At 49.3% G+C, this 130,946-nt stretch overlaps 3 protein-coding genes, 1 non-coding gene and 1 pseudogene across 7 annotated transcripts; 1 reads left to right on the top strand and 4 right to left on the bottom strand.

The window, feature by feature from the left end:
- Positions 1 to 10,286: 10,286 nt before the first annotated feature.
- On the bottom strand, positions 10,287 to 34,443 carry Plaur (plasminogen activator, urokinase receptor). 2 transcript variants are annotated; one of them, XM_045134039.1, is made up of 7 exons: positions 34,316 to 34,443; positions 30,832 to 30,942; positions 29,886 to 30,026; positions 20,061 to 20,216; positions 14,943 to 15,074; positions 11,693 to 11,839; positions 10,287 to 10,752 (listed from the first exon to the last, which is right to left on the bottom strand). In XM_045134039.1, the coding sequence occupies exons 1-7, from the start codon at positions 34,377 to 34,379 to the stop codon at positions 10,499 to 10,501; spliced, it is 1,005 nt and encodes a 334-aa protein (XP_044989974.1). In that variant the 5' UTR covers positions 34,380 to 34,443; the 3' UTR covers positions 10,287 to 10,498. The 2 variants fall into 2 exon arrangements, with proteins under 2 accessions (XP_044989974.1, XP_044989975.1); XM_045134040.1 differs by having other exon boundaries at positions 29,886 to 30,023.
- LOC123454889 lies at positions 30,244 to 30,346 on the bottom strand. The gene has a single exon (XR_006633545.1). It is a non-coding gene; the product is annotated as a U6 spliceosomal RNA (small nuclear RNA).
- Positions 34,444 to 37,850: 3,407 nt separating the features above from the next.
- Positions 37,851 to 39,175, bottom strand: LOC123454791 (annotated as a pseudogene).
- A 25,536-nt stretch (positions 39,176 to 64,711) lies between these two features.
- Irgc (immunity related GTPase cinema) lies at positions 64,712 to 66,106 on the top strand. The gene has a single exon (XM_004670299.2). It carries the CDS (start codon positions 64,712 to 64,714, stop codon positions 66,104 to 66,106), a length of 1,395 nt encoding a protein of 464 aa, XP_004670356.1.
- A 19,060-nt stretch (positions 66,107 to 85,166) lies between these two features.
- Positions 85,167 to 106,282, bottom strand: Smg9 (SMG9 nonsense mediated mRNA decay factor). 3 transcript variants are annotated; one of them, XM_045134494.1, is made up of 13 exons: positions 105,993 to 106,282; positions 102,218 to 102,373; positions 100,966 to 101,040; positions 100,394 to 100,756; positions 99,011 to 99,123; positions 93,843 to 93,954; positions 90,734 to 90,829; positions 90,428 to 90,513; positions 87,846 to 87,952; positions 87,355 to 87,462; positions 87,127 to 87,267; positions 86,832 to 86,976; positions 85,167 to 85,990 (listed from the first exon to the last, which is right to left on the bottom strand). In XM_045134494.1, the coding sequence occupies exons 2-13, from the start codon at positions 102,365 to 102,367 to the stop codon at positions 85,912 to 85,914; spliced, it is 1,575 nt and encodes a 524-aa protein (XP_044990429.1). In that variant the 5' UTR covers positions 102,368 to 102,373; positions 105,993 to 106,282; the 3' UTR covers positions 85,167 to 85,911. The 3 variants fall into 3 exon arrangements, with proteins under 3 accessions (XP_044990429.1, XP_044990431.1, XP_044990430.1); XM_045134496.1 differs by having other exon boundaries at positions 87,127 to 87,255; XM_045134495.1 differs by lacking the exon at positions 105,993 to 106,282 and adding an exon at positions 105,782 to 105,876.
- Positions 106,283 to 130,946: the final 24,664 nt, after the last annotated feature.

The raw sequence follows: 130,946 nt of genomic DNA, 5'->3' as shown, positions 1-130,946 counted from the left end.
CACAGCAGGTCCTCCCAGAGCACTGCAGGTCCTCCCAGCGCGCAGCAGGTCCTCCCAGGGCACAGCAGGTCCTCCCAGAGCATTGCAGGGTCCTCCCAGGGCACAGCAGGTCCTCCCAGAGCATTGCAGGGTCCTCCCAGGGCGCAGCAGGGTCCTCCCAGGGCACAGCAGGTCCTCCCAGAGCATTGCAGGGTCCTCCCAGGGCACAGCAGGTCCTCCCAGAGCACTGCAGGTCCTCCCAGGGCGCAGCAGGTCCTCCCAGAGCGCAGCAGGTCCTCCCAGGGCGCATCAGATCCTCCCAGGGCGCAGCAGGGTCCTCCCAGAGCACAGCAGGTCCTCCGAGAGCATTGCAGGGTCCTCCCAGGGCGCAGCAGGTCCTCCCAGAGCACAGCAGGTCCTCCCAGGGCGCAGCAGGTCCTCCCAGAGCACAGCAGGTCCTCCCAGGGCGCAGCAGGTCCTCCCAGGGCGCAGCAGGTCTTCCCAGGGCGCAGCAGGTCTTCCCAGGGCACAGCAGGTCCTCCCAGATCACAGCAGGTCCTCCCAGAGCACAGCAGGTCCTCCCAGGGCGCAGCAGGGTTGGGGCTCCACCTCTGTCCCTGGGAGGGGTCCCCTGAAAGCCAGTCAACCCAAAGGGAGAGGCCCCTGTGGACACCTTCCAGGCCCAGCTCTCTAGGGTCTCTGTGTGGCCTGGGACCGTGGCTCCATAGGTGTTCCCATCACTTGGGAGCGGATATACCGCCAGTCTCCTTCCACCGAGACCTGGGGTAGCGTGATGACCTCTAGGACCTTTTTTTCCCCCCTGGGTTGGGTCTCCCTCTAGCCCAGGTGACCTGGAATTCACTATGTAGTCTCAGGCTGGCCTCGAACTCACGGTGAGCCTCCCACCTCGGCCTCCCAAATTGCTGGGATTAAAGGCGTGCGCCACCACACCCGGCTCTCTAGGACTAGAAAGAGTGAGAAACCGCGTGATGTCGAGACCTCAGACTATTACAGGCTCTCAGGACCCCAGATCCCAGCATGGTCTCTCTCTCTCTGTCCTCAGCTCCGAAGGGTTCAGAAACCTGTTTCCCCAGGGACACGGCTGTGAGAGGATTCTTTTCCAGTCCATTTCTCAGTTTCTGTAGACAGCAGAAGGGGGCGGCCAGGTAGAACCATTCCTAATCTTTCTTCGAGGACTCATGTTCTGTGACCTGGGTTCTATGGGAGGGGAGTTTAGAGCTGCATTTGGGATACTGGCTCAGGGGTATTTAGTCTCTTTTGTATTGTCCATAATACAGTAGCATAGGCTGGATGAGTTATAAAGAAAGGAGGGCCTCAGTCAGGCATGGTTGCATACGACTTTAATCCCAGCACGTGGGAGGCAGAGGTAGGAGGTTCTCTGTGAGTTCGAGGCAACCCTGAGACTACATAGTGAATTCCAAGTCAGCTTGGACTAGAAAGTGAGACCTTCCCTCGAAAAACCACACACACACACACACACACACAAAAGATGGTTTTATATATTTTAATTAATTTATTTATTTGAGACAGCGAGAGAAAAAGACACACACATAGAATGGGTGGGTCAGGGCCACCAGCCACTGCAAAGGAACTCCAGATGCATGTGCCACTTTGCACATCGGGCTTTCCATGGGTACTGAGGAATTGAACCCAGGCTGTCAGGCTTTGCAAGCAAGTGCCTTTAACTGCTGAGCCATCTCTGCAGCCCAGGGATTTTTTTTTTTTTTTCTGTTTGTTTGATTTTGAGGCAAGCCCAACAGATGGCCTTTTTTTCTTTTTTTTATTTGAGAGAGAGGGAGAATTGGCACCCCAGGGCCTCCAGTCAATGCAGTTGAACTCCAGACATGTGTGTCCCCTTGTGCACATGGGTGACTTAGAGTGTTGATGTCACTGTGCGTCTGGCTTACATGGGACCTGAAGAGTTGAACACGAAGCCGGCTGTGGTGGCTCACACTTTTAATCCCGACAGTCGGGAGGCAGAGGTAGGAGGATCGCCATGAGTCCAAGGCCGTCCTTAGACTACATAGTGAATTCCAGGTCAGCCTGGGTAGAGTGAGACCCTACCTCAAAAAAACCAAAATAAATAAATAAATAAATAAAGAGTTGGCTAGGCGTGGTTGTGCATGCCTTTAATCCCAGCTCTCGGGGAGGCAGAGGTAGGTGGATCACAGTGAGTTGGAGGCCACCCTGAGACTACGTAGTGAATTCCAGGTCAGCCTCGGCTAGAGTGAGACCCTACCTCGAAAAGCTATTTTAAAAAAAAAGAGAGTTGGACATGAATCCTTAGGCTTCGCAGGCAAGCACCTTAACCACTATACGATCTCTCCAGCCCAGGATTTTTTTTTTTTGTTTTTCAAGCATGAGGGGCCACACTGCTGATGGACTTCCTGCTGGCCGGGAGCTCAGAAGACAGACTGCACACGTGTCTCTTCTGGTCTCTTTGCTCTGCTCATAACAGCTTCCGGTGTTCTGTCCCAGGGATTCCAGTCCTAACCAGCCCCACAGCCCCCACCTCTAAACACCATAGTCGGATTAAATTCCCATCCTCTTAAAGGCTCACAAGGGGATAGATTTTCAACATTAACCACGGACTTAAATTTACAGAAGCATGGGCACGTGCTCAAACCAAGCCCAAACTCACAGCCAGGAACCTTTTCCCATCAGAACAGATAGGCCTTCCTCAACCTGGGCCTCTCTACCTGATGTTTCCCGTTCCAGCGCTGGGGCGCCCTGGAGGACACTGGTCTGTCGTCTCTGGGTCTCATCGTGTCTTCTGTCTGAGGTCAGCTGGAAGGTGATGATCCTGCCCATTCAGGGTACTCTGTTCCTTAAAGCTTTGGTGCAAGTGACACAGCTAATGTACCCCAAGTGGCATGAGAGAAATGATTCATGTGGATAGAATCCCCCCCCCCCCCCGTGGCCACCTTTGGATGACCTGTCCTGCTCAGAAGATGGATGGTTCCCCTCATCCTGAAAGCCCTAAGAATAGAGTAATGTGTAAGGAGGGACAAGGAAGAGAAAAGGACAGATGAACAAGCCAGAGAAGAAGGTAACAGCCAGGTGTGGTGGCGCACGTCTTTAATCCCAGCCCTCAGGAGGCAGAGGTAGGAGGATCGATCTTTGTGAGTTCAAGGCCAGCCTGAAACTACAGAGTGAGTTCCCAGTCAGCCTGGGCTGGAGAGAGATCCTAACTTGAAAAGGTTTTCCCTACAAATCCCTAGCCAACGTGTTCAATATGTATTTCTCTCTGTCTCAGTCTCCTCTCTTCTCCTCTTCCTTCCCCTCTTCTCCCCTTCCCTCCTCTCTTTCTCCAGAGTCTCTCTAGGTAGCCCAGGCTGGCCTTGAACTTACTGTATTGACCAGCTAATCTGGAATTCCAGTCACTCCTGCTTCCATCTCCCAGGAGCCGGGATTTCAGTGTATGTCATTGTCTCGTGGTCCCAGAATGAGGCAGTTCACCTATTCCTGAACCGGTATCTGTGGCCAAGGTGGTGGGGTTGTGCTAATTAAATGAGACACAGACCACAGGCTCGACCCCACGTTAGAGGTGAGACCAGCGTTTTCAAACAGGTCAATACTGGGGAGATGGCTGTGGGGTCCTCCCTTAGGGAGAGGACGTGGTCTGTTGCACATGACGAGTTACTCGCTCTTGAGGTTTTGACAGTTCGAGACAGTGAAGGCCTTTGTTAGTTGTTTTCTCCAGTAGTACACCACCTCCTTTGTTCTTTCTAAGAAAACACTGATTTTCGTTCAAGCATTCACTGTCTTCAGTAACCAGGTAACATGAAGAAGCCCCTGGAGTGGAGTCCAGAGTATACCTTTACCAAGTGCTGGCTTCCTTCTCGGTTCTGGAGGTTACTTTAGTCACGCTTGTGTGAAACTAGTTAGGCAAATGACATGCACAAGGGTTAGGGTTGGAGAGATGGTCAGTGGCTAAGGCACTTACCTGCAGAGCCTAACAGCCTGGGTTCAATTCCCAAGGTACCCAAGTAAAGCTAGATACATAAAGTGGCTCATGCATATGGAGTTCATTTCCCAAGGTCAGAGGCCCTGGCGTGCTCATTTTCTCTCTCTCTCTCCTTGCAACTAAATAAATAAAATATTTCATATATATATATGTGTGTGTATGTATGTATGTATGTATGTATTGGTTTTTTGAGGCAGGGTCTCACTCTAGCTCAGGCTGACCTGGAATTCACTATGTAGTCTCAGGTCTCAGGGTGGTCTCAAACTCACAGCGATCCTCCTACCTCTGCATCCCAAGAGCTGGGATTAAAGGCATGCACCACCACCCCCAGCTTAATTAAAATACACACACACACACACACACACACACACACACACATGGTTTTTCAAGGTAGGATTCTCAGGCTGACCTGTAATTCACTATGTAGTCTCAGGCTGGCCTTGAACTCTTAATCCTTCTACCACTACCTTCCAAGTGACAGAGAGAAAAAGGCAAATACAGAAAGAGAGAGTGGGTGCACCAGGGCCTTCAGCCACTGCAGATACATGTTCCCCCTTGTGCATCTGGCTTTTGTGGGTCCTGGGGAAATGAATCAGGGTTCTTTGGCTTTGCAGGCAAATGCTTTAACCACTAAGCAATCTCTCCAGCCCAATATTTTAATTTATGTATTTGCAAGCAGAGACAGATAGAAGAGAGAGAGAAAATGGGTGTGCCAGGACCTCCAGAGCTGTTGCAAACAAACTACAGATGCATGTGCCACTTTGTGCATCTGGCTTTACGTGGGTACTAGGGAATCGAACCAGGGTCACTAGGCTTTGTAGGCCATCTCTCCAGCCCCTCTGCTTGCTATTTAAAATATGTCAAGTGAGGGCTGGAGAGATGGCTTAGCAGTTAAAAACTTTGCCTGTGAAGCCTAAGGACCCATGTTGGACTCTCCAGATCCCACGTAAGCCAGACACACAAAGGTGAAGCAAGGGCAAGGTTGCACATGCCCACTAGGTGGCGCAAACGTCTGGAGTTCGGTTTCAGTGGCTGAGGCCCTGTCACGTCAGTTCTCTCTCTCTCTCTCTCTCTCTCTCTCATCTTTCTCTCTCTAAAATAAAAATTAAAAATAAACATGTCAAGTGATAGAAAGTTGTGTTTCGCCGGGCATGGTGGTGCACGCCTTTAATCCCAGCACTCAGAAGGCAGAGGTAGGAGGATTGCTATGAGTTCGAGGCCGCCCTGAGACTGCGTAGTGAATTCCAGGTCATCCTGGGCTAGAGTGAAACCCTACTTTGAAAAGCCAATGAATGAATGAATGAATGAATGAATAAATAAATAAATAAAAAGAAAGTTGTGTTTCTTCTATGATTACATAGTGCCTGAGCTACAGCAAGATCCTACCTTGAAAAACCAAAAAAAAAAAAAAAAACAAAAAAAACCCAGAATGTTGTTTCTTTTTCAGTTGCTCCTCCATCCTTGTGGCTGGATCCCTCCTGCTGGGCTTGTTTTCCCGGCTCTTGGACAGTGGGCAGCACACCCTGAGAGCTTCAGGATGAGGGGTGTTTGTGTTTGACCACCCCCAACAACCATATGTGGTGAATTTGTTGTGACCTTCCTTTGGCTCTTGCAGAGGGGACTGCGGACACAGTCCCAACTCAGGCTGGATCCAGTAACGATCTCCAGCCAGTCTTTGAGAACCCAGACTCAGGTCCCTCTTGGTACCTAACATGCCAGTTAGTGTATTTTGCCTACTGTGCGGGAATCAGCGGTAGATGATCTAGAGAGAAAGAGAGCAAATGAAAGCTTGGGAGGGAAATATGAGAGGGGGAGGGGAGAGGGAGAAGAGGAGAGAGAAAAAGAAAATAGAGAGGTGAAGGAAAAAAGAGAGGAAAGAGCCGGGCGTGGTGGCGCACGCCTTTAATCCCAGCACTCGGGAGACAGAGGTAGGAGGATCGCTGTGAGTTCGAGGCCACCCTGAGACTACATAGTGAATTCCAGGTCAACCTGGGCTAGAGTGAGACCCCCACCTTGAGAAAAAAAAAGAAAAAGATTGGAGAGACAGTTTAGCAGTCGAGCGCTTGCCTATGGAGCCACTGGACCCTGGTTCGAGGCTTGATTGCCCAGGACCCACATAAACCAGCTGCTCAAGGTGGTGCATGCAATCTGGACTTTGTTTGCAGTGGCTGGGGGCCCTGGTGTGACTATTCTTTCTCTCTACCTGCCTTTTTTTTTTTTTTTTCTTTCTCTCAAATAAATAAAAAGAAAAAAAAAAGAGAGGAAAGATATGGAGAGTGGTAAAAGGAGAGGGGACGGGGCTCAGTGGTTAAAAGCATTTGTTTGCAAAACCTGCCAGCCTGGGCTCAATTCTCCAGTGCCACATGTACACAGTGCATCTAGAGTTTGCAGGGGCTGGAGGCCATGGCATGTCGAGACGCTCTCTCAAATAAGTAATTATACACATAAATACGTATATATGTCTATGTGCGTGTACTTTTTTTGGGGGGAGGGAGTTTCAAGGTAGCTTTACATATATATATATATATATATATATATATACACACACACACACACACACACACACACACACATACATACACACACATATATATATGTACATATATATAGACATATATATATGTGTCTATATATTTTTTTATCAGGAGGCGGCAGTAGGAGGATCGCCATGAGTTCAAGGCTACCCTGAGACTACAGAGTGAATTGCAGGTCAGCCTGGGCTAGAGTGAGACCCTACCTCGGAAAAAAAAAAAAAAAAGAGAGAGGGCTTGAGAGATGGCTTAGCGGTTAAGCGCTTGCCTGTGAAGCCTAAGGACCCCGGTTCGAGGCTCGGTTCCCCAGGTCCCACGTTAGCCAGATGCACAAGGGGGCGCACGCGTCTGGAGTTCGTTTGCAGAGGCTGGAAGCCCTGGCGCGCCCATTCTCTCTCTTTCCTTCTATCTGTCTTTCTCTCTGTGTCTGTCGCTCTCAAATAAATAAATAAATAATTAAAAAGAGAGAGAGAGAGAGAGAGAGAGAGAGAGAGAGGAGAGAGAAGAAAGAAGGGAGTGAGAAAAGGAGAGGCAGAGTGAGGGGGAAGAGGGAGAGAAGGAGAATGAGAAAAGCAAAGAGGGAAAAGGAAGGGGGAAGGTATTAATTCTGCAAGAAGGAGGCACCCTGGGCTAGACAGATGGCTTAGCAGTTAAGACATTTGCCTGCAAAGCTAAAGGACCTAGGTTCGATTCCCCAGGACCCACATAAGCTAGATAGATGCACAAGGTGGAACATGTGTCTGGAGTTTGTTTGCAATGGCTAAAGGCCCTGGCGCTCCCATATCTATCTGAATCTCTCTCTCAAATGAAAGAAATAGAAAGGAGGGAGACACTTTGATTCCACCAGGCCTTCCCGTTCAGTTTCCTGTCCCCGGTGAGGCACCTGAGACTTGGGTCTTTCTCAGATTCTAAACTCCCCAGTTAAGCTGGGTGTGGTGGCGCACGCCTTTAAACCCAGCACTTGGGAGGCAGAGGTAGTTCGAGGCCACCCTGAGACTACATAGTGAATTCCAGGTCAGCCTGGGCTAGAGGGAGACTCTACCTCGAAAACAAAAACAAAAAGAAACCTAAATTAATTAATTAATTAATCTGTTGGAGGACATCTCGGAAAAGGTGAAATTATCCTCAACTGTAAATGTTGGTTTAGCTGCCTCCCTGCTGCAGGGCACCATGGGAAATACAGTCTTGGTTTTGTTTTGTTTTGTTTTTTCTCTTGGAAGGCACCAACAAAGATTCAGTGGAGGGGAGATTAGGGGGAAAAGCCCTGGTGTGACAAATCTCTCTCTCTCTCTCTTCCTCTCTATCTGCTTATTTCTCTCTCTCTCTCTCTCTCAAATAAATAAATAAAAATTTAAAAGTTCAGACTCTGGGCTGGAGAGATTGTTCTGTTGGTTAAAGGAATTTGCTTGCAAAGACTGTTGGCCCACCCAGGTTCAAGTCCTGAGTACTTATTTTTAGTTCTGACACACCTTTCAAGTTTTCCTAATGATTTTATTCTTTATATCTCTGTCTGTCTTTTTTGTTTATCAAGGTATGGTCTCGCACTAGCCCAGGCTGACCTGGAATTCACCATGCAGTCTCTGGGTGGCCTTGAACTCACAGCGATCCTCCTACCTCTGCCTCCTGGGTGCTGGGATTTAAGGTGTGTGACACCATCCCTGGTTTCCAGGTCATTTTTAAAAATATATTTTATGGGCTGGAGAGATGGCTTAGCGGTTAAGCACTTGCATATGAAGCCTAAGGACCTTGGTTCAAGGCTCGATTCGCCAGGACCCACGTTAGCCAGATGCACAAGGGGGCGCACACGTCTGGAGTTCGTTTGCAGTGGCTGGAGGCCCTGGCGCGCCCATTCTCTCTCTCTCTCTGTCTGTCACTCTCAAATATTTATTTTTAAGAGTGACAGAAACAGGCAGAGAGGGGGGTGGAGAGAGAGGAAGGGAGGGAGGGAGAAAATGGGCATGCCAGGGCCTCTAGCCTCTGCAAAGGAATTCCAGGCACAAGTGCCACCTGTGCATCTAGCTTACTTGGGTTCTGGGGAAACAAACCTGGGTCCTTGGACTTTGCAGGCAAACACCTTAACCACTAAGCCATCTCTCCAACCCAGCATTTTCAATTTTTTTTTCTTTTCTTTTTTTCTTTTATGAGGTAGGATTTCCCTCTGGTCCAGGCTGACCTGGAATTCACTGTGTAGTCTCAGGGTGGCCTTGAACTCATGGCGATCCTCCTACTTCAGCCTCCCGAGTGCTGGGAGTAAAAGTGTGTGCCACTACGTCCAGCTTGGGCCCAAGCATCTGAGGTTCCAAGCCTACTTCTTGCCTCCAAATACAGTCTTTTTTTGTGTGTATATGTCACAGGGTCTCACTATGTAGCCCAGATTGACCTCAAACTCAAGTTCTTCCTGCCTCAGCCTCCCAAATTTACCTCCACCACAAAAAAGAACCAGATGGAGTTTTGTAATTCCCTACCTGAGCCGAGGCCAGCCTGGGCTACAGCGTGAATTCCAGGTCATCCTGAGCGAGAGTGAGACCCTGCCTCAAAAACAAACAGGGCTGGAGAGATGGTGGCTTAGCCGAAGGACCCAGGTTTCATTACCCAGGACCCATGAAAGCCATATGCATATGGTGGCACATGCGTCTGGGGTTCTTTTTCAGTAGTTAGAGGTCCTGGCATGCCCATTCTCTCTATGCAAAGCTCTATCTGCACTCCCCCTCCAGCAGCCTCTGTCAAATAAATAAATAAATAAAATATTTAAAAAATAAAACAAACAAACAAACAATGCTTGGGCCCTACTGTTTGAGTCGATAAATACTGCGCACTTGGGCTGGAGGGATGGCTTAGCAGATAATGCACTTGCCTGCAAAGCCAAAGGACCCAGGCTCGACTCTCTAGGACCCACGTAAGCCAGATGCACAAAGGGGCGCATGCATCCGGAATTCGTTTGCAGTGGCTAGAGGCCCTGATGTGCCCATTTTTTTTTCTCTCTCTCTCTTTTTCTCTCTGCCTCTTTCTCTCAAATAAATACTTAAATAAAATATATTTTAAAAATAAAATAAATCAAACAATGCCTGGACCCTACAGTTTGACTTCTAAATTCCTGAAGTTTCCAGGAAATCCCCTGAGTTCATCTTCCCAAAGAAGTGTCATAAGAGGCCTTATTCACTTGTACAAAAAAAAAGTTTATTTATATAAAATAAATAATGTGAATGAATATCATGTGATAACAGCAGGAACAATATTAATTTAATCAAGAGCTCTTCCACTGACTGCCAGCCTTCTTCCTGCTCTTCACAGAGAAAAATGAGATCCAAAGATGACAGCACCCTCCACGCAAGTCTAGAAGGACGGAGCCAATGGAAACGGTCATGAAGCACCCTGGGCTGGGCGTGGTGGCGCACGCCTTGAACCCCAGCATTCAGGAGGCAGACGTAGGAGGATCTCTGTGAGTTCAAGGCCACCTTGAGACTGCATAGTTAATTCCAGGTCGACCTGGACCAGGGTGAGACCCTACCTCGAAAAACAAAAAAAAACAGGGCTGGAGAGATGGCTTAGCGGTTAAGCGCTTGCCTGTGAAGCCTAAGGACCCCGGTTCGAGGCTCGGTTCCCCAGGTCCCACGTTAGCCAGATGCACAAGGGGGCGCACGTGGCTGGAGTTCGTTTGCAGTGGCTGGAAGCCCTGGCGCGCCCATTCTCTCTCTCTCTCTCTGCCTCTTTCTGTCTCTGTCACTTTCAAATAAATAAATAAAAATAAACCAAAAAAATTTTTAAAAAATTAAAAAAAAAACCAGAAAAACAAAACAACAACAACAAAAGAAGTCCGGCAGGGGTCCACACACCTTCGATCTCAGTACTCAGGGGGCAGAGGTAGGAGGATCGGTGTGAGGTCGAGGCCAGCCTCAGACTACAGAGTGAGTTCCAGGTTAGCCTGGGCTACAGTGAGACCCTACCTGGAAAGCAAAACAAACATGTCCCTGGAACCAGCCAGGGTGGTGGGCTGGAGGCGTCAAGTCCAGAGGAGAGTCCCTCCCCACAGTCTGATGGTCGTGAGCAGACACATGGAGAGGCTGAAGTGGACAGGCCTCAGCCGGGGGGCAGCGCCCCGACGGTGCTGGACATCTCGGAGTGGACTGTTGCAACCACTGCCAGTACAGCAGGTCACATTGAGGTGGGTCAGGTCGAAGGTGTCCACCATGTGGGAGCCTTCACACCACGAGGATGTGGCACAGCCTCGCACGGTGTACCTCCGCTTGTCCAGCCCTGGGGAAGAAGGAGACAGAGTGAGCCTTGCTGGTCTCAGGCAGGTGACATACCACCTTACAGAAGGATGCCACCTCCACAGCCACCTTCTCAAAGTGCTCCAGGGACTCCTCTCCGCCCCCCGACCTCCTGCCAGTGGTCCTGCTGACCCAGAAATTCTACCATTTCCAAGGGCAAATATATCCATTTCTGTTTCACAAGACCTAATTCGTGTTTTGTTTTGTTTTGTTTTGTTTTGTTTTGTTTTGTTTTGTTTTGTTTTCCCGCATGGTAGGGTTTCACGGTAGCCCAGGCTGACCTAGAATTCACTATGTAGTCTCAGGGTGGCCTCCAACTCATGGAGATCCTCCTCCCTCTGCCTCCCGTGTGCTTGGATTAAAGGCGTGCGCCACCACGCAGGGCTTTCATGTCAAATTTTTTTTTTTTTTTTTTTTTTTTGGTTTTTCAAGGTAGGGTCTCACTCTGGCTCAGGCTGACCTGGAATCCACTATGTAGTCTCAGGGTGGCCTCCAACTCATGGAGATCCTCCTCCCTCTGCCTCCCAAGCGCTGGGATTAGAGAATGCCACTACACCTGGGTCTAGACCTAATTCTTTTTTTTTTTTTTAATTAAATTTATTTATTTGCAAGGAGAGAGAGAGAGAGAAGGGAGGCAGAGAGAGAGAGAATGGGCACGCCAGGGCCTCCAGCCACTGCAAATGAACTCCAGACACATGGGTCCCCTTGTGCATCTGGCTTACATGGGACCTGGGGAATCGAACCTCGGTCCTTTGGCGTTGCAGCAAGCACCTTAACCACTAACCACTTCTCTTAACCGCTTTTCTCCAGCCCCAAGACCTAATTCTTTGCTACAATTTGCCCCTCCTTCAGGAAGTCCCACCTACGTCAGGTGTCAACCCCGTCACCCCAGTAGGTCCCCTTCCAGCTCCTCGGGGCCTCACCATCAGAGCCTGTGGCCTCCAGACACTGATTCATGGGGCCTCGACAGTCGATGAGGGAGGTGTGTTCGGAGGAGCAGCCGTGGGTGCTGTTCCCCTCACAGCTGTAACACTGGACACCATTCATTGGCAGGTGTTGAAGAACCAGGACTGAGAAAATGACAAAAGACAAGATTGACCAAGGAAATTAACACTTGGGTACCTCTCTTTTTAATTTAATTTAATTTTTATTTGAGAGAGAGGGAGAAAGAGGCAGAGAGAGAGAGAGAGAGAGAGAGAGAGAGGGAGGGAGGGAGGGAGGGAGAGAGAATGGGTGCACCAGGGCCTTTAGCCACTGAAAATGAACTTCAAACACATGTGCCACCCTGTGCATCTGGCTTATGTGCGTACTGGGGAATCAAACCCCGGGTCCTTTGGCTTTGCAGGCAAATACTTTTACAGCTAAGCCATCTCTCCAGCCCTTGGGTACCTCTTACCCATGCTTTTCCAGTTCAGTTCTCTGCTCTCAGCCTAGGACTTGATCCTGCCACCCAGTGGTCAAGGGTGTGAATGACACTTTCTGTTTTGGTGGTGGGAGACTCCCACCTGGATAAACACTGTGCTTGGGCCCCGACTAAGCAACTGAGAGACGGAACAGTCCCAGCCTCTCAGAGTTTCCATGTAGAGTGACTGTGTCCAGTATGGAAGCTAATGGATTCCTGTAGTTATTGAGATTTAAATTAATTAGTAGTAAATAGGTATTAGAACCCAGCTTGGTGGCACACGCCTTTCATCCCAGCACTCGGGAGGCAGGGGTAGGAGGATCGCTGTGAGTTCGAGGTCACCCTGAGAGTACACAGTGAATTTCAGGTCAGCCTGGGCTAGAGTGAAACCCTATCTGGAAAAAACAAACAAAAAGGTTTTGGGACTGGAGAGATGGCTGACTGTTTAAGGGGCTGGCGTGGGAAGCCTAAGGACCTAGGTTGGACTCCGTGAACCCACGCAAGCCAGATGCACATGGTGGCCCATTCTCTCTTTTCTCTCTCAAATAAATAAAATAGTGAGCTGGAGAAATGGCTTAGCAGTTAAGGTGCATGGCTGCAAAGCCTAAGGATCTACGTTCTATTCTCCAGGTCCCATGTAAGCCAGATGCACGTGGAGGTGCCTACATCTGGAGTTCGTCTGCAGTAGCTGGAGGCCCTGGTGTGCCCATTCTCTCTGTCTCCCTCTACTCTCTGTCTCCAATAAATAAATGAAAATAAATTTTAAAAAGAATTTCCTTTAAAAATAAATAAAATATTAAAAACATGAAAAACTACAGTTTTAACACTTGGTCCTGGGCTAGAGAGATAGCTTAGCAATTGAGACGCTTGCCTACAAAGTCAAAGGACCCAGGTTCAATTCCCCAGTACCCACGTAAGCCAGATGCACAGGGTGGTGCACGTGTCTGGTTTTGTTTGCAGTGGCTGGAGGTCCTGGTGTGCCCATGTTCTCACTATATCTCTCTCCCACGTAAATAAAAATAAAATACTTTTTAAAACTTTGCCCTTATTTCAAGGGTTCCGTCACCACATACATGTAGCAGCCCATACCACATGGCCCACTGCCAATATGAAACATTTCTGTCACTGTGGGAAACTCTGTTGGACACAGGGATGGACATTATATGGGAGAGGAGTGACAAAGAAGGGTGCCCTGAGAGTGACTTGTCGAAACTGAGATGGAGGCTGAGGCAAGAGGTTCAGAAGGCTCAGATGCTGGGCATGGTAGCACATGCCTTTAATCCCAGCCCTAGGGAGACAAAGATAGGAGGATCACCATGAGTTTGAGGACACCTGAGACTACATAGTGAATTCCAGATTAGCCTGAGCTAGAGCGAGACCCTACGTCAAAAAAAAAAAAAGAAAAAAAAAAAGGCTCAGCTACAGAATGAAACCTTGTTTCAAATAACTGGCCACAGAGTAGCGCTTGTCTAGAGGGCTGCGGGCGTGGCTCAGAGGTAGAGCACTTGTCTAGATCCACAGTGAGGGGCTGGGGGCGTGGCTCAGAGGTAGAGCACTTGTCTAGATCCACAGTGAGGGGCTGGGGGCGTGGCTCAGAGGTAGAGCACTTGTCTAGATCCACAGTGAGGGGCTGGGGGCGTGGCTCAGAGGTAGAGCACTTGTCTAGATCCACAGTGAGGGGCTGGGGGCGTGGCTCAGAGGTAGAGCACTTGTCTAGATCCACAGTGAGGGGCTGGGGGCGTGGCTCAGAGGTAGAGCACTTGTCTAGATCCACAGTGAGGGGCTGGGGGCGTGGCTCAGAGGTAGAGCACTTGTCTAGAGTCCACAGTGAGGGGCTGGGGGCGTGGCTCAGAGGTAGAGCACTTGTCTAGAGTCCACAGTGAGGGGCTGGGGGCGTGGCTCAGAGGTAGAGCACTTGTCTAGATCCACAGTGAGGGGCTGGGGGCGTGGCTCAGAGGTAGAGCACTTGTCTAGATCCACAGTGAGGGGCTGGGGGCGTGGCTCAGAGGTAGAGCACTTGTCTAGATCCACAGTGAGGGGCTGGGGGCGTGGCTCAGAGGTAGAGCACTTGTCTAGATCCACAGTGAGGGGCTGGGGGTGTGGCTCAGAGGTAGAGCACTTGTCTAGAATCCACAGTGAGGGGCTGGGGGCGTGGCTCAGAGGTAGAGCACTTGTCTAGGATCCACAGTGAGGGGCTGGGGACGTGGCTCAGAGGTAGAGCACTTGTCTAGATCCACAGTGAGGGGCTGGGGGCGTGGCTCAGAGGTAGAGCACTTGTCTAGATCCACAGTGAGGGGCTGGGGGCGTGGCTCAGAGGTAGAGCACTGTCCCAGCATGTCGGACTCTTTGAGTTCCTTTCCTCACACTTAAGTGGGCAGCCTAAGGAGCCCTTGGCTGGAGGGTGCTTTGGGGAGAGGCACATATATGACAGTCAAGGGTTAGAAGTTAATTGTAAGAGGAGTAATCTCAGGCTGTCCTTGAGCTTGCATTTATACTCCTATCTATGCCTCCCGAGTGCTGGGATGGAAGGCGTGCGCCACCATGCTCTGCTTGCAGAGAAGCTCTCTGAATGAAGAAGGACGGAATTTCTCACGAAATCTTTTTTTTGGGGGGGAGGTGGGGGTTGAGATAGGGTCTCATGTACCCAAGGCTGGCCTTCAACTCCCTGTGTAACTGAGGATGTATTGAAATTGGGGTCGTCCACTGTCTCCTCTGTGTCCCAAATACTGGGCATGCAGGTGTGTGCCTCACGCAGGGCTCCACCAGCGTACCTGGGCCTTGGTTGCACTGGGAGCTGTTGCAACAACGAAGAAAGTGGAAGGTGTGGTTGTTGTGGAAGCCAGTCTGGCCTGGACATCCCGGAAGACTGCCACAGCCCCGGATGTAGTTTTCATCCATTCTTCCTGTGAGGTAAAGGAGTGAGAGGTTAGGCCGTGGAAATAGAAATTAGGAGCAAGGGAAACTTCTTTAAAAAAAAAAAAAAACGGGTGTGGTGGCCCACACCTTTGATCCCAGCACTCGGGAGGCAGAGGTAGGAGGGTCGCCGTGAGTTCGAGGCCACCCTGAGACTATATAGTGAATTCCAGGTCAGCCTGGGATAGAGTGAGACCCTAACTCGAAAAACCAAAAAAAAAAAAAGATGGTTGTGGTGGCACACGCCTTTAATCCCAGCACTCGGGAGGCAGAGGTAGGAGGACTGTTGTGAGTTCAAGGCCACCTTGAGACTACACAGTAAACTCCAGGTCACCTGGGCTAGAATGAGACCCTACCTCGAAAAACCCAACAATAGGGCTGGAGAAATGGCTTAGTGGTTAAGCGCTTGCCTGTGAAGACTAAGAACCCCGGTTCGAGGCTCGGTTCCCCAGGTCCCACGTTAGCCAGATGCACAAGGGGGCGCACGCGTCTGGAGTTCGTTTGCAGAGGCTGGAAGCCCTGGCGCGCCCATTCTCTCTCTCTCCCTCTATCTGTCTTTCTCTCTGTGTCTGTCGCTCTCAAATAAATAAATAAAAATTTAAAAAAAAAAAAAGAAAAACCCAACAATAAAAATGATTTTAAGCCAGGTGTGGTGGCGCACGCCTTCAATCCCAGCGTTTGGGAGGCAGAGGTAGGAGGATCACTGTGAGTTTTTGAGGCTACTCTGAGACTGTATAGTGAATTCCAGGTCTTTCCAGGTCTGTCTGAGGTAGAGGAAGACCTTACCTTGAAATAAAAAAAAAAACCACCAAAAAAGATTATTTGAGAGAAAGGAGAGTGAGCATGGGCATGACAGACACTCTGTTTACAAAGTCCCAGCACATGCACCACTTTGTGCACCTGGCTTTACATGGGTGTTGGGGACTCGAACCCAGGCCAGCAGTCTTTGCAAGCAAGCACCATTCATGGCTGAGCCATCTCTCCAGCCTCAGGGCACCCTTCTTTGGCAGGTTAACTGTGGAGGTGTGATTCAGGTGTCCCCCAGCATAAACTTAGGTGTTCTGAATGCTAGGTTCCCAGCTGATGGAAATTTGGGAATTAACACCTCCAGGAGGCAGTGTATTGTTGGGAACGGGCTTATGGGCTTTATAGCCAGTCTTCCCTTGCCAGTGTTTAGCACACTGTCCTGTTCCTATTGTCTACCTGATGTTGGCCATGAGGTGATGTCCACCCTCTGCTCATGCCATCACTGTTCCCTGCCATCATGGAGCTTCCCCTCGAGCCTGTAAGCCAAAATAAATCCTTTTATCCTGAAAGCTGCTCTTGGTCTGGTGATTTCTGCCAGCAATGTGAACCTGACTGTAACAGTAGCTATTTAAGGACACAGGCCCCAAAATAACATAAATGTCATCCTACCCCCACCAAATGACAACTGGTTCGATTCCCCAGCGCCCATGGAAAACCAGCTGCGCAAAGTGGCATGTGTTTCTGTAGCTCGTTTGCCGCAGCGGGAGGCCTTGGTGCACCCTCACCCTCTCCTTCCATCTCTCTGCTTGCAAATAATTTTCTTTTTTCTTTTGAGATAGGGTCTCACTCTGGCCCAGGCTGACCTGGAATTCACTATGTAGTCTCAGGGTGGCCTTGAACTCACGGTGATCCTTCTACCTCTGCCTCCTGAATGCTTGGATTAAAGGTACGTGCTTAATATTTTTCTTTTTAATGTGAGAGAGAGACATACACACAGAGAGTAAATTGGTGTGCCAGGACCTCCAGCTATTGCAATTGAACTCCAGATGTGTGCACCACCTTGTACACATGTGTGACTTTCTGCGCGTGTGTCACCTTGTGCATCTGGTTTACATGGGATCTGGAGGGTTGAACATGGGTCCTTCGGCTTCACAGGCAAGCGCTCTTAACTACTAAGCCATCTCTCCAGCCTGTATATAAACCTTTTTTTTGTTTTTGTTTTTTTGGGTTTTTCAAGGTAGGGTCTTACTCCAGCCCAGGCTGACCTGGAATTCGCTACGTAGTCTCAGGGTGGCCTTGTACTCACGGCGATTCTCCTACCTCTGCCTCCTGAGTGCTGGGATTAAAGGCGTGCGCCACCACGCCCGGCTTCTTCTTCTTCTTCTTTTTTTTTTTTTTAATAGCAACTGGAAGCAGACCTCTGTTCTCTGTATTTCCTGATTCTTTCTCCTTCTTGGAACTTTTGGGGGATCCCCTTCTCTTTAGGACTCCTTCTGAGTGCACACTTTTCTCCCCAGTCCACCAACCAATCAAGGTCTCTATGTGCATTGAATCCTTTTAAAATACTAAAATACTAAATGCTTAATTAATTTATTTGCTTGTTTTCCAGGCAGAGTATCACTGTAGCCAAAGCAAGCACAGAACTCACTCTGTAGACCCAGGCTGGCCTGGAACTCACAACATGGATATCCTACCTAAAGGCTTGTCCCACCACACCAGGCACCGTGTGTGTGTGTGTGTGTGTGTGTGTGTATGTATGTGTGTGTATATATATATATATATATATATATATACACACACATATATATATATAATATACATACATATATATACATATATATATACACATACACACACATGCGTGAATATATATATATATATATATATATATATATGTATGTATATATGTATACACATACACATATATATAAACTTATCCAATAAAGTTCATCGCAATTCAATGCCTAATTTACTCCATTCCAGAAAGCTGGGCCAGCCATTTTTCCCTGTCATTCTCTGTCATTGGGAGCTGCCCTTCTGCTTGCAGTAAAACGTTTTGGGGCTAGACAGATGGCTCAGCAGGGGAGGCATTTGCTTGAGAAGTGTAAGGACCCTGGTTCAAGTCCCCAGAACCCATGTAAGCCAGATACAGTTGGTAGCACATATATCTGGAGTTCATTTGCAGTGGCTAGAGACCCTGAGGTGCCCATTCTCTCTGTCTCTCTCCTCTCTCTCTCTCTGTTTGCAAATAAATACAATTTAAATTAAAAAAATGGGGGTGAAAAGGTCTAAGTGAGGTCAGGGAAAGAGATTGAGTAAAGGAAAGGTGGAGGGAAGGCTAATCAAAATCTAAGAGGATATAAATAAATCATATAGAAAAATACTTTTTTGGACAATGGAACACTCAGGAGCTATAGATTGCTAGTAGAAATTTTCAGTGCCAGGGATGGGATACCTTCCAGTGAGTTGTTGGCTAGGGAGGTCCCTGATGCCCCCAAAACATTACAGGCCATTGCTGAAGCCCTTGGTTTCCCACCAGGAATAGATGGTAAGACCCTATTGCTGAAGACTCCACATACTTGGGCTGCAAGTCCACTGAGAAATCCTGCTGGAACTGAGCTGATAACCTCCTCCATGTAGACCAGCTGACAGAAAGCTGGAAGAAGCCATTCTGCATGCAGTTCAATGGGAGAGAGAAATCACCAGTGAAGATACTCAACAATGGACACAGCAAGCCTTATATTTGGCCAGCCAGGCCAAATGAGCCAACGGGTGCAATAGTGGCACGTCTGTCGTGGTGGAAACCACTGCCCTCTAATTGGGACTGGAGGCCCGCTCCATGGGAAGGAATACATCCCTGATACTGAAAACCTATAACAGGGGTATTCATGAGCCCTAGGGGTGTAACGTCTGCTGCTGTCTGGCTAAATGTATTTACTATGCTCATCAAACTACCCAGTAAGCACTTCTCTTAATGTTCATACCTATATATTAATGCTACTCTCACTTTTGGTAGAGAACCTTCTCCTTTCAGATGGCAGTGACCTTGGGACGACTCAGAAGACATCATGGTGCAGTGCCTGACACTACCTACACAAGACCATCATAATAGGAGGAAAAGATGATGACATAAAAATAAAAAAGAAAGTGATTGAGAAGGGGAGAGGATATGGTGGAGAGTGGAGTTTCAAAGGGGAAAGTGGGGGGAGGGAGGGAATTACTATGGGATATTGTTTACAATCATGGAAGTTGCTAATAAAAAAATTTAAAAAATATTAAAAATAAACTTTACTAGTTGCCCTTCTTTTATTTTTCCCTGAGGTAGGGTCTCACTCCAGCCCAGGCTGACCTGGAATTCACTCTGTATTGAGGGTGGCCTTGAACTCTCGGCAATCCTCCTACATGTGCCTCCCGAGCTCTGGGATGAAAGGCGTGTGCCATTGTTTTTAGAGACACTGAAACTGTCCTCATGTTTCGGGACTTCTTTTTTAAAAATATTTTATTTTTGTTTATTTATTTGAGAGAGAAAGAGATTGGGGGAGAAGGAGAGAAAAATAGAGAGGGAATGGGTGCAGCCTCCCAATACTGCAAACGGACTCCAGACACATGCATCCCCTTGTGCAACTGGCTTACGTGGGTCTGGGGGAATCGAACCTGCGTCCTTTGGCTTTGCAGGCAAATGCCTTAACTGCTAAGCCATCTCTCCAGCCCTCAGGACTTCTTCATTTTTTCTTAAACTTTTTTGGGAGGGCATTACCATGGGATTTTTTTTTTTTTTTTTGTAATCATGGAAGTTGTTAATAAAAAAAAAAATTAGAGAAAAAAACTAAAAAATAAAATAAATTTTCCTCCCTAAAAAAATTGTTTATTTTTATTTACTTCAGAGAGAGGGGGGAAAAAAGCAAAAAAGTGGCAGATAGAGAGAATGGATGCATGATGGCCTCAAGCCACTGCAAAGGAACTCCGGAGATGTATATGCCACCTTGTGTATGGCTTATGTAGGTCCTAGGGAATCGAACCTGGGACTTTAGGCTTTGCAGGCGAATGCCTTAAGTGCTAAGCCATTCCTCCAGCCCCTGATCTGCGACCTCTAATCACTGGACTTTTTTTTCCCTGTGTGTGAGGGAATTTAATCTCTCACTTAACTTAGCATTACTTGGAGGTGTCTGTGAAGTGGACCCTTGGAGAGGAGCGAGGTTGAGGCGCGACACTCGAGTATCAGAACTTACCTGCCACACTCTGGTGGGTCACCACGTCCAGGCACTGCTCCCCGGGATAGCGGCATTGCAGGTTCTGCTCCCGACCCCGCTCACAGCTCAGGTCAGAAGAGGTGCAAGACACGCACTCCCGGTACCGGCCCCTGGCAAAGGTGAGCTGTTGGCTACCTGGGGAGGAAGGAAAGAGGAGGGGTCCTGGAGGTTCCGCTCTTGTGTGACAGCCCCCACCAGCTTCCTTGCTGGTCACCCTGTTTACATTCTTTTTGAAAATTGTTTATTTATTTATTTAGGTGTTATTATTATTTTTGGTTTTTTGACGTAGAGTGTCACCCTAGTCCAGGCTGACCTGGAATTCACTATGTAGTCTCAGGGTGGCTTTGAACTCATGGCGATCCTCCTACCTCTGCCTCCCAAGTGCTGGGATTAAAAAGTCGTGTGCCACCACCCCCAGATCCAGTTTCCATTCTTGCTGCCACCATTGCCCGCCCCAGAGTATCCCCACATGGCCCTAAGGAGGCTTTTTTATTCCATTTACTTATTTGTGTGAGTGCATGTGTGTGTGTGTGTGTGTGTGTGTGAGAGAGAGAGAGAGAGAGAGAGAGAGAGAGAGAGGGAGGGAGCAAGCACTAGGGCGTCTAACCACTGCAAATGAACTTGAGATGTATGTGCCACCTTGTGCTGGTTTACATGGGTCCTGGAAAATTGAACCTGGATCCTTAGGCTTCACAGGTGAGCGCCTTAACTACTGAGCTCTCTCTCCAGCTCCTAAAGGAGGTTTCCAACACACTTCTGACCTGACATCTCCTCGCTCAAAATCATTTCACAACTCCCTAGAGTCCCTGGAATAAAATCTGAGGTCCATTATGTGGAATTCAAGCACTGGATCCTGCCCCGTCTCTCTGCACAAACTCCTCCCAGACTCTACTCCACACTCACTTGACACAGTCCCTGAATACCCATGCTGACTGGCGCTCGGGCCATCACTTATGCTGTCGCTTTTGTCTAGAACACCAGTCTCTTGATCGTGACTTTCCCTAACTCCCACTCATTCTGCATCCGTCATCTCCAATATGGACTCTTCAGAGAAGCACTTCCTGAACCCACCACACAGGATCCTGGGGAGTTCTGGCTCCTCCTGAGCTCTAACAGCCCCCAAAACTCACAACATCCCAACCCTGCCCAAACTGATTTATCCCTGTCTGATGACAAAACGGAATCTCCAGGAGGGTGGAGTCAGGGACGTCTTGGTTATTATGGCTTTCCTCAATCACACCCCAGCCCCTCACTGTGGACTCTAGACAAGTGCTCTACCTCTGAGCCACGCCCCCAGCCCCTCACTGTGGATCCTGGACAAGTGCTCTACCTCTGAGCCACGCCCCCAGCCCCTCACTGTGGATTCTAGACAAGTGCTCTACCTCTGATCCACGCCCCCAGTCCCTCACTGTGGATCTAGACAAGTGCTCTACCTCTGAGCCACGCCCCCAGCCCCTCACTGTGGATCCTGGACAAGTGCTCTACCTCTGAGCCACGCCCCCAGCCCCTCACTGTGGATCTAGACAAGTGCTCTACCTCTGAGCCACGGCCCCAGCCCCTCACTGTGGATCTAGACAAGTGCTCTACCTCTGAGCCACGCCCCCAGCCCCTCACTGTGGATCCTAGACAAGTGCTCTACCTCTGAGCCACGCCCCCAGCCCCTCACTGTGGATCTAGACAAGTGCTCTACCTCTGAGCCACGCCCCCAGACCCTCACTGTGGATCCTAGACAAGTGCTCTACCTCTGAGCCACGCCCCAGCCCCTCACTGTGGACTCCTCTAGACAAGTGCTCTGCCTCTGAGCCACGCCCCCAGCCCCTCACTGTGGACTCTAGACAAGTGCTTTACTTCTGAGCTACATCTTTATACATATAAACACACACACACACACTCACACACACACTTATGGGAAATGCATATTTGAGAGAAAGAGGCAGAAAGAGTCTGGGTGTACCTGAACCTCTGGCCACTGCAAACTAACTCCAGATGCATGTGCCACTTTGGGCATGTGGCTATATATGGGTACTGGAAATTGAATCCAGGTCGTTGGATTTTGCAAGCAAGCGCCTTTAACTGCTGACTCGTCTCTCCAGCCCCAGGCCTTGGTTTTTTGAGGCCGACTGACCTCACACTTGTGGTCTGTCTACCTCTATCCTCTGAGTGCTGGGATGACAGACGTGCGTCAACACACCCAGCTTGCACTTTAAAATTCTGCACCTTCAAGATATATTGTGAAATATTACACATTCATTTTGGTTTTAATTTCTAGGGCAAGGTGCCCCATAGCAACAGACAACCCACACACCACCTGATCATCTGAGACATCGAAGCCTCATTGATTCATGGTAACTTCAACTTTTTTTGTTGTTTTTGTTTTTCGAGGTAGGGTGTCACTCTAGCAAAGGCTGACCTGGAATTCACTATGTAGTCTCAGGGTGGCCTCGAACTCACTGTGATCCTCCTACCTCTGCCTCCTAGGTGCTGGGATTAAAGGGGGGAACCACCACCACGCCCGGCTTAACTTTGTGGTTTTTTGTACAAAGCGTCCAGCTCAGGTCAACTGGATCCATTACTTTTCACTGGAAATACTGGTCCATTTCTCCACGCAGGTGTTGGCTCACATCATCTTCCAGCCTGGCACAGCCTCCCCTTCTTAATCCAAGAGATCAGAGCTGTGTCTGGGCCAAGAGTTAAAGAAGGGGTGTCTGCCTGAGCCAGGGCTGTCCACTGGCAGGCTCATGGTAATTAGGTGAGTCATTTCCATTCAGAGCCAAGTCAGCGTCCTCAAAGAAAAATACCTAAAAGGCTGAGAATCCATCTCTTCTCATGAATTTCCATGAAAATCCAAAGTGGAATTTCCTCCAGGCATGGGGACATGTGCCTGTAATCCCAGAACTTGGGAAACTGAGGCAAATTTGAGACTCAGCCTGGATGGACTACGGAGTGAAATTATCTCAAAATCATGGGCTGGAGAAATGGTTTAGCGGTTAAGCCTAAGGACCTAGGTTCAATTCCCCAATACCCAGGGAAGCCAGATGCACAAGGTTGCACATGCATCTGGAGTTGTTTGCAGTGGCTAGAGGTCCAGATGCTCTCTCTCTGTGCCTCTCTCTCTCTCTCTCAAATGAATGAATAAATAAATCATTCATCATACCAGCCAAAGTGTTTCACACATATAATTCATTCACAGGGATCCTCCTACCTCAGCCTCTCAAGTGCACTAAAGATATGTGCCACCACCTGGTTTAAAATTCTAGCACTTAGGAGGCTGAGGGAGGGAAATGATGGCATTTGAGGCCACCTTGAGCTACAGAGTCACTTTCAGATCAGTTTGGGTTTGAGAGAAACCCTGCCTCAAACAGCAACAAAAATCATCAAAAAAAAAAAAGAAAAAAAGAAAGAAAGAAAAAGAAAAAACGGTGGGGGGTGTGTGTTACTGGGCGTGGTGGTGCACACCTTTAATCCCAGCACTCAGAAGGCAGAGCTAGAAGGATTGCTGTGAGTTCAAGGCCACCCTGAGACTACATAGTGAATTCCAGGTCAACCTGGGCTAGAATGAAACCTTACCTCCAAATAAATAAATAAACAAACAAACAAACAAACAAACAACAACAAATCATCAAAACAGAAATTTCAGGCCAGACAGGCCAAATGACTGAACGAGTGCAATAGTGGCCTGTCTGCTCTGGGGGAAACCAACTGCTCTCTAATTGGACTGAAGACCCGCTGTATGGGAAGGAATACGTGCCTGGTACTGAAAACCTCATCAAAAGCCTATGGCAGGAGAGGTCATGAGCCTCAGGGGTATAAAGCCTGCTTTTGTCTGGATAAATGCATATATTACTTTTACCAAATTGCCCTGAAAGCGCTACACTTAATGTTCAAACTCATATATTAATACTACTCTCAATTTTGGTAAGAGAAGCTTCTTTTATCAGGTGGCGATATCCATTGAGATGATCAAAAGGCAACATGGTGCTGAGAAGAAGGGACAGAGGAGTGTCCAGCACTGAAACATCTCACCCTCCAAGGTCCATTGTGGAAGAGGTGGTGAAAGAATGTTAAGAGCCAAAGGAAGGGGGCTGCTCCTTACATTCAACTGTCTGGACAGAATTTGGCCTCGACATTCAAGACCTTGCAGTGCCTAGCAATACCCACACAAGACCCTCATAATAGGAGAAAAAGATGATGACATCCAATTAAAAGAGGGCCTAATGGAGAGAGGGAGGGGATATGACCGAGAGCAGAGTTGTGAAGGAGAAAGTGGGGAAGGGGAGGGGAGGGAAATCCCATGGTCAACCTGGGCTAGAATGAGACCCTACCTTGAAACCCCATCCCCCAAAAAAAGTCAGGGCTGGAGAGATTGCTCAGTGGGTAAGGCACTTGCCTGCAAAGCCTAACAACGTGAGTTCAATTCCCCAGTACCCATGTAAAGCCAGATGCACAAGACGGTGCATACAGCTGGAGTTCATTTGCATAGGCTAGAGACCCTGATGAACCCGTTCATACTCTCTTTCTCCCTCTCTCTGCTTTAATCCCAGCACTTCGGAGGCAGAAGTAGGAGGATTGCCATGAGTTTAAGGCCGCTTTGGAACTACATAGTGAATTCCAGGTCAGGCTGGGCTGCAGAAAGACTCTACCTTGAACCTTCCTACCATACTGTGTGTGTGGGGGGGAAACAGCCAGGTGTGGTGGCGCACGCCTTTAATCCCAGCACTCAGGAGGCAGAGGTAGGAGGATCACCATGAGTTCAAGGCCACCCTGAGACTACATAGTGAATTCCAGGTCAGCCTGAGCTAGAGGGAGACCCTACCTCAAAACCTCCCCACTGCCCCCGGCAAAAAAAAAACAAAAAAAAAACAGTCAGGGTCCTACTTTGTGAGCTCAGGCTAGCCTGGAATTTAATATCCTGCCTCCTGTAGCTTGGGTGATGGGTTTATGGCCATGCTTGTCTCTTGGCTCTTGTGATTCATTGTCATCCTCACTCCTCAGGTCTCGGGGGCCCTGGTGAGGCCTCTCCAAGTTGGCTCCTGTCCCCTCAGCCCCACGTGCCCTCAGGAAGCTTGGCTCACTTCTGTGATGCACCAGGACCTATTTTCTGCTGCATTTCTTGGCGTCTCACATGCACTTGCCAGTGACTGGAGGGAACTTTGTTTGCAGATCTGGGGTCTCCCCTTTCTGTGGTCTCATCTATTTCAGGCGGGTGCCTCGCAGACTCTCTGGCAGGCCCCCCCCCCACTTTACCCAGCCTCCTCAGTCTAGCAACGCGCTCCCCTCGTCTCCATTTCCCGTTCACATCGGCGAATTGGAAAGCGCAGCCAGAGGATGAGCCAGGCAGCCTGCGAAACTCAACGACTGCGCTTCCCTTCTTTCAAAGACTGTAGCGCCTCAAGTTCCTTCCTCCATCTGACACTCTCCAAGGACTTGAAGTAAAAAAAAAAAAAAAAAAAAAAAGCGTCATCTGTCCAGTGTTCATAGCTGTCATTGGCAGAAGCATTATGATGACAGGAAGGACTGCATCATGGCCAGAACTGAGGTCTGTGCCCGACATGTCACCTATCACTTGAAGCCCACTCACCTGCCTGGCAGAACTCTTCCGTCTAGACACTTGTGGCCCTCTGCGAGGCCGACACCCCTGTCTGGCTGCCTTCGTCATCAACACAACCTATTCCACCTCCATGTTTTCCCTTCATCTACTCTTGCTTCCCTCCAATCTGCTTGCCATCTGGAGGGCAGAACTATGCGTTAAAAATATACAGGAGGAAGCTGGGCGTGGTGGCGCATGCCTTTAATCCCAGCACTCGGGAGGCAGAGGTGGGAGGATCACCGTGACTTTGAGGCCACCCTGAGTCTACATAGTGAATTCCAGGTCAGCCTGAGCTAGAGACCGTACCTTAGAAAAAAAAAAAACAAAAAACCAACTATACAGGAGGGCTGGGGAAGATGGCTTAGTGGTTAAGGCATTTGCCTACAAAGCCAAAGGACCCCAGTTTGATTCCCCAGGGCCCACGTAAGCCAGATGGACAAGGAGGCACATGCATCTGGAGTTCGTTTGCAGTGGCTGGAGGCCCTAGGGTGTCCAATCTCTCTCTTTCTCTCCCCCTTTCTCTCTCTCAAATAAATAAATAAAATAAATATATCTTAAAAATATAAAGGAGTTGGGCTGGAGAGATGGCTCATCAGTTAAGGCACTTGCCTGCAAAGCCTAAGGACCCAGGTTCAATACCCCAGGACCCCACGTAAAGCCAGATGCACAAAATGGCATGTACATCTAGAGTTCATTTGCAGTGGCTAGAAGCCCTGGTGCACCCATTCTCTCTTTGTCTTTTTCTTTTCTTTTCTTTTTTTTTTTTTTGTAGGTAGGATCTCGCTTTAGCTCAGTCTGACCTGGAATTCACTATGTAGTCTCAGGGTGGCCTCGAACTCATGGGATTAAAGGCGTGCACTACCACGCCCAGCACTCTCTCTGTCTTTATCTGCCTCTCTCTCTCTCTCAACTAAACAAAGAAGTAAAAGTCTTAGGGGCTGAAGAGACAGCTTAGCAGTTAAGGCATTTGCCTGCAAAGCCAAAGGATCCTGGTTCAACTCTCCAGGACCCACATAAGCCAGATGCACAAGGAGTTCATTTTCAGTGGCTGGAGGCCCTGGCGCACCCATTCTCTCCCTTTCTTTCTTTCTTTCTTTCTTTTTTTCTTTCTTTCTTTCTTTCTTTCTTTCTTTCTTTCTTTCTTTCTTTCTTTCTTTCTTTTTCTCTCTCTGTCTCAAATAAATAAAAGATTTTAAAAAGTAGAGAGTGATGAAGTAAGATATCTGACATCAACCTCCATGCTCAACATGCACATGCACACATAGGCACCTGTGTACATATGCCTATGAACACACATATACACACCTATGTATACTACACACACACACACACACACACACGAGGGACTGGGGCTGTGGCTCAGTCGATACAGTGCTTGCCTTGCACGCATGGAGCTCTAGCTCTGATCCTGCAGCTTGGAGAAACCTGACGTGCTGGCACATGCCTGTGATCCTAAAATTTGGAAGATGGAAATAAGAGGATCAGAAATTCAGGCTGGGCGTGGTGGCGCACACCTTTAATCCCAGGACTCGGGAGGCAGAGGTAGGAGGATCGCTGTGAGTTCGAGACCACCCTGAGACTCCATAGTGAATTCTAGGTTAGCTTGGACTAGAGTGAGACTCTACCTTGAAAACCACCCCCCCACAAACAAACAAACAAATAAATAAATAAAAATAGGGCTGGAGAGATGGCTTATCGGTTAAGACACTTGCCTGAAAAGCCAAAGGGCCCGGTTTGATTCCCATGTAAGCCAGATGCTCAAGGTGTCGCATGAGGTTGCAGTGGCTGAAGGCCCTGGCACACCCATTCTCTCTCTCTCTATCTGCCTCTATCTCTCTCTAACTCTCTCTCTAAAATAAATAAAGTAAATTAAGAAAAGAAAGAAAAAAAGAAAGCCGGCCAGCAGGGTATGGGGGCTGGGAGGATTGCTCTGAGTTCAAGGCCACCCTAAGACTACATAGTGAATTCCAGGTCAGTCTGGGCTACAGTGAGACCCTACCTCCAGGTGGAAAAAGAAAGAGAGAGAGAGAGAGAGAGAGAGAGAGAGAGAGAGAGAGAGAGAGAGAGGAAGAGAGGGAAAAGAAAACAAAAATCTCCCACCATCTGACTCAGGCCTACGGTCAGAGGATCTTTTGTGGCCAGAATGGAGAACTGGGAAAACCCATGTGGGAAGGCCTTGCTGCTTCCTGAGTATACTGTGGCTGCAAGGCCTTACTCAATTTCCTTCCAGACAGGGGCCAGAAAGAGGAAACTCTGCTGACTATGCAGCATGAGCCAGCTCCTTCTGTCCTTGCCTTTCCTGTGAGGATTTGGGAGAACGTGATTCTTTCTAAATCTTTCTTCTGCTGACCTGAGCCGAAAGCAGCCAGACTTAAAGGACTTATGGTAGTTTCTTTCTATTTTTTTTTTTTTTAACATTTCTAACTCCCAAGTCAAAAATCATCTTTTATTATTTGTTTTGTTTTTCGAAGTAGGGTCTCAGTCTAGCCCAGGCTGACCTGGAATTCGCTATGGAGTCTCAGGGTGGCCTCGAACTCACAGCGATCCTCTTACCTCTGCCTCCCGAGTGCTGGAATTAAAGGCATGCGCCATGTCTGGCTTATTTTTTATTTTATTTTTTAGAGACAGCCAGAGAGAGAGGAACAGAGGTGGAGGGAGACAGAATTGGTGCACTAGGACCTCAGCCATTGCAATCAAACGCCAGATGCCCGCGCCACCTAGTGGGCGCATGTGACCTTGCGCTTGCCTCACCTTTGCATCCGGCTTACATGGGATCTGGAGAGTCAAACATAGTTCCTTAGGGTTGGCAGGCAAGCACATTAAGCACTAAGCCATCTTTCCAGCCCGGATGTGCTTATAATTGGGAGTGTTAGCTCAATCCTATAATCCCAGAACTCAGGAATCTGAGGCAAGAGGACCTCAGGTTTGGGTTACACAGTAATAATATATCTCAACACAACCAAATAACTGGGAGTGAGAATCATTTGAGGGGAGGATGGAGTTAGTTTGGGGATGAGGTAGAGCTGGGCTTTTAGCCAATGACTGGGCAAAATGAAGTCAGGGTTGGGTTGGACAGTGGTGAGGGTTGAAGTGCTGTGATAAAGAAATGGAGTTGGAAGCTAGGCGTGGTGGCACACGCCTTTATAATCCCAGCACTCGGGAGGCAGAGGTAGGAGGATCACCATGAGTTTGAGGCCACCCTGAGACTATATAGTGAATTCCAGGTCAGCCTGAACTACAGTGAGACCCTACCTCAAAAAAAAACAAGGGCTGGAGGAATGGCTTAGTGATTAAGGTGCTTGCATTCAATGCCTAAGGACCCAGGTTCGATTCCCCAGGACCTACATAAGCCAGATGCACAAGGTGGCACATGCATCTGGAGTTCATTTGCAGTGGCTGGAGGCCCTGGCACACCAATTCTCTCTCTCCATCTGCTTCTTCTTCTTTGTCTCTCAAATAAATAAATATGTATAAAAAAAAAGAAAGAAAAGAAACAGAAACAGAAATGGAGTTGGCCAGAAGGTACCATGGTACTGAGAAGAAGTGACATAGGAGTGCTCAGCACTGCAGTATCTCTATCACACCTTCCAAGGCTCAGGGTCCATTGAGGAAGAGGGGGCGGAAAGAATGTAAGAGCCAAAGGAAGGGTAGGACTCCTTACAACGTGCTCCTCCAGACACAAAATGGCCTGGATATCTATGACCTCACAGTGCCTGACACTACCTACACAAGACCATCATAAGAGGAGGAAAAGATGATGACATCAAAATAAAAGAGAGACTGATTGAGAGGAGGAGGGGATATGATGGACAGTGGAGTTTCAAAGGGGAAAGTGGGGAGAGGGAAGGAATTACCATGAGATATTGTTTACAATAATGGAAGTTGTCATTAAAAAAAAAAAAGAAAGAAAGAAAGAAAAGAAGTGGAGCTGGGGCTGAAAAGCTGGCTTAATGGTTAAGGCACATGCCTGTGAAGCCTAAAAACCCAGGTTTGATTTTCCAGGTCCCACGTAAGCCAGATGCACATGGTGGCGCATGCGTCTGGAGTTCATTTGCAATGGCTAGAGGCCCTGGCATATCCGTTTTATCTCACCTCCTATCTGTCTCTAGTAAGTAAAAATAAATCTTTAAAGAAAAGAAAAGAAATGGAGTTGATGATGGCATTGGCAAGGAAGTGAGGTGACTGCACTTAGGAGGGACGAGGGCCACTGTCCTCACCAGTTCTGGGTCGGTTGCACAAGTTTTCCCCACACACAGTCTCCATCAGGCTGATGATCTTGGCGCCGCTTCGGTAGCTCATGGTCCGGTTGGTCTTCTCCGAGTGGGCACAGCCTCTCGTCACCACCTTCAGTTCTTCTTCTACGAGGAATGTGGCTTTAGTGTCTTGGAGGCCAGCCAGCCTGGGACAACACTGAGTCGCTCATCCCCAGGGCCCATCCCTGTAGGCCTTTCTTTCTGTTTGAGATAACTCTATGTTTTGTTTTTTCCTAGTTATCTTCTTTCTATTCCCCCATACGGCGAACCTTCTCTCTCTCTCTCTCTCCCTCTCCCTCTCTCTCTGTTTTTCTTTTTTCTTTTTAATATGGAACGCTTCACGAATGTGTCATCCTTGCGCAGGGGTCATGCTGATCTTCTCTGTATCGTTCCAATTTTAGTATATGTGCTGCCGAAGCCAGCACTTATTTTGGGTTTTCGAGGTAGGGTCTCGCTCTAGCTCAGGCTGGCCTGGAATTCACTACGTAGTCTCAGGGTGGCCTCGAACTCACGGCGATCCTCCTACCTCTGCCTCCAAGTGCCGGGATTCAAGGCACGTGCAGGGCACAAGCTTTTAGCAGTAACTTTAAAAGTAAATGCTTCAAGCTTACCAAAAAAAAATAAAAGAGAAATGTATAATAAATACTGTGAGCCAGATGTGGTGGCGCACACCTTCAATCCCTACCTTGAAAGAATGAAAAACCATAAATAAATAAATACTATGTATCCATCACCTAACTTTATGAAAGACTAGAATTTCACCAGATTTGTTTCAAATAATTTCCCCTTGAGCTACATACAGCCCAAGCCACTATTGTCAGAGTGTAAATATTTATATGTTGCCTAATTTCTGCTGAGAGCTTTCCTGTCGCCCTTAGGTAGCAGAGGTGGGGTGCAGGGTGGACCTCACCTTCCCATTCGCGCAGGATGGTGGTTCTGCAGAGGTTCTGGCCCAGAGCACACTCCTCCACCTGACACTTCTGGTTCCTGTCACACTTCAGACAGCGCAGGCTCAGGGCGGCTACAGGCGTGAGGAGAGAGAGAGGACAGGCAGTCCATGCTCAGTGCCAAGAGCTTACTCCATGGGGACCTAAAAAAAGCCTGGGCCATCTCCCTGATGTCCTGGCCCCTCCACGACTCGTCCCTGGTTGTCTAGACTCTCCCTGACTCCTCCTCCAGATCCACCCCAAGATTCTCTCTCCCCCTCCCCACCTTCAGCTCCTCTCGACTCGACGGTAGCTCCATCCCTGACCCCCAGGTCTCCCCAGTGACACCTTTTTACCCCCTCCCCCCCCCCAAAATCAGAGCTATTACTCATGCATGGCCTCCTGCAGCGCGGGCTAACACTCATCCCCGGCTCTCTCACCAGCTCCCCCCCTGCCCAGCTCTGACTCAATTCCGTGTCAATTTCCTAGTTTCTCAAACCCATTCACCCAGTTTCCGGAGGAAGCACGCTGCTGGGGAAGTAGTGAAAGCGAAAAATCCTGGAGGGACAAGCCCTGGATCAACTGTCCCTGGCTCCAAGATGCTCTGCCTAAACCTCTTTTATTTATTTATTTAACTTTATTTTATTTTTTTTTTTAAATTTTTATTTATTTATTTATTTGAGAGCAACAGACACAGAGAGAAAGACAGGTAGAGGGAGAGAGAGAGAATGGGCGCGCCAGGGCTTCCGGCCTCTGCAAACGAACTCCAGACGCATGCGCCCCCTTGTGCATCTGGCTAACGTGGGACCTGGGGAACCGAGCCTCGAACTGGGGTCCTTAGGCTTCACAGGCAAGTGCTTAACCACTACGCCATCTCTCCAGCCCATTTAACTTTATTTTTGAGGTAGGGTCTCACTCTGGCTCAGGCTGACCTGGAAGTCACTATGGAGTCTCAGGGTGTCCTCAAGCTCACGGCCATCCTCCTACCTCTGCCTCCTGTGTGCTGGGATTAAAGGCGTGCGTCACCATGCCAGGCTATACCTCTTTAGTTTTTTAAACTATTTTACTTATTATTTATTTGTAAACAGGGAGAGAAAGTATGGGGGTGCCAGGGCCTCTTGCTACTGCAAAGGAACTCCAGACGAATGTACCACTTTGTGCATCTGGCTTTCATGTGGGTACTGAGGATTTGAACCCCGGGACTTTTTCAGGTTGTGCAAGCGAGTGTCTTTAACCACTGAGCCATCACACCAACCCAGCTTAACCCTCTTTAGACCTTTTGCGAAATGGAGTGTTGTCCTCTCTTTTCTCTCAAAGAGGGATCTGACAGAGGAGCGATCTTTGTGGGACGGGGGCTACAGGGTCAGAGCGCTCAGGCCAGTTGCTGGACCTTTCTGGTCCTCCGGATGCTCCAGTTTCACAATGCATGCAAGAATCTTGGATCTTGGGCTGGAGAGATGGTTTAGTGGTTAAGCGCTTGCCTGTGAAGTCTAAGGACCCCGGTTCAAGGCTTGATTCTCCAGGACCCACGTTAGCCAGATGCACAAGGGGGCGCATGCGTCTGGAGTTCGTTTGCAGTGGCTGGAAGCCCTAGCGCGCCCATTCTCCTTCTTTCTCTCTCTCTCTCTCTCTCTCTCTCTCCTCCTCCTCTCTGTCACTCTCAAATAAATAAATAAAAATAAACAAAAAAAAAAAAAAAAAAAGAAGAAGAATCTTGGATCAGCATCGGGGACTAGCAGGAAGCTTACTAAATGACCTCTCTTGTTCCAGGACACCTACCATGAGCCAGGCATTGTGCCACATGGAACTGCTCGAAATAATTTTTTTTTTTTTTTTTTAGTGGGGAAAGGCTGGGTGAGGCAGTTTAGGGGTACCAAGGCCCCAAAGTAAATAGCTTTCTCCTTGCTAAATGCTGGAATTGTCCTTGGGTTTGTAGGGGGAAATCTGTCATTACACTTTAGGATTTTTAAAATTTTTTTCCCCCCTTTGGTTTTCTGAAGTAGGGTCTCACTGTAGCCCAGGCTGACCTGGAACCCACTATGTATTCCCAGGCTGGCCTTGAACTCACAGCGATCCTCCTACCTCTGCCTCCCGAGTGCTGGGATTAAAGGCCTGCGCCACCACACGCGGCTTTGTCGTGACATTTTAGGACAGGTCAGAAATGGCTGGCCTTTCCTTATATTTGCCCCCCCCCCTGGGGAGTCAGTTCATCCATGAGAAGGCCCTGCCTAGAGAATTAAGATTTTTGGACCAAATCAGGCATGGTGATGCAGGCCCAGCACTTGGGAGGCAGAGGTAGGAGGATCACCATGAGTTCAAGGCCACCCTGAGACTACATAGTGAAGTCCAGGTCAGCCTGGGCTAGAGTAAGACTCTACCTCAAAAAAAAAAAAAAAAAAAAAGATAATAATAATAATAATAAGAAGAAGAAGACGATGTTGGGTTATCTGAAAAGCCTGGATGGGTTTGACCATGAGGTCGCTATGCTGGATAACTACCGTGAGAGTGTCGCTGTGCTCCTGCCCCAGCTAACCTAGTGGGTTGGTTATGACAGCGAGGACCAGGAAGACCCTGATTCGGAGGCCGAGGTGGGTGGTGAGGACAAAGAAGGTGAAGACCCTGTGGAGGAGGAAGATGGTGAGGAGGAAGGGTCTGATGAAGAAGACGATGAAGGTGAAGTCGGTGATTGGAGAAGAAGAATTTGGACATGATGGAGGATTTGATGAAGATGAGGATGAAGAAGAGAAAAAGGATTGGAGGCCGGGCGTGGTGGCACATGCCTTTAATCCCAGCACTGGGGAGGCAGAGGTAGGAGGATCGCCGTGAGCTCGAGGCCACCCTGAGACTCCATAGTGAATTCCTGGTCAGCCTGGGCTAGAGGGAGACCTTACCTCGAAAAAATAAAACAAACAAACAAGCAAATAACCTATCTTGAGCCAGCCATGGGGGCGCACTCCTTTAATCCCAGCGCTGTGAGTTCCAGGCCAGTCTGAGACTACGTAGTAAATTCCAGGTCAGCCTGGGCTAGAGTGAGACCCCCACCTCAACAAAACAAAACAAACAAACAACAAAAGACACCCCAACCTGAGTCTTGAGGTGGGCCTCTCAAACCTCTCTTGCCCCCTTGGGCAAGAACTCTGCATCCCTTCCTTTCTTCCCACCCTCCCTCCCTCCTTCCTTCCCTTTAAGCTCCCTTTCTCTCTCCCTCCCAAAGCTGTAAGGAATCACGAAGTGTTTGTGAATCTTTCCTCTGTGTGTGGGTTTCATTTCTCAACTTCCTAAGGATCTGCAGACAGCCCCAAATTCTCAGAGCATAGGCTACTGGTATGTTGGCAAGAAACCCAGTTCCTGTATCGTGGAGGTCTCTGTCTTCCTCTTCCAGCTCTCCAGAGTCTGACCATAGCCCCCCCCCACCCCGCCCACCAGGCCCTGCTCCCAGCACAGGGGTTCAGAGACCCAAGCCCTTACCTGGGACGCAGGTTTGAATCAGGAGCAACAGGGAGCACAGCGAGAGCGGAAGCCGGTGGCCCATGCTCCTCTCCTGCCAGCTGTTCCTTTCCTCTGATCTAACCCAGGAAAAGAGACAGCTTTGTAGCCCCAGGGCTCCTCCCAAGTATTTTTTTTGAGTCATCCCTTGGCTGTGTGGGTGCCTCCCCCCCCAACCTCCGCCTCTGAGGCCTCCCACAAAACTTCCTTTCTTGCTTGGGTGCGGTCAGGCAGCTCTGTCTGAGTCAAGGGTTAAAGCCACAGCTGGGGCATCATATTCCCCAGGTTCAAATCCCAGGTTTTCTTCTTCCTGCATGGTACCTCAGGCAGTCATTCTGCTCAGCTCTAACCTGAAGATAAAACTTGTCCCCGGACTACAGAGATGACCTATCAATATATATGTATAACATATATTGTTAATTATTATATATATTTATATGGGGTGGGGAAGAGGGTGTTGGCTTGTTGGTGAGGGAAAATGGTGTTTTGGTTAAGAGGGAGAATGTCTGAGATATTTGGATGGGAAATGACATGATGTAGTGGCCCATTCCTGTAATCCTAGCACTTGGGAGGAGGAGGCAGATAGAGGATGGTGAGTCCAAGGTCATTTTCAGCTACATATGAAGTTCAAGACCAGCTATGGTGTATGGGATCCTGTCTCAAAAACCAAACAAAAACAAAACAACAAAAAGCATTTCTGGAGCCAAGTGTGGTGGCTCACGCCTTTAATCCCAGCACTTGGGAGGCAGAGGTAGGAGGATTGCAAGGAGTTTGAGGCCACCCTGAGACTCCATAGTGAATTCCAGGTCAGCCTGGGCTAAAGTGAAACCCTACCTCAAAGAAAGAAAGAAAGACAGAGAATCTGGTCGTGGTGGCACATGCCTTTAATCTCTGCACTCTGGAGGCAGAGGTAGGTGGATCACCATGAGTTCAAGGCCACCCTGAGACTACAGGTCAGCCTGAGCTAGAGTGAGACCCTACCTTGAAAAACTAAACCAGGGCTGAAGAGATCGCTTAGCAGTTAAGACACTCACCTGTGGAGCCTAAGGACCCAGGTTTGACCCCCAGTACCCATGTAAGCCAGATGCACAAGGTGGCGCAGGCATCTGGAGTCCATTTGCAGTGGCTGGAGGCTCTGGTGTGCCCATTCTATCTCTCTGCCTCTTTCTCTCTCTCTCTCTCTGTCTGTTGCTCTCAAATAAAAAAATAAACAATTTAAAAAAAATAAGAAAAAGGAAGTGTAAGGTTTGGAAGTGACCAAGACCACACAAACCACTCTGAGATGAAAGCTTTATTTATTTGAGACACACAGAGAGAGAGAGAGAGAGGCAGATTCAGAGAGAGAGAGGGCATGCAACGTCCTTTAGCCACTGCAAATGAACTCCAGACGCATGTGCCCCCTTGTGCATCTGACTTACATGGGTCCTGGGTAATTGAACCTGGGTCCTTTGGCTTTGCAGGCAAGAGCCTGAACCGCTAAGCCATCTCTCCAGTCCAAAAGGTGAAAGCTTTTATTCGGGAAAAGCACAAGCTGCCAGGGCTGACTCACGAGAGAGGAGCAGAGAGGAGCACAGCCAACCTGAGTTTTCAGGTCGTGGGCTTTGTAGGGCTTTTTCAGTCGGGGGAAGGTGAGGAAGGAAAAAGAACTCATTTGCTAAGCGGAACAGAGAAGTTCCTTTAGGGAAGGTCAGTGCATTAACCATTTACACATGAGTGTAGTAAAATAGCTGGGGCATGACGTCACAACAGTGACCAGGTGACTCACAAGATAAAGAGGCAGGAAACCATGACCTGGGGCATTGTTAGGAAGGGGGGCCATAATGACTGAGTGGTGTCTTGAAGAATGTGGACAGTCCACTTCCCCACGCCTCTGTCACCATTCCGCTGACCGTGGTGACTCCATCTTGGGAGCCTGTCCTGACCTAACAGAAAGAAAGAGAGAGAGAGAGGGAGAGAGGAAGGAAGGAAGGAAGGACAAAGGCAGGAAGGGAAAGAATTGTGGCACATCCCTTTATTCCCAGCACTTGGGGCGCTGAGGTAGAAGGACCCCTGTGAACTCAAGGCCAGTCTGGGGCTACAGTGAGTTCTAGGTCAGCCTGGGCTGGAGTGGTGAGACTCTGCCTCAAAAAAAAGAAAGAAAAATTATTTTTGGATCTGGGAAGATGGCTCAGCAGTTACAGAGTACTTCGTTGCAAAGCCTGCTTGCGCGGGTGGGTTTAATTCCCCAGCCAAACACGTAAAGCCAGGCAGGCATTCATTTGCAGGGGCAGAAAACCCTAGAGCACCCATACACACATGCAAATATATTCAATAATTTGTGTTTTAATTAATTAGTTAATTAACTTTTTTTTTTTTTTTTGGTTTTCCCAGGTAGGGTCTCACTCTAGCTCAGGCTGACCTGGAATTCACTTTGGAGTCTCAGGGCGGCCTCAAACTCGCGGCGATCCTCCTACCTCTGCCTCCCGAGTGCCGGGATTAAAGGCGTGCGCCACCTTGTCCAGCTATTTATTTTAGCTTATTTTATTTATTTATTTATTTATTTATTTTATTTGTTTTTTTTGAGGTAGGGTCTCACTCTAGCCCAGGCTGACCTGGAATTCACTATGTAGTTTCAGGGTAATCTTTCTTTTAAAAGATTTTACTTTATTTATTAATAGAGACAGAGAGAGGGAGGGAGAGAGAGAGAGAGAGAGAGAGAGAGAATGGGCTTGCCAGGGCCTTTCATCTGCTGTGAATGAACTCCAGTCGCAGTTGCTTGTGCCCCCTCGTGTGCATGTGTGCAACATTGCACACTTGTGTCACTGTTGCGTCTGGCTATACGTGGGATCTGGAGGATTCAAACAGGAGTTCTTTGGCTTTGCAGCAAGCACCTTAACCGATGAGCCATTTCACCAGCCTTCCTTCATTATTTTCTTTTGTTTATTTATTTGAGAGTGACAGACAGAGAGAGAAAGGGGAGAGAGAGAGAGAGAGAGAAAAAGAGAGAGAGAGAGAGAGGGAGAGAATGGGCGCGCCAGGGCTACCAGCCACTGCAAACAAACTCCAGACGCATGCGTCCCCTTGTGCATCTGGCTAACATGGGTCCTGGGGAATCGAGCCTCGAACTGGGGTCCTTAGGCTTCACAGGCAAGTGCTTAACCGTTAAGCCATCTCTCCAGCCCCTTCATTATTTTCTATAGGACAAAAAAATAAAAACTTGGGGGCTGGAGAGATGGCTTTGTTTGCAGTAGCTGCAGGCCCTAGCGTGCCCATTCTCTCTCTCTCTATCAAATATATAAATAAAATATTTAAAAATATGGGCTTGGGAGATGGCTTAGCGGTTAATGCATTTGCATCAAAGCCAAAGGACCCCGGTTTGATTTCCCAGGACCCACTTAAGCCAGATGCACAAGGTGGCGCATGCATCTGGAGTTAGTTTGCAGTGGCTGGAGGCCCTGGCATGCCCATTCTCTCTCTCTCTCTGTATCTGCCTCTTTCTCTCTCTCAAATAAATAAATAAATAAATAAAAATAAAAACTTAAAAATGTAACAGCATGAAAACTACACAAAGCACTAGACCTATGGAGGGAAACGATGGACTAAGAAGGACGGTTGGACTCTCACTTCTAGGCACCGTCTGCTGGTCACTCCCCGAGCTCTGAGGTGCACTGATGGGCGGGGACAAGGACACTTCTCCATGTACCTCCTGTCACTTCATCTCTCTGCTTTAACTACCCAGAGGCGGGCTAGTTTTTGTGCTTGCCGGGGTCACATAATCTGCCGTTGGTCTACCTGCCTCAGATGGCCCAGGGAAAAGCCTAAAGTCTTGTGTGTTCTCTGCCTGCTTAGATGTCTCAGGCCGAATCCTTCCATCAACCCCGAAAGGAAAAAGTCCAGGGAAAAGCCTGAAGAAGAGCCGACCGGCTGGCTTCTATTTTCTGCGTGTAGGGAGCTGAAGCGCTCACCACCCACTCGGGGAGAAGGGGTTGGGGTTCTGCGCCTCACTGCAGCACGTGCCTTTTCCACGGGCTTCTCTGCAGACAGGGGTGGTTCCGCCACACTGCGCTCCGGAGACGCTGGGGAAATGCTTCCAACCCGAGAGGTCAAATTGCAGTTAGAATTCCTTTATTTATCTATCTATCTATTTATCTGTTTATTTATTTATTTATTTATTTATTTATTTATTTATTTATTTATTTATTTATTTATTTTTATTTGAGAGTGACAGACAGAGAGAGAAAGACAGATAAGAGGCAGAGAGAGAGAGAATGGGCGCGCCAGGGCTTCCAGCCTCTGCAAACGAACTCCAGATGCGTGCGCCCCCTTGTGCATCTGGCTAACGTGGGACCTGGGGAACCGAGCCTCGAACCGGGGTCCTTAGGCTTCACAGGCAAGCGCTTAACCGCTAAGCCATCTCTCCAGCCCAGAATTCCTTTTTTTAAAAGTAATTTCTTCATTTGAGAGTGACACAGAGAGAGAAAGAGGTACAGAAAGCAGAAAGAGAGAGAGAAAGAGAGAGAGAGAATGGGCACACCAGGTCCTCCAGCCACTGCAAATGAACTCCAGACACATGTCACACCTTGTGCATCTGGCTAACGCGGGTCCTGGGGAATTGAGGCTTGAACTGGGATCCTTAGGCTTCACAGGCAAGCGCCTAACTGCTAAGCCATCTCTCCACCACTGCCCCCCCCCCCACTTTTTAAAACTCAGTATGTAGTCTCAGGGTGGCCTCGAGCTCACAGTGATCCTCCTACCTCAGTCGCCTGAGCGCTGGGATTAAAGGCATGTGTCACCACTCCCGGCTTAGAATTATTTTCTTGTCCAGCATCTAGACCCTTTTCCTGTTGTCTATTGGTTTGTATTCCATAAAAATAATTGATTTCATGGGCTGGAGAGATGGCTTAGTGGTTAAGGCACTTGCCTGCAAAGCCAAAGGACCGAGGTTCGATTTTCCCAGGACCTATACAAAGCCAGATGCACAAAGGTGGCGCATGTGTGTGGAATTCCTTTTGCATTGGCTAGAGGTCCTAGTGCGCCCATTCTCTTTTTTTTGTTGTTGTTGTTCATTTTTATTTATTTATTTGAGAGTGACAGAGACAGAAAGGGGGGGGGGGAGAGAGAGAATGGGCGCGCCAGGGCTTCCAGCCTCTGCAAACGAACTCCAGACACGTGCACCCCCTTGTGCATCTGGCTAATGTGGGTCCTGGAGAATCGAGCCTCGAACGGGAGTCCTTAGGCTTCACAGGTGAGCGCTTAACCATTAAGCCATCTCTTCAGCCCAGTGCGTCCATTCTCTATCTCACTCTCTCTGCTGCTCTCTCTGAAATAAATAAATAGGGGTAGAGAGATGATTTAGCAGTTAAGGCACATGCCTGAGAAACCTAAGGACCCAGGTTCGATTCTCCAGGTCCCAGGTAAGCCAGATGCACATGGTGGCGCATGCATCTGGAGTTTGTTTGCAGTGGCTAGAGACCCTGGTGTGCCCATTCTCTCTTGCTCTCTGCCTCTCTCTGTCTCTAATAAATAAATAAGAATAAAGCCTTAAACAATAATTAAATACTTGATTTCATAGCAGGCACTAGCAACACTAAACATTTGCATATAGCTGGCTGCAGCTAGAACAGCAATGTTTCCTGTGTTAATTGACAGAGTGGCTGTGTAGGCATATTCTAAAATAGGTATAAAGGCCTAGAAGAATGGCTTAGCTGTTAAGGCATTTGCCTGCAAAGCCAAAGGACCCAGGTTCGATTCCCCAGGACCCACATTAGCCAGATGCAGTAAGATCCCCCTGCGTCCGGGGTTTGTCTGTAGTAGCTGAAGGCCTTGGAGCGCCCATTTTCTCTCTCTCTCTGCCCCTATTTCTCTGTCAAATAAATAAATAAATAAATAAATAAATAAATAAATAAATAAATAAATAAAAATAAAATATTTGAAATAGGTATAAAGCCAGTCTCGGTAACATGATGCAGATCCAACACATTTGTGTTCTCATCCTCTGCTTGGCCAGGAAACCACTGCAAGCTGCCAGTGCCTCGTGTGCCCTGAAGATTTGTCCTGGACACGGACAGCCAGTGGTACCCTCTTGCAGCGTGTTCAGTTCTCCAGGCATTTCCTGGCTGTGGGAGGGGGGCGATGGGTAACTCTTCACACTCAGCTTTTCCTTTCTCTTCTGCAGATACGCTTCGAGGTCGCAAATGAGTCCGCCACGTCTTTTCCATAACAGAGCTGAACAGTAACTGTCTCAGGGCCATGGAGACGGCTCAGTGGATAGACGCTTGCCACTGAACTCGAATTCAGATCCAGCCTTCTGTAATCCTCTTTTTATTTTTATTCATTTACTTATTTGAGAGACAGAGAGAGAGAGAAAGAGAGAGGGAAAGAAGGAGAGAATGGGCAAGCCAGGGCCTCCAGCCACTGCAAATGGACTCCAGACACATGTGCCACCTTGTGCATCTGGCCTATGGGGGTCCTGGGGAATTGAACCGAGGTCATTTGGCTTTGCAGGCAAGCGCCTTAACCGCTAAACTGTCTCTCCAGCCCTTATTTTTATTTTTTTTTTTTAATATTTATTTGAGAGAGAGAGAGAGACAGATAGAGAATGGGTGCGTCAGGTCCTCCAGCCACTGCAAACAAACTGCATACGCATGCGCCCCCTTGTGCATCTGGCTTACATGGGTCCTGGGGAATCGAACCTGGGTCCTTTGGCCTAAGTCAGCTCACCCAATACACCTGTAATTCAAGCATTCCAGAGGCAGGAGGATTAAATCTTCAAGGTCATCCTTGGCTGCACAACTTCCAGGTCAACTTGATTCATAAAGCCTGCAGGCTGAGGCTCAAGGGGTGGGGAACCCCACTCCCCCCAAGGCCTGTGCTGTGGCCAGCAAGGCGAGAGATGGCAGGGTGTAGGTAGGAGAGCACCCCAGGGCGCCCGCAGGGTCTTAGGGAGGAGCAAGGGGTGTCCAGGGCCACAAGCAGGAGGTTCTTGGTCAAGCCGATTTATTATTATTATTATCTTTTAAAATTTTCTGTGCTGGGGAAGGAATCCAAGAACTCACTGGTACCAGGCAAGGATTCTAGCTCTGAGTCACAGCCCCAGACCCTCTGGGATGAATTCCAGGCTGGCGCTATCATGTAGAGTCAGCCTCCAGCCCTTTCATAGTGGAGTCAGAGCAAACCCTCTCCCACTGAGCCACACCCTCAGCTGTTAATGTTACTAATTTTAAAATAAAGTAACCCAGCGTGTGGTGGCACACGCCTTTAATTTCAGCTCACCCGAGGCAGAGGTAGGGGGAGCACCGTGAGTTCAAGGCCACCCTGAGACTACATAGTGAATTCCAGGTCAGCCTGAGCTAGAGTAAAACCCTACCTCAACCCGCCTTCCCCGCCCCCCCACCCCCCAAAAAGCAAAGAAAACATCTCTCCTATGAAGCCACATAGCCCAATGGTTAGGAATATGTAAGAGGGCAGCCACATATTGTGGGTGGTTAAACTACAGGTATTTTTATTTATTTGTTTGTATATTTATTCAGACAGTCTCTTGTAGCCCAGGCTGACCTCAAACCCATTATGCAGCTGAAGACAGCCTTGAACTTTTTCTTCTTTTTTTCTTTGGTTCTTCAAGGTAGGGTCTTGCTCTAGCAGGCTGACCTGGAATTCGCTATGTACTCTTGGGCTGGCCTTGAACTCACAGCGATCCTGTTAAAATTATTTATTTATTTTATTTATCTTGTTATTTAAGTTGAGCATTGTGGCACATACCTTTAACCCCAGTACTTGGGAGGCAGAGGTAGGAGGATCACTGTGAGTTCGAGGCCAGCCTGAGACTACATAGTGAATTCCAGGTTAGCCTGGGCTAGAGTGAGATCCTACCTTGAAACCTCCCCCCCAAAAAAAAATTATTTGAGAGCCGGGTGTGGTGGCACACACCTTTAATCCCAGCACTTGGGAGGCAGAGGTAGGAGAATCACTGAGAGTTCGAGGCCACCTTGAGACTACATAGTGAATCCCAGGTCAGCCTGGACCATAGTGAGACCCTACCTTGAAAAACCAAAAAAAAAAAAAAAAATTGAGAGAGAGATGAGAGATATAAACTGGCAGAGAGAAAGAAGGAGAGAATGGGTGCACCAGGGCTTCCTGCCACTGCAAATGAACTCCAGACACATGTGCTACTTTATGCATTTGGCTTTATGTGGATACTGGGGAATAGAACCCCAGGACATTAGGCTTTGCAAGCAAGTGCCTTTAACTGAGCCATCTCTGCAGCCCTTGAACTTTTTATTTATTTATTTGAGAGAGAGAGAAATAGGCAGGGAGGGAGAGAGAGAGTGGATGCACCAGATCCTCCAGCTGTTGCAAATGAACTCCAGATGCTTGCGCCCCCTTGTACATCTGGCTTACGTGGGTCCTGGGGAATCAAACCTGGCTCCTTTGGCTTTGCAAACAAGCGCCTTAAACACTAATCCATTTCTCTAGTCCCCAGCCCTTGTACTTTTTTTTCTTTTTCTTTTTCTTTTTCTTTTTCTTTTTCTTTTTCTTTTTCTTTTTCTTTTTCTTTTTCTTTTTCTTTTTCTTTTTCTTTTCCTCTTTCTTTTTCTTTTTCTTTTTCTTTTTCTTTTCCTTTTCCTCTTTCTTTTTCTTTTTCTCTTTCTCTTTCTCTTTTTCTTTCTTTCTTTCTTTTTTGAGAGAGAGAGAGAGGCAGAGAGACGGAGAATGGGCGCACCAGGGCCTCCAGCCACTGCAAACGAACTCCATACACATGCATCACCTTGTGCATCTGGCTTACATGGGTCCTGGGGAATCGAATCAAGGTTCTTTGGCTTTGCAGGCAAGTGCCTTAACCACTAAACCATCTCTCCAGCCCTCCTTGAACTTTTAAAAATACATTTTTATTTATTTATTTATTTATTTGAGAGAGAGAGAGAGAGATTTGAGAGAAAGTAGCAGACAGAAAGTGAGTGTGGGCAGACCATGGCCTCTTGCCACACTGCACACAAACTCCAGACACCTGTATCACTTTGTGCATCTGGCTTTACATGGGTGATGGGGTATTGAATCCAGACTGTTAGACTTTGAAAGCAAGTGCCTTTAACTGCTGAGCCATCTTCCCCACCCCAACTTTTTGTTGTTGTTGTTCTGTTTTTTTAGAGGTAGAGTGTCACTCTAGCCCAAGCTGACCTGGAACTCACTGTGTAGTCCCAGGCTGGCCTCGAACTCATGGCGATCCTCTCCTACCTCTGCCTCCTGAGTTCCTGGGAGTAAAGGTGTGCACCACCACGTCTGGTTACAATTCTCTATTTCCTAAAATGGAAAGCCGGGTCCCTTTGGGGGTAGGTGTGCAGACCGAATGAGTCAGTGCCGCAGTGAGGTGGGGAAGTAGACACAGGGGTTTTGGCCTGGGCACGGGATTCAGCTGGTACGACAGTTGCTTAGCATGTGCAGAACTCTGGGTTCCACTCGCACCGCACGAACTACGCGTGGCTATGCACTTAAAAAAGGAAGTTGGAGGCTGGAGAAATGGCTTAGCTGTTAAAGCATTTGCCTGCGAAGCCTAAGGACCCTGGTTTGATTCCCCAGGACCCATGTAAACCAGATGCACAAGGGGACACATGCGTCTGGAGTTCGTTTGCAGTGACTAGAGACCCTGGCATGCCCATTCTCTTTTCTTTTCTTTTTTAAATTTTTTTTTTGGTTTATTTTTATTTATTTATTTGAGAGCGATAGACAGAGAGAGAAAGAGGCAGAGAGAGAGAGAGAGAGAGAGAGAGAGAACGGGAATGCCCTGGCTTCCAGCCACTGCAAACGAACTCCAGACACATGCGTCCCCTTGTGCATCTGGCTAACATGGGTCCTGGGGAATCGAGCCTCAAACCAGGGTCCTTAGGCTTCACAGGCAAGTGCTTAACCCCTAAGCCATCTCTCCAGCCCCCATTCTCTTTTCTATCTGCCTCTTTCTCAAATAAAGAAATACATAAAGCCGGGCATGGTGGCGCACACATTTAATTCCAGCACTCGGGAGGCAGAGGTAAGAGGATCGCTGTGAGTTTGAGGCCACCCTGAGACTACATAGTGAATTCCAGGTTAGCCTGAGCTAGAGTGAGACCCTACCTCGAAAAACAAAACAAACAAAACAAAACAAAACAAAAGAACAAGAAATAAATAATACATTTAAAAAAAATAAGGAAGTTGGGGGTCTGGAGAGATGGCTTAGTAGTTAAGGTGTGTTTGATGCAAGGCCAAAGGACCTCGGTTCAATTCCCCAGGACCCATGCACAGCCAGATGCAAAAGGTGGCACAAGCATCTGGAGTTTGTTTCTAGTGGTTAGAGGCCCTGGTATGCCCATTCTCTCTCTCTCTCCCTCTTTCTCTGTCAAATAAATAAATATATAAAAATAAATTATTTAAAATATAATTTTAAAAAAAGAAGTTGGGGTTTTGTTGGTGCAGGTTTGAGATAACGTCCATCCGCTTGCTCCTGGGTGACCTTGCAAGTATGGTCTCATTTTTCTTCTATGGTTCCTTGGTTTTCACACCTGAGAAATGGGTCTGGGCAGTGGGAGGCACCGCTCATTGAAAAGATGACATAGGGGCTGGAGAGATGGCTTAGAGGTTAAGGCATTTGCCTGCAAACCCAAAGGACCCAGGTTCAGTCTCCTAGGACCCACATAAGCCAGATGCACAAGGTGGCACATGCATCTGGAGTTCGTTTGCAGTGGCCGGATGCCCTGGCGTGCCCATTCTCATTCTGTCTCCCTGTCTCTCCTTCTGCCATTTTCTCTTCTTCTCTCTCTCAAATATATAAGTAAAAATATGCTTTTATTTATTTATGAGAGACAGAGAGAAGGAGAGAGAGAAAGAGAGAGAATGGGCACACCAGGTTCTCTAGCCACTGCAAATTAACTCCAGATGCATGTGCCAGCATGTGCATCTGGCTTATGTGGGATCTGGAGAGTCGAACCTGGGTCCTTAGGCTTCACAGGCATGTGCCTTAACTGCTAAGCCATGTCTCCCCAGCCCAATAAAAGTATTTTAAAAATATTTTATTTTTATTTATTCATTTGACAGAGAAAGAGGGGGATAGAAAAAGAGAGAGAAAATGGGCGCCAGGGCTTCTAACTACTGCAAACAAACTCCAGACGCTTGTGCCCCCTTGTGCATCTGGGTAACGTGGGTCCTGGGGAATGGAACCTAGGTCCTTTGGCCTTGCAGGCAAACACCTTAACCACTAACCCAGCTCAAAAGTATTTTAAAAAGATGACTTAGGAAGGTGGTGGTAGGAGGCCCTGGTGTGCTCTTTCTCTCCCCACCCGCCTCTCTTTGCTGGCAAATATGTGTGTGTGTGTGTGTGTGTGTGTGTGTGTGTGTGTATGTTTGGTTTTCGAGGTAGGGTCTCACTCTAGCTTAGGCTGATCTAGAATTCACTCTGTGGTCTCAGGCTGGCATGGATCTCATGGCGATCCTCCTACCTCTGCCTCCCTGGTGCTGGGATTAAGGGCGTGGGCACCACCACGCCCCTGACCCTGGTTCACTCTTTTGACTTACACGCCTCTCCCTCCAGTGACGCACGCGGGTAAAGGTTTCAGTGTTGTCTTAAAGGAGGAAACAGGGTCTGGGCACCTGCAGAAAAATGGCAAGAATGTCCCTTCCTCCTGGTGACTCACCTGGGTCTCACCCAGCTCTTACCCAAGCTGCTGGGCTGTGGGTGAGGCCCGTGGTTTCGGGGGCTTCCCCAGCCGGAGGTCACATGGATTCTACGCCAAGAAGGAGAGGGAGAGGAAGCGGGCATGGTGGCGCACGCCTTTAATCCCAGCACTGGGGAGGTACAGGTAGGAGGATGGCCGTGAGTTTGAGGCCATGCAGAGACTACGGAGTGAATTCTGGGTCAGTGTGGGCTACAGTGAGACCCTACCTTGAATCCCCCCCCCCAAAAAGAGTGTGACCCAGAAAAGACATAAATGAGGAAGGAGAGGCTGTAAGAGATGCACAGGACAAACGTTGGAGGCAGACATCAAATTTCCTCTAAATAGTTATGTTTCTGTCCGCGAACCACACCCTCAGTCAGAGAAGCTTTGTGCAGATGCTGGTGAGCACTGGAGAGCCTGAAAATTGAGGAAAGTGCAGAGAGTACGTGACAGCTGACGACTTAGTGCTAAGTGGGAAACTTCTGCCACCTCCTCAAAGGCTCAGGGAGTACTGTGGAAGAGGGGAGGGAAGAATGCAAGAGCTGGAGGGAGGATGGACAGAGACACTCTAGAATGTGATGTTCCGGACATGAAGTGGCTATTGCATTCATGACCTAATGGTGACTGTCATGACCTGCATGAAACCTGTACAATATTGGATCCTTCAGCAGTCTGTTATGGGTGGTAGAAGAGGCAATAATAATAACAATAATAATAATAACAACAACAACAACACTGAAGGCTCCACATACGTGGGCTGCAAGGCCACTGAGAAATCCTGCTGGAACTGAGCTGAAAACCTCCTCCATGTAGACCAGCTGACAGAAAGCTGGAAGAAGCCATTCTGCATGCAGTTCAATGGGAGAGAGAGAAATCACCAGTGAAGATACTCAACAATGGACACTGCAAGCCTTATAATTGGCCAGCCCGCCCAAATGAGCCAACGGGTGCAATAGTGGCACGTCTGTCATGGTGGAAACCTCTAACTGGACTGGAGACCCGCTGCATGGGAGAGAATACATGCCTGATACTGAAAACCTACAACAGGGGTAGTCATGAGCCCTAGGGGTGTAACATCTGCTGCTGTCTGGCTAAATGTATATACTATGCTCACCAAACTGCCCAGTCAGCACTTCTCTTAATGTTCATACCCATATATTAATGCTACTCTCACTTTGGGTAGAGAATCTTCTCTTTTCAGATGGTAGTGACCTTGGGACGACTCAGAAGGTATCATAGTGCTGGAAAGAAGTGACTGGAGTACTGAGTAACATCTTGATCACACCTTCCAAGGCTCAGGGTAGGACTCCTTACAACGTGCTCCCTCCAGACACAAGATGGCCTGGATATCCATGACCTCACAGTGCCTGACACTACCTACACAAGACCATCATAAGAGGAGGAAAAGATCATGACATCAAAATAAAAGAGAGACTGATTGAAAGGGGGAGGGGATATGATGGAGAATGGAGTTTCAAAGGGGAAGGTGAGGGGAGGGAGGGTATTACCATGGGATATTTTTTATAATCATGGAAGATGTTAATAAAACTTGAGAAAGCAACAACAATGAAAGAAGACATCAAAGTAAAAGAGGAACTAATTATGAAGAAAAACAGGTTCAGTGGAGGGAGGACACAGAACAAAAGACGGTAACAGGAGGGGATTATGATCGGAATACATTTTATCAGAACCAGGCGTGGTGGTGCACGCCTTTAATCCCAGCACTTGGGAGGTAGAGGTAGGAGGATCACTGTGAGTTTGAGGTCACCCAGAGACTGCATAATGAACTCCAGGTCAGCCTGAGCCAGAGCGTGACCCTACCTCGAAAAAAAAAAAAACTGGGGGTGCTGCAGAGATGGCTTAGTGGTTAAGGCTCTTGCCTGTGAAGCCTTAAGGACCCAGGTTTATCTCCCCAGGACCCACATAAACCAGATGCACAAGGTGGTGCATACATTGGCCTGAGGCTGTGGCACACCCGGAATCTGTCTATCTCTCTCTTTCTCAAATAAGTAAATAAATATATTTTTTTAAAACTCCAGATGCATGTGCCACCATGTGTATCTGGCTTATGTGGGTACTGGAGAATCAAACCTGAGTCCTTAGGCTTTGCAGGCAAATGCCTTAACTGCTAAGCCACCTCTCCAGCCCCTTCCCCTTCTTATTTTTGTTTTAATATTTTATTTAGCTGGGTGGTGATGCACACCTTTAATCCCAGCTCTTGGGAGTCAGAGGTAGGAAGATCACAGTGAGTTCAAAGCCACTCTGAGAATACATAGTGAATTCTAGGTCAGTCTGTGTTAGCATGAGATCCTACCTCGAAAAGCCAAATAAATAAATAAATAAAATAAAACATTTTTTTAAAAAATTTATTTGAGAGTGACAGACACAGAGAGAAAGACAGATAGAGGGAGAGAGAGAGAGAATGGGCGTGCCAGGGCTTCCAGCCTCTGCAAACGAACTCCAGACGCGTGCGCCCCCTTGTGCATCTGGCTAACGTGGGACCTGGGGAACCTAGCCTCGAACCGGGGTCCTTAGGCTTCACAGGCAAGCGCTTAACCGCTAAGCCATCTCTCCAGCCCCAATAAAAATGTTTTATTGGGGCTGGAGAGATGGCTTCTCTGTTAAGGCGCTTGCCTGAGAAACCTAAGGACCCAGATTCAATTCCCCAGTACCTACATAAAGCCAGCTGCACAAGGTGGCACATGCTTATCGAGTTCATTTTCAGTGGTTAGAGGCCATGGTATGCCCTATCTCTCTCTCTCTCTCTCTCTCTCTCTCTCTCTCTCTCTCTCTGCCTCTTTCTCCTCTCAAATAAAAAAAAATTAAAAACATTTTTTAAAATTTAGTTTTATTGAGCCAGGTTTGGTGGTGCAAGCCTTTGATCCCAGTATTTGGGAGGCAAAGTTAGGATTGCTATGAGTTTGAGGCCAGCCTGGGACTCCAGAGTGAGACTCTGCCTCAAAGAAACAAACAAATGAACCAACAACATGTATTACTTATTTTGATTTTTTAAAAAATTATTTATTTATTTGAGAGAGGGAGAGAAGCAGAGAGAAAGAGAGAGAGAGAGAGACAGATGAGAGAGAATGGGCACACCAGGGCCTCCAGCCACTGTAAACAAAGTCCAGGTGCGTGCACCCCCCCTTGTGCATCTGGCTTACGTGGGTCCTGGGGAATCGAACCTGGGTCCCTCGGCTTTGCAGGCAAACACCTTAACTACTAAGCCATTTCTTCAGCCCCTCATTCTTTCTTTCTTTCTTTCTCTTTTTTCTTTCCTTTCTTTCTTCCCTTCTTTCTCTTCTTCTTTTTTCTTTCTTTGCAAGAAGAGAGAGAAGAGAGGGAGGGAAAGAGAGATTGAGAGAGAATGGGTACCCTAGGGCCTCCTGCCACAGCAAACAAACTCCAGATACATGTGCCACTTCATGTATGTATGCATCTGGCTTTATGTGGGTAATGGAGAATCAAACCCAGGCCATTGAGGCTTTGCAAGCAAGCGCCTTAACCATTGAGCCATCACTTCAACCCCAGTTAGGGGACTTTGTTTTTTTCACAACCAGAGCTCATGAAACACACAAGGAAACGAGGCACCAGGAGAAACAAACCATAGATTGAGACCAGTGAGCCTCACCAACGTGTGATACACTTAAATAAATAAAGTTAGAATCACAGAATTGAGCAGACAAGCCAGTCATGGTGGTGCACGCCTTTAATCCCAGCACTCGGAAGGTAGAGGTAGGAGGATTGCTGTGAGTTCGAGGCCAACCTGAGACTGTATAGCGAATTCCAGGTCCGCCTGGGCTAGAGTGAGACCCTACCTCAAAAACCCAAAATAAAAAATAAATAAATAAATAAAAATAAAATTGAGCAGACAATAAAGATGGTCTAAAAAGGGCTGGAGAGACGGCTTAGCAGTTAAGGTGTTTGCCTGCAAAGCCAAAGGATCCCCATTCGATTCTTTAGGACCCACTTAAGCCAGATGCACACAGGGGCGTATGCATCTGGAGTTCATTTGCAGTGGCTGGAGGCCCTGGCACACCCATTCTCTTCCTCTCTCTCTCTTGCTCAAATAAATAAATAAATAAATAATATATTTTTAGAAAAGGATGGTCTAAAAACAACTAGGCAAGTGGAGAGATTGCTCAGTAGTTAAAGACACTTGCTTGCAAAGCCTGCTGGCCCAAGTTCAATTCCCCAGTCCTCACATAAAGCCAGATGCACAAAGTGGTGCATGTGTCTGGAGTTCATTTGTAGTGGCAGGAGGCCCTGGTATATAACCATTTTTCTCTCTCTCTCAAATAAATAAACATTTTAAAATATTTTTATTTATTTATTTGAGAGAGAGAGAAAATGAGGCAAACAGAGAAAGAGATTGAGAATGGGCACACCAGGGCCTCCAGCCACTGCAAAAGAACTCCAGGCACATGTGCCACCTTGTGCAACTGGCTTATGTGGGTACGGAGGAATCGAACCTGAGTCCTTAGGCTTCAATGGCAAGTGCCTTAACCACTGAGCCATCTCTCCAGCCCAATAAAACCTAGCCTATTTTTAAAGACTGGAGAGATGGCTCAACGGTTAAGATGCTTGCCTGAAAATCCTAAAGACCCAGGTTCAATTCCCCAGTACCCATGTAAAACTAGATGCACTAGGTGGTATGTGTGCCTGGAGTTCATTTGCAGTGGCTGGAGATCCTGGCATGTCCACATTCTCTCTCTATTCTCAATATATGTACATTGGTTTTTCAAAGTAGGGTTTCACTCTAGTCCAGGCTGACCTTGAATTCTCTATGTAGTTTCAGGGTGGCCTCGAACTCATGGCGATCTTCCTATCTCTGCCTCCTGAGTGCTCGGATTAAAGGTGTGCATCACCATGCCCGGCTCTATAAAAAATATCTATAATAGCTTTTATTTATTTATTTATTTGACAGAGACAGAGGAAGAGAGAGTGAGAGAATGGGCGCGCCAGGGCCTCCAGCCACTGCAAACCAACTCCAGACATGTGCGTCCCCTTGTGCATCTGGCTAACATGGGTCCTGGGGGATCAAACCTGGGTCCTTTGGATTTCTGGGCAAACGCCTTAGCTGCTAAGCCATTCCTCCAGCCCCTAAAAATATTTTTTTTTTTATAAAAACTAACTGGCCAGGTAGGTTTGAAAGTATATCTTCAGGGTGGAGAGCTGCTCAGTGGTTAAAGCACTTACCTGCAAAGCCTAATGACCTGGGTTCAATTCCCCAGTACTCACATAAAGCCAGCTGCACAGAAATGCACATGTGTGGTGGTTTGATTCAGGTGTCCCCCATAAGCTTAGGTGTTCTGAATGCTAGGTTCCCAGCTGATGGAGATTTGGGAATTAATGCCTCCTGGAGGGAGTGTATTGTTGGGGGCCGGCTTATGGGTATTAAAGCCAGTTTCCCCTTGCCAGTGTTTGGCACACTCTCCTGTTGCTATGGTCCACCTTATGTTGGCCAGGGGGTGATGTCCACCCTCTGCTCATGCCATCGTTTTCCCCTGCCATCGTGAAGCTTCCCCTCAAGCCTGTAAGCCAAAATAAACCTCTTTTTCCCAGAAGCTACTCTTGGTTGGGTGATTTCTACCAGCAATGCGAACCGGACTGCAACAACATGCATCTAGGATTCGGGCTGGAGGCCCTGGTACGCCCATTCTCTCAGTCTTCCTCATCTCTATCTCTCTCTGCTTGTAAATGAGGAAATTTTAAAAAAGAAAATGGAGTACAGAGATGGCTTAGCTGTTAAGGCACTTGCCTGCGAAGCCTAAGGACCCATGTTCGACTCTCCAGATCCCATATAAGCCAGATGCACCGTCACAAGCAAGGTCACACATACCCACCAGGTGGCTCAAGCGTCTGGAGTTTGATTGCAGTGGCTGAGGCCCTGGTGTGCCAATTCTCTGTCTCTCTCCCCCCGCCCCCTCCCCCCTCTCTCTCTAAAATAAAAATTTTTTAAAAAGGAAAAGAAGAAAATGCATCTTCCAGAGCTCCTAAGAGCAGGGACATTTCGTGTATGGAAAGACTGAACTCAAGGAGGGAGGCAGGGGTTCAGAACAGCCCCCCAGGACCCTCCCCCTTCTACAGGGGTTCTCCAAATTCCCAAGGGCTGTGCTACACCCGAGGTCTGCCACCTGAAAGCCAAGGATGCCTTGGGTCACGAGGAGTCTGACTTCAACTTGCTGCCGAGCCTCGATGCAGCTTCATGGCTCGTGCCACCCAGTCATGTGCTCCGCAGCCTGTCTTTCCGGAGCCCCTTCCCTTCTTCCCTTGCTGGTTCTCACATCCTCCCCCAGCTGTGTGTAGCCCCCAGGACATGATGTCACCCCTGCACCCCGTAGTGCACCCAAGGACGGCTACCCTAGCTGTATGGGGCCAGGCATGCTGATACGTACCTTTAAAATTATCTTTTAATTAATTAATTTATTTTTAAACAGCTTTTAGAAGGTTTGATTTATTTGCAAGCAGAAAGAGAGAGAGAAGAGAGACAGACACAGAGAGAATGGGGCGCACCAGGACCTCAAGCCAATGCAAATGAACTCCAGACGCGTGTGCCCCTTGTGCATCTGGCTTATGTGGATCCTAGGGAATCGAACCTGGGTCCTTTGGCTTTGCAGGCACCAGCTGGTACATGCCATGAGACTAAAGGGAGACAGAGGTAGGAGGATCACCATGGGATGGAGTCCGGCCTGGGGCTACAGAGTGAGTTCCACATCAGCCTGGTAGAGGAAGACCTTACCAGGGGAAGCGGGCGGGGTGTGTGTGTGTATGCGCAGAACCAAACCACACAACTGAGCTGCCTATGACACACACAGCATTCACCCGTGCAAGGAGAAAATCCATCAGCACATCACAAATGTCCACATTTTCTTTTTTTAAATTTTTATTTATTTATTTGAAAGCAGAGAGAAATAGAAGACAGAGAGAATGGGCACGCCAGGGCCTCTAGCTGCTACAAACACCAGATGCATGTACCACCTTGGCATCTGGCTTTATGTGGGTCCTGGGGAAACAAACCTTGGTCGTTACAAGCACATACACAAACACACACACACACACACACACACACACACACAAGTGCGCGCGCGCGATTTAACTGAAAGTAATTATAGACGTTTCCCAGGTGAGCAAGGCAGTTTTCCCTGGACAGAGCAGCCAGGGAAGTCACTGACACAGGTTGGAAACTGCTCAGCAAGGACCGCTCTGCCCTGCGGAAGATGATGTGCTCGCAGGAGCTGCGAGTGACTCAGGAAAAAGTCTCACCTTAGCTTCCTCAGATTCCCAGCCGCCAACAGCCTTACTTTGCGACACGAAGCAGTTCATGAAATTAATTATCACAATGAAGAAAACAGAGGCAGACTGGGGACCTGGAAGTTTACATTGTGGAAAGCAAAAGGGGCAAAATAAGACTGCTGACACAGATGGAGGATGGGGAAATTTTTCATATGCAATCCCTACGGATATAGATATAGGTTTCCCATACATGAGGGCTGAAAATATAGCTCAGCAGTAGAGCACTTGTCTAGATCCACAGTGAGGGGCTGGGGGCGTGGCTCAGAGGTAGAGCACTTGTCTAGATCCACAGTGAGGGGCTGGGGGCGTGGCTCAGAGGTAGAGCACTTGTCTAGATCCACAGTGAGGGGCTGGGGGCGTGGCTCAGAGGTAGAGCACTTGTCTAGGAGTCCACAGTGAGGGGCTGGGGGCTGTGGCTCAGAGGTAGAGCACTTGTCTAGATCCCACAGTGAGGGGCTGGGGGCGTGGCTCAGAGGTAGAGCACTTGTCTAGAGTCCACAGTGAGGGGCTGGGGGCGTGGCTCAGAGGTAGAGCACTTGTCTAGGATCCACAGTGAGGGGCTGGGGGCGTGGCTCAGAGGTAGAGCACTTGTCTAGAATCCACAGTGAGGGGCTGGGGGCGTGGCTCAGAGGTAGAGCACTTGTCTAGAGTCCACAGTGAGGGGCTGGGGGCGTGGCTCAGAGGTAGAGCACTTGTCTAGATCCACAGTGAGGGGCTGGGGGCGTGGCTCAGAGGTAGAGCACTTGTCTAGATCCACAGTGAGGGGCTGGGGGCGTGGCTCAGAGGTAGAGCACTTGTCTAGATCCACAGTGAGGGGCTGGGGGCGTGGCTCAGAGGTAGAGCACTTGTCTAGATCCACAGTGAGGGGCTGGGGGCGTGGCTCAGAGGTAGAGCACTTGTCTAGATCCACAGTGAGGGGCTGGGGGCGTGGCTCAGAGGTAGAGCACTTGTCTAGATACCACAGTGAGGGGCTGGGGGCGTGGCTCAGAGGTAGAGCACTTGTCTAGATCCACAGTGAGGGGCTGGGGGCGTGGCTCAGAGGTAGAGCACTTGTCTAGAGTCCACAGTGAGGGGCTGGGGGCGTGGCTCAGAGGTAGAGCACTTGTCTAGATCCACAGTGAGGGGCTGGGGGCGTGGCTCAGAGGTAGAGCTCTTGTCTAGAGTCCACAGTGAGGGGCTGGGGGCGTGGCTCAGAGGTAGAGCACTTGTCTAGGATCCACAGTGAGGGGCTGGGGGCGTGGCTCAGAGGTAGAGCACTTGTCTAGAATCCACAGTGAGGGGCTGGGGGCGTGGCTCAGAGGTAGAGCACTTGTCTAGAATCCACAGTGAGGGGCTGGGGGCGTGGCTCAGAGGTAGAGCTCTTGTCTAGAGTCCACAGTGAGGGGCTGGGGGCGTGGCTCAGAGGTAGAGCACTTGTCTAGGATCCACAGTGAGGGGCTGGGGACGTGGCTCAGAGGTAGAGCACTTGTCTAGGATCCACAGTGAGGGGCTGGGGGCGTGGCTCAGAGGTAGAGCACTTGTCTAGATCCACAGTGAGGGGCTGGGGGCGTGGCTCAGAGGTAGAGCACTTGTCTAGATCCACAGTGAGGGGCTGGGGGCGTGGCTCAGAGGTAGAGCACTTGTCTAGAGTCCACAGTGAGGGGCTGGGGCCGAGGCTCAGAGGTAGAGCACTTGTCTAGATCCACAGTGAGGGGCTGGGGGCGTGGCTCAGAGGTAGAGCACTTGTCTAGATCCACAGTGAGGGGCTGGGGGCGTGGCTCAGAGGTAGAGCTCTTGTCTAGAGTCCACAGTGAGGGGCTGGGGGTGTGGCTCAGAGGTAGAGCACTTGTCTAGAATCCACAGTGAGGGGCTGAGGGCGTGGCTCAGAGGTAGAGCCCTTGTCTAGAGTCCACAGTGAGGGGCTGGGGCCGAGGCTCAGAGGTAGAGCACTTGTCTAGATCCACAGTGAGGGGCTGGGGGCGTGGCTCAGAGGTAGAGCACTTGTCTAGAGTCCACAGTGAGGGGCTGGGGCCGAGGCTCAGAGGTAGAGCACTTGTCTAGATCCACAGTGAGGGGCTGGGGGTGTGGCTCAGAGGTAGAGCACTTGTCTAGATCCACAGTGAGGGGCTGGGGGCGTGGCTCAGGGGTAGAGCACTTGTCTAGATCCACAGTGAGGGGCTGGGGGCGTGGCTCAGAGGTAGAGCACTTGTCTAGATCCACAGTGAGGGGCTGGGGGCGTGGCTCAGAGGTAGAGCACTTGTCTAGATCCACAGTGAGGGGCTGGGGGCGTGGCTCAGAGGTAGAGCACTTGTCTAGAACCCACAGTGAGGGGCTGGGGGCGTGGCTCAGAGGTAGAGCACTTGTCTAGGATCCACAGTGAGGGGCTGGGGGCGTGGCTCAGGGGTAGAGCACTTGTCTAGATCCACAGTGAGGGGCTGGGGGCGTGGCTCAGAGGTAGAGCACTTGTCTAGATCCACAGTGAGGGGCTGGGGGCGTGGCTCAGAGGTAGAGCACTTGTCTAGATCCACAGTGAGGGGCTGGGGGCGTGGCTCAGAGGTAGAGCACTTGTCTAGAGTCCACAGTGAGGGGCTGGGGGCGTGGCTCAGAGGTAGAGCACTTGTCTAGATCCACAGTGAGGGGCTGGGGGCGTGGCTCAGAGGTAGAGCACTTGTCTAGATCCACAGTGAGGGGCTGGGGGCGTGGCTCAGAGGTAGAGCACTTGTCTAGATCCACAGTGAGGGGCTGGGGGCGTGGCTCAGAGGTAGAGCACTTGTCTAGAGTCCACAGTGAGGGGCTGGGGGCGTGGCTCAGAGGTAGAGCACTTGTCTAGAATCCACAGTGAGGGGCTGGGGGCGTGGCTCAGAGGTAGAGCACTTGTCTAGAATCCACAGTGAGGGGCTGGGGGCGTGGCTCAGAGGTAGAGCACTTGTCTAGAGTCCACAGTGAGGGGCTGGGGGCGTGGCTCAGAGGTAGAGCACTTGTCTAGGATCCACAGTGAGGGGCTGGGGACGTGGCTCAGAGGTAGAGCACTTGTCTAGGATCCACAGTGAGGGGCTGGGGGCGTGGCTCAGAGGTAGAGCACTTGTCTAGATCCACAGTGAGGGGCTGGGGGCGTGGCTCAGAGGTAGAGCACTTGTCTAGATCCACAGTGAGGGGCTGGGGGCGTGGCTCAGAGGTAGAGCACTTGTCTAGAGTCCACAGTGAGGGGCTGGGGCCGAGGCTCAGAGGTAGAGCACTTGTCTAGATCCACAGTGAGGGGCTGGGGGCGTGGCTCAGAGGTAGAGCACTTGTCTAGATCCACAGTGAGGGGCTGGGGGCGTGGCTCAGAGGTAGAGCTCTTGTCTAGAGTCCACAGTGAGGGGCTGGGGGTGTGGCTCAGAGGTAGAGCACTTGTCTAGAATCCACAGTGAGGGGCTGAGGGCGTGGCTCAGAGGTAGAGCCCTTGTCTAGAGTCCACAGTGAGGGGCTGGGGCCGAGGCTCAGAGGTAGAGCACTTGTCTAGATCCACAGTGAGGGGCTGGGGGCGTGGCTCAGAGGTAGAGCACTTGTCTAGAGTCCACAGTGAGGGGCTGGGGCCGAGGCTCAGAGGTAGAGCACTTGTCTAGATCCACAGTGAGGGGCTGGGGGTGTGGCTCAGAGGTAGAGCACTTGTCTAGATCCACAGTGAGGGGCTGGGGGCGTGGCTCAGGGGTAGAGCACTTGTCTAGATCCACAGTGAGGGGCTGGGGGCGTGGCTCAGAGGTAGAGCACTTGTCTAGATCCACAGTGAGGGGCTGGGGGCGTGGCTCAGAGGTAGAGCACTTGTCTAGATCCACAGTGAGGGGCTGGGGGCGTGGCTCAGAGGTAGAGCACTTGTCTAGAACCCACAGTGAGGGGCTGGGGGCGTGGCTCAGAGGTAGAGCACTTGTCTAGGATCCACAGTGAGGGGCTGGGGGCGTGGCTCAGGGGTAGAGCACTTGTCTAGATCCACAGTGAGGGGCTGGGGGCGTGGCTCAGAGGTAGAGCACTTGTCTAGATCCACAGTGAGGGGCTGGGGGCGTGGCTCAGAGGTAGAGCACTTGTCTAGATCCACAGTGAGGGGCTGGGGGCGTGGCTCAGAGGTAGAGCACTTGTCTAGAGTCCCACAGTGAGGGGCTGGGGGCGTGGCTCAGAGGTAGAGCACTTGTCTAGATCCACAGTGAGGGGCTGGGGGCGTGGCTCAGAGGTAGAGCACTTGTCTAGAGTCCACAGTGAGGGGCTGGGGGCGTGGCTCAGAGGTAGAGCACTTGTCTAGGATCCACAGTGAGGGGCTGGGGGCGTGGCTCAGAGGTAGAGCACTTGTCTAGATCCACAGTGAGGGGCTGGGGGCGTGGCTCAGAGGTAGAGCACTTGTCTAGAGTCCACAGTGAGGGGCTGGGGGCGTGGCTCAGAGGTAGAGCACTTGTCTAGATCCACAGTGAGGGGCTGGGGGCGTGGCTCGGAGGTAGAGCACTTGTCTAGGATCCACAGTGAGGGGCTGGGGGCGTGGCTCACTGGTAGCGCATCTGGCTAAGGTGGGTCCTGGGGAATCCAACCTTTGTCCTTTGGCTTTGCAGGCAAACGCCTTCACCACTAAGCTGTCTCTCAACCCCAAACTTTTTTTAAAATTATTTTTATTTATTTATTTGAGAAAGAGAGAGAGAAAGAAAGAGGCAGATAGCTATAGAGAGAATGAGCACACCAGGGCCTCCAGCCACTGCAAACAAATTCCAGATGCATGTGCTACCTTGTGCATCTGGCTTTAGTGGGTTCTAGAGACTCAAACCTGGGTTGGTAGGCTTTGCAGGCAGGTGCCTTAACCACTGAGTCATCTCTATCTCAAAAAAAAAAAAAAAAAAAGGGCTGAAGAGATGGCTTAGCAGTTAAGGTGCTTGCCTGCTAAGCCTAAGGACCCATATTTGACTTTCCAGATCTGGCTAAAGCAGATGGACAAGTGAGGCAAGTGCAAGGTCACACATGCCCACTAGGAGGCGCGAGTGTCTGGAGTTCCATTGCAGTCGCCGAGGCCCTGGTGTGCCAATCTTTCTCTCGCCCTGTCTCTCTAAGAAAAATAGGGCTCAGCTAGGCATGGTGGCACATGCCTTTAATCTCAGCACTCAAGAGGCAGAGGTAGGAGGATTGCTGTGAGCTCGAGGCCATCCTGAGACTACATAGTGAATCCCAGGTCAGCCTGGACCAGAGTGAGACCCTACCTTGAAAAACTAAAAAACACAGATGCCAGCACCTCCTAATAGTACCACAGGCTGGAGACCAAAGTTTCAAGAATTGGATGTTTGAGGGACATTCTAGGTCCAAACTATGCTTTGCAGACAAGCACTTTTCTTATATATATTACATACATAACATATATATTATATTATGATCATAATCTCCTCCACTCCACCACCTTCCCTTTTCCCCTTCTACCTCACCACTATTTGACACTTAATTATTAAAACATTTTTAACCTCCCCCCCACCCAAAAAAGAAAAGCCAGATAGGTTGGCACACACCTTTAATCCCAGCTCTTGGAAAGCAGAGGTAGGAGGATCGCCGTGAGTTCGAGGCCACCCTGAGACTCCGTAGTGAATTCCAGGTCAGCCTGGAATAGAGTGAGACCCTACCTTGGAAAAAAAAAAAAAAAAAGGAAACTATATTTTATTTATTTGAGACATAGAGAAAGAGAGGGAGAGAGAGAGAAGGGAGAGGACAGAGAAAATGGGCATCCCAGGGCCTCTAGCCACTGCAAACAACATGCACCACCTTGTGCATCTTGCTTACGTGGGTCCTGGGGCATTGAACCTGGGTCCTTTGGCTTTGCGGACAAGTTCCTTAACTGCAAAGCCATCTCTCCAGCCTTTATTTGCCTTTTTTTTTTTCTTTCTTTCGAGGTAGGGTATCACTCTAGCCTAGGCTAACCTGGAATTCACTATGTAGTTTCAGGGTGGCCTCAAACTCATGGTGATTCTTCTACCTCTGCCTCTCCTGTGCTGGGATTAAAGGTGTGTGCCACCATGCCTTGCTTTGTTTGCTTTTTTTAAAAGACAGTCCTGCTTTTAATATTTTATTATTATTATTATTATTATTATTATTATTATTATTTTAATTTACTTGAGAGAAAGAATGGGTACACCAGGACCTCTAGCTACTGCAAACAAACTCCAGATGCAAGCGCACCCTTGTGTATCTGGCTAACGTGGGTCCTGAGGAATCGAACCTAGGTCTTTTGACAAGCAGGCAAATGCCTTAACTGCTAAGCCATCCCTCCAGCACTTTGGCTTCAAATAATTAATTTTATTTACTAGATAGAGAATGGGCAAGCCAGAGTCTCTAGCCACTGCAAACAAAATCCAGATGCATGCGCCACCTCGTGCATCTGGCTTACATGGGTTCTTGGGGAATTGAACCTGGGTCCTTTGGCTTTGCAGGCAAATGCCTTAACTGCTGAGCCATCTCTGCAGCCCTGGACCTGTGTTTTCTAAACAAGTTACTGAGAGCTCTTTTGACGGCTGTAAAATTAAAAAATTTAAGTTGCCGGGCATGGTGGCACACAACTTTAATCCCAGCACTCGCGAGGCAAAGGTAGGAGGATCACCGTGAATTCGAGGCCACCCTGAGACTACAGAGTGAATTCCAGGTCAGCCTGAGGTAGAGTGAGACCCTACCTCAAAAAATCAAAAAGAAAGAGAGGCCGGGCCACTGTGGAAGGGGTGCGAGAAAAAAAAAAAAATCAAAAAGAAAGAAAGAAGGAAGAAAGGAAAGAAAAAGAATCCCTCTAAACCCATCTGGGGGACTGAGAGCCAATGTTGTCCCCATGTAGTGGTCCTAGGCCGGGCTGGGGGTGGGTGGAGTTCCTGTCTCCTGGGACCCTCCCTGACATCACTGTGTCATTATTGTACAAGGCTTGGCTGACCAATCAGCTGTGGGCTTGCTATTATAATGGGTCCTAGCAACAGGGTGTGATCTTGGGGTAACTGGGGAGGTGACCCCACCAGCAGGGAGAGTGTGAGGGGAGAGGAGGGAGAGCCTGCAGGGCAGGTGAGTCCCTTGGGGCTGGGCTCTCCAGCTGGGCCCTGTGGGGTACACACAGCAGAGGGCGTCTGGAGGTGTCGTTTCCTCCCCCCCCCGCCCCCACACTCACTGACTGACGTGCTTCCTTGCTGCTGGGACCTGTTCCTGGCCACACCTGAGGTGGGTTAGGAAGGGGACCTGGGAGGGGGTAGCTAGAGCTTTAGGGGTGAGTGGATCAGATGTGGGGGTGTTTGAAAGAGGCCACAGGGACAGAGGGCTGTGGGGTGGGGCACAGAAGGGACAAGGGGAGGTCCAAAGGCTGAAAGGGGGGGTAGGATGGGGTCCAGAGCACTGGGCAGAACCCTGGCTGTGTCTCTGAGTGAGGACACAGCTCTCCTGTTACCTGAGCCTCAGCAGCTCTCTGAGGTGAGGTGGGGCCGTGACCCCAAGGGTAAGTACTCTCCAGGGCTATTTGAGAGCCTTAGTTAGCGCGGGATTTCACTTCATTTCATTTCTTACTTATTTATTTGGAAAGGGGGCTGGGCGTGGTGGAGCACACCTTTAATCCCAGCTCTTGGGAGGCAGAAGTAGGAGGATCGCCGTGAGTTCGAGGCCACCCTGAGACTACAGAGCGAATTCCAGGTCAGCCTGGGCTAGGGTGAAACCCTACCTCGAAAACAAAAGTAAAAAAAGGAAAGGGGGCTGTTTGAGACAGAACTTCGTTTTGGAGGCCAGGTTGACCTGGAACTCACTCTGTAGCCCTGACTAGCCTCAAACTCACTAAGTAGACTTAAGTAGCCCATGCTAGTCTAAAACTTACTCCACAGACCAGGCTATCTTCAAACTTGTGAGCAATCCTCCTGCCTCAGCCTCACAAGTGCTGGGAATAGATATACATATATACGTATATACATATATGTAGATCTGTTCCCAGCACTTGAGTGATATATGTGTGTGTGTGTGTGTGTGTGTGTGTAGATATATATATATATATATATATATATATATATATATATATATATATATATATATATATATATATATGCCACCATGGTCAGCTGAGTACATTTTGAGGATCAGACAATACGAATGGGAAGAGGAGGGTTCAAGCACTGGGATAAGGAGGAAGGAATATGAGGAGTATGATCAGGAAGGGGAAACTGAGGTTCAGGCGACAAGGGACTGGGCCTGGCCCAGCCAGTCATGGCGAGGTTGGGGATGGAATGGGAAGGGTCTCTGTGCCTGGCTTCTCCTACAAGCTGAATGAACAGTGACTTGAATATTGGCCTAGGGTGACCTGGACAGGCCCAAGATGGACCCAAGAAGCCTGCCAGGTGGGTGGGTCACCCACCCCTCTTTCTGTCACGGAGGCTTAAGAAGGCAAAAGGGGCTCAAAGCCACATGTGACGTGTGTTTGTAATGTCAGCGCTTGGAGAATCTGAGACAAAGTTGCTGTGAGTTCAAGGCCATTCCTGGGCTACATAGCCAAATTATGTCTCAGAAAAAAAAAAGAGAGAGAGAGAGAGAGAGAGAGAGAAGCATGGTGGGGCATACCTTTAAAGTCTTTTTTTTCCTTTAATTTTAAAGTGTTTTTTTATTGACAGCTTCCATGATTATAAACAATATCCCATGGTAATTCCTTCCCTCCCCCCACTTTCCTCTTTGAAACTCCATTCTCCACCACATCTCCTTCCCCTCTCAATCAGTCTCTCTTTTATTTTGATGTCATCATGTTTTCTTCCTACTATGATAGTCTTCTGTAGGTAGTGTCAGGCGCTGTGAGGTCATGAATATCCAGGCCATTTTGTGTCTGGAGGAGCACGTTGTAAGGAGTCCTACCCTTCCTTTGGCTCTTACGTTCTTTCTGCCACCTCTTCCACAATGGACCCTGAGCCTTGGAAGGTGTGATAGAGATATTGCAGTGCTGAGCACTCCTCTGTCACTTCTTCCCAGCACCATGATGCCTTCTGAGTCATCCCAAGGTCACTGCCATCTGAAAAGAGAAGGTTCTCTACCAAAAGTGAGACTAGAATTAATATAAGGGTATGAACATTAAGAGAAGTGCTTACTGGGCAGTTTGGTGAGCATAGTATATACATTTAGCCAGACAGCAGCAGACGTTACACCCCTAGGGCTCATGACTACCCCTGTTTTAAGTTTTCAGTATCAGGGATGTATTCCTTCCCATGGAGCGGGCCTCCAGTCAAATTAGAAGGCAGTTGGGGGCTGGAGAGATGGCTTAGCAGTTAAGCGCTCGCCTGTGAAGCCTATGGACCCCGGTTTGAGGCTCGGTTCCCCAGGTCCCACGTTAGCCAGATGCACAAGGGGGCGCACACATCTGGAGTTCGTTTGCAGTGGCTGGAAGCCCTGGCGCGCCCATTCTCTCTCTCTCCCTCTATCTGTCCTTCTCTCTGTGTCTGTCGCTCTCAAATAAATAAATAAATAAAATGTAGAAGGCAGTTGGTTTCCCCCATAACCAACATGCCACTATTGCACCTGTTGGCTCATTTGGTGTGGCTGGCCAGATGGAAGGCTTGCAGCATCCACTGTTGAGTATCTTCACTGGTGATTTCTCTCTTCCATTGAACTGCATGCAGTGTGGCTTTTTACAGCTTTCTGTCAGCTGGTCTACATGAAGGAGGTTTTCAGCTCAGTTCTATTTCCTTTAATTGGACATAGAGAGGGAGAAAGAGAGAGAGAGAATGGCTGCACCAGGACCTCTAGCCACTGCAAGTGAACTCCAGATGTTTGCAATACCTTGTGCATCTGGCTTATGTAGGACCTGGAGAATTGAACCTGGGTCCTTAGGCTTTGTAGGCAAGCACCTTAACCGCGAAGCAATATCTCCTGATTGGGGCACACCTTTAATCCAAGCACTAGGGAGGCAGGGGGCGGAGGATCCGTGAATTCGAGGCCACCCTGAGACTGCATAGTGAATTCTAGGTCAGCCTGGGCTAGAGCAAGACCCTATCTTGGAAAACAAAACAAAACACTTAAGTCAACTGAGCATGGTGGCATGAGTCTGTAGAATGCCATCACTTAGGAGGCTGAGGCAGGAGGATTGCCCACAAGTTTGAGGGCAGCCCACCCACACCTTTTAATCTCAGCACTTGGAAGGCTGAGGTAAGAAGATCACTGTGATTTTGAGGTCAGTCTTGGCTACAGAGTGAGTTTCAGGTCAGCCTGAGCTCGATTGAGACCCTGCCTTAAAAAAAAAAAAAAATCACAGGGTTGGAGACATGGCTTAGTAGTTAAGGCACTTGCCTGTAGAGCCAAAGGGCCCAGGTTCGATTCCCCAGGACCCATGTAAACCAGATGCACAAGGTGGTGCATGTGTCTGGAGTTTGTTTACAGTGGCTGATGGCCCTGGAGCGCCCATTCCACCCCTTCCCCTTTGTCTGTCTGCCTTTTTCTGTCTCTCAAGTAAAATACGATGAAATTTTTAAAAAAATTTTAAAAAGGCAAGGACTCTTAACAATGATGATACTGATGATGGATGATGGCAATGATAGACACCCTACTGCATGTGGGGTATTGTGGATTGTTGTTATTTTTACGAGGTGGGGTCTCACTCTGGCCCAGGCTGACCTGGAATTCACTATGTCGTCTCAGCATGACCTTGAACTCATGTGATCCTCCTGCCTCTGCCTCCCCAGTGCTGGGATTAAAGGTGTGCGCCACCACATCTGGCACACTCCCACTTTTTTTTTCTTTTTTTTGGTTTTTGAGGTAGGGTCTCGCTCTAGCCCAAGCTGACCTGGAACTCACTATGTAGTCTCAGGCTGACAGCCATCCTCCTACCTCTGCCTCCCCAGTGCTGGGCTTAAAGGCGTGCGCCACCACGCCCGGCTCACTCCCCTTTTTGGTTAGGTTTTGAAGACAGGGTCTTATTGTGATGCAAGCTGGTTTGGAACTTGCAGTGACCCTCCTGCCTTATCTTCTCAGCAGTGAGAGTGTGAGTGTGAGTGTGAGTGTGAGCCAGGCCACGCCGTAGCCTGTACCTAAATTCTTTTTTTTTTTTTTTAATTTTTTATTTATTTATCTGAGAGCGACAGACACAGAGAGAAAGACAGATAGAGGGGGAGAGAGAGAATGGGCGCGCCAGGGCTTCCAGCCTCTGCAAACGAACTCCAGACGCGTGCGCCCCCTTGTGCATCTGGCTAACGTGGGACCTGGGGAACCGAGCCTCGAACCGGGGTCCTTAGGCTTCACAGGCAAGCGCTTAACAGCTAAGCCATCTCTCCAGCCCTGTACCTAAATTCTTGAGAAAGAGAAAGAGGGCTCGAGAGGGGCTCGTTCACGGCCTCTGTGCCTTTCCAAGGTCCGCGAGTTGTGAACCGCTTGCTCCCTTCTCCTCCGCAGACGCTGAGGGTCACACGTCCTGTGACTCTTCCCACCCGCACCCGTGCCCCTGACGTGTGCTCTGAACCATTAAGTCACCATGGCTTCCAAGTACCCGGCGGTGTCTGGGGAAGAAGAGACCACCATTCTCATGACCAAGGAAGAGCTGGAGGCCCTGCGCACGGCCTTTGAGTCTGGCGACATCCCCCAGGCCGCCTCTCGCCTCCGGGAGCTGCTGGCCAACTCCGATGGCAGCCGGCTGGAGGTGGGCATCACGGGCGAACTGGGGGCCGGCAAGTCATCCCTCATCAATGCTCTGCGAGGCCTGGGGGCCGAGGACCCCGGCGCGGCTCTCACGGGGGTCGTAGAGACCACGATGCAACCATCGCCTTATCCACACCCCCAGTTTCCCGACGTGACCCTGTGGGACCTGCCGGGGGCCGGTTCCCTGGGGTGCTCGGCGGACAAGTACCTCAAGCAGGTGGACTTCGGCCACTATGACTTCTTCTTGCTGGTGTCGCCCCGTTGCTGCGGGGCCGTGGAGACCCGCCTGGCCACGGAGATCCTGCGCCAGGGCAAGAAGTTCTATTTCATCCGGACCAAGGTGGACGAGGACCTGGCGGCCACCCGTAGCCAGCGGCCCTCGGGCTTCAGCGAGGCGGCCGTCCTGCAAGAGATCCGGGATCACTGCATGGATCAGCTGCGGGCCACCGGCATGACCGACCCCCGCGTCTTCCTCGTGTCCAACTTCTCGCCCACCCTCTACGACTTCCCGATGCTCGTGTCCACCTGGGAGCATGACCTGCCTGCCCACCGACGCCACGCAGGCCTGCTGTCGCTGCCCGACATCTCCCTGGAGGCCCTGCAGAAAAAGAAGGACATGTTGCAGGAACAGGTGCTGAAGACGGCCTTGGTGTCTGGGGTCATCCAGGCCCTGCCTGTCCCAGGGCTCGCCGCCGCCTACGACGACGCCCTGCTCATCCGCTCCCTGCGTGGCTACCACCGGAGCTTCGGTCTGGACGATGACTCCTTGGCCAAGCTGGCCGAGCAGGTGGGCAAGCAGGCAGGTGACCTGCGCTCGGTCATCCGCTCTCCGCTGGCCAACGAGGTCTCGCCCGAGACCGTCCTCCGACTCTACTCTCAGTCCTCCGACGGGGCCATGCGGGTGGCCCGGGCCTTCGAGAGGGGCATCCCCGTGTTCGGCACGCTGGTGGCTGGCGCCATCAGCTTCGGCACGGTCTACACCATGCTCCAAGGCTGCCTCAACGAGATGGCCGAGGACGCCCAGCGCGTCCGCATCAAGGCCCTGGAGGAGGAGGTGCCCCAGGCTGAGGTCAGCTTGGAGGCGGCTGGGGGTGACAATAGCGTGGAGAAACGGGGACCCGGGGAGGTAGGTGGTGAGGAAGCCCCGCTCTCGGCCCGCCAGAAGCTTGGCCTCTTTCTCAAATACATCCTCGAGAGCTGGAAGAAGCGTGACTTGGCAGAAGAGAAATAAAATTGCAGTCCCCCCCCCAAAAAAAAAAAACCCTGCTTCACCCACAAACCAAGCTTTCACAAAACCTGTCAACCAAACAAGACCGATGTGAGGAAGTCAAGAGGTGTAGTTACTGAGGGATGAGGGGGGAAGATGGTGGCCAGAGACCGGTTTCTTGGCTAAGACTGGGGTGTTGGGGAGGGGCGAGAGGACAGCCTGGGTCTAAGAGGTAAATACTGAGTGGGATAATACTGGCCTCGGGATCCGCAGGGAGACTTTAAGAAGGAACGAACCCAGCCCCTCTACCCTGGGGGTCTCTCACCCTGATCCCCACATGGACATGGGTTAAGGTAGCAGGACAGCATAGTGTGGTTCCAAGACAGGAGCTAGCTGTCACCGGCTGTGGGAGGGTGAGTGGGGACAGGATCCTGTTAAGGAACTTAATGTTTGGCGCCAGAATGGATTTCAAGGTCTTGCTACAAAGCATACACTTTACCACTGAGCTGCATCCCCACTCCCTGCACTCACTGAGGTTTCGAACCCACGTCTGTTTCTGACCACCTTGATGTCCCTCAGGCATTCTCTGGAGAGACAGCTAATAGGTTACTGGGGTTTGCACAGAGATGGGGACACAGGGCATCTTAGGCCTGCCTTGCTGGTGGTGGGGAACAACATCGGGCAAGGGTGGCAGGGGCGAGAGGCTGGGGCTGATTTGCCACGTGGGTAGTGGGAAGTGTGGGGACAGAATGGCAATGGCAAAGTGTGTGGGCTGATTCTCATGACAGCATCGGAAAAGAGGAGAGACGGGGGTCACGTTTCTGCAGCCCAGACTGAAACTTTGAGAAGATGAAACATGCATCTGAGTGTATGTGGTAAGAGTGTCTGCGGTGAGCCAGGCCCCCAGCCCCTCACTGTGGATCTAGACAAGTGCTCTACCTCTGAGCCACGCCCCAGCCCCTCACTGTGGACTCTAGACAAGTGCTCTACCTCTGAGCCACGCCCCCAGCCCCTCACTGTGGACTCTAGACAAGTGCTCTACCTCTGAGCCACGCCCCAGCCCCTCACTGTGGACTCTAGACAAGTGCTCTACCTCTGAGCCACGCCCCAGCCCCTCACTGTGGACTCTAGACAAGTGCTCTACCTCTGAGCCACGCCCCCAGCCCCTCACTGTGGACTCTAGACAAGTGCTCTACCTCTGAGCCACGCCCCCAGCCCCTCACTGTGGACTCTAGACAAGTGCTCTACCTCTGAGCCACGCCCCCAGCCCCTCACTGTGGATCTAGACAAGTGCTCTACCTCTGAGCCACGCCCCCAGCCCCTCACTGTGGACTCTAGACAAGTGCTCTACCTCTGAGCCACGCCCCCAGCCCCCCACTGTGGATCTAGACAAGTGCTCTACCTCTGAGCCACGCCCCCAGCCCCTCACTGTGGGTTCTAGACAAGTGCTCTCTACCTCTGAGCCACGCCCCCAGCCCCTCACTGTGGATCTAGACAAGTGCTCTACCTCTGAGCCACGCCCCAGCCCCTCACTGTGGACTCTAGACAAGTGCTCTACCTCTGAGCCACGCCCCAGCCCCTCACTGTGGACTCTAGACAAGTGCTCTACCTCTGAGCCACGCCCCAGCCCCTCACTGTGGACTCTAGACAAGTGCTCTACCTCTGAGCCACGCCCCAGCCCCTCACTGTGGACTCTAGACAAGTGCTCTACCTCTGAGCCACGCCCCCAGCCCCTCACTGTGGACTCTAGACAAGTGCTCTACCTCTGAGCCACGCCCCCAGCCCCTCACTGTGGATCTAGACAAGTGCTCTACCTCTGAGCCACAGCCCCAGCCCCTCACTGTGGATCTAGACAAGTGCTCTACCTCTGAGCCACGCCCCCAGCCCCTCACTGTGGACTCTAGACAAGTGCTCTACCTCTGAGCCACGCCCCCAGCCCCTCACTGTGGATCTAGACAAGTGCTCTACCTCTGAGCCACGCCCCCAGCCCCTAACTGTGGAGTCTAGACCAGCTCTACTACTGACCTACGTCTCTAACTACACAAGTCTTGCTTGTGCTGAAGTGGGTCTATCACTATGCTTTGTTTGCTGTTTGGGATTAACTGTCTCACGCAGCTGTACAGATATGTGTGACAGTCACCTTTCGTCACAGTGACAAAATCAGTATCAGCTTCAGTGAGTAGGGCTTATATTGGCTCACAGTCCCAGATGCTTCATCCCGAGTGCTGAGATTACAGGCCTTAAGTTGCCACCAAGCCCACTTGAATGTGGCAATGAGGATCGGACCCCGGGGCTTTGTGAGTGTTAGGCACAACGCTATTGACTGAGCTGCAGCCGCAGCTGTGAACAGTGTTGGGGACCAAGCCTTCAACACAGGAGGAGTCTCGTCTTTTTTTTTTTTGAGAGAGAGAGAGAAAGGTTGGGCACACCAGGGCCTCCAGCCACTGCAGATGAACTCCAGATGCATGCACCACCTTGTGCACCTGGCTTACGTGGGTCCTGGGGAATTGAGCTGAGGTACTTTTGGCTTTGCAGGCAAATGCCTTAACCGCTAAGCCATCTCTCCAGCCCAACACAAGAGTCTTTCTAGGGAGAAGTTCAGATCTAGACCCCACAGTGTGTGTGAGTGGACAGGGTGGTTCTGAAGGCATCTCACAGCTGCCACTGATGGGGTGTGCAGCTGAAGGACGGAGGCCCTCAGGCCCAGGTGCCCCAGTCGGACCAAGCTCCTGAGCACACACTAGGTGCTTTCTTTACACTTGGTTCCTGGTGGGGGTGCAACGCAAAAGCAATCCTAAGCCGGGCGTGGTGACACACACCTTTAATCCCAGCACTCGGGAGGCCAAGGTAGAAGGTTTGCCGTGAGTTCAAGGCCACCCCGAGATGACAGAGTGAATTTCAGGTCAGCCTCGGCTAGAGTGAGACCCTACCTCGAAAAACCACAAAATGGGGTTGGGGAGATGGCTTAGCCGTTATGGCGCTTGCCTGTGAAGCCTAAGGACTCATGTTTGCCTCTCTGGGTCCCATGTAAGCCAGACACACACTGATGCAAGTGCATGAGGCTTCACGTGTGCACAGCGGGACGCACGCGTCTGGAGTTCGATGGCCGTGGCTGGAGGCCCTGGCATGCCAATTCTCTCTCTCTCTCTGTCTCTTGCGCATGCACATTAGGAAAAAAAGGTAGTCTGTTGGGCTTGCCTCAAAAAAAAAACCCCAAAAAACCACAACTAAAAAACAAAAACAAAACAAACAAAGGCTGGAGAGATAGCTCAGCAGTTAAGGCACTTGCCTGTGAAGCCTAAGGACCCCAGTTCGAGGCTCGATTCCCCAGGACCCATGTAAGCCAGATGCACAAGGGGGCGCACGCATCTGGAGTTTGTTTGCAGTGGCCCTGGCGCGCTCATTCTCTATCTGCCTCATTCTCTGTTTGTCGTTCTCAAATAAATAAAAAATAAAACACCAAAAAAAAAAAAAAAGTGATTCTGAGTTACCTGCCGGAGCTGCGTTACCCAGCCAAGACTGGAGAGGTGCACACCTGGAACCCCAGCAGTTGGGAGGGAGAGGCAGGAGAATCTGTAGTTCAAGGTCATTCTTGGCTACATAGTAAAGTTGGGGCTAGCCTGGGCTACATGACAACCTGTCTCAAAACCAAACCAATAAGGCGCCTGCTTGCCAAGCCAAAGGACGCCTGTTCAATTCCCCAGTATCCATGTACAACAGATGCATGGGTAGCACATGTATCTGGAGTTCATTTGAAGTGGCCAAAGACCATGGCATGTCCACTCTTTCACTTTCCCTCTCCCTCTCTATTTGCCCCTCTCCCTCAAATAAATAAAGTTCAAAGCTAAGGAAAAAAAAAAAAAAAAAAACCAAACCAAGGCCAGATGTGGCAGCACATGCTTTTCTGTATTTTTTATCTTATTTTATTTACAAGAGAGAGAGAGAAAATGGATGCACCAGGACCTACTGTAAACAAAATTCAGACACATTCATCACCTTGTGCATCAGGCTTACATGGGTCCTGGGGAATCAAACCTGGATCCTTTAGCTTCACGGGCAAGTGCCTTAACTGATAAGCCATCTCTTCAGCCTGGCACGTGATTTTTTTTTTTTTTTTTTTGAGGTAGGATTTTACTCTAGTCCCGGCTGACCTGGAATTCACTATGTAGTCTCAGGGTGGCCTTGAACTCATGGAGATCCTCCTACCTCTGCCTCCAGAGTGCTGGGATTAAAGGCGTGCGCCACCACGCCTGGCCCCACACGTTTTTAATCCCAACACTCTGAAGACAGATGTAAGAGGATCGCTGTGAGCTGGAGGCCAGCCTGGAGCTAGAGTTTCAGGTCAACCTGGGCTAGAATGAGACCCTGCCTGCCTTGGAGAAAAAAAAAGCCTGGTGGGGATGGGGGGAGCTGGAAAGATTGCTCAGTGGCTAAAGTCACTTGCTTGTAAATCCTGTTGGCTGGGGCTCAATTCCCCACTATCCACATCAAGCTCAGAGCACAACGTGAGGCATGAATCTGTGCTTAGTTGACAGTGGCAGGAGATTCTGGTGTAACTACACTTTCACATAAATAAAAATATTTTAAAAATCCGACCATGGGCTGGAGAGATGGCTTAGCGGTTAAGCGCTTGCCTGTGAAGCCTAAGGACCCCGGTTCGAGGCTCGGTTCCCCAGGTCCCACGTTAGCCAGATGCACAAGGGGGCGCACGCGTCTGGAGTTCGTTTGCAGAGGCTGGAGGCCCTGGCGCGCCCATTCTCTCTCTCTCCCTCTATCTGTCTTTCTCTCTGTGTCTGTCGCTCTCAAATAAATAAATAAATAATTAAAAAAAAAAATAAAAATCCAACCATAAAACTACCAGATGGAGTGGGAGTGGAGAGGGCCAGGGTTGTCCCAGGGTGTTTGGGTTGTGACAAGCCAGGGGAGAGCTGGGATCAAGTTGAGGGGCTATCTGCGTTTCCAGCTCACACTGCTGGTGAAGAAGTTGGGGCCGTAAAGTGGCAGATTTCAGGACAGCCACTTTGCGTTGAGAATACCTAAGTACCACCAAGAAGAGAGGCTGAGAGGGCAGAAGCCCATGGGAACCATGCGGAGCAGACTGTCTTCCCTGCATGGCTCCCTGCTTAGAATGTTCTGGAAGTTTGAAAACATTTGAGAGTATGGAAGGGCGTTACAGACATGGCAGTGTAAGGTGAGAGTTCAGACATGTGGCTCAAGAAAGGCAGAAGGAGGTGGGCATGGGGCCGCACCCCTTTAATTCCAGTGCTCAGGAAGCTGAGGTAGGAGGATCACTGTGAGTTGGAAGCCAGCCTGAGACTACACAGTGAATTCCAGGTCAGCCTGAGCTAGAGTGAGACCCTACCTCGAAAAACCAAATACATGGCTGGAGACATACAGGTTAAGGCACTTGCCTAGGAAGCCTAAGGACCCAGGTTCGAGTCTCCAGAACCCACATAAACCAGATGCATAATGTGGCACATGAATCTTGAGTTCAGTTACAGTGGCTGGAGGCCTGGAGCACCCATATTCTCTCTCAAATAAATAAATAAAATATTTTTGTAAAACCCACAACCACAAAAAAAAGGGGGGGGAGGCGGGGGCTAGAGAGATGGCTTAGCAGTAAAGGCATTTGCCTGCAAAGCCAAAGGATACTGGTTTGATTCTCTAGACCCACATAAGCCAGATGCACAAGGTGGCACATGCATCTGGAGTTCCTTTGCAGTGGCTGGAGGCCCTGGCGTGCCCATTCTCTCTCTCTCTCAAAAAAAAAAAAAAAAAAAAAAAAAAAAAAAGGTGGGAGGAGGCTCACCTTTGAGCTCTAGCAGTCTGGAGAGCAGAAATGCAGTTTGACTTCCCTGTGGATGCCAGCTGGGGTGCATGGGAGGCAGTAATGGGAGAGCTGAGCCGCCCCCCAGGCCTTGCCTCCCACACCATGCACCAGGGCGTACAGGCCTCAGAGGAAGGCTGGGCTGGGATCCAGCCTGGTGGTTACATGGTGGGAAACCTTCCAAGATTCATAAAGCTCCCAAGAAGCTTCTGGAAGCTGTGCATAAGGCAGGTGGCAGACGGGGATGTGGTTCAAAGGAGCTGGCCTCACCCAAGCTGGTGCCATCTGCCTCCCTGAGGATTTCTAGGGCTGGTAATGGTAACCTCAAATGACCCGACTCTAGCAAAGCGCTTCGGACTAATGGTCCACTGTCACCCAGGGGTCTGTGAGGTACCCATTCCCCTTGCCTTGTTCAAGGGTCTCCCTTTAACCACCGGCCTCTCCATTGGCCCTGCCCAGGCTATTTGGGGCTCTTTCTGCATCAAAGGACTGAAGCCTTAGCAAAATCCCAGGGCTGACTTGAGAGTGGTGGTGTATGTTTGGAATCCCATAGCTTGGGAGGAGGAGGCTGGAGGATCAGGAGTTCAAGTAGTTAGAGGTCGGCCTGGACCTCATGAGCCCCTGTCTCAAAAAAAAAAAAAAAAAAAAAAGGCTAGAGAGATGGCTTAGTAGTTAAGGCACTTGCCTAGGGCCAAGGTTCATTCATTCCCCAGGACCCACATAAGCTAAATGCAGAAGGGGCGCATGCATCTGGAGTTTGCAGTGGCTGGAGGCCCTGGTGCACCCATTCCTCTCTCTCTCAAATAAATATAAAAAAAAAAAAATCAGAGGGCTGGAGAGATGGCTTAGCAGTTAAGCACTTGCTTATGAAGCCTAAGGACCCCGGTTCAAGGCTGTCTTCCCCAGGACCCCACATTATCCAGATGCACAAGGGGACACAAAAGTCTGGAGTTCGTTTGCAGTGGCTGGAGGCCCTGGCACACCCATTCTCTCTCTCTCTCTCTATCTGCCTTTTTCTCTGTGTCTGTCGCTCTCAAATTAAATAAAAAATGAACAAAAATATTTTAAAAAGCATAATCATAAGGGGGGGGGTTGGAGAGATGGCTCAGCAGTCAAGGCACTGTCCTGCAGTGTCTAATGATGAGTTATATTCTCCACTACCCATGAAAACCAGATGGACAAGTGCCACATGCATCTGGAGGTGTTTTTTTTTTTTTTGTTTTTTTGCAGTGGCTGGAGGCCCTGGCACACTCGTTCTCTCTCTGTCTCTATTTCTCTTCCACCTCTCTCTCTGCTTTCAAGTAAATAAACACTATTTTTAAAGATAGAGGGGGCTGGACAGATGGCTTGGCGGTTAAGGCAATTGCCTATAAAGCAAAAGGACCCAGGCTAGATTCTCCAGGACCCACATAAAGCCAGACACACAAGGTGGCACATGCATCTGGAGTTCTCTGCAGCAGCTAGAGGCCCTGGTGCACCCATTCTCTCTCTCTCTCTCATGTAAATAAATAAAAATAAATTTAATTTTTTTGTTTATTTATTTATTTGAAAGTGATAGAGAAAAAGGCGGAGAGAGAGAGAGAGAGAGAGAGAGAATGGGCACGCCAGGGCCTCCAGCCACTGCAAACGAACTCCAGGTGCATGCGCCCCCTCGTGCGTCTGGCTAACATGGGTCCTGGGGAATTGAGCCTTGAACCAGGGGTCCTTAGGCTTCACAGGCAAGCACTTAACCGCTAAGCCATCACTTCAGCCCTAAAAATAAATTTAAAACAACATAAGGACCAGGTGTGGTGGCATATGCCTTTAATCTCAGCACTTGGGAGGCCAAGGTAGGAGGATTGCTCTGAGTTCGAGGCCACCCTGAGAATACATAGTGAATTCCAGGTCAGCCTGGGCTAGAGACCTTACCTCAAAAAAAAAAAAAAAAAAAGCCCACTGTACAAACAAACAAGACCCCTGGAAGACAGAGGCTGGGAAGATGAGTAGGTAAAGCCCTGGGTGTGCAAGCCCGAGAGCATGAATTCAGCTCCCCAGGCCCCAGGGAAAAGTAGATGGCTGCGCCCGGTTTCTGGAATCCCCGCATGTCTACAGTGACCTACAGTGAGGTGGGAAGCGGGGACTGGAGAATTTCCTGGAAGCCTGCGGAGCGGTGAACAAGAGACTAGACCCTCCTTTAAAACAAAGTGAAAGGTGAGGTCCAATCCAAAGTTTGTCCTCTGACCTACACACACACACACACACACACACACACACACACACACACACACGCCATCCTAAAATGGTCCAAATCCATGCTCCAAACTCCATCTTCATTCCCCATGAATCCCTACTATCACCCCAAATCCTGGCCTCTGTGGGAGGAGGGACGGAAATCAAGAATGAGTATCAAGGGGCTGGGGTAAGATGGTGCAGTGGGTAAAGAGCTTGCCTTGCCAGCATAAGGGTGCCTGCTATCCATATAAGAGCTGGGCATGTGTACCCACCTGTAATTCCAGAGCCTGGGGGGAGGGACTGGAGATCCACAGGGCTTGCTGGATAGCTAGTCCAGCCAGGTCCAGGCTCAGTGAAAGGCCCTATCTCAAACAAGAGAGAGATGGGGCTAGAGAGATGGCTTAGCGTTAAGTAGCTTGCCTGCAAAACCTAAGAGCTCATGATCAAATCTCCAGGTCCCATGTAGCCCAGACATGCAGTCTAGAGTTTGTTTGCAGCAGCGGAAGGCCCTGGCGCATCACTCTCTCTCTCTCATCTGCCTCTATCCCTCTCTCTCTCAAATAAATAAATAAGAACGGATTCAAAGAAAAAGTAGAGAACAGAGGGAGACGGCCAATATCAACATCTCACCTCCACACACATGTGCATGCGTGGCCACACATGTAAACGAGCACTCCTGCACAGCTCTCTCTCACACACACACACATCAAATGCTGTTGCCACGGGTGTTGAGGTCAGCAGGGACATCTTAAGTAACGTCACCTTTGTCTCCGCTCCCCGCAATGTGTCTCCAATCTCCTGTCCCTTCACCCCTTCGCCTCCCTTCTCTGTCCCCATCCTGACCCCAACTCCGGTTCCAGCTTGGGTGTTCTCTTGTGTGTCCCCCCCCAACCAACCCTTCCCAGGCCTGGCTCCTTCCTGTCCCAGCCTCCTGCTTTGTCCAACTCATCCCCCATAAAGCTACAGAAGGACATGAGTCCCCTCCCCTCCATCTAAACTTTCCCTTTTTTTTTCAAATATTTTTTTTAGTAACAACTTCCATGATTATAAAAAATATCCCATGGTAATACTTCCCTCCCCCCACTTTCCCCTTGAAACTCCATTCTCCATCATGTCCCCTCCCCATCTCAACCAGTCTCTCTTTTATGTTGATGTGATGACCTTTTCTTCCTATTAATGATGGTCTTGTGTGGGTAGTGTCAGGCACTGTGAGGTCATGGATATCCAGGCCATTTTGTGTCTGGAGGAGCACGTTGTAAGGAGTCTTACCCTTCCTTTGCCTCTTACATTCTTTGCGCCACCTCTTCCACATTAGACCCTGAGCCTTGGAAGGTGTGATAGAGATATTGCAGTACTGAGCACTCCTGTCACTTCTTTCCAGCACCATGATGCCTTCTGAGTCATCCCAAGGTCACTGCCATCTGAAAAGAGAAGGTTCTCTACCAAAAGTGAGAGTAGCATTAATATAAAGGTATAAACAGTAAAAGAAGTGCTTACTGGGAAGTTTGATAAGCATAGTATATACTTTTAGCCAGACATTACACCCCTAGGGCTCATGACTACCCCAGTTTTTGGTTTTCAGTATCGGGGATGTATTCCCTCCCATGGAGCAGGCCTCCTGTCTAATTAGAGGGCAGTTGATTTCTACCATGACAGACGTGCCACTATTGCACCCATTGACTCGTTTGGCCTGGCTGGTCAATTACAAGGCTTGCAGTGTCCACTGTTGAGTATCTTCACTGGTGATTTCTCCCATTGAGCTGCATGCAGAATGGCTTCTTCTAGCTTTCTTTCAGCTGGTACACATGGAGGTGGTTCTCAGTTCCAGCAGGACTTCTCAGTAGCCTTTCAGCCCAAGTATGTGGGGTCTTCAGCAATAGGGTCTTATCATCTACTCCTGGTGGGAAACCAAGGGCCTTGGCAATGGCCTATATTTTGGGGGCATCAGGGTTTTTCGAGGTAGGGTCTCACCCTAGCTCAGGCTGACCTGGAATTCACTATGTAGTCTTAGGGTGGCTTTGAACACACGGTAATCCTCCTACCTCTGCCTCCTGAGTGCTGGGATTAAAGGCGTGCGCCACCACGCCTGGCTGCCATCTAACCTTTCTGTGGCTAGTTGTGGATGCACGTGTTTCCCAGCCTTCTGTTCTAGGTCCTTCTTGTCCACAGTAAAGTTCATGAGCCAGCAGAGCTGAGGGGCTCCAGTGAGCTTGCTGTCCACCTGACAAGTGAGGGAACAGACCCTCCATACTGTCCCCCTCTCATAGAAAAGGGGAGTAAAGCTGGGTGTGGTGGCGCATGCCTTTAATTCCAGCACTAGGGAGGCAGAGGTAGGAGGATCGCTGTGAGCTTGAGGCCCCCTTGAGAATACTGAATTCCAGGTCAACCTGAGCTAGAGTGAGACCTTACCTCGAAAAACCAAACATAAAGAAAGAAAGAAAGAAAGAAAGAGAGAGAGAGAGAGAGAGAGGGAGAGAGAGAGAGAGAGAGAGAGAAAGGGAGTAAAAACTGCAGCAGGAGGGACTGAACTACATAGCTTAGTAGAGCACTTGTCTAGTAAGTGTGAGGTCGTAAGTTCAAATGTAGCCTTAAGCGAGTAAAGTTCAGTTGGTGGAGTGCTTGCCTCCCATGCACAAAGCCCCTGGGTTCAATCCTAGGCATTGTATAACCCCGGGTGTGGAGGCAAAGCCATCCTCAGGGAAGGGTCAGAAGTTTGGAGTCATCCTCAGCTATGTTGCAAGTTCAAGCTACTTAGGACCCTGTCTCAAAAATGGCAGCAGTTTAACTGTATATACTATGCTCATCAAACTGCCCAGTAAGCACTTCTCTTAATGTTCATACCCATATATTAATGCTACTCTCACTTTTGAGAGAGAATCTTCTCTTTTCAGAGGGCAGTGACCTTGGGATGACTCAGAAGGCATCATGGTGCTGGGAAGAAGTGACAGGAGTGCTCAGCACTGCAATATCTTTATCACACCTTCCAAGGCTCAGGGTCTATTACGGAAGAGGTGGTGGAAAGAATGTAAGAGCCAAAGGAAGGGTAGGACTCCTTACAACGTGCTCCTCCAGACACAAAATGGCCTGGATATCCATGACCTCACAGTGCCTGACACTACCTACACAAGACCATCATAAGAGGAGGAAAAGATGATGACATAAAAATAAAAGAGAGAACCATCATAAGAGGAGGAAAAGATAATAATAAAAGAGAGACTGGTTGAGATGGGGAGGGGATATAATGGAGAATGGAATTGCAACGGCGAAAGTGGGGAGAGGGAGGGCATTACCATGGGATATTGTTTGCAATCATGGAAGCTGTTAATAAAAAAAAAAAATTTAATGGCAGCAGATGGCTGGGCGTGGTGGCTCATGTCTTTAATCCCAGCACTTGGGAGGCAGAGGTAGGAGGATTGATCGCCATGAGTTCAAGGCCACCCTGAGACTACATAGTGAATTCCAGGTCAGCCTGAGCTACAGTGAGACTCTACCTCAAACAAAACAAAACAAAACAAAATACACAAAAAGGGGCTGGAGATATGGCTTAGTGGCTAAGCATCTGCCTGTGAAGCCTAAGGACCTCAGTTTGAGGCTCGGTTCCCCATGGCCCACTGAAGCCAGATGCACCAGGTGGTGTATGCATCTGGAGTTTGTTTGCAGTGGCTAGAGGCCCTTGTATGACCATTCTCTCCCTATCTGCCTCTTTTTATCTCTCTCAAATAAATAAGTAAATAAAAATATTAAAAACAAACAAAAAAAAATGGTGGCAGTGGGGAGGCTGGAGAAATGGCTCAGCAGTTAAAGCAGCTTGCTTGCAAAGCCTACAGGCCGTGGTTAAATCCCAAGTACCCACGTAAAGCCAGATATGCACAAACTGGCGCACGCATCTGGAGTTCAATTTGCAGTGGTAGGAAACCCTGGTGTGCCACTCATTCTTCTCTCAGATTAAAAAAAAGCAATTCCTACATCAGAGCAGGGCATGGTAGCACATGCCTCTAATCCTAGCGCATGCTCAGGAGGTAGGAGGATCGCCATGAGTTCAAGGCTAGCTTGAGAATACAGAGTGAATTCCAGGTCAGCCTGGACTAGAGTGAGACCCTGCCTCGAAAAAAAAAAAAAAAAGAAAATCCTCCATCAGGAATGTGACCTGCCCGTGTTGCCCAGCAAGTCTTTGGCATGTGTGCCACTACACATGGCCATGCCATCCCAGCATGTCTGCACCGGCTGTCCCTGGTCACCGTTATCAGTCAGGACAGCAGGGTCAGGAGGCAGGACATGACTTGCCCAGTCGTACATCATTTCTGAGCAGTCACGGGAACCCAGAAGCCAAGAGGCCAGGGTGACAGTGAGCCCTAGGATGCCCCAGACCTGTTTGGCCCCTTCCTTCATGCCTGGGTTTTTTTTTTTTCTCTCCCCCTCTCCCCCTTCCCCTCCCCTGGGGAATTGAACCAGGGTCCAGACAAGTACCTTAACCACTAAGCCACCTCTCCAGCCCTTGGCAAGTGACTTTTAACTCCTATATGTCAGTTTCTTGCTCCATGAAATGGTGACAAAGAGCTTCTCTTTATTTTTCTTTATTTTTTTCAAAGTAGGGTCTCACTCTATCCCAGGCTGACTTGGAACTTGCTCTGCAGTCCCAAGCTGGCATCCAACTAACTCACACCAGTTCCTACCTCTGCCTCATGAGTGCTGAGATTAAAGACATGTGCCACCATGCCTGGCCAGAGAACTTTTTTTTTTTTTTTTTTGCATTGGCCGGATGTGGTGCATAACTGTAATCTCAGCATTTGAGAGCCTGAGATGGAAGGAGATAAGAGTTCAAAGCCAGCCTAGGCTACACTGTGAGACTTTGTCTCAAAAAAACAAACAAAAAGGCTGGGGATGCAACTGACTTAGCATGCTCACTACACATGCATCTACACAAAAGACCAGTTACATTCTAACCACTCCCCCTGCCCCCAAGCTGGGCACCGTGAGAGATGTGTTCACCCTCTCAGTGCCAACAGGGGAAGAAGGTTCACGCTGGCCCAAGCTTACCTGGAATTCACTCTGTAGTCTCAGAGTAGCCTTGAACTCACGGCAATCCTGCTACTTCTGCCTCCTGAATGCTAGGATTAAAGGCATGCACCACCACGCCCGGCTTTATTTTTATGTGAGAGAGAGAGAGAGAAAGAAAGAAAGAGAGGGGGAGGGAAGGAGAGAGAGGAAGAAGGGGCCCGTTAGGGTCTCCAGCCATTGCGAATGAACGTCAAGACGCATGCACTACCTTATGCATTTGGCTTTACTTGGGTCCTGGGGAATTGAACTTGAGTCCTCTAGCGTTGTAGACAAGCGCCTTAACCGCTGAGCCATCTCTCCAGTGCCCATGTTTAATTTTTAATTTAGAAAAGGAGGAAAGAGGATATAGGGAGGGTGGCGAAGGAAGAGGTGTAGGATTCTGATGGTATTAAGTTCCACTGGTATTATCCTGAGGATGCTGCCGGCTGGGTAAACCTGACTGGGAAGGAAGCTTAGTCACCTGACTCCGATGACCGGAGGTTTGACCAGGTCAGCTGCCTTTGAGGTGTGTTAGATTTCTGGTCACTGACATGACCCGATATGACTGCATTTCACCCACAGGGCTGGGGAACGTTTCCCCCTAGGTCAGCGTGACAAGTTTCCAACTAGGTTTCAGGCAGTTCATGTCTGATCGAAACCCTGATGCCAGGGCAGCAGGATCAATTTGTCATCAATATTACACACATGCCCGGCAGGTGCACGGAGGGAATCTAAAAGGCAAGAGAGGGCAAACTCCCTTCTCCAAGGTGCTGTTGAAGGTCTCGGCCCATTCACGGTACTGCTGCTGGAGGCCGGCCAGGGCGCTGGTGGAGGGCGAGCCGGTCCTGCCACCTCTGCTTGCCGCCTGTCAGCCGCACTTCACACAGCCACGTGTGCCAGCTGTGAGTCAGCGAGGGTCCCAAAGACAAGGATGCGAGACGTAGGGGGAACGATGGGACCCTGCGCTCAAGACCCACTCCTTGCTCAACCCTGTCATCACCCGGGGCCTGCTGGACAGGTGGGACCAGGTGGGGACCTGGGGCAATTACCTTCTTTTTAAAATTTATTTATTTATTTGAGAGCGACAGACACAGAAAGACAGATAGAGGGAGAGAGAGAGAATGGGTGCACCAGGGCTTCCAGCCTCTGCAAACGAACTCCAGACGTGTGCGCCCCCTTGTGCATCTGGCTAACGTGGGACCTGGGGAACCGAGCCTCGAACGGCTTCACAGGCAAGCGCTTAACTGCTAAGCCATCTCTCCAGCCCGCAATTACCTTCTTGTTTCTGGGACAAAACACCTGCCCAGAGCCGGGTGTGGTGGCGCACGCCTTTAGTACCAGCACTGGGGAGGCAGAGGTGGGAGGATCACCGTGGGTTTGAGGCCAGCCTGAGACTGCAGAGTGAATTCCAGGTCAGCCTGGACTAGAGTGAGAACCTACCTTGAAAATAAAAATAAGAGCTGGAGAGATGACTTAGCGGTTAAACGCTTGCCTGTGAAGCCTAAGGACCCCGGTTCGAGGCTCGATTCCCCAGGACCCACGTTAGCCAGATGCACAAGGGGGCGCACGCATCTGGAGTTCCTTTGCAGTGGCTGGAGGCCCTGGCGTGCCCATTCTCCCTCTCTCTCTGCCTCTTTCTCTGTCACTTTCAAATAAATAAATAAACATAAAAAAACCAAAACTTTTAAAAAATAATAAAAATAAAAAGAACACCTGACCAGAAGCAGGGTATGGAAAGGCAGTTTTTTTGGTTTTTTTTTTTTTTCCTTTCCAGCTCAGTTTCAAGCTGAGGCTCGCCATAGTGGGGCAGGGTGCAGGAAGAGTGCAAGCAAAGCATTCAGGAGCACACAGCTGGGCATCACATCTGCACAGCAGCAGGGAGGAAGGAAAATGAGCAGCTCTGTGCGGTAAGTGGGGCTGGGGCTGGGCTAAAAGAACACACAAGCCCTTCCTCAGTGACCCTCCTCCTGAAGGCTCCACACCTCCCAAAGGCTCCACCAACTGGGGGTAAGTATGGTGCTTAATCACACACACACAAAGCAGCGTCCTTAGACTGTGACACCTCCATCAGCCTCGTCCCAGGGCTTTTTTTTTGGTAACAGAAATGCCACCATTATGTCCATTGACTCGTTTGGCCTGGCTGGCCAAACTGAAGGCTTACAGTGTCCACTGTTGGGTATCTCCCCGGATTTCTCTCTCCCCCATCGAACTGCATGCAGTGTAGCTTTTTCCAGCTGTGAGCTGGTCTACATGGAGGCTGTTGTCAGCTCAGCTCCAGCAGGACTTCTCAGTGGCCTTGCAGCCCGAGTACATGGTGTCTTTAGCAATAGGGTCTCACCATCTATTCCTGGTGGGAAACCAAGAGCCTCAGCAATGGTCTGTAACGTTTTGGGGGCATCAGGGACCTCCCTGGCCAACAACTTATGGAAGGTATCCCATCCCTGGCACTGAAGTTTTTCTACTAACAATCTACGGCTTCTGGGTGCACCATTGTCCAAGAAAGTAAGTTTCCATGTGACTTATTTATACCCTCCTAGAGTTTGACTAACCCTTGCCCCACCCTACCTTTATTCAGTCTCTTCCCCTGACCTCACTTAAGCCATTCCACCCCCGTAATCTGTTCATCTACTTCCATATATACAATACCATCCCCTTAAGAGCCCTTTTATTTTCCTTTCTTTCTTTTTTGAGAGAAAGAGGCAGAGAGAGAGAGATTGAGAATGGGCACGCCAGAGTCTCCAGCCACTATGAACAAACTCCAGATGCGTGTACCTCCTCGTACATCTGACTTATGTGGGTCCTGGAGAGTTGAACTGGGTTCCTTTGGCTCTGCAGGCAAATGCCTTAACCGCTAAGCCATCTCTCCATTCCCCCTTTAAAAAAAAAATTTTTTTTTTTGAGGTAGGGTTTCAGTCTAGTTCATCGTGACCTGGAATTCACTATATAGTCTCAGGGTGGCCTTGAACTCATGGCGATCCTCCTACCTCTACTCCTGAGTGTTGGGATTAAAGGCGTGCGCCTCCACACCTGGCAGATGTATTTTTATTGTGAGAGAAAGAGACTATGAATGGGCACACACCAGGGCCTCTATCTATTGCAAAGTCCAGATGTGTGTACCACCATGGGTATCTGGTTTACCTGGGACCTGGAGAATCAAACCAGAGTCCCTACACTTTGCAGGCAAGTGCCTTAACTATTTGCGGCCCCTTTCTAGCTTACTGGTCTCTGCTACCAATTTTTACCCTGACTCAATACAAGTCTAAACATTGGTAGCTAGGACCCACGTATGAGAGAGAATATGCAGCATGTGGCTTTCTGAGCCCAGGTTCCTTCACTTAGTATAATCCTTGCCAGATCCATCCATTTCCCCCCAATTTCATTTTTCTTTACCACTGAGTACAGCTGCATTGCATGAATGTGCCACATTTTCCCTATCCGCTCATCAGTTGAGGCTGGTTCCATTTCCCAGCTGTGAGCAGGGCGACAACAAACAGGGATGTGCAGGCATCTCCGGTGTAGGGAGACGAGTCCTTGGGGTCTATGCCGAGGTGTGGCAGAGCCGGGCCTCACAGTCGGGCTATTCTTCAGCTGTCTCAGGAACCTCCACACTGATTTCCGCAGAGGCGGTACCAGCTGACATTCCCAACAGTGTAGAAGGGTTCCTTTATTCACATCCTTGCCAGAATTTACTGTCGTTTATTTTTTTGTTTCTTTTTGTTTTTCAAGGTAGACTCTCACTCGAGCTCAGGCTGACCTGAAATTCACTTCGTCGTCTCAGGGTGGCCTCGACCTCATGGTGATCCTACCTCTGCCTCGTAAGGGATTAAAGGCATGCGCCACCATGACCGGCTTTATTACTTTTTTTTTGTAACTTTTTTTTTTTTTTTTCTCATGAGAGGACAGGGAGTGAGTGAGAGAGAACTGGCATGCCAGGGCCTCCAGCCACTGCACTCAGGCTCCAGACATGTGTGCCACCTTGTGTACCTGTGCGACCTTGCATCACCTTGTGCATATGGCTTACACGGGAACTGAAGCAGTCAAACATGGGTCCTTGGCTTCGCAGGCAAGCATCATAACCACTGAGCCACCCCTCCAGCCCATATTTTAGTTGGGTTACTTTAGGGTGTTTTTTTTTTTTTTTTTTTGAGGTAGGGTCTCACTTCTAGCCCAGGCTGACTTGGAATTCACTATGTAGTCTCAGGCTGGCCTTGAACTCAGTGATCCTAACTCTACCTCCTGAGTGCTGGGATTAAAGGCATGTTTCACCATGCCCAGCTTTTTTATGTAGTGTTTTGAGTTGTTTGTATATCCTGGATATTAATCCTCTGTCAGATGCATAGCTGGAAGGATTTTCTTCCATTCTGTAGGCTGCCTCTTCACTGTTTACCGTTGGACACAGTGTTTGAAAGAGCAGAGCCTTCTTGGCTGGAGAGGGAAGTGTGGAGGTTTCTACCCAGACTGGGACATGGCACAAGGACTTGAAAGTGTTTCTGTGAGGGCCACGATGTCATGGCTCTGAAGAGACAACGTCGGGGAGGGAAGCAGCAGAGATTCCGGTCCGCCGCGGGTCTTGTACTTCCCATGTCAGCGGCGTGTTTGTTTTCTTTTTAAATTCATTTTTATTTATTTATTTGAGAGTGATAGAGAGAGGGCGAGAAAGAGACAGAGAAAGAGAGAGAGAGAGAATGGGCGCGCCAGGGCCTCCAGCTACTGCAAACGAACTCCAGACGCGTGTGCCCCCTTGTGCATCTGGCTAATGTGGGTCCTGGGGAATCAAGTCTCGAACCAGGGTCTTTAGGCTTCGCAGGCAAGCGCTTAACCATTAAGCCATCTCTCCAGCCCCGTGTTTGTTTTCTTTTGTCGTTGCTGTTGTTTTTGAGGTAGAGTCTCGCTCTAGCCCAGGCAGACCTGGAACTCACAGGGATCCTCCTACCTGAGCTAGCCTCGCTCTCTGTACACCTGTGGACCCCACTTCTGGCATGAGCAACTTCGGTGCCCCCACCTCAACCCTAACTTTTCCTCAAGGAGCCCTAGGGAAGGGTATGCCCGAGTGGAGGAGGCTGGGAGACAAAATGCAGATGGGGGCGCTCTGCGGGGTGGTGAGCTGAACACGATGTGGAGCGCGGGCTGACTTGGTGTGGCCGTGGGCAGGTGAGGGCCAGGCCTCGTGGGTTGCTAGCGGGCGTGCAGGTAGGACAGCTGCCCTCACTTGTCCTCAAGGACAAGGTAAAGCTGCAAGTATGAGAAAGCACTAAGGGTTACCAAGAACTCTGTTTCTTGTTTGTTTACTTGATCAGAGTGGCCTTGACCTCATGGCAATCCTCTTACCTCTGCCTCCTGAGTACTGGGATTAAAGGTGTGCGCCACCATACCCAGATTGTGAGGTGTTTTGTTTTTAATATTTTTGTTTTGGGGCTGGAAAGACAGCTTAGTGGTTAAGGTGTTTGCCTGCAAAGCCAAAGGACGTAGGTTCAACTCCCCAGGACCCACATAAGCCAGATGCACAAGGTGCACATCCTCTATAGCGGCTAGAGGCTCTGATGCACCCATTCTCTCTCTCTCTCCCTTTCTCAAATAAAAATACAACATTTAAATACTTTTTTTTTCTTATTTAGGAGAGAGGGAGAACGGGCACACCAGGGTCTCCAGCCATCGCAAACAAACTCCCAGCAGGGCTAACTTTCCAGGTCCTGCACTTTTTTTTTTTTTTTCCCCCGAGGTAGGGTCTCACTCTAGCTCAAGTTGACCTGGAATTCACTATTTATCTCAGGGTGGTTTCAAACTCTTGGGGATCCTTCTACCTCTGCCTCCCGAATGCCGGGATTAAAGGTGTGCACCACCACACCTGGCCTTTTTTTTTTTTTTTTTTTCTCTTTTGAGACAGGGTTTCATGTAGCTCAGGGTGACTTCAAACTCAGTATACAGTTGAGTCTGGCCTTGAACTCTTGATCCTCCTCCTCCCACATCCCACCCAGTGCTGGGGTTACAGAAATTTGCTACCGCACTCGGTTTGACAGTCCTATTATTTATTTCTGCAGGATTCAGGACTGAGCCCCAGGCCGCACCCACGCCAGGCAAGCCTCTGCCCGAGCTTATCCCAGCCCAGCAGTTGTGCTTCTGAAGCGGAAGGTTCTGCATTTATCTAGGCTCTGACCCCTAAGGCCACTGCTGTGTTTAGCCTAGCAGCAAACCTACGGGAGGTTTGCGGTCACCCTTAGGGGCAGAAGAGCCCTTCCTGGACTTCCCCGTTGCAGACACTGTCCCTATCTGTGGCACTCCGCCCTCGTGGCCGTGTCCCTGGGGAGGTCAGTGGGGCATCACCTGTTTCCCAGGATGCCGTGCTGGGGGAGGGGACCAACGAGGCTCCGGGGAGGCTTGCGTGCTCCCTTTATTGGAACCACCGGACCGGCTCACCCAGCGCTCTCCTGGCCCTGCCCCGTCCCTCAGGGAAGGCAGGCCGGCAGCAGTCCCGACCCCGGGCTGGCGGGGCTTCCTGGGGACCAGCTGACTCTTCCCACTGCCTGTCCCTGGGCCTGGAGCACAAGCTGCTCCTCTCAGGTTGGGGGTGGGATCTCCTCAAGTCACCCGAGCACCCCCCATCGGGACACCTCACGTCTCTAGGTCTCTGGGCGGGAAGCCACAACCCCTTGTGTGCCAGGCCTCTGCCACTTTCCAGCGCCAAGGGAAGGACCGCGGGCGCTCTCTGTCCGCAGGGACGCAGGAGGCTCCCAACACGACACTCCCTCCGTCGGCCTCAGGCCAGCAGGCGGCTGTACTCTGCCAGCGCCGAGGACTTTTTCACCCCATCCCAGATGCGGGCGGCATAGTGGAACCTGCGGGAGGGGGCAGTAGTCAGGGTGGCCGGGCACAGGCCCTGGAGAGACGGGAAGCTGAGGCCCAAGTAAGGAAGGCCCAGCGTGTGTGGCGGAGCTGCTCGGAGCCAAGCTGACAGAGTGGCTGCTCCTATGACGCTCCTGGGGAGCAAAGCAAAAGGGGCTGAGCTTGGACAAGGACTCGAACCCCCATTTGGAGTGAGTCTCCCAGGTCTTTGCCTCCCTTTGGGCCCTGGCTCTGCCAATGGAAGGAGAGGAGCGGGGGCTCGACTTGAGCTCAGCCCAGAGAGAGCAGAGTCCTCTGGCTCACGTGCCCAGCCCCTCCGGATGCAGCGGCCGGAAGCTGAGTGGAGAGGCTGCACCAAGCCTGACTCGCTCCTTCGCCTGGTCTCCCCACAGGGCGGGGCGCGGCGGGCCTGCGTGCTGGGCTGCGAGCCCCTCTCAGCGCTGGGGACGTGGAAAGACTGGTGGGGGTGACCGAGGGGAGGATGCAGCCGTCTCCCCAGCCCTAAATTTCTGTTTGAGGCAGAGGCTCACTCTGTAGCTCCAGCTGCCTTGAACCCCCCCAGATTCCCGAGTCGCTCCTTACCCCAGTGCTAGGGTTACAGGAAGGAGCTCCCATGTAGAACCTCACTTCTACTGGAAAAAATCTGTAACAGCCGCTACAGGCCACTGACTAGTCAGGAGCGGTTGTCACATGGAAGCCCCGCAGCACGGCTGGAGGAGGAGCTGACGAGATCAGCGTGCCCAGGGGAGCCCCACAGCCTAAGACTGCCACTCAGATCAGACCTCTGAGAGCCGCTCGGGCTGCACTCACACAGACCCTCTCTGCACATCTTACCAGTTCTTCTCGGTGAGGATCGTGTGTGACAGCTGTGGCCGCGCCATGGACATCACCTGGCTCCGCAGCTTGCTCACCAAGGACTGGAAGCTGGGGTGGCCCCGGTACCCGGGCAGCAGGGAGAAGAGTGGGCTGGAAGCAGGCCCTGGAACGTTGGGGTGGAAGCGTCAGAGTGCAGCCCGAGCCCAGCCCTTCCCGAACCTTCAACGCTCTGTCATGTTCCTAAGAAAGGCGCCGGTCTTCTCCCAGCCCAGGGCAGCTCCTCGGCCAGGCCGGGCCCCAGGGGGAAGTGCACCTGGTCTGGGCGGGTTCTCGCTCTCAGCCTCACTGTCCATGAAGGGCACGAGGAACAAGTTGACCTCAGAGTCCAGGAAGTCGGGCGGCAGTCCTGGGAAGATGTTGCACTGCAGCATGGACAGGGTGCCTGGGGAGGACACTTCAGACTGCAGCCGTGCTGAGGCAGCCCAGCCACGGCCATCAAGGGCGAGGCCGGCGGTCAGCCTGCGAGGAGACGGGGCCTCACCTTTGTAGCGCAGGTGGGAGTGCGCCATGAGCTGGTCGATCATCAGGTGCATCTGCCGCAGCCTCTGGGGACAGAAGTCCTCTCGGCGCGCTTTGTTCTGCAGGAAGACTGGGGGGGTGGTGGGGGGCTGTGAGGAAGACTGGGGCGGCTGTGAGGCACAGCGCGGCCTCCAGGCTCCCCTGCTCCTCCGGGCTCAAGTCCCTCTTGGTGCTGGCGTAACACCACTGGAGCACTAGGCTCTGAGCAAGAGGGATCTGGGACCAGAAACAAGTCGGGTCGGGTTTTCAGCCTGGTCTGCTGGAGAAGCCAGGGGCCCAGGAACAGTCGACTCACTCCCGTCCCGTTCTGATCATGGGGCCCAACCCAGGCTCAGCACCAAGGATGGGTTGAGCCAGTGTGACTGGGCAGGAAGTCGCGATGAACCCTCTCCCAGGTGGCCAGTCCACGTCCTCCTCCGGCCCGCGCCCCTCCCGTTGCCACGCAGCTCTCACCCAGGTGGGGGTAGTACTCGCTGCCCTCATCCGAGCCTGTGGAGCTGCTGGACTCATGGCTGGGCGACGGGGTGGAGGGCTTCACCATCTCTGCTGTCTGCAGGAACCTGGGTTTACAACGGAGGGCTGATGCGTCAACACATGCACTGGGGGGGTGGGGGACTCCCCCTGAGTCTAATGCAAGTCACAGCCGTGCTCAGAAAAAGCTATTGACAAGCAGGTTTCCACTCGGTGTTTAAGATCACGGACACCATCCCACAGTCAACCCATAGATACCAATGTCAGCTGCATAAAATTGTATCTTAATAGTGTGGGGAGGGGGTTGTGGAGATGGCTCAAAGGTTAAGACATTTGCCTACAAAACCTAAGGATCCAGGTTCAACTCCCTAGGACCCACGTTAAGCCAGACGCACCAGGTGGCACATGCGTCTGGACTTCAGTTGCAATGGCTGGAGGCCCCGGGGCACCCACTCGCTCTCTCTGTCTCTCAAAGTAAATAAAATATAAAAATTATTTTAAAATGAATGGGGCTGGGGATATGGCTCAGAGGATAAAGCACTTGCTATGTAAGAATGAGTACCTGAGAACAGATCCTCCCAACAGCCCACATCAAAAATCAAAACAAAAAGCCCAGCTGGGTTTGGTGGTACTTGCCTGTAGTCTCAGGGAGGCTGAGGTGGTAAGATTTCTTGGCCCCAGGATTGTGAGGCCAGCCTTGGCTACAGATACCCAGTCTCAAAAACAAATCCTAGATTTTTTTTATTTTTTAAAAAAAGGTTTTTTGTTGTTGTTGTTTATTTATTTGAGAGCGACAGAGAGAGAGAGAGAGAGAGAGAGAGAGAGAGAGAATGGGTGTGCCAGGGCTTCCAGCCATTGCAAACGAACTCCAAACGCGTGCGCCCCCTTGTGCATCTGGCTAATGTGGGTCCTGGGGAATTGAGCCTTGAACTGGGGTCCTTAGGCTTCATAGGCAAGCGGTTAACCACTAAGCCATCTCTCCAGCCCAGATTTTTTTTTTTTTTTGAGCTAGGGTCTCACTCTAGCCCAGGTTGACCTGGAATTCACTATGCAGTCTCAGGCTGGTCTCAATCCTCCTACCTCTGCCTCCTGAATGCTGAGATTAGAGGCATGTACACCACGCCTGGATGGAACACTAATTTTTAGAACAGCTTTAGGTTTCCTGCAAAGCAGAGCAGAAAGGAGAGTCCTTAGGAACTCATGCACAGCTTTCCACAGAGCAGCACAAGTCAGTGCTGAATGCCAGTATCGCTCAGAAGCCATCCTGTACGCTGGGGCCGCTCCTGGTGCTGAACACTCTATATATAGGCTTGGAGAAATACGTGTTGAAAGGCTCAGCCAACATAGTGCCAGTCGTTCCACTGTCTCAAAGTCCTCTGGTGCTGTGCCCATTCACCCTTTCCTCACCCTGGCTCTGCCAACCGCTATCATTCTCTGCCTCCGAGTTTTATCTTTTCAGAATGTCATGAAGTTGGAATCCTCACGACGCAGCTTTTCCACACCAGCCTCTTCTCTTCACAGCCCACACTTGCGGTTCCTTCGTGTCTTTTCGTAACGACAGCTCCTTTCTTTCTAGCACTGAATGAGGCCCCATTGTCTGGAGGCACCAGTTCCTCTATCCATTCACCTACTCAGAAACGTTTGGTTGCTTCCAAGTTTTGGCAATTATGAGGAGAGCTGCTATAAATGACTGCAAGGAGGTTTTTATGTGGACGTGCATTTGCTTTATGGTATTTTAAAACAAATTTTCAGGGCTGGGGAGATGGCTTGGCAGTTAAAGGTGTTTGCTTGAAAAGCTTGCTGGCTCAGGTTCAATACCCCGGCCCCTCATGTAATGTAAGACAGGTATTCGTCTGCAACAGCAAGAGACCCTGGCACCACCCACCCCCCAGCACGTGCAAATTAATTAATTCAATTAAAAAATGAAACAAGGGACTGGAGAGATGGCTTAGTGGTTAAGCGCTTGCCTGTGAAGCCTAAGGACCCCGGTTCGAGGCTCGGTTCCCCAGGTCCCACGTTAGCCAGATGCACAAGGGGGCGCACGTGTCTGGAGTTCGTTTGCAGAGGCTGGAAGCCCTGGCGCGCCCATTCTCTCTCTCTCCCTCTATCTGTCTTTCTCTCTGTGTCTGTCACTCTCAAATAAATAAATAAAAAATTTAAAAAAAAAAAAAAGAAACAAGGGCTGGGGAGATAACTCAGCGGTTAAAGGCACTGGTTTGCAAAGTCTGAACACTGGGGTTCAATTTCCCAGTGCCTACATAAAACCAGATGAAGGTGGGCGTGGTGGTGCATACCTTTAGTCTCAGCACTTGGAAGGTAGAGGTAGGAGTTCGAGACCAGCCTGAAACTACACAGTGAATTCCAGGTCAGCCTGGGCTAGAGTGAGACCCTAACTCGAAAAACCAAAATAAATAAATTCATTAAACTTAAATTTAAAAACTCAGATGCGCAAAGTGGCACATGTATCTGGAGTTCATTTTAGCGGCCAGAGGCCTTGGCACACCCACATACCCTCTCTCTCAAACGAGCAAAAGTTCTGCTCCGAGTCCCCGGCAGCTCCTCACCTGTACAGACTGAGGTCTGTGAACCAGTCCTGCACGACGATCACCACGTGGCACACGGTGAAGAGGAAGGCGGCGATCTGCAGTGACTGTGGGCAGAGGGGCAACAGGGTGAGCGCCTCTTCTGGACAGAGCAGGGCCCTGATCCCAGGTCACAGTTTGAGGGACAGCAGGGGAGGGAGGGCCTCAGACACTGAGGCTGGAGGGGAGGGTTATGAGTGGAGGGAGGTCACACTGCCACTGCTGTCCCCCTCCCACAACCCTCAAGGCCACCGGCGCATATGCAGAGGTGGCCCTCAGCTGCCGCACCTGCATCTCCACATAGGTGTGGGGAAGGTTGTACTCGGGAGGTAGCTTGCGGTCATTATTGATGAGGTGGTCCAAGATGGATGGGCTCAGGATGGGCTGCAGGAAACAGGGGAGAGGAGACCATGTAAGGCAAGGGGAAGAGGTCGCGGAAGATCAACAGGGGCCAGCAAGAGGGAGCTAACAGATTCCGAGGCAGCTCCATCTTCCCTTCGCCTTTCATGGCACGTCCTGCCTAGAGCGAAGGCCTGCTGCTGATCAACTTCCCCCAGGCTCACCTGAGCCCACCCCGAAGCTATTTTGCTGTTGGCTGTGTGCATGCTTTCAAGGCTCTGCTAAAACAATGGTTAGTTAAAAATGGTTAGTGTGACACCAGGTGGTGGTGACACATACTTTTAATCTCAGCACTCTGGAGGCAGAGGTAGGTAGGAGGCAGAGGCTGAGCTCAAAGCCAGCCGGGGACCACACAGTGAATCTTCCCGGACAGCCTGGGTCAGAGTGAGACTCTACCTCAAAAACAAAAAACAAGCAACAACAACAAAAATACAACAAAAAAACAGGCTGAAGAGATGGCTTAGTGATTAGGGCATTTGCCTGCAAAGCCAAAGGACACAGGTTTGATTCCACAGGGCCCATTTAAGCCAGATGCACAAGGGGCACACGCCTCTGGAGTTTGTTTACAGTGGCTAAAGGCCCTGGCATGCTCACTCTCTCTTCTATCTTTTTGTGCTTGCAAATAAATAAAATTTAAAAAACAAAACAAACCAACAAGCAAAACTCAGTACTAGGGAGGCAGAGGTAGGAGAATTGTTTTGAGTCCAAAGCCAGCCTCATACTACAGTGAGTTCCAGGCCAGCCTGGCTAGAGTGAGACCCTACCTCTAAAAACAGGAACTATAAAGCCCAAAAATAAAACAAACAAACAAAAAAGGGCTGAAGTAATGGCTTAGTGGTTAAGGCGCTTGCCTGCAAATCCTAAGGATGTAGGTTTGATTCCCCAGGACCCATGTAAGCTACATGTGCAAGGTGGTACATATGTCTGGAGTTCATTTGCAGTAGCCGAAGGCCCTGGTGTGCCCATTCTCTCTCTCTCTCTCTCTAATAAATAAATTTTTAACAAAGATTACTATGAAGCCTGGTAGGTTTCAAAATCGTATCAGCACATGTGACATGACCCACACCAAGGCCACCATGTGCACGTGTGTGTGTGTGTGTGTGTCAGGGTGCGTGGGGAGGTCAGGGTACTTCTGGATTGTTCCTTGTTTGCTATCTCCTGTTTTTTTTGTTTCAATCTGAGGTAGGGTCTCATGCTGGTCCAGGCTGACCTGGAATTCACTATGTAGTCTCAGGGTGGCCTCGAATTCGTAGTGATCCTCCTACCTCTGCCTCCCGAGTGCTGGGACTAAAGGTGTGCTCCACCTCATTTTCAATTCACCGCTTGTTATTCACCGCTCCGCTCATGAACTTCTGGTAGCCTGCCTCCCTTCTAGCTGGGATTACAGCAGCCTGCCAGGACTTTCTGGCTTTTATGTGGGGTCTGAGGATCGATTTATTTATTTGCAAGCAGAAAGATAGAAGGGAGACAGACAGACTGACAGAATGGGCGCACCAGGGGCCCCAGCCACTGCAAGTGCACGCGCCACTTTGTGCATCTGCCTTGATGTGCATTCTGGAGGACGGAACCTGACCGTTACACTTCGCAGGCTAGCGCCGTGACTGCTGAGCCGTCTCTCCAGCCAGGTCTGGGGGTCTAAGCTCCGGTGTTCTGAGCTGTGCCACAAGCACTCTTACCCACGGAGCTGTCTCCCCAACCCAAACCCTTCTTCTTTTTTAGAGGGCGAGAGAGAACTGGCGTGCCAAGGCCTCCACCCACTGCAATCACACTTCAGGTGCTTGCGCCACCTAGTGTGCGCGTGTGACCTGGCGGCTGCGTCACCTTTGACCATCTGGTTTACGTGGGATCTGGGGAGAGACTGAACATGGGTCCTTAGGCTTGGCAGGCAAGTGCCTTAACCACTAAGCCCTCTCTCCAGCCCTTTTAGGTTTTTCGAGGTAGGCTCTCACTCTAGCCCAGGCTGACCTGGAATCACTATGGAGTCTCAGGGTGGCCTTGAACTCAGGGCGATCCTCCTGCCTCTGCCTCCCAAGTGCTGCGCCACCACGGCTCAGCTACAAATTTCTCTTAAAGGAACACTGAACTGAAAAGTCCCGAGAGCCATCTTGGGAGCTCAGGTGGGTGGGTCAGCAGAAGGGGCGCACGCTTGCTTTCCAGGGCTCTGCTGTCCTGCTCTGCTCTCCTCCTTTCCCACCCTCAGGCCTCAGGTGTCACAGCAGCCCACAGCCAGGCCTGCTGGTCTCCAGTCCCCGTGGTGCTCAGGGCCTGGCACCCAGGGCTCACCTTACTCCTGTGGGCTGTTCTTGCCACTGCACAGGGCCCTGACCTGTGTCCAAGCAAGGGTGAGAACCACCCACACACCCGCCTCCGCAAGAGCTTGAGAGTGTGGCGTGGGCACATGCCGCGGCAAGCCGCGAGGTGCTGAGGGAGGCCCGGGGTAGGAGCACCAGCTCGGCAAACAGGCGAAGGAGCAGAGGCCCCTCTGCTGACACTGACTGGCTGGGTGGGCACCCCAGCAGGACTCCGCCCTATGACTGCCCACACCTCACACACACTCTGGGGCTGCGGGTGTGATCATGTTCACTGAGGAAACTGAGGGATGGAAAGGTTCAAGAACTCCACCTGCGGCTTCAAGTCGAGGAGCGCTGGTGGCTGCTCCAGAGAACAGCCCGGGGAGTGAAGTCACCCGGCCCCCGGTACCAGGCTGAGACCCCTGGAAGGGGAGGGGCTGAGGAAAACTGCAGAGCAAACACGACAGGTCAGTCCCAACTGACAGTGACAAGCCTGAGCGAGAAGGGTGTCTCTGACGTGCCCACTCCGCCTCAGTTCCCGGGAAGCTGAGCACCTCGTGTGCGGTGAGGAAGGCCGCGGGCCACACACGGCTCAACGCCCCTCAGCCGGAGGGCAGAGGCGAGTGGGAGAGGAGTCAGCGCCCACAAGAGCATGCCAAGGGCCAGGAAAAGACAACGTGCCCGCCAGAGCACGGGCGAGGCTGCACCTGTGTGTCCAGGAACACGATCCGCTCCTGGGTAATGAAGAAGTCGATGCCGCTGGTCTGGTTGCCGCCTCGTTCCTTCATCTCAGCGCTCTGAGCCCGGAAAACATACGCCCTGCGGAGAGAAGCGGGTGGTGAGAGTTCCGCTCCGGGCCTTGATGACTCCAGGGAAGCACCCTAAGTGCGTTTTTCCCTTCATTAATATTTATTTATTCATTGAGGTGGAGCCTCTCTTTCTAGCTCAGGCTGACCTGGAATCCACTATGTACTCTCAGGTGGCCTTGAACTCATGGCGATCCTCCTGCCTCTGCCTCCTAAGTGCTGGCATTAAAGGCGTGTACCACCATGCCTGGCTCTCATTTTTTTATTTACTTATTAAAGACAGATGTGGGGGGGAGAGATGGGCACACCAGGGCCTCCAGCCACAGCAAACAAATTCCAAATGCATGCACCACCTTGTGCATCTGGCTTACATGGGTCCTGGGGAATCAAACCTGGGCTCTTGGGCTTTGCAGGCGAGTGCCTTAACCACTAAGCCACCTCTCTAGCCCCGGACCTTGATGACTCCAATAACCCAAGAAATGGCCTTCTGCCTGGGGCCCATGCTGAGGGCAGATTTCATTCCTACCATGAACACGTCCTTGAGGTCAGCTGACAGGCGCTCAGAGGCAGACTGACAGGCTGTGGGGACGCAAGCCTCCACTGCGCAGGTCCTCCTGGCTCTGGGGCTTTAGGGAAATTTCCTAACTTCTTCCTTCCCCATTTCCTCGTCTATAAAGTGATATAAAGATGATAGTTCCTAGACTTTTAGGATTACTGAGAGGCAAAGTCCTAAGATCAGCGCCTGACACACGGTGATAAGCAGTTGCCAGCTGTTGGAGGCAGGAGGGCCGAGCAGGGCCTCTCCACGGCCGCCGAGCCCCCGACACCACGGACAGAGTGCATTCACATCCTGGTTTTGCCAAAAATCAAGACAATATAAATCCACCAAAAGGTACTAATGCATCAGAAGTGACTTCCAGTGAGAACGAGTTAGAGGAAATGCCTGAGAAAGATTTCAAAAGAATGATTGTAAATATACTCAAAGAAGTCAAAGAAGAAATCAAAGGAATGAAAGAGGAAATCAAAGGAATCAAAGAAGACAGAGGACACCAATTTAATGAAATAAAGAGGCCAATACAATACATAAATAAGGAAATAGAAATAATAAAGAAAAACCAGTCAGAATTATTAGCAATGAAGAACACAGTTAATGAAATAAAAAACTCTGCAGAAAATCTCACCAGCAGAATGGATGAAGGAGAGGACAGAATATCTAAGCTAGAAGACCAGGTGGCAGATCTAATACAGTCCAACAAAGAGAAAGACAAACTAATAGAAAAGTATGAGTGAGAATTTCAAGATATTCGGGACACTATGAAAAGATCAAACATAAGAATTCAGGGTATAGTAGAAGGAGAAGAATTTCATTCCAAAGGCGTCTTCAACAAAATCACAGAAGAAAACTTCGCCCAAACTGGGAAAGAGGTGCCAATGCAGATACAGGAATCCTTTAGAACATCAACCAGACAAAACCTGGAAAGAACTTCTACTCACCATATTATAATCAAACTACCAAACATACAAACCAAAGAAAAAATATTGAAAGCAGTTAGAGAGAAAAATCTTTAAGTTACCTACAAAGGCAAACCCATCGGGATCACAGCAGATTACTCAATACAAGCTTTAAAAGCCAGAAGGGCTTAGGGTGATGTATTCCAAATTCTGAATGATAACAACTGTCAACCAAGGTTACTTTATCCTGCAAAGCTATCCATTCAAATAGACGGAGAAATAAGGACATTCCACGACAAAAGCAGACTAAAGGAATATTTGAAGACAAAACCAGCTCTACAGAAAATACTTGAAAGAATCCTCCATGCTGAAGAGAAAGAAAAGCACACATATAAGGAAACTGGAAAAAATAAGCCATACTCAAATACTAGTTAACACAATAGAGAAAAGGTAGAACTGGAAGAACTACAAAAAAAAAAAAAAAAAGGCAAACATAAATACATACCTTTCAATAATACCTCTTAATATCAACGGCCTCAATGTCCTAACCAAAAGATATAGGTGTGCAGACTGGGTTAAAAAGCAGGATCCTTCAATTTGTTGCCTCCAAGAAACCCACTTTTCTACAAAGGATGGACAGTATCTTAAGGTGAAAGGTTGGAAAACAGTGTTTCAAGCAAATGGACCTAGAAAACAAGCAGGGGTTGCTATCCTAATATCTGACAAGGTAGACTTCAGTCAAACATTAGTTAAGAAACATAAGGAAGGTCACTTTATATTGATTAAAGGCACACTCCAACAGAAGGACATTATAATCCTAAACATATATGCACCTAACATGGGGGCTCCCAAATTCATCAAACGCTACTAGAACTAAGGCCACAGATAACACCAAACACAGTGGTAGTGGGTGACTTCAACACCCCACTCTCATCAGTTGACAGGTCATCCCGGGAAAAAATAAACAGAGAGGCATCTGGATTAAATGAGGTCATAGAAGAAATGAACCTAACAGATATATATAGGATATTTCATCCAAATGCTACAGAATATATATTCTTTTCAGCAGCATATGGAACATTCTCTAAAATAGACCATATATTAGGACAGAAAGCAAATCTTAACAAATACAGGAACATTGAAATAATTTCTTGCATTCTATCTGACCACAATGGAATCAAACTACAAATCAACAGCAAGAAAAGCTATTGAGCATACACAAAATTATGGAAATGAACAATACACTACTAAATGATGAATGGGTCAATAAAAGAAATAAAAAACTTCATAGAGTCAAATGATAATGAGAACACAGCATACCAAAATCTCTGGGACACAATGAAGGCAGTCCTAAGAGGTAAATTTATAGCTTTAAGTGCCTATATTAAGAAATTAGAAAGGTCGCAAGTAAACGACCTAATGCTTCACCTTAAAGCCTTGAAAAAATAAGGCAAACCAAAAATCAGTAGACGGGAAGAAAAAAATAAAGATTAGGGCAGAAATTAACGAAATAGAAACAAAAAAAAATCCAAAGAATCAATGAAACAAAGAGTTTGTTCTTTGAAAGGATAAACAAGATTGATAAACCCTTAGCAAATCTGACCAAAAGAAAGAGAGAAGAGACACAAATTAATAAAATTAGAGATGAAAAAGGTAGCATCACAACAGATACCAGAGAAATTAAAAAACTCATAGGGACATACTATAAATGCATACACTCCACTAAGTATGAAAATCTGAAAGAAATGGATGATTTCCTTGATTTATATGACCTACCTAAATTAAATCAAGATGAGATTAATCACTTAAACAGACCTATAACAAATATGGAGATCCAAGCAGATATCAAAAATCTCCCAACTAAAAAAAGCCCAGGCCCAGATGGATTCACTGCTGAATTTTACCAGACCTGCAGGGAAGAGCTAACACCATTGCTTCTTAAGCTTTTCCATAAAATAGAAAAAGAAGAAATCCGATCAAACTCCTTCTACGAAGTCAGCAGACTGATTGAGAGGGGGAGGGGAGATGATGGAGAGTGGAGTTTCAACGGTGAAAGCGGGGGGAGGGACAGCATTACCAAGGGATATTTTTTATAATCATGGAAGTTGTTAATAATAATTTTAAAAAACACTGTAACCTAGGGCTGGAAAGATGGCTTAGTGGTTACGGTGCTTGTCTACGAAGCCTAAGGACCCAGGTTTGATTCTCCATTCCCATGTAAGCCGGACGCACAAGGTGACACGTGCACACAAGTTCACACATGTGCACGAGGTGGTGCAAGCATCTGGAGTTCAAGTGCAGGCTAGAGGCCCTAGCATGCAAATTCCCTCTTGCTTTCTCCCATAAAATAAAAAATATATATATAAGTAATAAACTGTTACCAGGCTGGAGAGATGGCTTAGTTGTCAAGGCACTTACCTGTGAAGCCTAAGGACCGAGGTTTGATTCCCCAGGACTCACATAAGTCAGATGCACAAGGTGGTTCACGCATGCATCTGGGGTTTGTTTGCAGTGATTGGAGACTCTGGAGCACCAATTCTATCTGCCTCTTTGTCTCTCTCTCTCAAATAAATAAATAAATAAAATATTTAAAAACCAACAACAGCAAAAACCAACTGAAGCTGTATAAAATGCTTGTGATCTCCTAACACCCACCCACAAACTCAAGCCAGGTGTGGTGGCACACACTTTTCATCCCAGCACTCAGGAGGCAGAGGTAGGATTTCTGTGAGTTCAAGGCCAGCGTGAGACTACAGAGTGAATTCCAGGTCAGCCTGGGCTAGAACGAGACCCTATCCTGAAACTGTGCCCAACCCTCCCCCCCAACACCCAGACTTGACTCTGGGGCAGCTGTCCCAGGTCAAGAACAAGCACTGTCCCGCTGCTGTGACTCTTCTAGACTGCACGGACTCCCTAATCTTTCCACTGCTTTCTCCAGCCCCAGTTGCAGGTTCTATTTCTTAAGTTCCCCCCTTCCAAAATCTCTTCCAACTTCGCCTTTTATTTTTCCATCACAGTCTGTCCTTAATGAAGGGTGACATACAGAACGTTCTTCTGACATTTAGAATAGGACTGAGGCTGGCCTGGCTGCTAACCCCACGACATGTCCCCAGTCCCCAGTCCCCAGCCACTCCATGTAAACTCCTGGGCTGTGGGATACTTGGAGGTGAAGTGAGCTGACTGGAAGCAAGCAGCAGAGAAGTAGCAGGCTGGGCCTGAGGCAGCCTCCACTGATGTCTGGCTGCACCATTCTACTTCCTGTCTGGAAGGGAGGCGGAAACGAGAATGACCTCCTGAGGCTGGAGAGTGGCCCTGTGGTTAAGGCATTTGCCTGTAAGCCTAAAGACCTGGGTTTGATTCCCCAAAACCCATGTAAAGCCAGATGCAAAAAGAGACACAGCATCTGGAGTTCACCTGCAGGTGTGCCCTTTCCCTTTCTCATCACCTTGCAAATAAAAATATATAAAATATTTTTTTAAAAGACTGACCTCTTCGGAGCTATACAGATTCAGCCATCTCGTGAAGATGAGACCTGGGGAGGAACGTGACCACCCACAGCCCTCGGACTTACAGCACCCATCCTCACCACAGGTGTCCCCGCCCTCAACACCCCTCACCTCTGGTCCTCCTCTGGAGTGTTGGCCGACAGCAGTGACATGACCATGGACTTGCCTGTCCCCTGGAGGCCCAGGACACCAACCACCAGCACGTCTGTCTGGTCCAACAGGTACTGTGGGAGATGGAATGTGGCCCTCACAGGTCTGGCAGATGCTGGGAGCTGAGCCACAGTCCCCTGTGGCTTGCCCACCTGCTTTGGCAGATATAAAGGAGAGCTTCCACAGTCCCAATCCCATCACGGGGAGAAGGGCTGCTGCCCTGTGGTGGTAGGTTTATGTGGAATGTTCTGGACCCCAAGAGCAGCATCTGTGAGTGCTCTGAGGTTTAAAGCAGCCCAGTGTGGCAACAAACCGAGGGACGGCGGCAGAGATGGCTCAGCAGTTAAGGCCTGGCCTGCAAAGCCTAAGGGCTCCCGTTCAACTCTCCAGGTCCCACGTAAGCCAGACGCGCAATGTGATGCAAGTGTGAGTGAGGTTGTACGTGTGCACAAGGTGGTGCACACTGTCTGGAGTTTAATTGTGGTGGCTGGAAGCCCTGATGTGCCAATTCTCTGTCTCGTTAAAAAACAAAACAAAACAAGAGAACATACAAAGAAAGAAACAGGGATGTCAGAGGGGCTGGAAAGCAGTGGAAAAGAGGCAATGAGACCTCGCAGGAGAGTCAGGAACAGAGGGCAAGCTGGGAAGACAGGACTGCCCAGAAATGGCTCCTCGAGGCTACCTGCTCCAGGCAGGTGGGGAAAGGAAGGGGACGTGTGGCACAGGGCGTGGTGCACAGCCTTAAGCTAGAGTACTTAGTCTGTGAGATTTGCCACTGGGCCTCCAGCTTTGCTCAATTTTGCCACCAGGGGGCGTAGGAGACTTTCCTCGCAGCAAAAAAACAACTGGACAAAATGTACAAGCCTGTTTTTTAGTGCTAGGGCTCAGTGGCTCTGCACGGAGGTTGAGGCCACCGTAGTATGTTAACACAGAACAGCCTCACTGCTGAAGAAAGAGGCACCTGGCAGTGAAGGGTAGGGTATGGCCACTGGCTTCTAGGTTTTTGTTTTTTTTTTTTTGAGATAGGGTCTCACTTTGGTCCAGGCTGACCTGGAATTCACTCTGTGTCTCAGGGTGGCTTCAAACTCACAGCGATCCTCCTACCTGTGCCTCCCAAGTGCTGGGATTAAAGGCGTGAGCCACCACGCCCAGCAAAAATAATTTTTAAAAAGGCCAGTCTGTTGGGCTTGCGTAAAAAATAAAATAAAATAAAAAAGCACCAGAGCAGCTGTGAGATTCCAGCCTGGCTGGGAAGCTCATCCTACCAGCCTGCACTTCCTGATGGCTGCTGCTGCCTACCCCGAGGGCTCATGGGGCGCAGGTGAGGGCAGGCGCCCACGGTACCTCGATGGCGCTGTCGCACCAGTTCATCTGCTCGTCCACCAACTTGATGCTGTGCTTCATGCGCTCTGGGGGCAGCAGCCTGGCCTGACCCACCACGGGGTCCATGGCGGCTGGAGCAGCGGTGCCCATGCCCCGGTTCTGGATCTGGTACACAGGCTGTGTGGGCCTCTGTCCCTCCTTCTCGCCTTTGGGAGGTGCAGGGGCTGTGGGGGGTGGCGGAGCAGTGCCCTCGGGGGTGGTGGCTGCAGCCCCAGCCCCGGGCCCCTTTCCCTCCTCTCGAGGCTTCATGAGCACGATGGGCTTCTCCAGGGGGGCTGGGGCAGGTGGCGCAGCCGGGGCTGCCGGAGGTGGAGGCTGCTTTGACTGTGGAAATATGAAGATACAGCCCATGGGGGTCCCTCTCCAGCCAGCTCCCCTCCCACCATTGCTTGGCTCACTTGCTCAGCTCATTAACCCCACAGGGGGACCCTCCCTAGCCACCCACAATTCCCACGCTTGCACGGCTCACTTGCTCGGCTCATTGACCCCATAGGGGGACCCTCCCTAGCCCCCCACTCCCCACGCTTGCTCACTCGCTCTGCTGGGGGCTTTGAGAGGATGATGGGTGTTTTCTGCATGACAGAAGCACTTGGGTCTTCACTGCCATCCTGTGGAGAGTTGACAAGGAGGGCGGTCACTCAGGAACAGCTGCCTGGACACTTCCAACAGCCTCCGTGCAGCCTCCCCCAACCCTACCATCAACCTTGAGACAGGATGCATATGACAGAGAAACAAACTGAGGCAGAGAGAGGCTAAGTGGCTTGCCCATGCCCACACTGCCAATATGCAATGGAGGGAGGATTTGAACCCAGGCAGCCTGGCTCCAGGGCACACCCCGGCTGCTCTGATCAGGGACCTCCACTGGACCAGCCCCGCAGAAGGAGAAAAGCCTGGCACCACACAGCTCGGGACTGAGCCTGCTGCTGTGGCCTTGTAGGTGAACTACGCATTCCCGCCTCAGCATCCAACTATGGCAGCACGGACGAGACTTCCCTCCTCCCAGGATGGGGTCTGTAAGCCGCCCAGGTGAGGCCTGGCGCGTGGCAGAGAGCCAAGGGTGGCACTTGCTACCGTGACCCCCAAGTCCCCTTGGGCCTGGGCCTGCTGTCACAAGCTGGGGGGCTTCTCCCCACATGCTGCCCTCTTCCCACCTCCAGACACATCCCACCGTGAGAGAGGAGCAGCTTGGGCATGAAGCCTGCTCCTGCCTGGGCTGGATGTACTGGAGGAAGTCTTGACCCTAACCTGTCTATCCCTCACCTGCCCAATCTCCACCCCACTTATTCTACCTGCAAGGGTTCAGGACCCAACATAGAGGGCACAAGGTACCCTGCAGTGCCCGCAAACTGGGCCACTGAGTACAAAGATGGCGGATGCCCACAGGCAGGTACCTCAGCAACAGGCCCCCTCAAGCTTTCCAATGCAGTTCCTCTCAGCAGAATCCCAAATGGGCCCTGCAAGAGCTCACCCCGTCTCCCCTCTCTCACTCCTTCCTCATCTACGGTAGCCCCAGGCTCCTTGGACCCGTGATGTAAGGGCCATCTCAGGGCTGTGGCACTTGCTGTTCTGCCTAGAATGCCCATCAGTGAGGATTTGGCATGGTTTGCCCCTCACCTCCTGAGGCCTTTTCTGACCATGTCGCCAGAAACTACCCTTTATCATCCTCCACCTCCTCACTTCATAGAGGAAGTTTTCTTTGGATACACCCCAACCCTGGCGGAGGCACAACATACATGTTCAGAGCTACTGGATTGGCGCAGGCTGTGCTGGGATCCAGACACTCACCCGTCTCTCTCTTTCCCAGGGTGCAATGTAGTCTCTCTCACGACCACCAGGCCCAGAAAGATTCTGGGGGCCACCGGAGCCCGGCTCCTTCCAACGCCGCCGCCGCTCCATCCCATAGAGCCCAGGCTGACTGTGCCCAGATTCAGACATGGCTGCCTGGAAGGAAGAGCGAGGGGGCTGAGGGCCAGTGAATGTCTTCCCACTGCACAGGGCTTGCCCTGGACTGTGCAAAGGCTCTTCCTTTCGAAAGGGAGTTTGGGGCTGGAATGTCACTAGCTGGAACAGGGCTTGCCTGACATGTACAAACCCTGGGTTTCATCCCAGCACTATTGGGTCTGGTGACCCAGAATCCTAGCACTTGGGTAGTAGAGGCAGGTAGATTAGCAGGTCAAAGTCAGCATTGGCCACAGAGTGAGTTCAAGGCTATCCTGGGATACACAGACACAGACTCAAAAAAAAAAAAAAAAAAAAGTGGGTGGAGGGAGTCTGGGGCTGCCAGCTGGCTTCCAATATCTATTCCTATTTCTGCCAAGAGGAAGCCCTCCATTCTGAGGGAGGAACGTGGCCATCCAGAACATTCTCAGCTCTGATGCAGTCAGGTGTGGCCACAGGACTGATGACTTTCTGGCAAACGGCATGGAAACAGAACAGGGGTTTGGCAGCTTTCAGAAACTTCCCTTTACAAAAATAGGTGTCTGCCTTTTTGCCTCTTCCTCCTGGATGAAAGGGATATGGGTGTAAAGGTTGGGGCCCGGACAGCCATCTTGAGCTGTGAGGCAACGTAATGGAAAGCATGGCGCAACAAGACCCAAGTTCTGGCTTACACCCCAGACTGCTGCACCCCTCTGAAGCCAGAGGGGACCAGAAGGAAAGACACTTGTACCCCTTATTTGTAACTAAAACTATGTGCTACTGCAGGACTCCCACAGAAATACAACTTACTGGGGCAGAGTCGCACACAGATGAGATGTTCCCTTATAGCTGTTTGTGGCACAGCAGTGACAAGAGCCTCGGTCCCATGACTGGCGGGCGTTGCGGCACTCAGGGCACTATCTTCACCTGCCTGGTCCCACCACATTCCAGGGTGCTCGCTGCTTCTGGTGGTCTGCCTCTTTCACACTGAATTCCACCTCACTCTCTGGTCTGTTTATGTTACTTAACCAATGGCTCCCCACATGGCCCACTGTCCACCATACTGTTTCCAGGCTCCTGGAGAAAGTTTCCTAGGTGTTTACACAGGGAACCTTCAAGTATGTATCTCCAGAGCCATCTGGGGCTGTCCATCTCTGAGCCCAGCTCGGCAAACAGGACTATGGGCTCCAGCTGCCTTCTCTGTGGGCCGCAGTGTGTGGAGATGGAGATGGTGACCTGAAGGGCTGGGGAGAGCTGCTCTCTGGCCCCTGGCAGGAATGCACTGACTCAGAGAGCCCTCATGGGCCCGCCTTGGAATCAGGGAGGTAAGCAGGTGCACTCTCCAGGACTGAAGGATGCTTCCAGGACTAAGGGGCAATTGCACATGCCACAAAGTGGTTTGTCTAGCCCCTCCCATGTCCTAGTGAACTCTCCCTGGCCACAAACTGGGTTGAGGGCTGCTGCCTCCCTAGACTGAGGGGGATGCAGGCCTACTGAGAGATGCTTATGGGAAGTGACTCAGCACGTAAATGACTGTTTACAGAGCCCACGGCTCCCTCCAGAACTTGGGGCTCCATCCTCCCCTGCAATTAACTGTCTGTCTCCTTATTACTCCAAAAACCACCCCAGTACTTAAGTGGCCATTTCTCTGCCCCAATGGGGATTCTGCCAGCAGACTAAAGTGTCTGTTCACGTTAAGAACCACCAACCCCTTCCCAGGCAAGTAGGTGTCCATTCGCAATTATGGAACCGTCCCCAGTATTTGAGTCTACTAACAGCCATTGTAGGAAGCACCCCAGGAATGAAGGACCCCACCTTCATGCAACCTAGGGATCCCCCTCTCCAAATCTTATTCACATAGTGACCTCCCCAACAAATGAATCTAATATCTAGTGTATATATTCTAGTTGGGTTTTAAGAATCATTTGCATATATCTTTTGGGGAATTTCCCAGAATTGATGTGTCACTTTGCAGTTCCCAACTGCACATTAATGTCTACGTCCTTGAGGCATCCCATACCCCAGCCCTTGGTGAGTGCAATTACACATTTTCTGCCTTGGAACTTACAATGCTGCCCAGGCTGGCTTCAAACTCGAGGCAATCCTCCTGCCTCTGGAGTGCTGGAATTACATGTGTGAAGCCACCATGCCTGGCTCTATTCACATAGTTTCTACACATGTGCAGCCTCTACTGGTGTCTTCCATATGAAGGGTGCCCCCTCCCATCTCTCATACTGGGGAGATGGCTCAGCAGTGAAAAGTCTCCTGTTTGCAGTCTGACTGCCTGGGTTCAATTCCCCGGTGCTCTAGTAAAAGCCAGGTGCAACAAAGTGAATGTATGCATCTGGAGTTCCTTTATAGGGGCAAGAAGCATCCATTCTTTCTCTCACCTCATGAATATATTTGATTTTCATTTAAAAATACAAATAAGGGCCAGAGAGATGGCCCAGGGGTTAAGGCGCTTACCTAAGGACCCAGGTTTGATTCCCCAGGACCCACATAACCCAGATGCACGAAGTGGCACATGCATCTGTAGTTCATTTACAGCACTGGCGTGCTCATTCTCTCTCTCCAATAAATAAATAAAATAGCTGGGCTGGGCGTGGTGACACATATATTTAATCCCAGTACTTACTACATAGTGAATCCCAGGTCAGCCTAAACTAGAGTGAGACCCTGCCTCAAGAAGAAAAAAACAAACAAACAAAAAACAAAACAAAACAAAAATAGCCCACTGCACGCCTTTAATCCCAGCACCCAGGAGGCAAAGGTAGGGCGACCACTGTGAGGCCAGCGTGAGACTACATAGTGAATTCCAGGTCAGCCTGGGCTACAGTGATACCCTACTTTGAAAACACAAAAATTAAATACATAATGAAACATTAAAAAAATACATATAGGGCTGGCAAGATGGCTTAGCAGTTAAGGCACTTGCCTGTGAAGCCAAAGGACCCAGGTTCAATTCCCCAGGACCCAAGTAAGCCAGGTGCACAAAGTATCACATATGCCTGTATAGTTCGTCATTCTCTGTCTGTCTCTCAAATAAATAAATCTAAATAACTACCTCCCAGGCACCAGGTATTTAAAAAAACAAACAAAAATAAGATGGTTGTGGTGGCACTTTTAATCCACGAGGCAGAGGTAGGAGGATCACTGTGAGTTCAAGGTCATCCTGAGACTACACAGTGAATTCCAGGTCTTAGAGCAAAACCGTACCTCGATAACAACAAAACAAAACAAAAAACCCAAAAAACCAAACATCCACCTCCAAGGGGAAGCCCACATCTCAAGTTTCCATGCATTCATCCCTCGAAAGCCCTCCATGGTATTTAAGCGTGAGTGACGGGCACATGAACGTACTTCCACAAACGTCCCTTTTAATATCACACGGGAGGATTTCGCCCACGATCTAAACCCCTCCAGTTTACGTACTCGAATCTCCCGCCCCAGCTTCCGCCAACCAAGTCCACGGCAGGCCCCGCCCGGCTCCCCGGCTCCCGGGGAAGGGCGGCTCACCAGCCCAGCGAGCGAACCTTCGCAGAAGAGCGGCAGGGGGCGGGGCGTCCGGGGAAAGGGGGCGGGGTCTAGCGACGTCCCGCCCCTCCGGCTGCGCGCGCCTCCAGCGAGCTCGCGGACTCCTTACCGAAGGCTGCAGCTGATTGGCTCACCGGGCGCGGCGCGCGCCGTCCAATGACGGGAGCCGAGTGGGGGCGGGGCCGTTCCTCCACAGCCACCTGCCGGTAAATGGCGTCCGGGAGCGACGGGCGTGAGGGAGACCGAGAGAGGGGCTGCCAAGCTACTCCGGAACAGGCTTCGTCGTCCCGGAAGCGGAGCGTCAGGAAGGCCGGCTTAGAAGGAGGAGGAGGAGGAGGAGACTGCACCCGCGGCTAAACACAAGTCAGCTCCGGCGCGCTGCGAGGCCCTGCGCATGCGCCGCGAGCCCAGGCGCGCGAGATCCCGACGTGAACGCCGGCCTGAGCATGCGTAGATAGAGGTGGGGGGGGGGAGGGTTTCAGCGCGCATGCAGATGATTGAGCGGGAGGAGGGAGCGCGCGCCTGCACCCTGGAGTGCGCGTGCGCGTCGTCGTCCGTTTTTCTAGCCCCCTCCCCCCCTCCCCCCGCGCCAGGGCCCTCCGTGGGCGAAGAGGACGCTGATGTTGCAAGTTCGAAGCTTGCCTCGTCATTGATGTTGGCGGGATGGCGGTTGGAACGGAAGGGAGGGATTTTTGATGTCTTTCTTGGGTCCCGTGAGTCACAGGGAATTCAGGGATGACTCAGAGCGGGGCGGCATGTCGGGCAAGACACCCCGATCTTGCGCTGGAGAAATGGCTTAGCGGTTAAAGCTAATTAAGTTATTTATTTGACTGAGAGAGAGGCAGATACAGAAAATGGGCACGCCAGGGCCTCCAACCCCTGCAGACTAATTCGAGATACATGAGCTACTTTGTGCATCTAGCTTACATGGATACTGGGAAATCGAACCTGGGTCCCCAGGCTTCTCAAGCGAGCACATGAACTGCTAAGCCATCTCTCCAGCCCCTCTACATTTCATTTCATTTTGAGATGGGACCTTGAACTCTTTCTGTAGTCTAGGCAGGCAGGCCTTGAGAGTGGCTGGGATTACCGTCCCTGTGCTACCCAGCCTTTTGGTGTTTGGGCCCTTTTGATGTAGGATTTTGGGTCCAGGGAAGGATTAAATTCCATGAAGATACGAGATCCCAGGCCCATGGACCCCAGCTTCTGGGTCTTATCTGAGTCAGCAAAGCATTGAAAACAGACTCTAAGCAGGGGTAGGTATATTGTGAGTTAATGAGGTTTATTTTACGGAGGTTTAAGATCCAGATAGTAGTGCTAGCAGCAAAGCCAAGCCAAAAAGGAATTGGGAGGAGTGGTAGAGAAAGTCTCCCTCACATAGGGAAATGTCTGGGCATACAAAGAACGCAGAGCTTGAAAGCCTAAGTCAGAAGATCTAGCTGGGGTGTGATGGCACACGCCTTTAATCCCAGCACTTGGGAGGCAGAGGTAGGAGGATCGTTGTGAGTTCAACACCACCCCAATACTACATAGTAAATTCCAAATCAGCCTAGGCTAGAGAGAGAGACCCTGCCTCAAAACCCACCCCTAAACCTCACCAAAAAAAAAAAAAAAAGAGGGCTGGAGGGATGGTTTAGCGGTTAAGGCATTTGCCTGCAAAGCCAAAAGATCCAGGTTTCATTCCCCAGGACCCACATTAGCCAGAGGCACAAGGGGGTGCACATGGCTGGAGTTCAGTTGCAGTGGCTGGAGGCCCTGGCATGGCCATTCTCATTCTCGATCAAATAAATAATAATAAAAATATTTTTTTAAAAAAGATCCCCCTTGGGGAGGTAATATGATGGAGAATGGAATTTCAAAGGGGAAAGTGGGGGGGGGGAGGGAATTACCATGGGATTTTTTTTTATAATCATGGAAAATGTTAATAAAAATTTAAAAAGAAAAAAAGAAAATTGCAAAGCTCTGTATAAATAAAAGGTGCTATTTAAAAATTAAAAAAAATTCATTTGAAGTAACTAAATTGACTTTTGTATTTCTATAGTTGGATATGTTAAAATGTACATTTAAGTGATTGTACCATGTATAGACATATTTCTTGCGTATATATGTTACATGTTCATGAGATTGCTTACCTACTAATCTAGTCACCTCATCTTGTGGTTAATTTGAAAATTTTAAAGCTATTAAAATGTTATGTCTGGTCAGGGATTTACAACCGTTCACTTTTGACAGTACTTAGACAGACTTCCCAAAGTCCACTCAGGTCCCCATTGTTGTTTTTGCTGTATTTTTACAATTTTATTCTTTTCATTTTGTACATTTCTGCTAGTCTATTTTTTCATGGCAGTGACACATAAACTAAGTAGTTTGGAAATTGTATTGTGTTGCTGTGGATGTGACAGTGTGTTTATAACTTAATAATATATGAGTTGATATTAAAAAAAAAAAAGATCCCCTTCACATGGGGGATCAGAAAAGACTGAGAGAGCCGGGCGTGGTGGCACACACCTCTAATCCCACACTCAGGAGGCAGATTCAGGTGGATTGCTGTGAGTTCAAGGCCACCCTGAGATTCCATGGTGAATTCCAGGTCAACCTGAGTTAGAATGAGACTCTACCTTGGGAGGGGAGGAGACTAAGAGATAGTCAAGGACTTAGAGCTTAAATAGAGACCCTACAAGTAGCACATCATGGAGACACCTTTGGAACAAGGCCATCAAAGGGGAGAACTGACTAAACCCTGACCAAGAAAGGGAAGAGAAGACAAGTTTACATGCCCACACCAGGCCCATTTTTGGATCAAACATCCAGTCAGGACGAGCCTCATCATGAGAGAGACCTGATTGGTTGGTGGACTCAAGATGCCGACTCAGGAGAACTCTGCCCACAGGTGTGTGAAATTGAAGAAGCCGGAAGCTGCTGCTGGAGAGTTGCTTACAGCCATCCTGGATGAGTCTGGATCAGATGTGGGTTCTAGTCCTGGCAGCGCAGGCAAGGTGGCATCCATGTTCGTCACCCCTTAACTGCTAACTAAGTTCCTCCTCTGCTGTGACATTCAAGGTATTTCAGATGTGTGCTTTTTCTTTTACCTGTGAGTGTTAAGAAGATGCACGTGAACAAGACCTGTTCTGTGTACTCTGCCCACTAATGGCCCTTCCAGCCTGTCCATCCCCACCCAGCATCTGCTTTCCTAATCTGAATTCCTCAACCCCACATCTGCTCCACTGCCAGTTTCACTGGTCAACCCTCAGAGGTGAACGACTTTTGCAGGGAAATGGAGACACTTGGCAGTGACCTTGGTCTGCTGTGTTCCAGGCTTTGGTCTCCCCCCTGAGCCCCATTCCTACTTACCATGGTTCCCTCCCTCGTTGATCAGGTGGGTGAGGGAGAAGGGCCTTGCGGGAAGCCCTGTGGTTGGGAAGTAACCGCCTGGATTCCAACCCAAGCCTGTCTCATCCAGGGCGAGCCCACATACTTTCCCCTGGTGCTGGGCAGCCAGCCTGGAGGTGAGTCAGCAGTCAGACACCCAAGGGCCGCTCATGTTAGTGGCACAGTGTGGTGTAGTGTAGAAATGCCGTCCATTGTGAACCTTTCCCACCCAGTGCCTGGGGAGCCTGCTCTGGAACTCTAAAAACCACTTTTATTTATGTATTTTTGAGGAGAGAGAAGGAAAGAATATGAATATGCATGTGCCCCGGCCTCTTGCTACTGCAAACTCCAGATGCATATGCCATGTGTGTCTGACTTTACATGGGTACCAGGGATTGAATGCAGGCTTTGCAAGCAAAAGGCTTTAACTGCTGAGCCATCTCCCCAACCCTGTTTCTGAATTTTGGATCTAATGCATGCTGTCATTCATATCTTTTCATACACACACATATATATAATGAAAGTATTATCATTACAGTATCTTTTAAAATAAAGACTGGGTTAGTGTTGATCACTTTTTAAAAAATTTATTTTATTTACTTGACAGAGAGAGAATGGGTGCATCAGGGCCTCCAGCCACTGCAAATGAACTCCAGACACATGCGACCTCTTGTGCATCTGGCTAACATGGGCCCTGGGGAGTCGAACCTGGGTCCTTTGTCTTTGCAGGCAAACACTTTAACTGGTAGGCCATCTCCCCAGCCCCATTACGGTATCTTATCTTTTCTGAAGTAGGATTTCTGAATGGAAAGGTTTATTATGCATTGAGAGTTTAGAGTGCCATTACCTCGTGATGTCTGTAAGGGTCCGAGAATTGCTGAAGAACCTGGGACTCAAATAGTATATAAAAACAAAGAGCGTTTATTCTGCAGAATCAGCCAGCATGCGGGGGAGGGGGGTCAACCATTTATACAAAACGGCAACCCCCCTCCCCAAGAGGAGTATGGAGGCCCCTAGTAAGTACAACTGGGGGAATTCCAGGCAGGGTAGGTAATTCTTTAGCATGATTGGCTAGACAAGCAGCAGTTACAGTTGTACATCTCTGATTGGTTGGGGCAGAAGGCGCAAAAGGGACATGGCTGGGCATGTTTGACATGTCTCCAGGAACTGACTCAGCCCCTGGGCAGCTATCTTCCTGGCCACGTGTCAGGGCAGAGCCCTTTCCAGAAGTCCTGCCTGCCTCTCCAGGAAATGGGAACTTAGGCCTAGTTAGGGTGGCGCCTTACTGAAGCCTGTCATGGCGTCAGTTTGGTCCCTTCATTTCCCCCTTGAGTCTGGCCTCATCTCAAATCCTTGAGATGCATCCAAAGACCCCAAAGGTTGGTACTGTTGTCTCAGAACAATTAATTGTACTGTAGCTAGGTGATCCTTAACAAATTTTGATTAATGATACAAGGTCCACAAGTGAGAGCAAGCAGAAAAGATTAAGGGGACCAGTTGAGGCAGAAATCAAAGTCGTTAACCAAGGGGACAAATTGAACAAAGATTCATACCAGTTTTGATTTTGCTGTCTAATTTTAGCCCTTTCTTCTAACCTCTTGTGAACCATGGCTAGGCTGTCTCTGATAACACCTGAGTTGTTGACACGGCCTGGCAAAGCCCCCCTTTCTGTAGAAAGAGCAGGTCTACCCCCCTTCCGTTCTGCACTACTACTTCAGCCAGTGCGTCCAGTGACCACTCCAGGTGACGGACAGACTTTTCTAGTTGATTGAGATCTGAGTCCCTAAGGTTACTTAGAGTCTGATAAGTCTGATCCGCCCTAATTAAGGTCGTTGTACCAGTGCCAATTCCTGCAGCTATGCCAGGCCCAACCAACACTGTGAGAAGGATCACTGAGGCCCCCAAATCTCACTTTTCTCTGTGGTGCTCTGAGGCTGTCTCCATATAGGAGCTGAAGGGGAGGTAATAAACGTGAGGAAACAGTGTTACTAGAACGCACATGCTGGAATGCTGAAGTATCAGTGGGTGGATGCAAGGGGTTAAGCTGGTGGTGCGTGCAAACCAGGTGCCATTAGGGGGCACAAGGTAGGACGTACTAACATGTGTGGTGACAGTATGATTACAGAGCTGCTCAAGGTGAGGGAAGCTATCTAGTTTCCCCCGCTCCTATCACACACAGCCCCTTTCCCGTTACAGCTTGAAGGGCTGAAGGGTAAGGATTGGGGGCCTTCCCCAAGAGCACCTCAGTGGGCTTTCCGAAGGAGCTGACCATTTCCTGTGGTAGCCCAGTCAGTATATATGAGGACCTGGGGTCTAAGCAGAGGCAACAGTCCTCTCTGGTGACGTTAGTGGTGGAATTGAGTGACCCAAATAGAATGGATGAATCAGGGACCCCGGGGGGGGGGGGGACGGGGTGATTAACCACGGGATGAATGGGTCTGTGGGGGAGAAGGTGCCTGAAACTAAGACTGGTGCCGCAGGTTTTAAAATGGGCAAAGCTGGAGCTGCTGGCCCTATAGCTATGGGGGGGGGGGGGTAGGGTGCTGCCAAGATAGCCTGTTTCTGGATCTGAAGAGGAGTCCCCTGTCCGATCCTGACGCATATCCTTAGGCCCCAAATTTTTCCGGCTTCCCATCCTCTTGTCCCTTTTTTGTCATTGAGATGGAGATGGGGTTTCTCTTTCTCTGAGATGTCTGGTTTTTTGCTCTACTGATCTGGATAAGATCTCAATTATTCTTTTGTGTGTGGGTGGGGGGGTTCCAAGGTAGGGTTTCACTCTAGCTCAGGCTGACCTGGAATTCACTATGGAGTCTCAGGGTGGCATCGAACTCATGGTTGATTATTCTTTACCCAGAGGGTGTTGGTCTCACATCCCCATTTAAAGCCAAAGAAACTTTCCGTTCCCCCATAAGTCCCATAGCCATTTGTTCCTGGGAAAACAAAATTGTACAGTTGCAAGTTTTTGTTTACAGAAGTTGGCTCCACAGGTTGCCATGGTGTTTTGTCGGTCTTGATAGGACCGATAATTTCCGCCCTTGGGACGTGGATGTCTCCATATGGAACTGGCCAGGTCACAAAGACCTGGGTGGAAGAGGGAGGAGTGTTACCGTCAAAGTCTGCACTTCTCTCCATAGGTCTCATGGGGAAGACTCAGGGCCCCGAAATACTCATTTGGTAGTGACAGCTCAGTGTAGGTTAGTGTCTGATGTGGTCTGAACCCCAACAGGGCTATCACAAGGATCAGGTGGATAAAGTTTTTCTTTTTGGTGGGGGGTGTCTCTAGGGCTTGATGGAAGGTAAGAGTTCTTGGATCTGCAGCTTGAGTGGATCTTGTGGGTGGGTGACAGCTCGCCACAGTCCTGGCTCCTCTTTGGGTGCGTAGTCATCTGGGTCCGTGTGTGGTTTGACAGGCTTCACGTGTGAGTGATGTATCTAGGCTGGGATGCCGTCTCCCTTGATGGCCGTTGGAGTGGTCAGGATCACGGTGTAAGGTCTTCCAGCCGGGTTCAAGGGTCTCCTTCCATTGTCTTTTGACAAGTACTAGGTCTCCCGGTCTGAACCCATGGGGTGGAGGTAGAGATGTTTTTTCATAGATGGCCCACAGTTGGGGCCAGAGATTTTCTTGCACCTGAAATAAAGCTTGTAAGGAGGAGAGAAATCTCTCATCATCAAATTCAGTTAACATTTCTGCTTTTATATTAGGCAACAAGGGTGGGGGTCTTGCATACATGATTTCACAGGGAGTCAGCCCCGTGGTATACGGGGAGTTTTGAACTCAGAAAAGGGCAAAGGGAAGAAGAGACACCAAGTCACTGCCAGTTTCAAGGGTTAACTTAGTGAGGGTCTCCTTTAGGGTACAATTCGTTCTTTCTACTTGTCCTGAGTGCTGAGGACGATACACACAATGGAGTTTCCAATTTGTCCTCACAATTTTAACTATGGCTGGGTTACCTGTGAGATGAAGGCTGCTCCATTGTCTGACCCCAAAAGAACAGGTAAACCATACCTCGGAATGATGTCATCTAATAGTTTCTTGGCCACAGTTGTGTATTTTCATTCTTGGTTGGAAAAGCCTCAGTCCATCCTGAAAAGGTGCCTATAAATACCAGTAAATACTTGTATCCAGGCTTTATCTCTGTGAAGTCAATTTCCCAGTTCACCCCAGGTCGGGTCCCTCTTTTTCTAACTCTTGACCAGGAAACCACACTTTTTGCATTCTCTAGGTGGCATGTATAACACCAGGTTATGCTTCTGCTACTTTTTGTCTTAAAAACTTTAAGGTGAGCTCACCTAAGTATGTCTTCAATCTTCTGTTGACTCAACTGTGTACTTTGGCGTATTTGCCTGATGAGTTGGCTAGCAGAGTCTGATGGGAAGATGATCCTCCTGTCGGGGTTTTGTATCATCTTTGTTCTTTATAGGCTGCTCTGCAGGTACAGATCCTCCATAGGTCTGAGTCGGTATAACCTGGTGTCTCTTTTAAGGTTGGTGTCACCATTGGAGGTAGTTTTGCCCCCAGAGTAATCACAACCTGGAGCACTGCCTCTCGTGCCACCTTGTCAGCCCTATTGTTTCCCTTAGAGGTAGGCTCACCTCCTTTATGGTGCCCAGGGCAGTGCATGATTGATACCTCCCTAGGTAGCCATATGGCTTACAGGAGATCCAAAATCTCCTGTTTACTTTTATTGGCTTTTCCTTCTGCTGTCAATAGCTCCCTCTCTTTATAAATGGCCCCATGAACATGTACCGTTGCAAAGGCATAACGGGTATCTGTGTAGATATTAAGTCTCTTCCCTTGGCCTAGTTGTAAGGCCTTGGTTAGGGCTATTAATTCAGCTTTCTGGGCAGATGTACCTGGAGGGGATGCTGCTGACCACACAGTTGGCTCTTCAGTTGTCACTGCAGCTCCTGTGTACCGGACACCATCTTTTTTTTTCTTCAAATTTTTATTAACAACTTCCATGATTATTCCATGGTAATACCCTCCCTCCCCCCACTTTCCCCTTTGAAATTCCATTCCCCATCATATCCCCTCTCCATCTCAAGCAGTCTCTTTTATTTTGATGTCATGATCTTTTCCTCCTATTATGATGGTCTTGTGTAGGTAGTGTCAGGCACTGTGAGGTCATGGATGTCCAGGCCATACAAAGAAACCAAAATGGTTCTGACGGTGGCCTATCCCATGAATGGGCTCTGCCAGATGGTGCAACCCATCAGTATTTATCAAAACCAGAGTCAGACTGGAGTTTGGAACCCTGTGACCCAGAGGTATTAATTGGCACATGTGCCCGACCTTTATGAGCCTCCAGATTGTGTCTGGACAGCAGAACCAGATTTACCTGAAAAGCAGCACTGCAGAACAAAGACAGAATACAATGAGGCACCCCAACTCACTGATTGACGGAGAACAAATTGTTCCCCTGAAAACAATCCACTATTGAGTGTGTGTGTGGGGGGGGTGTCCACAGCGATCCCGGACGAGCCCCCAAATATAAGGGTTCAAGAATCACTGAAGAAAGAACCCAGACTCAAATAGTATGTCCACACAAAGAGCGTTTATTCTACAGAATCAGCTATCATACGGGGGTCAACCATTCATACAAAATGGAGACCCCCCAAGAGGGGCACACCGGCCCCTTTTAAGCACAACTAGGGGAATACCAGGTGGGTTAGGCAATCTTTTAAAATGATTAGCTAGCTAGGCGAGCAGCAGTTACAGTTGTACGTCACTGATTGGTCGGGGCAGAAGGGGTGAAAGGGACATGGCTGGGCATGTTTGGACATGTCTCCAGGAACTGACTCAGCCCCTGGGCAGCTGTCTTTCCGGCCACATGTCAGGGCAGAGCCCTTTCCAGAAGTCCTGCCTGCCTCTCCAGGAAACTGAAACTTAAGCCTAGTTAGGGTGGCACCTTACTGAAGCCTGTCCTGGCGTCAGTTTGGTCCCTTCAATCTCTATGTTAGTCTCCCCATTCGTTTCACTCCTCACATACTGGGTGAAACTGGAAACTTAGCCACCTGTCAGGCCCAGCTGTTGTGAGAACCCTGAAGTGCCCAGCAGCCCTGCCCTCCAAGAGTACGTACTGCATGGGGCAGATGACGTCGTGGACAAGATATTTGGAAGTAAAAAATCTGTGGTGTGTGGGGAGAGAAGAGCTGGGGAGACGTTGGCCACAGGTACAAAATCACAGCTAGACAGCAATTAGTTCAAAAGCCCATTGTATAGCATAGTCCATCATTCTGCAACGTTGTATAGCACTGTATAACGGTGACTGCAGTTAGTAACATTGTCATATGTTTGAAACTGTTAAGAAGCTAGATTTGGGGCTGGAGAGGTGGTTAATGTGCTTGCCTGTGGAGCCTAAGGACTCAGGTTCAGTTCCCCAGGACCCATGTGAGCTAAATGCACGAGGCAATGCATGCGTCTGGAGTCCATTTGCAGTGGCTAGAGGCGCTGGTGTGCCCATTCACACACACAGTCAAATAAATTAATAAAAAAACTAAAATGTACTAAACGTATGAAGTAGGGCAGGTGTCAATTAGGTTAAAACAGTCATTTTGTCTCCTAGTGTGTCAGGCTAGGCTGTTCACTGCTTAATAAGCAGTTTTCACAGCCCGGTGTGGTAGCACATGCGTTTAATCCCAGCACCAGGGAGGGAGAGGTAGGAGAATCGCTGGGAGATCGAGGCCACCCTGAGACTACATAGTGAATTCTAATTCAGCCTGAACTAGAGAGACCCTATATCTAAAAAAAAAAAAAGGCAGCAGCTGATACTCAGGATGTGAATACTGATAGAAGTCAAGCTTATTCAAGAATCCCCAAACTCTTACCTCGGGGACACAAAGGACATTTTATTTATTTGAGAGAGAAAGGTAGATAGAGAATATACGCACCAAGGCCTCCAGCAACTACAAACAAACTCCAGACGCATGCAGTACTTTCTGTTTCTGGCTTATGCAGGTCCTGGGGAATTGATCCTGGATCCTTATGCTTCTCAGGCAAGTGCCTTAACCACTGAGTCATCTCTCTTGCCCAGGGCTTTTATAAAAAGGGAGGGAAGGAGATACAGAGAAATGATAGGAAAACTACGTGCTAACCTGGGTTTTCTTCTTTTTTTTTTTTTTTCAACTTCAAGGCAGGGTTTCACTTTTTAGCCCAGGGTGACCTGGAACTCACTCTGTAGCCCAGGCTGGTCTTGATCTCTGGATCCTCCTTCCTCTGCCTCCCAAGTGATAGGACTAAAGGTGTGCACCACCATGCCCAGCCTCCTTTGAGCTGGGTTGTCAACCACCACATCCTTTCTCTCTCTCTCTCTCTCTCTCTCTCTCTCTCTCTCTCTCGTGGAAGTTCAAAGTGAGCTTCCTGGGCTAGGGAGATGGCTTAGATATCAAAGACACTTGCAAAATGAGCTGCTTCCTGTATTCTCTTTCAACATACTTGACTTCGCTTCTGAGCAACCGACACATGTTGTTAGCCCCTGCAGTGAGCTAAGATGAAGGGGCATTACATGACTAAGGTTCATCTGGAGGACATCAGATACTCGGGGCTCTGTAAACCTAAAGAAACTCCACTTGTTGCCTATCATCCTTATCAGTCATGTGGCTTTTCTTTAGAACTTAGAATGCTTGAGAAAAAGGAGGGGATGCAAATTACTTGCAAAAGGCTTAGGGAAGAGAAGATTTCTTTGTTTAAAAAAAAAAATTGGAGAGGACTGGAGAGATGGCTTAGCGGTTAAGACATTTGCCTGCAAAGCCAAAGGATCCTAGTTCGGTTCTCCAGGACCCACAAGGGGGTGCATGGGTCTGGAGTTTGTTGGCTAGAGGCCCTCGCATGCCCATTCTCTCTGTCTCCCTCAAATAAATAAATATATTTAAAAAAGAAATTGGAGCCAGGCATGGTGGTGCATGCCTTTAATCACAGGCAGAGGTAGGAGGATCACCGTGAGTTTGAGGCTACCCTGAGACTACATAGTGAATTCCAGGTCAGCCTGAGCTAAAAGTAAGACTCTACCTTGAAAAACCAAAAAAAAAAAAGGGGGGCTGGAGAGATGGCTTAGCCGATAAGCGCTTGCCTGTGAAGCCTGAGGACCCCAGTTCAAGGCTCGATTCCCTAGGACCCACATTAGCCAGATGCACAAGGGGGCGCATGCGTCTGGAATTCGTTTGCAGTGGCTGGAGGCCCTGGCGCGCCCATTCTCTCTCTCTCTCTCTCTCTGTCTGTCGCTCTCAAATAAATAAAAATGATCAAAAAAAAAAATTAAAAAAAAAAGAGGGGGGTCTGTTGGAGGGATGGCTTAGCAGTTAAGGGATTTGCCTGCGAAGCCAAAGGACCCAGGTTTAATTCTTCAGGACCCACATAAGCCAGATGCACAAGGGACACTGCATCTGCAGTTCGTTTGCAGTGGCTGGAGGCCTTGGCGTGCCCATTCTCTATCTTCTCTCTATCTTCTCTCTATCTCTCTCTACTTGCAAATACATAAAATTAAAAAAAAACAAAAAAACTTTTTTGTTTGTTTTGTTTCTTTCAGACACAGCCAGTGTAGTCCCAGGCAATCTCAAACTCAAACTTGCTATGTAGCTGAAGATGACCTTGAACCCCTGGTCGCTCTGCTTCCATATGTGACTACAGGATTACAGGCATGCCACTATCCTGCCTGGTTGGTTAAGGTGGTGGTGGGGATTGAACACAGCATTCCATTTATGTTGAGTAAGTATTGTATTTGCTGAGCTAGACCCTCAATTCTATGTTATTGTTATTTGAGAGAAAGAATGGGCACACCAGGCCCTCCATCCACTGCAAACAAACTCCAGATGCCTATGCCACCTTGTGCATCTGGCTTACATGGGTCCTGGGAAATTGAACCGTGGTCCTTTGGACTTGCAGGCAAGCACCTTAACCTCTAACCATTTCTCAAGCCACCATATTTTTTTTTAATGTTTTATTTATTTATTTGAAAGAGAGATACGGACAAATATAGAGATAGGTATGCCAGGGCTATTAGCCATCATAAAGAACTCCAGATGCATGCACCACCTTGTGCATCTGGCTTTACAGGGGTACTGGGGAACCAAAACAGAGTCCTTACGCTTTGTAGGCAAGCACCTTAACCACTAAGCCACTTGTCCACTCCCCCCTTTTTTAAAAAATTTTTTTCGAGATAGGGTCTCACTCTAGTCCAGGCTGACCTGGAATTCACTGTGTAGTTTCAGGGTGGCCCCAAACTCATGGTGATCCTCCTACCTCTGCCTCCCGAGTGCTGGAATTAAAGGTGTGTGCCACCACGCCCAGCTCCTTTTTTTTTTTTTTTTTCTTTTCTTTAAGGTAGGCTCTTGTACAGCTCAGGCTGGCCTCGACCTCTATATAACTGAGGCTGGCCTCGAACTCCTGTCTTGCTTCACCTTCCAAACGCTGGGATTACAGATGTGAATTTCCATGGCTGGCTGGGAAGTAAGCTTCGGAAGGGCAAAGGAAGGGAACTGAATCCATGCAAAATAACTTTCATTGTCAGCTTCACGTTGCTGGGATGACCTTCCAAACCAAGCACAGTTCACAGGAGGAAGGGAATTTGTTGAAGCTTACAGATGCAGGGGGAAATCCGTAAAGGCAGAAGAAGCTGGCCCCTTTCGCAGGTCCAGCAGAGAAACACCCCGAACACCACAAGCAAGCACACTCCAGGAACCCCAAGCAGAGCTCAAGCACACTGCATATCTTTAGGCTGGAATTTCAGATCTGCCCCTCCACCTTAGGGCTGGACCCTAGGATCTGCCCACAGTGACATCTCCTTCAGCTAGGCAGGCTGGAGATCTAAGAGGCTTTAATAAAACAATCTACTGGGGGACATCCATTCAAATTACCACATTCCCCGTCTGGCCCCCAGTACATTCATAATCATCAATATTCAGTCCACCTCCAAAGTTCCCCACAGTCTTTGCCAACTTAAGAAAGTTCCAAAGTCCCAAGTTTCATCTGAGATTCAAGACTGTTCCTTAACTGTGAGTCCTGTAAAATCAAAACAAGTTACATACTTTCAACATATAAAGGCACTAAGTAAACATTCCCAACTGCTGTAAGGCATAATAATGTGACCAATTCAAACTTAATAGCCACCAAGCAAACGTCGGATTTCTACAGTTCAAGTGCAATATTACAACTAGTGATGTCTCCAGATTTTCCAATATCACCCCTCCCACTAGGCTGAGTATCCAGGGAAAACATTCATCCAGAGCCAACAGCTCTCCATGGTAGCCCTTGCATAGTCCTGGTATATCCAAAACATCTTTGGGTCTCCATGCAAACCATGGTTCATCTTCCAGTGGCTCCACTGGCCTGTCAGGGTCATCACGTCCTGCCTGTATGCCCCATCTCAGCAATGGCTCCTTAACGATAGCAGCTTCAGTGACTAGTCTCAGTGCCAGTAATTTTTAAACTTGCTTGAGTATTTCCAACTTTAAATCTTAAATTTCTCAGTTCCGTATCTTTTTTATAAAAAATTTTTATAATTAACAACTTCCATGATTGTAAAAAATGTCCCATGGCAATTCCCTCCTTCCCCTCACTTTCCCCTTTGAAACTCCACTCTCCTACATACCCCCTCCCCCTCTCAACCAGTCTCTTATTTTGATGTTATGATCTTTTACCTCCTATTATGAGGGTCTTGTGTAGGTAGTGTCATGCGCTGTGAAGTCATTGATAGCCAGGGCATTTTGTGTCTAGAGGAGCACATTATAAGGAGTCCTACCCTTCCTTTGGCTCTTACATTCTTTCTGCCACGTCTTCTGCAATGGACCCTGGGCCTTGGAAGGTGTGATAGAGATGTTGCAGTGTTGAGCAATCCTCTGTCACTTTTTCTCAGCACCATGGTGCCTTCTGAGTCATCCCAAGGTCACTGCCATCTGAAAAGAGAAAGTTCTCTAATGAAACAGTGAGAGTAGCATTAATATATGGGTATGAACATTAAGAGAATTACTTCCTGGTCAGTTTGATGAGCATAGTATCTAAATTTAGCCAGACAGCAGCAAACATTACACCCCTAGTGGTCATGACCAGGTGTGTATTCCCTCTCATGGAGCAGGGCTCCAGTCCAATTAGAGGACCGTTGGTTTCCCCCAAATATCCCCCACTATTGTACCTTTGCCTCATTTGGGCTATTTGGCCAAATATAAGGCTTGCAATGTCCACTGTTGAGTATCTTCACTGGTGATTTCTCTCTCCCATTGAACTGCATGCAGAATGGCTTCTTCCAGCTTTCTGTCAGCTGGTCTACATGGAGGAGGTTATCAGCTCAGTTCCAGCAGGATCTCTCAGTGGCCTTGCAGCCCAAGTATGTGGAGTGTTCAACAATAGGGTCTTACCATCTATTCCTGGTGGGAAACCAAGGGTCTTGGCAATGGCCTATAATGTTTTGGGGGCATCAGGAACCTCCCTGGCCAGTAACTCACTGGAAGGTATCACTTCCCTGGCACTGAAAAATTTCTAGTGACAATCTATGGTCCTGTGTACTCCATTATCCAAAAAAAGTAGGTTTCTTTTTTTTTTTAAATACTTTTTGTTCATTTTTATTTAGTTATTTGAGAGCGACACAGAGAGAGAAAGAGAGAGAGAGGGAGAGAATGGGCGTGCCAGGGCCTCCAGCCACTGCAAATGAACTCCAGATGCATGCACCCCCTTGTGCATCTGGCTAACGTGGGTCCTGGGGAATTGAGCCTTGAACCAGTGTACTTAAGCTTCATAGGCAATCGCGTAACCCCTAAGCCATCTCTCCAGCCCAAAAAAGTAGGTTTCTATATGATTTATTTATATCCTCTTAGATTTTGATTAGCCTCCCTCTATCTTTCCTTTACCCAATCTCTTCCCCTGACCTCACTTAGGCCTTTTCACCTCAATTAACCCATTCTTCTAGTTATATATAAACAATACCATCCTATTAAGTCCCCCTCTCCCTTTCTGTTCCCTTTATATCTCCTTTCTAGATTACTAGCCTCTGCTACTGAGTTTTCTTCCTATTCACACAGAAGTCCATTCATCTATAGCTAGGATCCACATATGAGAGAGAACATGTGGTGCTTGGCTTTCTGGGCCTGGGTTACCTCACTTAGGATAATCCTTTCCAGGTACATCCATTTTCCTGCAAATTTCATAACTTCATTTTTCTTTACTGCTGAGTAGAACTCCATTGTGTAAATGTGCCACATCTTCATTATCCACTCATCAGTTGAGGGACATCTGGGCTGGCTCCGTTTCCCAGCTATTGTGAATACAGCGGCAATGAACATGGTTGAGTTCCACATCTTTCATCAAGCACATCAGTCCATTAAAAATTTAACCTTGATCAGATTGTTGGCATGAGCAGAAGAACACAGCCAGGCCTTATGCCAGCAGCCCAGTTCCAACAAAGTTCTCTGCAGACTTTATTTCCCCTTAGAAAGTTCATAAGCCAAGTCTCCAAATGCATTTCTCTCTGCACTCAGCATTTTCAAATTCTCACCAGAATAGCCCACAAAACTTGGTTTACCACTCTGGCTGGAGGCATCTTCAGTTGCCAATAGCAAGTCCATGTCCATTCCTCCAAAACACCAACATCCACATGGCCAGAGTCATTGCATATTAACTCTCAGAGGTACCAAGTCAAAGAAAAAGAAAAAAACTGAATCTATTGGGGGACATCCTTTCAAGCTACCACAAGAGCAGTTTACAAAGGAAAGGTGACTGTTATGACTCTATAACGTATACCTCTATCAAAACATCTGTTTTTTTTTTCTTTAAATATTTTATTATTTTTTTTTAATTTAACAGAGAGAGAGAGTCAGAGAATGGGCACGCCAGGGCCTCTAGCCACTGCAAACAGACTCCAGACTTGTGCGCCCCCTTGTGCATCTGGATAACCTGGGTCCTGGGGAATTGAATCTGGGTCCTTTGGCTTTGCAGGCAAGCACCTTAACCACGAAGCCATCCCTCCAGCCCTCAAAACATCATTGAAGCCAGGCATGGTGGTGTAAGGGAAAAGCCAAAGAGAGCACCAGACTTGATCTCAACATACAGACAGACAGTTTATTGAGAAAAAACAGAGAGGGGTAGCAAACAACCTTCCTGTGTGAGGAAGACTGAAGCAGTGGGCCAGGCTGGGGTGCAAACTTATAAGGAGGATCCAAAGAAAAACAGGCAGGGCCAGCTGCAGGTCCAAGGAAGTAGATAAGGAACTATAGTTGTTTGTGTCTTTAATAAGCTTTTTAAGCAAAATTGTCTAGGGAGGGTACCCCACCAGATGGTTTCTGTTCCCTCAAGGTTTTCTGGGCTAAGGGAAGCTTATCACTCAGGAGTAAACAGCCAGTTTTCTTTTTTTAAACATACACATGTATGTTTGATGTACATATTATAATCATACGCTGACGACCATCACACACAGCATGTAGACCCTGGCCTTCAAACACCGTGACTCACCAAAGAGAACGTAGGTTCTTTGGGCAACTGGCTGATTCTTTGGTGGGAGCAGGGGATAAAGTAATACTGGATTATTTTGGACTAATCATGTTCAAATCATGATGGGAACACTTGGAAGGAAACTGAGGCTCAGATTGTTTCTGCACTGCTGGCCAAATGTAAAATGTTAAGCATCAAAGTAATTAGAACCATCGACTTTAAAAAAATTAAATGTTTTTAAAAATTGAGAAAAAATAAGATTAAATCTTTTGTTTGTTTATTCTTATTTATTTATTTGAGAGCAACAGACAGAGAGAGAGAAAGAGGCAAATAGATAGATAGAATGGTCGTGCCAAGGCCTCCAGCCACTGCAAATGAACTCCAGAGATGTGTGTGTCCCCTTGTGCATCTGGTTTACGTGGGTCCTGGGGAATCGAGCTTTGAACCGGGGTCCTTAGGCTTCACAGGCAAGCACTTAACCGCTAAGCCATCTCTCCAGCCCAACCATAGACTTTTTTTAACTTAGCATGCAGAGATGTAGGTTTTCTGGCATTTTAAAATAATACATTTCCATTCACTGAATACAACAGAAATTATGAGTGTAAACTGATATATGTATGTAAGGAGATACTTTAAAACTACTTTCTCACAAGATTTACAAAGAGGCACTTTATCCTGGGGAAACCCAGCAGACATGACCTGCAATGGGATAACATGATTCTGAATTCTTGACAGAAAATGTTAACAATACAGCATTGCTTCTAGAATATTTCTGATGGTGCATGATTTGAATCTGATTGTGAATGACTCAGACGAAATGTCTCTGTAAGCTTCAAAAACAGTTGTAAAAGTCAGAGAAAAAGTAGGAACTTGTCCCATACTGAAATAGACAGCTGGTCTCTAGAAAGGCATGTCTTGATTGGGAGGGAGCTCTTTGCTTTAAAGAACACTGTTGGGGAGCTGGAGAGATGGCTGGGCTGTTCAAGGCAGTTGCTTGCAAAGCCTGATGGCCGAGGTTTGATTCCCCAGCACCCATGTAAAACCAGATGCACAAAGTGGTACATGCGTCTCGAGTTTATTTGCAGTGGCAAAAGGCCCAGGTATGCCTGTTCTCTCTCTGATTACAAATAAGTAAATTTTTTTTCAAAAAGAACATTACTGGTACTACCACTTAATTATTATTAGGACTATTAACTCAATATGGATGGCATGAAGATTAACAGTACAGATGTCCATGCAAACTTCCTAATTTGAATGGGTGGATTGTAGTTATGTACAAGAGACTTTTTTTTAAATATTTTTTGTTCATTTTTTATTTATTTATTTGAGAGCAACAGACATAGAGAGAAAGACAGATAGAGGGAGAGAGAGAGAATGGGCGCGCCAGGGCTTCCAGCCTCTGCAAACGAACTCCAGACGCGTACGCCCCCTTGTGCATCTGGCTAACGTGGGACCTGGGGAACGGAGCCTCGAACCGGGGTCCTTAGGCTTCACAGGCAAGTGCTTAACCACTAAGCCATCTCTCCAGCCCCAAGAGACTTTTTTAAAGTGACAGGGTGTCATGTCCTCAATTTATTCACAAATGGTGCAGTATGGAAAAAAAAAATCCACCGTGTACTTCACTTGTCAGCTTACTAGACATTTGAGATTATTTTAAGAATTAAGGGGCCGGATAAATGGCTCAGTGGTTAGGGTGCTTGCCTGCAAAAACCTAACAACCTGGGTTCGATTCCCCAGTATTTACATAAAGCCAAATGCACAGTGGTGCATGCACCTGGAGTTTGTCTGCAGTGGCTAGAGGCTCTGATGTGCCCATTCTCTCTCCTCTCTCTCTGCTTACAAGTAAATATAAAAAAGAAAAAAAAAGATATAAGCCGGGTGTGGTGGCACATGCCTTTAATCCCAAGCAATCAGGAGGCAGAAGTAGGAGGAGCGCCTTGAGTTTGAGGCCAGCCTAAGACTACATAGTGAATTCAAGCCTGGCTGGAGTGAGACCCTCCCTCGAAGAACAAAAACAAAAACAAAAACAAAAACAAAAAAAAAAAAATTAAGACATAAAAAGGATTTAAGTTTGACTATTCCCACCAGCATCTCTGAATTGCTCAGGTCAAAATATCACTGCTGGGCTGGAGAGGTGGCTCAGCAGTCAAGGCACTTGCCTGCAAAGCCAAGGAACCCAGGTTTGACTCCCCAGGATCCACATAAGCCAGATGCACAAGGGGGTGCACGCATCTCGAGTTCACTGGCAATGGCCGGAGGCCCTGGTGTGCCCATTCTCTCTCTCTCAAACCAACAAATAAAAATAAAATGTATAAAAAAAACCATTGCTTACAGTCAATGATCTAGAATTGCTTTCTGCCACTCACAAAAGGCACCCAGTGACCATTCTCATTTGACTACTGTTCTTTTGTGTTAACCCTTGCCTGTTATTAAGGTTCTAACTATTTTTCAGTCTCTTGAAATAACATAAAGAATATACTAGTTAAATCTGTTTGTTAACACTTTAACAGTTACCCTTAATAGTTTTGTGCATTTTTTGTCTGTATGAGTGTGGTGTGTATGCATGCAGTATGTATGTATGTATGTATGTATGTATGTATGTATGTATGTGTGGGGGTAGGGTGTATATGCATATGTACGTATGACAAGGCAGGTTCTGTCCACCTCCCGCCTTTACATGGGTACTGGGGCTCAAACTCAATTCCTCATGTTTGTGAGGCAAGCACTTTACTGACTCATCCCCCAGTCCCCTTTTTCTTACTTTCCTACAGTTTTTTTTTGTTTTGAATTATAATATCCTTGTACGAACTGGCATTCTTAGACAAAAGGGTACACAATTTCTATTTAGAAAAATTTATTAAACATTATTCCTGTGACACAGTCACCAAAAGAAAAACTTAATTTTTTTGAAGACATCCTTTTGTATTATCTGCACTCCAATGTCTCTGTAATAAAAATACAATTCAAGCCGGGTGTGGTGGCGCATGCCTTTAATCCCAGCACTCAGTAGGAGGATCGCCGTGAGTTCGAGGCCACCCAGAGACTCCATAGTGAATTCCAGGTCAGCCTGGGCTAGAGTGAGACCTGACCTCGAAAAACCCAAATAAATAAATAAATAATACAATTAAATATGAACTTAGTAAAATACAGCATATAAAACTTCATTCTGAGCAAAAATAATTCCAAAAAGTTACCATCCATCAGTTCCCACAGTACGGTTTCCACTGTAAATCACAGTTGAACATTTCACAGTTGACTAGCTGCCAGGCCTCCATGTTCTTGATCCATCACGCACGATTGCAGTGAGTTGGCTCCGTTTGCTGGGGTCCACAGAAGGTATTGAGAAAAAGAATTGCAGTCATTTTTCCAAGGTTTGAGAAATCTGGTCCACCTTTGGTGTAGTTTCCTGAGATTTCTGCTCCACTGAAGTCAAACCCAGGATTTTCTTCCTGGAATCTCTCCAGTGTTAAGTTTTCTCTACATTTGGTCTTGTACCACCCCAGGGTCAGCTGCATATTCGGATTCCAAAAGAGAAGCCCAACAATTTGTTACATCTCTCTTGGTCTTTGTGAGAACAATGCGGACCATTTTTCTATCTCCAATGTCCTTGGTCCCTCACCTACTGTAGAATCAGAGTTTTCCCTTGAGGATCTCGCGGTGGCCCAGGGCCACATGGCGGCTCTGCAGGCCACACTGGGTGTCCTGCGGGCGCGTGTCCTGTGGCACTGGCCCCACTGGCCCTCCGGAGTTCCGCATAGAACCATTGACAGCCATATGTATTTTTTTCAAGGTAGGGTCTCACTCTAGCCCAGGCTGACTTGGAATTCACTAATAGGTGGCCTTAAGCTCACGGCGATCCTCCTACCTCTGCCTCCTAAATGCTGGGATTTAATGCGTGCGCCACCACGCCCACCTTCAAAGCCATACTTCTGAGGCTTCTTTATTGCCTGTTGGTCTTATGGATAGTTATTAATCTTTTAGTTCCCTCTAGTTTTCAGGAATTGTTATTAACCTTCCAGGTGGTACACACCTCTAATCTCAGCTCTGGGAAGCCAAAGGTAGGAGGATCACCATGAGTTCTCAGCCAGCCTGGGCTACAGTGAGACCCTGCTTAAAAACAAAACAAAACAAAACAACATAGAGCTGGGCGTGGTGGCACACACCTTTAATCCTAGCACTTTGGGAGGCAGAGGTAGGGGGATCGTCATGAGTTCCAGACCATCCTGAGACTCCATAGTGAATTCCAGCTTTGCCTGAACTAGAGTGAGACCCTACCTTGAAAAAACAAACAGCAACAACTAAATGCCTTATGGGAGGCAGAAGTCATCAGCGGTGACAACAGTGGACACTGGAGGCCTCAAGCTTGGCCAGACAGGCCAACTGACTGAATGAGCGTAACAGCGGCATGTCTGCTCTGGGGGACACCAGCTGCTCTCTAATTGGACTGGAGGCCCGCTCTATGGCAGGGAATACGTGCCTGGTACTGAAGACCTAATCAAAAGTCTATGGCAGGAGAGGTCATGAGCCTTATGGGTATAAGGCCTGTTCTTGTCTGGATAAATACATATATTACTCTAAACAAATTGCCCCAAAAGCACTTCTCTTAATGTTCATATTCATATATTAATGGTAATCTCACTTCTGGTTAGAGAAGTTTCTTTTTTTTCAGATTGGGATGACCCAAAAGGCAACATAGTGCTGAGAAGAAGGGATGGAGGAGTGTCCAGCACTGAAACATCTTTATCACACACTCCAAGGCTCAGGGTCCATTGCAGAAGAGTTGGAGGAAAGAATGTATGAGTCAAAGGAAGTACCACTCCTTACATACAACTTTCCAGACAGAAATTGGCCTTGATATCCAAGACTTCACAATGCCTACCAATACCTACACAAGACCCTCATAATAGGAAAAAAAGATGATGACATCAAATTAAAAGAGAGACTAATGGAGAGAGGGAGGGGAAATGATAGAGAGCAGTCTCTCCAGCCAATTTGTAAATATTTTTAATAATTTATTTGTGACGGGCATGGTGGCACACACCTTTAATCCCAGCACTTGGGAAGCAGAGGTAGGAGGATCACCATGAGTTTGAGGCCACCCTGAGACTACATAGTGAATTCCAGGTCAGCCTGGGCTAAAGCAAGACTGTACCCCAAAAAACTACACACACACACACACACACACACACACACACACACACATACACAAAATATTTATTTGGGGCCAGGCATGATGGCACATGCCTTTAATTCCAGCACTTGGGAGGCAGAGGTAAGAGGATGCCCATGAGTTCAAGGACACCCTGAGACTACAGAGTGAATTCCAGGTCAGCCTGAGCTAGAGTGGGACCCTATCTTGAAAAAAAAAAAAAATTATTTGCAAGCAGAAAGAGAGAGGATGAGCACACCAGGTCCTCTTGCTACTACAAACCAACTCCAATTTTGGTATATGTGCTGCCGAAGCAAGCACCAAACCAACTCCAGATGTATGCTCTATTTTCTGCCTCTGGTTTTATGTGGATATTAGGGAAATCAAACCCAGGCTTTCAGGCTTTTCAAGCAAGTGGCTTTAACCCGTAAATCATCTCCCCTGCCCTTATATTCAATTTTTATTCACCATTAAAAAAAATAGTACAATTCACTGGGTGTGGTAGCTCACACCTTTTATCCTAGCACTTGGGAGGCAGAGGTAGGAGGATTGCTGTGAGTTCGAGACCAGACTGGGAGTACAGGCTGCCAGGTAACCCCAGGCTAGAGTGAGACCCTACCTTGAAAACAACAAACCATAAAAAAAAAAAAAATTAATAGAAGCTGGGCGTGGTGGCGCATGCCTTTATTCAGATTGATATCGACCCAGGCTGATCTTGAACTCACAGTGATCCTCCTACCTCTGCCTCCTGAGTGTTGGAATTAAAGACATGGACCTCCTTCTCCTACTTGGATCTGGCGCTGTCTACATGGAGACAACCTCAGAGCCCACAGATAGGGTTCAGGCCTCAAGGCTGTCACTGTGCCAGCCACAAATCCCAAGGGATTTTGTTTTCTCAGATCCCTACCATCTCCTCTGTTTCAATTACCTCGGTAGAGAGGCTCACAGAAGGCAGGGGAACGGGTCACCAGGTGCTTAAACTTTGACTTTGTTTGCTTGTTTTTCAATGCTTGTTTTTCAAGGTCTCATTTTAGCCCAGGCTGACCTGGAATTCACTATGGAGTCTCAGGGTGGCCTCGAATTTATGGCGATCCTCCTACCTCTGCCTCCCGAGTGCGGGCATTAAAGGCGTGCGCCACCACGCCCGGCTACTTTGACATTTTTATTGATTTTCAAGCAGAGAGAGAGAGAATGGGCGCACCAGGGCCTCCTGCCACTGACACATGCACCACTTTGGGCATCTGACTTCACGTGGGTACTGGGAAATAGAACCCCATCCATGAGGCTTTGAAAGTGGGTGTCTTTAACCCCTAAGCCATCTCTCCAACCCTTTACCAGGAGATTACAAAAGCTGTAGATCATCTGGGCGCGGTACACACACCGTTAATCCCAGCACTCGGGAGGCTGAGGTAGGAGGATCGCCGTGAGTTTGAGGCCAGCCTGAGACTACAGAGTGAATTCCAGGTCTGTGCTAGATTGAGACTCTGCCTCGAAAAACAAACAAAAAAAGTTATAAAGTTATAGATGAGAGGCAGGAAGTGGTTTGCAACTTCAAGGCTGGTCTAGGCTACAGGTGAAGAGATGTGGAACATAAAGTATAGGTTGAGAAACTTCCAGGCCATTCTGGGTCTACTACCCTCTAGGAACTGGCTCAGTTATTCAACAGCTTTGAGAACCCCGGCCCTTTGTTTTGTTGGCTTTTTGAGACAAGGATTGGCTATGTAGCCCAGGCTGGCCTGCAACTTATGCCTTAGCCTCCACCATAGCCAGCTTCCTTCAGGATTTTTTTAATGCTTTTTTTTAAAATATTTTTTATTTATTTATTTGAGAGTGACAGACACAGAGAGAAAGACAGATAGAGGGAGAGAGAGAGAGAATGGGCGAGCCAGGGCTTCCAGCCTCTGCAAACGAACTCCAGACACGTGCACCCCCTTGTGCATCTGGCTAACGTGGGACCTGGGGAAGCGAGCCTCGAACCGGGGTCCTTAGGCTTCACAGGCAAGCGCTTAACCGCTAAGCCATCTCTCCAGCCCTTTAATGCTTTTTTTAAAAGATTGCTTTTTTTGTTTATTTTTATTTATTTATTTGAGAGTGACAGTCAGACAGAGAGAGAAAGGGGCAGAGCAAGCAAGAGAGAATGGGTGCACCAGGAACTCCAGCCAGTGCAAACGAACTCCAGAAGCATGCGCCACCTTGTGCATCTGGCTTACGTGGTCCTGGGGAATCGAGCATCAAACCAGGGTCCTTAGACTTCACAGGCAAGTGCTTAACTGCTAAGCCATCATCTCTCCAGCCCCTAAGGTTTATTTATTTATTTATTTATTTATTTATTTATTTATTTATTTTTATTTATTTATTAGAGCCAGAGAGAGAGAGAATGAGCATGCCAAGGCCTCTAGCCACTGCAAACAAACTCCAGACACATACACCACCATGTGCATCTGGCTTACATGGGCACTGGAGAATTGAATCTCAGTCCTTGGGCTTTGCAGGCATGTGCCTTAACCACTAGGACATCTCTCCAGCAACGCCCCCCCCCTTTTTTTAATGAGAGAGAAACAAAGATGAATTGGTGTAGCAGGGCCTCTTGCCTCTTCTGCAAACTCCAGACACATGTGTGCGCTGTGGAATCGAACCTGGGTCCCTTGGCTTTGCAGACAAGCTCCTCCATTTTAACTCCTTAGCTATCTCTCCAGTTGATTTTGATTTTGTTGTTGTTGTTTTGAGGTAGGGTCTCACTCTAGCACAGACTGACCTGGAATTCACTATGTAGTCTCAGGGTGGCCTCGAACTCACAGTGATCCTCCTACTTCTGCCTCCCAAGTGCTGGGATTAAAGGCGTGTGCCACCACGCCTGTCTTGATCAATTATTTTTTAAAATGTATTTGAGAAAGAGAGAATGGGTGCTCCAGGGCCTCCAGCAGCTGCAAATGAACTCCAGGCACATGTGCCACCTTGTACATTTGGCTTATGTGGGTCCTTTAGCTTTGCAGGCAAGCGCCTTAACCACGAAACCATCTCTCCAGCCCCTCCTAGGCTTTGGTCTGTTTGAAGCAAATGACAGGTGTCTTGTTCTACCAATAATTATACAGGTGTGCTAAATATGGGGGCTTGCTCATGTGTACATGATA

The sequence above is a fragment of the Jaculus jaculus genome, chromosome 14 (assembly GCF_020740685.1).
Source record: "Jaculus jaculus isolate mJacJac1 chromosome 14, mJacJac1.mat.Y.cur, whole genome shotgun sequence".
Lineage (NCBI taxonomy): Eukaryota > Metazoa > Chordata > Mammalia > Rodentia > Dipodidae > Jaculus > Jaculus jaculus.
This window is presented reverse-complemented; position numbering and strand designations above follow the sequence as displayed.

Bases quoted from the DNA above. Each gene is read 5' to 3' on its own strand.
- Plaur (XM_045134039.1), bottom strand. From the start codon at position 34,379: ATGGGCCACCGGCTTCCGCTCTCGCTGTGCTCCCTGTTGCTCCTGATT. The intron at 20,217-29,885 runs GTGAGGACAGTG...CTTCCTCCCCAG, and splicing joins GTGCAACCGACCCAGAACTG to GTAGCCAACAGCTCACCTTT. The intron at 11,840-14,942 runs GTACGCTGGTGG...TCATTTTCTCAG, and splicing joins CCAGTGCAACCAAGGCCCAG to TCCTGGTTCTTCAACACCTG.
- Irgc (XM_004670299.2), top strand. From the start codon at position 64,712: ATGGCTTCCAAGTACCCGGCGGTGTCTGGGGAAGAAGAGACCACCATT.
- Smg9 (XM_045134494.1), bottom strand. From the start codon at position 102,367: ATGTCTGAATCTGGGCACAGTCAGCCTGGGCTCTATGGGATGGAGCGG. The intron at 93,955-99,010 runs GTGAGGGGTGTT...TTCTCTCCGCAG, and splicing joins ACTCCAGAGGAGGACCAGAG to GGCGTATGTTTTCCGGGCTC. The intron at 87,463-87,845 runs GTGAGAGCTGCG...CCACCCCCCCAG, and splicing joins CGAGTACTACCCCCACCTGG to TCTTCCTGCAGAACAAAGCG.